Source organism: Hippopotamus amphibius, chromosome 1, assembly GCF_030028045.1.
Source record: "Hippopotamus amphibius kiboko isolate mHipAmp2 chromosome 1, mHipAmp2.hap2, whole genome shotgun sequence".
In the NCBI taxonomy this organism is placed as follows: Eukaryota; Metazoa; Chordata; class Mammalia; order Artiodactyla; family Hippopotamidae; genus Hippopotamus; species Hippopotamus amphibius.
Window position 1 is genome coordinate 126,289,703 of NC_080186.1, and position 125,742 is coordinate 126,415,444.

General features: G+C 42.0%; 2 protein-coding genes and 1 pseudogene across 10 annotated transcripts; 2 read left to right on the top strand and 1 right to left on the bottom strand.

The window, feature by feature from the left end:
- Window positions 1-555: 555 nt before the first annotated feature.
- On the top strand, window positions 556-32,007 carry LOC130849006 (ADAMTS-like protein 3; annotated as a pseudogene).
- Window positions 32,008-32,734: 727 nt separating this feature from the next.
- On the top strand, window positions 32,735-120,770 carry LOC130848966 (serine/threonine-protein kinase MARK2-like). 9 transcript variants are annotated; one of them, XM_057727474.1, is made up of 8 exons: window positions 32,735-32,874; window positions 33,343-33,501; window positions 34,691-34,848; window positions 35,858-36,000; window positions 57,671-62,739; window positions 64,070-69,460; window positions 70,137-70,280; window positions 120,752-120,770. In XM_057727474.1, the coding sequence occupies exon 6, from the start codon at window positions 66,864-66,866 to the stop codon at window positions 68,247-68,249; it is 1,386 nt and encodes a 461-aa protein (XP_057583457.1). In that variant the 5' UTR covers window positions 32,735-32,874; window positions 33,343-33,501; window positions 34,691-34,848; window positions 35,858-36,000; window positions 57,671-62,739; window positions 64,070-66,863; the 3' UTR covers window positions 68,250-69,460; window positions 70,137-70,280; window positions 120,752-120,770. The 9 variants fall into 9 exon arrangements, with proteins under 9 accessions (XP_057583457.1, XP_057583443.1, XP_057583448.1 ...); XM_057727460.1 differs by lacking the exon at window positions 120,752-120,770 and adding an exon at window positions 116,952-117,892; XM_057727465.1 differs by lacking the exon at window positions 120,752-120,770 and adding an exon at window positions 78,751-80,976.
- On the bottom strand, window positions 43,413-45,243 carry LOC130849012 (AP-1 complex subunit sigma-2-like). Its single transcript, XM_057727541.1, has one exon. It carries the CDS (start codon window positions 45,138-45,140, stop codon window positions 44,667-44,669), a length of 474 nt encoding a protein of 157 aa, XP_057583524.1. The 5' UTR covers window positions 45,141-45,243; the 3' UTR covers window positions 43,413-44,666.
- Window positions 120,771-125,742: the final 4,972 nt, after the last annotated feature.

The following is a 125,742-nucleotide window of genomic DNA, read 5'->3' on the forward strand; positions in this document are numbered from 1 at the left end:
CAACTTCCACTGTTCCGGACCCCCAAGGCGAGGAGGAACCAGCCATAGAAGCCACAGCTGGGAAAACAAGTTCGCTCTGCCGGGTCCAGGGAGTGGGCAGTCAGCCGTGGGACGGCTGCGCCATCAGCGCCCACTGCCCTCGCCGGGCGGTGAGGACCCCAGCCCCGCAAAGGGGCACAGACCCCCCCCCAAGTCCCAAAGGCGACAGAGGAGGCGCCAGCTGCCACCGCCCCTCACCACCAAGGCCGTCAGCCCCGCCCCCACCGGCAGGGGCGACCCCTGACCTCCCTCGCCCCCGCGGAGACCGCCGGCGCCACCGCTCGAGCCGCCCTTCCCCCACCGCGGAGCAGGCGGGAGCCCCCGCATCTCCCCCGCTCCGGGGGTATGAGGTCCCAGAGCCACCGCCTCCGTATACCAGGCAGCGGCAGCAGGAGCTCTCTGGGGGTTGGAGTCCTTGAGGGGGCCTTTGTGTGCCTCAGCGGCGGAGTCTGGACTACGTCTCCCACAACACCCCGCGCCTGCCCCGCCCCCTCGCTGGCGGTTTCCCATCGCCCCCAGACTACATTTCCCGACAGCCCGCGCAGCTCTCTCGCTCTCCCTCCCGAGACACGGGCCCAACTGGTCGTCAGGTCGGGGAGGCGTTGGGTGTCTGCCCGCCGCAGCCCCGCCAGTAGCCACTCTCCCACCTCTGCAGTCGCGCTGGTGGCAGGCGCTGCATGGACCACTGTGCTCGGCTGTGGAGTCGCGCTTCGCGACACACCGAGCCCCCGTCACCTCCAGTCTGGGCGACCCCTCCCGGCTCAGCCCTCGTCCTGAGCCGCCCCCGGCCCCCAACGGCCGGCGCCCGCACCCCGGCCCCTGCACTCCCGTGGTGGCCACCCCCACGTTGAACACGGACTCCGCCTCCTGTGCCGCTTTCCGTTTTCCACCCAGAGGTGAGTGAGAGCTGCGCCCCATAGCCCCCACAACCCTACACCGACCCTGCGCCCCTGCAGCCGGAGTCTCGCCGGCCGAGCGCCGCCCTGGCCCCCCCCCCCCCCCCGCTGTCCCTCGTCGTCCCCCGGCATCCAGCCCCGCCCCCCGCTCGGCCCGCGCCGGGTTCTCCTCGTCCGCTCTACTCTCCGCGTTCCTCCCGCAGGTGTCCGCGTCCTCCTGGCGCCCCTGCCCCCGGGTCGCCGCATCCACCCTCCCCCACCCACCTCGCGTAGCCCGGGATCCTGTCTGCGCCTCCCGGCCCCTCCCCGCCGGCCTGGCTACCCCTTCCCCGTCCGCGGGGACCTGGTCCGAGTCGCCTCCGCCCCGCGCCCCCGCTTCTCGGAGGAACCCCCCAACCCTCCCGGAGGGGCTCGTGGCCCCCTCGGACGGGGAATCTGCTCCGCGCGCCCCCGGCTTCACCCCAGTCCCCGCGCCCCGCGCTCTGACTCCCGCTCGGCCCCCGTTTCCTCCGGCTGGGGGGGGGAGGCTCGTCCTTCGGGGTCCCCACCCCTAAGGGGGACCGAGCCCTGCCCCCACTCCCGGCGCTCCCGCTCCCCCTCCGGGGCTCCCTCCCCCGAGCTCGACTCGCCCCGCCCCGGCTCCCCCTCCTTCGGGGGATCGGCCCTCGGTTCTCCCCGCCGCCCCCGCCCCCGGCGCCCCCGCCGTGGTCCCCTCCCCCTCCCGAGGCCCACAGAGTCCGGGGTGCGGGTCCAGCCAAGGGCGGGGGGGGGAGGGGGGGCTCCTCCGCCGCGCTGCCGCCTCGGGGGCTCGTGGAGCCTGCCGGTCCCGGACCCCGAATCTCGCCCGGCTCCTCGCCCGCCTTCCCCGCGGGACGGGCTCCGCATCTGCCCGGGCCGCGTGTCGGCGGCGGGCGGCGCCCGCCGGAGGGCCGGGAGGGGGCCGCACCGCCTGCGTCTTTTTCTAAGGGCGGCAGGCGCGGTGGGGGCGGCGCGGGTCCCCGTTTCCAGGGCACCGCCGCCTTCCAGTCTGTGCGCCGGCTGCCAACCCATTTCTGCACATTCCCTGCGGAAAGAAAAGTTCTTCCCGACAGTTTGAGGGCTGGGGCCCTCCCTCTAATACCCTCTTAAAGAAAATGTCATTCTTTCTAAGTGTCCACAGTTTTCCCATTCTGGTATTTAGCTCAATTCCAATACTCTCTTCAGCCATGTGTTTTTAAGTTGCCTGCCCCCTTGAAATTAGAATGAAAAGCTTTTTAGGGTTATAGTCAGCATGATACAAGAAGATTTTGGTTATCACTTCCCTAACCTATTTGCTGCTTTCCTTAGTTGGGGCTTTTCCAAAAAAAAGCAGAGTACTTCATCTTACCCTTTCACTTTTTCTGTACTTATTTTCTTCTTTTATGCACACGTAGTAAGCACAATGAAATAAGTCGTGTATGTAACTCACCTTGTCTATGGCATAGCTGTTGTTTTTTCCAGGAGAATGGAGTCCTATCCTTTGGAACAAGAGAGAGACTTCTCTACCCTAATAAATTTTTCTTGCCAGATTCCCAGTTTGATGCTTCTGGAATGTTTAAAATTTAATGTGGCCTGCCGAGACCAACTCGGCGACTTGAGGTGAGTGACAGGTGCCGCAAGCTTGAAGAAGACACAGACACAGACTGAAGAGAAAAGTGGGGGGGGGGGGGCTCAAGACCTCTCGGATCAAGAGCCCTGCTGACTCATCCCAGGTTGCTTTTATTGAGTTCTTCCGCTAACATTCTCAGGTTACACCCAGAAACAATCAAAGGCCTCACATGACTGAGGCAATTATCTTTGTTTACTTCCTGGGTCCGAGTTGAGCAGGTGTGGATTTGAGCTGGGCCTGGAGAGCAAAACAGCCCTGGGGGCAGGAGATCTCTCTCACATATTGGGGGGGGGGGTCTGTGCCCCACCCCTCTGCCACTGTGCCTGTCTTAGGTTGCTCCTCCCTTGAGGAATCTTACCCATCTCTGGCTAACCAGTCATCCTCCAGGGCCAAACAGGGTGATATAAGGAAGGCTCTATGCACCACCCCTGTTGGCGCCTCTGCGGCTGTGCCTGTCTTAGGTTGTTCCTCCTCTGAGGAATCTTACCCGTCTTTGGCTAACCAGCCATCCTTCAGGGCCAAACAGGGTGATATTAATCTCCACGCCCCGCACTCTCAGCTCCTCCACTGCTCAAGCAGGACATTCTGAATCCCATCGCTCGGCCCACATACTTTAACATTTTCAAGGTTTCAGAAAGGCTCCTGAATGTCTTCCCACAGTAGCCTGGCTGAGAGTTTAATAAATTTCAAAGTGCTATACCTCTGATGAGTCACAAACATGGAAACATACAGTGTTAGAAAATACTGACTGGGTCAACCTATTGCGATAATCTACGAAGACGTTCTAAATGCTAAGTCAAGAGAAATATATTAAAAAGAGGTAACTATTTGGACACTTGGTCTGTATTCTGGTTCAAAAGTTTTATTATCATTTAGTTAATGCTTTTGGAGGCAGCCATAGTGCTGTTCTTTTCACTCCAAAATGTCTTTCTCCAGTATGCTTTCTAAATACCATTGGGGACTGCACCTCACGTAAAATAGATATGAAGATGGGCTTCCTAGGTGGCGCAGTGGTTAAGAATCTGCCTGCCAATGCAGAGGTCACGGGTTCGATCCCAGCTCCAGGAAGATCCCACATGCAGCGGAGCATCTAAGCCCATGTGCCCAAAAAAAAAACCAAAAAATAGATATGAAGAGAATGAGGTACGTGCTGCAGTTGGAACAGAAAGTAAGGTGAGGATGGTGTGAGATGTGGCTGAAGAATGGGGAGTTTAAGAAGGATTGCCAAGAAAGAAAGAGCAGTATCAAAAAGTGTATCAGGGAGTTCCCTGGTGGCCTAGTGGTTAGGATTCCAGGCTTTCCCTTTCACTGCCAGGGCCTGGGTTCAATCCCTGGTCAGGCAACAGAGATCCTGCAAGCCTCATGGGACTGCCAAAAAAAAAAAAGTGTATCAGATAATAAAATACAAAATAATCACTGCGGGAAAAAGAAAATCAGTCATGTCGGAGGGATATCTGTAGGAGATTTCTTGGAAGTATAAGAGAAGGTCAAATAAATGAGATGTATGTTAGAGAAAGTCATAGCTCAATAAGGAAATAATAGGAGCAGAGAAAGGGAACTCTAGTTTAAGAATTATAGATATTCTCGAACAAGAGCAGTAATTAAAATTATAAGAATAATATGCAGCATGTAAAGACCTTGAGTGTTGCAGTCAAAAGGCCAACTATTTTTTCAGTCCAAATCAGTGAAACTAAACACACAACTAGGTACACCGTGGCTACAATTTTTATTTCAAATACTAAAAGCAAAACAATATAAGCTTCCAGGCAGAAAAAATAAACACATGTACAAAAGAATAAAAATCAGACTTCTGCGAGTCTAAATGTGAAGCTTGTCTACAATTTTGAGGAAAAAGGGTCATGAAAAAAATCATATCTTCTTCGTTGCCTTTACTATTTGAGGTATGATGTTCAGTAATATGGGAGACATTTACCCTTCTTGAAAAAACCACCAATCAAATAATACTTAGCCAACCAAGAGTTTAAAACGCATCCATGAAGAAGTCATGAGATAAAAGGAATGGCGTTTCTTATCCATTTCTAGGTATGTATCCTAAATGTGAACAAAAATGAAAGGAGTCAGTCTCAAAAAACTACACACTGTATGATCCCATTTACATGACGTTTTGCAAAAGGCAAAATTAATGGGGCAGAAAACGGCTGCGTGGTTGCCAGGGACTGATGGTGGAGAGAAGTGGGCTGCAGGGGGGCAACCTGAGGGCATTTACTGGGTGATGGAGATGTGTCACATGTTGAGGGTGGTCTTGCTTACACAACTGTATGGGTTTGTCAAAGCCCATAAAATTGTGCACCCCCCCAAAGTGAATTTTACTGTGTGTAAATTTTAAAAGGAGGGAAAAAGAAGAGGCAGCATAAATACCCACAAAATGTAATGTCTGCACAACAATGTGAATATACTCATGATCCTGAATAGTGTACTTAAAAATGGTTAGGGTGGTAAATTTTATGTGTATTTTACTATAATTTAAAACATTCAAATTCAAAACAATTAACATAATGTCTATATCATGGGCTATTATGTAGTCATTAAACAATTTTTTCCAAGGAATTAATAAAATGGGAAAATGGTTATTAGATTAAAATGAATACAAAGTTGAATTGTATGATTTCACATCTGTAAATAAATCAGGGCAGAAACACTGAAGATGAAATGCCAGAATGTTAAGGGTAAAGGTCTGATGATGGGATTGCTTTTTTATTGGGGTATAGTTGTTTTACAGTGTTGTGTTCCTACTGTACAGTGAAGTGGAGTTCCTTGTGCTGTACAGCAGGTTCTCATTAGTTTTCTAGTTTATACATATTAGTGAATATATGTCCATCTCAATCTCCCGAATCATGCCACCACCCCACTTCCCCCCTTGGTGCCCATACGTTTGTTCCCTACATCTGTGTCTCTGTTTCTGCCTTGAAAACCACTTAATCTGTACCATTTTTGTAGATTCCACATATATGCGTTAGTATATGATATTTGTTTTTCTCTTTCTGACTTCACTCTGTATGACAATCTCTAGGTCCATCCATGCCTCTCCATAGGACCCAACTGTGTTCCTTTTTATGGTTGAGTAATATGCCATTGTTTATGTGTACCACATCTTCTTTATCCATTTGTCTGTCGATGGACATATAGGTTGCCAAGAGGCACATGGAAAGATGCTCAACATCACTAATTATTGATGATGGGATTTTTAATGATTGCTTTTCCTCTTTTATACTTGTTGGCACATTATTAGTTTTCACTTACTCTTTTTGTAGTTGATAAAATAGAATCGTCAGACAGTATGTGCAATGAGTTGTATGTTGTTAAAAAGACTTGTTCAATCATTTCATATAGTCTCATATTTAAATCACACCAGCAAAAGATGATCTCTTTGGATCCACTTTCTAAAAGTTCGATTATTCCAGGACTAACTGTTCTAAAACAAATGGCATAGTCATGATTGGCTTTTAATTCAAGATGGTGAGTTCCACCTGTGTTTAGCTTTGTTGCTCCAAATCTGCCATTGAATTGACCTGGGATGCATAAAGGGTAAACACATAGCTCCGTGGGAAAATTGGGAAAGATGCCATTTACAGATGAGTTATCTTTAAGGAGTTAATGTAAAATATAGAACAGCAAGCACTGCACAGAGGAAAGGACCTGCCAGATGGAATTACAAACATCGGAAAGGAAAGTTTGCCTGGAAAGTGAGTGGAGCCAGGGTCCCAGAGCAAGTGGTTGGAGGGAAGGAAGTGTGTGTGGTGGTCATCCCTGGAGGATTCTCTAGCTTATACGCATCTACGTATATGACTTCAGACCCTATGGGATTGGTATCCTAAGAAAGCCTCCCCAACACTATTTTGTAGCATTCGTTGAGTAAGGCCAGTGGCTGAGGTAAAATATAAGCATTGCCTCAGGCAAATTTCTGACAGAGACAGTTGTATTGATTAGAGAGGGAGGTTATAGAAGGCCCAGCTAACTTGGTGACCTCAGCCAAGTGAGGAAGAGCAATTCCCCTACAGGGACATGCTACGCAAATGTTTCTACCTATAGCTTTCCCTTATTTTTCATTGAAAAAAAATATATGCACACATTATACGCACATACACACTATACATTAATTTCAGTGGTTATATGGACCTTGGGGTAAAAACTGTGCTTAAGTATAATAATAATAATAATATTACATTATTCAACTGAAGAGTTCACTATTTAACATGACACTTCCATGAGACTTTTTGGCCTCCTGATCCTTGAAAGTTATTTCTTAGAATTTAAAGTTTGAATCTTTGAGGTAATGTGCCATAATAAAAGTTTTGTGAGTACCTTTTCACTTTTTTTTTTTTTGCTGCTTGCAACTTCCATGAAATCCTTATTTTCTTTTTTCCCTCAGAAATTGTGAAGGGCAGCATATTCGATACAAGACATGCAGCGATCATGTAAGTTCTGTAATAAAATATATAATCCCATAAAATATGTTCTTGTTTTAAGTTAAAATATTATGTACCGTAAAGCTAATGGTCTATTGGTACTCTTTGTGGAAAATTTGAATGTTTGTTTAATTGACAACAGGTTTTGTGTATCTCATGCCTTCCATTTATACTACCTTTTTAGGCCACTTCACAAGTATGGTCTAATTTGGTAGACATTTAATAATTTCTGAGTTCATAGAAACAATACATAATACTTGTAAATGCCTTCAAAGTTCAGATTTCCCCAGGCCCTCACTATGATCTCCAAGATGTTGGCTTATCAGGTGTGGCAAATGAGGGGACTGGTGCTGAGGGAGGTGAAGTTATTTTCCAAAGGCCATTTCAGAAGAGTACAGACTTGAATTTCTCTTGTGCTGTTTCTCCTGCTCCAGAACACCTGTTGTGCCCCCTGTAAAATGTGTTAAGGAGTGCTGTAGGTGACTCAAGAAATCACACCTGGGGAAGGGTTTGTAAACCTTACCCTCATTCTACAGTGATCAACACAAGCAAAAGATAAAATTCAAACATACAAATGTGCGGTGCAAAATAAACGTCAAAAAGCACCAGTCATGTTTTCCACACAAAACCTTTCCTTTGTTAGTGATATATACCTGAATCGAAATGAGAGGAATTCAAAGGAAATTCTGAAAATCTGGAGCTCGAAGTGAGATTTAGGGGTTTTTCAAATCCATTTTTCTCAAGTAGCTATAACTCGTTTATTTTAAATATTTTGCTTGCTGGGGGACTGTCCCTCTCTTCCTTCTCTGTCCTGGGCCAATGTGAGTGAGCGGTCCTGGGTAAACATTTCTGTTCTGCTGACCCAAACTCTTCCTCGGTGGGCAGCCTCAAGCTCTAGCCTTGGGAGTGGAGAATAGGCAGTGTTAGCAAGACCTCTTGTCCATGGACCTCAGGCCAGGTTTTCAGTCTGTTTGAGTTAGTGGCGAAGCAGAAATGTTTTCCTCTCACACTTGCGTGGGAAAAATGGGTGCTTATTTATTGGGCACTCAGAGCTCAATATCACCCAGCCCAGAGGTAGCTAGATGTGTGTCCACTATGTCCTAGGAGGGATTTTGGGAGACAAAGCAAATAGGTTTCACATATCCTATGACAGGATGGACTTGGGGACTTGAGAAACACGTGTATGGGGGTCACAAAAGGAAATGAGCTGGAATCCAGGTGGGGATGAAGGAGGGAGACTGACTGAACACAGACCCCAGGCTGGCATTTAGGTATGAGCAGAGTCTAGCATTCATTCTTTTTTTTAAATGAAATGAAAAATGAAATTAAGTAATTAACTTCATGTATTTTTGGCCACCCTGCATGGTGTGTGGATCTTAATTCCCAGATCAGGGATTGAACCTGTGCCGCCTGCACTGGAAACGGGGAGTCTTAACCACTGAACCGCCAGGGAAGTCCCCTGACATTCATTTTTACTCCAGCATGTGGATGGATTAGCAGGGTTTTACACACAAGATGTTTTGATCTACAGCCTTTGGCCTGGGTGCATATGATTTTTCAATTGCTGCTGTCACACATTACCACAGACTTGGCTTCCAGCAACACAGGTTTATTATCTTACAGTTCTGGAGGTCAGGAGTCTGATGCTCGTCTCACTGGAATGAAATTGTGTGGGCAGGGCTGTGTTCCTTCTGGAGTCTCTAGGGAAGAATCCATCTCTTTGTCTTTTCCAGCTTCTAGAGGCTGCCCACATTCCTTGGCTTGTGTCCCCTTTCTCCGTCTTCAAGGCCAGCAACACTACATCTCTCTGTCCATTTTTATGTAGTTGCATCTGCCTGTGATCGCACCTGAGCGAGGTTCACCCACCTGGATAATCCAGGATTCTCCCCGTCTCAGGGTCCTTAGCCTTTGTCACAGGATGCTTTGGGCAAAGTGCATCTCACCACATAAGGCAGCCTATGCGCAGGTCCCAGGGATTAGGCTGTGACCATCTTTGGGGAGGGTGCATTATTTTGATTAACACGGTGGGACAGCTCGTCTTCTCAGACAGTGCTCTGGCACATTCCTCGCAGTCACTCCAGGATAAATTTCACAACAGTGTGCCATCAAGCAGTACTCTGGGAAGCCCTCTAGGGGAATTCATTTTAAATGTCTAGATCAAGATAGCACATTCTGAGATTTCATTGTAGGGTTTCTGTGTGTGTGTGAGAGAGACAGAGACAGAGACAGAGAGGGAGAGACTAGCTAATTCCAAAAAGGCAACTCTCTTCAACACAAGTGTTACAAAGGTCTAGGAATGTTGTGCCGTGCTATGTAGAGATAAAATGTAATCTGCTAAAATTGTCGGGTATTAGTTGCCATGGTTAGAACTTCAGTGCATTTGAGAGCAGATCTGATGCCCCTGAGGCTGGGAGGGTCTTGGCAGTACCCATGGTCTCTAAGTGATGGCCCCTCAGAGGAGTGTGCAGAAACCTTTACCATCTCTAGGCTGCTGAGAAACAGATGCTTAGGAGGTGGGAGCTAGTGGGGGAGGACAGCAAGGTAAATATCAGCCTTCTCTATTTCTCAGAGTTGGGGTCCTAAGAGAGTCCTTAGAGAGATTTTATAAGAAAATGACATTCATTTCTGTGCTTGCCATTGCAAATGCAGAGTTTCCCACAAAATTCCTTACAGGGAGCTAAGGGAGCCCTGTTGCAGGTCTTTCATGTCTGTAGTGGTCAGGGCACCCCTCCATCTCCATGTGCCAAGTGTCTGTAGCTGTGATACTCAGGCCCTACTGAAGACCTGACGTGGGTAAAGGCAGCCCCAGCTGCAGTGTTGTTGATGATCTGCAAGAAGTCTGTTCCTATACAGGAGTGAGTATACGGGTATATTCCTGGGAATGTAACATAGAGACATTGCAAGGCATCAAGTACAGTAAGTGGAAGTAACCACAATGAACTCGGTACGGATGTGGTCACATTTTGTTGTTGTTTTTCCATGTAATTACTTACTTGAGATGCTTCCTGCTGTATTAATTAGGGGTTGAGAATAACCCTCTTGAGGTCTCCATGTCTCTATCACCCCAAGGATTCCAGAGAGCAGGAGTGGGAATGCCTCTGCAGCCCATCTCAAGTGGAGAGGGAACTGAATTGTGAGCCCTGCTGCCGTTTCCCCCTGCCTTCCGGTGTCCTGAAGACGGGCCATGCTTGGTTACTAGTCAGTGGCTCCCCTTTCCCTGGAGATGGGGCTCGTCCCCCACTCTTTTGAAGGAAGCTGCCTTTAGTGATTCCCAGGTCAGGCACTCTTTTGAGGGAAACTTGCTTCATGATTCAAAGATGCCCACACCTATGCTTCTAGGGACCTGAGCACCCCATCTGATGGGACTGCGAGATCTCCATTTCCATCCAAGGGATGTCACCTTCCGTGGCCACAAAGGGAAGTGTGCTGTATGGAGAAGCAGAAGTCACCGCCGCTGCTGGTGAGCCCCGGCGACCTGACATCAGTCCTGTTCCCGAGGTTGCTCATACTTCTGTTCTCCCGCGTGGTTATTTTAAGGCTCACACTCTCCGCGTCAGAACCATGGAGTTTGTCACATGTGTATCAGCTTTCTAACTCCTAACCAAGATCAAAATAGTAATAATAGCAATGATAATAGCTCAGGCTTATTAAGTGCTTCTTAAATGCTAGGCAGTGCCTGAGCGCCTTTTCGTGAGTAAATAAATTTGATCCTCATAATCCCTACGAAGCAGGTGTTATTTTCATCTCGACTTTTACAGAGAAGGAAACCTAGGTAACCCGCACCGGGTCACAGAGCTGCATTCAACCCCAGGCAGTCAGGTTCCAGCCTCCCTGGAAGTGTTGCTCTTGATCACTCTGCGACACCATTGTGCTTCTTGGAAAGAAGTGCGAAGAGGTCTCAAGCTTTGTCAGATAATGCAATGATACTCAGACAGCAGCAGCTCAAACAAGGTCACTTCTAATGGCCCAGGAGCACATGAATTGCAGAGGTAATTGGAGGAACATTACATTTTCTGATACCATTATGGAAACTCCAACTCCGGGAGCAGTAGGAAGGACCTTCTGAATATTCACAGCTGGCCAGGGACAAAGGGCAGGGAAGGAGCTGAAGGCAGAGGCAACAGAGGGGAAGTCCCAGAAATGAGGTCCTCCATGTCCCTAGGCTTTCCGCTCCAGCAGCCCAGCTGGAGGGATCCCCAGCTCACGGAAGGTCTGGCTTAACCACCCTGACAGCTACATTTCTGACCTCTGTCCAGGTCAGTGGAAGACACCTGGGAAAAAAGTAGGTTCTGGGCCTCAAGGAACGATCGAAAGTTCTTTTGTTATGAAGTCTGATTGTGTTAGGGACATGCATTCAGAGCTCACAGACAAAGAAATTCCACTCCTGGTGTGCAGGAACCCATGCTTCACGTGGCAGCGTGGGAGGCACAACCACGAAACGAGGACCACATTTCCCTCCCTGAGAAATCAGGCATGTGTTCAGCAGCTCTCTCTGGGTTCATTCTTTCAGGAGAGATGGGGCTTTGGGCTGAAGGGCCAGTGAGATTGGGGAACGGAACATGCCTGTGTGCAGTAGAGGGGCTCCAGGTAACCATCAGCTTCAGACACGACCCTCCGATCAGCACTCACCATGGACGCTTGCAGCCAGGGCTGGGCCCCCGAGGCCTCAGGAAAGAATTATCTTATTAGGGGTGTATAAAGCAAGTGAAGAAGTGCCCAGGGTAGTCATGTGTGTCAGCAAGGAGGCCCAGTACCTGATTCACTCACTGCTCATCTGTTTTTATACCAGGGTTTATGGGATTAAAGGTAAAGCTGGAGGAGAGCAAAGGGAATGTATTTTAAAAAATAAATATACTATAATTTGGTAAGAGTACTTTTGTAGCATAAACACGTTTTGTATGAGCACAGAGGGAGGCCTGGCTAATTCTGCACAATGGGGTCCCTGGGCTCCCTGACAGCCTTCCAGGAGAGGTGACATTTGATGTGACCCTTGAAAGATTCCTTATACTCTGGATTCTATGAATGGCTAATTTCTGACAGTTTTCTCTTAGAGGTGTTTTTTTGTTTCTGTTTTTTTCCATGCCATTGCTCCTACTCTGGGCAAGGGCCTCTTGCTCTCATATCTCCAGAACTCCAACCTGCTACCATATTGGCCCTTCTAAAATGCCACCTATTCTATCCCTTTTTAATGTCACTCCCCTCTGTGGATCCCTATTGCTTTTAATTCCCCTCATTTGCATTTCAGGACCTCCAGAAGTTGGTAAGATTTGTATCTTATTCTACTCAATAATTTTCACCCTGGCTGGGCTAGGCTGTGCCCTCATAAATACTGAATTTACTTCTTCTGTTTCTCTTGCTTATGTCGTTTCATATGTCTTGTCCTACTCGCATCACATCATCCTTTAGGTCCCTTCTGAAGTGTTATTTCTTCATGATGCATCATTTGCTTGTTCTAGCTGATAGTGGCCACCTCCAAAGATTTATTTTTATGCTAGAAAGTTTCGCATTTGTTATATAAGAGGATGGCAAAACTTAACTCATGCTATAACATGGATATGAAGATAAAAGAAAATGTTCAAAATTGCTTATACAAAAATTGTATTTCTCCTGAGTCTCTACTCATGGGTTATCTAGGAGGGAATTAAATATCTAATCCAAACTAAAGCTTTGTCCAGTCCTATTATTATAAATCATCTCTTCGGTGATGGTCTGTCTCTCTTGCATAAAAATACTGGGTTTAGATAATCTCCCTGACTTGGCTTCTCTCCCTAAGTTGTCCATACAGGTCTGTATGTTCTCATGGCTTTAGGGAGGAAAGGAGACCCCTGTCTTCAGAATGGTCCTTGAATGGGTGGTGGTGGTGATCTGCTATGCTTTACTCCCTCTCCCCATCACTCTCCCTCTTTCCCTTCCCCATCTCTTCCCCTTTTTTTCCTCTTCTTCCTCCTAATTTCTCTCCTCCTCCTCCTCTTATTCTGTGCTTCCCTGGCTGCCACCCTTTCATCAAGGGCTCAGTTTAGGCGGCTTCCTAGGTGGTCTTCTGTTTATTAACCATAGTTGATTTTGCAAAACTTCATTGGTTTGGGGGGTATAAGACATTCAAGAGTCAGACAGTGCTTGCATTTCCTAGTGCATGCTTAGGATGCTAAGTAAGTCTAATGCAAGGGAAGTTGTTTTTACCCTGCTCTCTTGTACTCTCTGGTTTGGGTTTCATAGTCAGATACAGACAGGGAACATTGGCTGTGGTTGAGGACAGAGGAGGTGATAGAATTTTGTCACTGATGGTCTTCTCTATGGCTAGATGAAAGACATAGTCCTTATGCCAAGACAGAAACATCATCCAGTTTTAACCTTCTTCAATTTGATTCTTCTATAGGTGTGACCTAGGTTAAGGGTTAATCTCATAAAAACAAAGAAAAATGTGGATGCAATATAAGATTTTGGAATGATTCACAGCAAAGTAATACGACTAATTCCAGGGGAAAGTTTATTAATTATATTTTATTTATTCCCTACCTATTTGCAAAAAGGATTAGAGACACTTTATAGAGGCCAAAAGCATAATCAGAGTAAAATACCAAAATCACGTAGCAAAAAGGAGATAAATGGAAGAAATTGTATTTTAAAATTATGGCTGATAATTTGCTAATAACTATTTGCATAAAAATAAAGTTAGATTTTTACCTTACCGGATAGATCCAAATAAATTCCAAATGTAATAAAGAATTAAACATAATTGCTAAAGTATAAAGGAACTAAAAAAGTACGTTTAAGTATCTGTTTTTCAGGGCAGGGTGGGAAAAGTATATCTCATTAGCAAAGAAAGAAACCTTAAAAGGAGATATGAATAGAGCTGACTACATAAAAATTTTAAACTTCTTTACTTTACAAAGCACTAAAACCAAAATTAAATGGTGAAAATATTTCCAATACAAATGGCAAAGAGTTGATAATGTCACTATGAAATTTAATAAATTCATCTGTTAAAAAAATGAAAACAAACATTTCAATAGATAAATGAAGGACAGGAAATGAAATTTTTGAAGAATACAAAAAGCAAATATGCATAAAAAGATATCAAAGCTAAACAATAAGAAGGAGATGCAAATTAAAATGTTGAAATTCTGTGTAACACTTATGATTGGAAAAAGTTTTAGAAAATTATAATATCCAAACTGAGAAGAGGTACTGAGAAAAGGGAACGTATGTGGCCTGGTGATAATAATCAGACCTTCTTGGAGGGCAGTGTGGTAATATTTTGCAAAGTGAATGAAACACACACCCTTTTTCTCAGAAATTTTATTTCCAGAAACGTGTCCTTGGGAAATAATCAAAAATTTGTGCAAAGATTTATGTATAAAAATCTTTGTTATTCTTTTTTTGAATAGAAACTATTCCCAAAATTTTTACAATGAACAATTATTTCTTTTGCAATAAGAAAAAACAAAATGTATTGCCTTTCTGTATCTACTTTCTTTAATTGGGAAACTTGTATACAGTTCATTCATTCCCATTAATTGGGACGTTTGTGTTCAGTTTTGAAGAGTAAAGTAACGTTTTGTCATCGATCATCTTGCTTAGGAAATATCTGATGAGATTGATTAGTAATTAAATCAAAGGATCCTTGAGTCATCAAGACTTGTACAAACACTCTGTACTATTATTATGCAAGCTCCTTGGGGTGTTAACTTGGAATTTATTGTAGACGGAATTTGAAAAAGCTACATTATCTCTTTCTGTTCTAGAGGCAGTTGAAGGCAGGCACTGGGTACCAGTAAAGAGCGATGGCTGCGAGCCTGACAGCGAGCAGGGAAAGGCGATGAACTAAACAACAATGACAAAAACAATGAAACAAACACAAGTCCCCACATAACACAGCAGTTTGGGGCCAGTTAAAATAATGGCTAATAATCCTTTACTTTGAAATGGCTTCTAAAGGCATGGATGATAATTAACATTCCCTATGAAGACCTGGGGTCACCTGGGAAAAACCAAAAACATTCCATTTTCCCTTGTCTCAGAACGAAGGAGGTTTTGTAATGCATTTGAAAATTTATATCCAGGCTGGTTAAAATAGAGCCAAACTTGGCCTTTAAATATGGTAAGCTTTAATTAACTGGGAAAGAACTTCCTGGGCAGAAGAATAATCCTAATAAATGAGGTGATTTCCCTCTATTATCAGAGAGGTACCAGTAGAATTCCACATGATAGATTCTGTTTTGAATTGAAAAAAAAAGTGAAAAATTAAGTGACATGCAGGAGAGAAGCAAGTGGGGTCTGCTCTCCTGGGACGCAGGTAAACTTGTTCAGCCTTCTGCTGGCCCATCTCACTGGGTGACGTGCATGTGGCCTGTTTTCTCTGCCTCCAGGACTGCCCTCCAGATGTGGAGGACTTCAGAGCCCAGCAGTGTTCAGCCTACAGTGATGTCCAGGAAGAGGGGCGTTATTATGAGTGGCTTCCGCAGTACAACGATCCTGCTGCCTCCTGCGTGCTGAAGTGTCACTCACAGGGACAAAACTTGGTTGTGGAGCTGGCGCCGAGGTCCTGGATGGAACTTGTTGCAATGCTGACTCCTTGGACATGTGTGTCAGCGGCATCTGTCAGGTAAGCCACACCTGCTTCCCGAACCGCTAGTTCGAGGATGTGCCACGACCTCTCTCAATAAATATAATCTTTTTCTTCTGTGCTTTTGTTCCTGCAGATGATATATTGTCTTTGATCATTTTAATGTAAAATGTATTTTAGGGAGTATTACTCACCTGTAGGTTATGTTTTACTTATTTAAAATAGTGTAAATTTTGCCCATGTGAAATTAAAAGGTTGCAATATATGACTTGTGATTTTTCTACATCAGTGGCTCTCCAACTTGAGAGTGTATTGGGATCAGCTGAAGGACTTGTTAAAACACAGCATTCTGGGACCCAATGCCAGAGTGTCTGCTCCAATTGGTCTGGGGTAGGGCCTGAAAATGTGCATTCCTAACAAGTTCCCAGGAGATGCTGGTGAGGCTGGCTGGTCCAGGGACCCCACTCTGAGAACCACTGCTTTGGAAGGCTAAGATTGATAGGTTTTCTGACCCCTCTTATTAGAACTAATTCATTGTTTTGGGTTTTGGGGAGCAATGACTTACTTACTAAGTAATCAGTATGAATGTATTCCAGCAGACTTTTCAGAGTGGACTTTGCAGAGCTGTGATGAGTGTGACTGAGGAATAACCTCCAAGGCTTGTAATGGGTCTGAGGATTCAGGGGACTATAATGGGTTGCTGAGACAGTATGGGGATAGTAGGGAAAGGATAGGATTCCACCCCATTCCTTTGCTCAGTGGGAAAAAACTGTAAACATAATGAATGTGTAGTATTCCATCTACCATATTACGTTCATAACAAAAATGGTAGTAACAGTAGCAAATGAACTTAACCATCTACCGAGCGTCAGACAGTGCCAGGCACCTCTGACTTCGTATGCTTAGACGAACCGTGAACTTGCTCCTCAGACGAGCTTCTCCTTCCTACATCTTTTCCCTTAGGAAATGGCCTCCACTTGCTCACCACGAAACCTTGGATTCATCCTTGATTCTTGTCTTTCAACCCACACATTTAATCCATTGCCAAGTCCTGTCAATTCTACCTCCAAAACCTCTTTTGAATTCATCATTTCTGTCTCCACTGATTTCTTTCCTAGTCTAAGCCCCACATTAGCGGTGAGCTACAATAGCACCTGTCCTGATCTCCCAGCTTCCAGCACTGGAAGATCTATGAGCCCCTCTCCACACAGCAGCCAAAGTGATTGTCTTCAAGCCTAAATCAGTTTGTCACTCCTCCCCCCAAAATCCCCACTTGGCTTGTCATTGCATTGATGAGGACATCCAGGATCCTTGCTTACCTTTCCAAGCCCTTCCTCAGCTCTTCTCTCCCCTTTCCCATCTTTTTAAAAAAGGACTCAATGTTTTAGATTCAGAGCACAATTGAGTGGAAGGTACTGATGTTTCCCATATACCCCCTGCTCGCACACATGCAGAGCCTCCACCATTTTCAACTCTCCCCACCAGAGCAGTGCCTCTGTTACAACTGATGAACCTACGGTGACACGTCATAGTCACCCAAAGTCCATAGTTTCCTTTAGGGTCCGCTCTTGGAGTTGGATATTCCATGGGTTTGCACAAAAGTATAATGACGTGTATCTGTCATTATGGTATCATACAGAGTATTTTCACTGCCCTAAAAATCCTCTGTGTTCTGCCTACTCATCCCTCCCACTCTTAACCCCTGGTAACCACCGATCTTTTAACTTTCTCCGTGGTTTTGTCTTTTCCAGAATGTCATATAGTTGAATCATATGCCTTTTAGGTTGGCTTCTTTCACTTAGTACTATGCATTGAAATTTTCTCTATGTCTTTTTATGACTTGATAGCTTATTTCTTTTCAGTGCTGAATAATATTCCATTGTCAGAATGTGCCACATTTTATTTATTCATTCACTTTACCGAAGGACATCTTGGTTGCTTCCAAGTTGCGGCAATTTTGAATAAAGTTGCTGTAAATACCCATGTGCAGGCTTTTGTATGGACACAACTTTTCAACACGTTTGGGTAAATATGAAGGATGTGATTGCTGCATCATGGTAAGAGTATGTTTAGTTTTGTAAGAGTCTCAAGCTATCTTCCAAAGTGACTGCATTTTGCACTCCTACCAGCAGTGAATAAGAGTTACTGTTGTTCCACATCATCACCAGCTTTTGGTGTTGTCATTTTTCCAGATGTTGGTCATTCTAATAGGTGTGTAGTGGTATATTATTTTAATTTGCCATTCCGTAATGACATATAATATTCGCATCTTTTCACATGCTTATTTATCACGTATATATCTTCTTTGATGTGATGTCTGTTCAGGTCTTTTGCCTATTTTTTAATTGGGTTGCTTATTTTCTTATTGTTTAGGGTTCTTTATATATTTTGGATAACCATCCTTTATCAGATGCGTCTTTCGCAAATATTTTCTCCTGGTGTGACTTGTCTTCTTATTTTCTTGACAGTGTCTTTTGCACAGCAGAGGCATTTTATTTTATTTGTTTTGTTTTGTTTTTGTTTTTAAGGGTTTTTTTTTTTTTTGACGTGGACCATTTTTAAAGTCTTTATTGAATTTGTTACAGTATTGCTTCTGTTTCCTGTTTTGGTGTTTTGGCCGCCAGGCCTGTGGGATCACAGCTTCCTGAACCTGTAGGGCTCAAACCCACACCCCCTGCAAAATCTTAACCACTGGACCGCCAGGGAAGTCCCCAGGCTTTTGATTTTAATGAAGCCCAGCTTATCAGTAATTTCTTCTAGTGATCATGCCTTTGGTGTTGTATCTAAAAAGTCATCTCCATAGCCAAGGTCACCTAGGGTTCCTTCTATGTTACCTTCTAGGAGTTTTATAGTTTTGTGTCTTACATTGAGGTGTATGATCCATTTAGAGTTAACTTTTGTGAAGGATGTAAGTCTGTGTGTAGATGCATTTTTTTGCATGTGGCTGTGCAGTTGTTCCAGCACCAGTTGTTGAGGAGACTATCTTTTGTCCCTTGTGTTGCCTTTTGTCAAAGATCATTTGGTTGTATTCATGAGGGTTGATTTCTGTGCTCTGTATTCTGTTCCACTGATCTACCTGTCTACTCTTTTTCCAGTACCAGACCATCTTGATTACTTTGGCTTTATTAGTAAGCCTTGAAGTGGACAGTGTTAGTTCTCTGACACTGTTCTTCTCCTTCAGTATTGTGTTGACTGTTCTGGGTCTTTTCCCTCTTTACGTAAACTTGAGAATCAGTTTGCTAATATCCACACAATAACTTTCTGGAACAAGTTGGAAAGAGCTGACATCTTGATAATATTGAATCTTCCTGCCCACAAAAATGGAATATCTCTATTTATTTAGTTCTTTGATTTTTTTTTTCCCACCTGCTGGATCTATCCATTTCTGATAGAGGGGTGTTGAAGTCTCCAACTATAATGGTGGATTCAGCAATTTTTCCTTGCAGTTCTGTAGGTTTTTGCCTCATGTATTTTGACATTCTGTTGTTAGGCACATACACCTTAAGAATTGTTTTGTCTTCTCAGAGTACTGACACCTGTATCATTACATAAATGCCCTTGATAACTTCCCTTGCTCTGACATCTGCTCTGTCTGAAATTAATGTACCAACTCCTGCTTTATTTTTATTAATGTTAACATACTATGTCTTTCTCCATCCCTTTACTTTTAATCTATAGATGCTTTTATATTTCAAGTGGGTTTCTTCAGACAACAGATTGTTGGATCTCGTTTTTTGTTCTACCATGACATTCTCTGTCTTTTCAGTTGGTGCATTTAGACTCACAGCCATACCCCAGAACCTCCACAACATCTGACCCCATCAAAGGTCCTCAGTTAAAAACTGGCTGAATAAATGAGTCTTACCTACTTGCAACTATAGAGGCTATTCATAACTCTTGGTCTCTCCTTCACTTCTCTCTCAACCTCCAGTCTTGAATTTTCTAGTACAAGCTTGGTGTCCATTCTGGGGGATTCCACAAATTCCTCCAATACACCATCAGATTCCTCTGATCCCCACGCCTTCTCAAATGAATTAGTATTGTCCTTCCCAGACCCACTAGTTATTCTAACTGCTATTTCTATTCATTTCTGTGTATGAGAGCACACTTCTCAGTGCTACCTTCCTGAATTCATATTGTAGTTACAGAGTGTATTTGCTTACATGTCCTCCATATCCTGGTACCTCTGTCAAATCTCTCACATTTTACTCTTCTTTCCTCTGTCACTTTAACCTTTTTACGCCAAGACTAGACTAGCCCATCTCCCTTGGTGGCCTCACCAATATCTCTTCCTTTCTCTCCCACTGTTAAACCATCTTATTTGGTGTTTGCTGTTGCCTAATCTTGCCAAAGGTCAGAGTTTACTTCTTCATTCCCCTATTTTATGTGCTGTCAATTGCTTCCCTTTATAACCACCAGTTACCTTTGGGGCTCTTCCACTAAATCATAATAATTGCTATTATCTGTCAGTGGAATTAGGTGTTTATGTTTTCCAAGGTTTTGACAGTGAGTGTGTATTGCTTTTATAATGAAAAATAATTGTTATAAAAAACAATTGAGTTTGGGCTAAAGAGGAGCAATGTGATCAAGGTAGTGTTTTGACATTGAGGTTCTGAAAAGTTGAATAGAAGTTACATAAAGCAAGATGAGGAAGAGAATCCCAAGCAGAAGGGATGGGGAAGAGATGTGATAGTAGGTGTATTTAAGCATCTTTGATTCATTCTGTAGAGTTGAGGTGAAAAATACCTGTGGGATAATGCTAGAAGTTGAGGCTACAGATACACATGGAAACCAATCATGAACTTATTCTGAAAGTTATAAGAGGAGCTAATGAAGAATTTTATAAGAAATAGCTGAGTTTGCATTGCCTTTAGAAAGATCACTCAAGTGGCAGTGTGGCAGATTATTTGGGGAAGACAGGGTTGGAGCAGATATTAATAGGTCAAGTTGAGATAACAAGAGCTTCAAGGAAGGCAGAGGTAGGGTGAGTGAAGAAGAGAAGACAGCTTCTACAGATTAAAGGAGCAGATCTTTTAGGGCTGGATGTTTGATTGGACGTGGCGAGTGGGAGAGAGAAGTTTAGAGTGATGTCTGGATTTCTGACGTGAGACCTAAGATGATGAGGCTCTTCACAGAGACAGAAGATACTGTGTGAGGACCAAGTGTGTGGGGAAAGATGACGAGCCTGATGTACCTGTGGATATCCAAGATGATACATGAATCTAGAGCTTAGGAGAGAATTCTAGATGAGAAACATAGATCCTGGGGTCATCTCATGGTTAAAGCTAATGTCTGTCCTTGGGGACTGAATGAGAAGAGCACATTCCCAAGGACAGAGTTCTGGCCCCATCATTTAAGGGGCGAGCATTGGAAGAGGTGCCCATGATGGAGACTACACAAACCAATCTTCTGTGTAATAGAAAACTGGGAAAAAACAAGATATGGGTGGGCGAGTGTTTAAGAAGAAAGGTTCACAGTGCCAAATACTTCAGAGAAGTTGAGAGGGAAAAGAACTGAAATATGCCTGCTTCATTTGGACCAAACAGACATCATTGGTGACCGCACCTTAAGCAGTCTCAGTGACATGGTTGGAGTGAACTCTAGTTGGTGCAGGATGTATTAGTTTCCTCTGAGCCTTGGTCTCCTCAGTCTGTAAAAAGGAGATGTTACCCTCCGTATAGGTCCTATTTTAAATTCGTTCTTTCATTAATCAACTATACTCCATGATGAAATAAAATGTTAAAAAAAAGAAATGGTATGGATATTGGCTCTTTACCCTATTAGGTGTGGCAGGCTCAAGAAACTGATATATTGGTAATTACAGAATCGCCTGAAAAAATAAAAAGTATTCTCATGTAAGAGGGATAATCTGAAAGAATGAAGTTACCTATAGAGGAGAGTTCATCATCCTTATTATGTAGTCAGACTGTTGATGGGTTACTAGTGCCCAGTTTTGCTGAACATGTAAACTCAGCTCATCAGTGAGACACTGTCCTGCTGCCTTTCCTTTCACCGTTCTCAGTGCAGCAGGGAGGGTCTGATTACAAGAGAGGCAGACAGGAACAAAAGGTACCACTGGAAGAAAGAGGAATTTGAATCACACTGAAACCTCACGTGTAGCCTGTAGACCGTTTAACAGAGTTATTAGTAGAATTAAACTCCTAGAAAAGAGTTGCTTTTGCTGTTTAAGGACAACTGTAAATAGGTGGATTTATAGTGACTTTTTATTTGTGAGGCAGCGTGAAAACAAGCAGGACTAGTTTACGTGATACATTTAAAAAACAATAAACCGTTAAAAAAAACCTAAAAAATAAATAAATTTGTTCTTTCGTGAGCAACATTTCAGGAACCCAGCACAATAGCTGTCGCATGGGAGCCCTGCAGGCTACACTGGTGCCCTTCCCCTGGTTTCTCCTTGTGCTCACTGACCAGAGCCCGCTCTTGTTTGGCTAAGGTGCATAGTTTGCTCCAGTAGTTTCCAAGATTTGAAGGAGATTGCAGGATAAAGGTGGTTTTCAGTGCCAAATTCAGCTCTTTAGAATATGTGCTTCCTGTCATGTTTTTGTGAGTCTAATGGCTAAGCAGATTCTTGGGGCAGTCACAGGTGATACCTTGCTGAAAGCTGAGTACTCTTCTGGCAAGGCTATTCAAGTAAAAAATGAATTGGACACACTTCTTCAGAAGTGACTCAGACGCTTCTCTGTTGAATCAATGGGAAGCTTTCCTTCAGTGGGATAATGTTCACATAAATTCCCTTTCCCGTACAATGTGGCCATGGCTGTCCGCAGCCTTTAGGATGGGAGAAAGTAAGCTATGTGACTCTCTCTGATCGCCTTAGGGTCAGTGAACTCGTCCCTGATGTTCACTTGGCAGGGACTGCAGATAATTTTTGCAAGAGTGTTTATAGTTTGCTCAATTACATGACCATGTCACCGTGCTCCTGGGAACGTGAGTCTGAGCGCAGCAGACACCATGCCAACTATACTCACTGAATGAAATTCACTTCTGCTTTGGAGGTCTGATTTTCATCAGAAACAATGCCTGGTTGGAACCAGATCTGCAGAACAAATCCACTTTATCATGCGGGTTTATTGAATTCTTTGATGACTGGGTAACTGAAGAAATCAGTTTGTATTTCTAATAGAAAGAATAGCATCTAACATGTACTGGATGCTTACAAGGTGTCAGACATTGTCTGTGCACGTTACTGTGTTAGCTCATCATACACTATGAAGCCGGGAAAGGCATTATCCCCACTCTGTCTGTAGGGAAACTGGAAGTTGGAGAGGCTAAGTAATTTGCCCAGATGGCACAGCTAGAAAGTTGTAGAGCTGGAATTTGAAGCCAAGAAACCAAATTTCAAAGTCTGTTTTCTTAACTGTGGTGCTATGTGGATGACATTTGTACTTTTTGTATTGCTGCCAGTGTAGCTGAAGTCTGTAACTGGAAGTAAGATGTGATTCTAGTGGATGGCAGTCAGCACAATGGGTGAGTGACGCTGAGGCAGTTGAGTATAGAGGCTGAAACTCAAATATCTCTACTCCATTTGGGGAGGAAGACTGCTCAAGTGTAGTTGTGGTGAGTGAGGAGGGCTGCCGTGAGCTGGAGAATCCACACGTGCTCATTGATATGCTTAAGGGGGCAACCATGTATAAACATGTCAGAGTTTTGATCTATCAACAGGAGCCAGAAAGCTGGATATTAATGTGAAATGGCCAATTTCAAACAACCCTTTGGTGTTAATGGCCCTGCTCTATCCGTTAATCATTAAATAGGACTCCAACATAAGACAGCCTAGGTTTTCCTTCAGTAACCAACAACCCCCAAAGCTCTGTGGCTTAAAACAATTAAAGATGACTTTTAGCACGTGCTGCTTGGTCAGCATGGGTGGGAAGGGTGTTTGCCCTTGAGCATCTCAGAGACCCAGACTGAGGGAGGCTTTATTTGAACACGTTTTGCATAGTAACTACAGCAGTGAGAAAAGGAACATGTGATTCACGTGCTGACCCTTGAAGCTTCTTACAGAAGTGACACAGACACTTAGACTCATATGTCGTTGGCCACAGACAGTCAGTGACCACACGTAACTTCTGAGGGGGCGGAGAAGTGCAGTCTTCCTTGGGCTGAAGGGAGAAGCTCAGTATTTATGAGTGTTCCCAATGACTACCATAGCTCCATATCCTCTGACTTTTCAGGCAGGAATGTTAGAGTTTTTTGTAAGGTAGAATCTAGTTTTCAAAGATGTCAAACAGAAGTTGACTCAAAAAATTCTTTGCTTCTTGAAGGATTAAATTTGATCTGGAAAATTCATATTTTGGCTTCATGTGGAATAATGACCCTTTTTTTAAACACTGACTTCTGTGAGCTGATTAAGAAATGATATGCTTGGAACTATGAAATAATCCTTAGCTGCAGTGGTGATTTATATATGAGTATTTATTCCTCAAAGCACTGCTCATACATCTTAAATTTGTGTTTATATTATCCCCTATCTTGTGTAACTTGTCTCATCAACTACACTGCAGACTATGAATCTTGTCTTACTGACTTATACTCTGTGGTGGCTGGCTCTGTAGAAACAGGTTATATATGGATGTTAATAAATTTTATTGATAGGTTGATCAATTAGTGATTTTTTAAATCATTACAACTAGAGATCTTGACTTCAGGAGAAGTCACAGAAGTTGAAAATACTTGAGGCAATTCTTAAAAAGTTGCTCATTTGTTAATTATAATGAGACCCGAGAGCCAAAATTCAGTAGTCCCTCAATTTCAAGGGCAGTTCTGGCTTATACCCTGTGAATCACAAGGCACCCAGACCTTTTCAGATACTGTTTTTCTGCTATATTTTCACATGCTTTGTTTGGGTGTAAGATTTGGATGAACTGTAGCTTTAAAAATTATGAAATAGGGACTTCCTAGGTGGCACAGTGGCTAAGAATCCAGCCGCCAGTGCAGGGGACACGGGTTCCATCCCTGCTGCAGGATGATCCCACATGCCGTGGAGCAGCTAAGCCCATGTGCCACAACTATTGAGCCTGTACTTTAGAGCCCATGAGCTGCAACTATTGAGCCCATGAGCTGCAACTGTTGAGCCCATGTGCCACAGCTAGTGGAGCCCACGTGCCACAGCTAGTGAAGCCCATGTGCCTAGAGCCCACACACCGCAACAGAGTAGCCCCTGCTCACTGCGACTAGACAAAGCCCGTGTGCAGCAACAAAGACCCAACGCAGCCAATAAATAAATACATAAATACATAAGTAAATTTTTAAAAAGTTGTGAAATAAATATCAATGCTCAGGGAGGTATTGGATTGCCCAAGATCTTGCAAGGCTCTAAACATGCTTCAAAACAAGCCCATCCTAGCTCGTTAACCCACACCCTTCCTGGATGACCAGATAAAGGGTGATTCTCATTCTCATGACATGCAGAGTGCTTAGGGACACAAATGTGTGAGGAGAGCTTGGCCCAGGAACAGTGCTTCTGTAATTTAATGGTAGAATTACTCCCCTTGCAGAAAGTTGCATGAACACAAGTTACTCATTGATTGAATCTCAACCATGCAAATGTGTTTCCAAAATCAATCACTCTCAAGTTATTCCACATGTACTTGTAAATATTAACATAATGGCCTGTGTAACTGGGTTCATGGTTGTCCATCTGCTGAGACTAAAGGTGAGGAAGGTGTAGCACAGTGTTCAGACTCTGCTGTCAGATGCCCTGGATTTTAAAACAATATACTACTTGTGTAACGTTGGAAAGTCGTATACCCTCAGTAACACTCAGATACCTCATTTGTGAAATAGAGATAAAAGCTATCAGAAGGTTTGCTGTGAAGATTAAATGAAATAATGTGTATAACATGCTTGGCATAATGTCAGGTACTTGGTAAGCATTCAGTAAATATCAACTATTATTAATAGTTCACTATTTATAAAAAGCATATAATCAGCATGAAAGGATCTCAGAGGATTCAGCTGCTCATCAAATAATTTATTCCCCTCTCCAATTCCTGCTACAAGTTCTCCTACCTAGCCCGTGGTTGAATTTTTATTGTTGGATAACTCTGACTTTAAAAACTTTCTCACATTGAGCTAAACTATGCCTAAACCTGTAGCTTCCGCCATTTGAAAATACACAGAGTCCTTTCTTAATGACAGCCCTTTGTGAATTTGAAAATATCTCTAATCATAGGCTTTTCCTTAAACTTCCTTGGAACTTTTCCTGCCTCTCCCTGGAACTTTCATTTGATCTTTTTCCTTCCCTTCAACACCACCATTTTGGAAAGACTGGTCTGTAGATGTGGTTTCAGCTTCCTCCAGTTTTATATTCCCTTCAACACCTTGGATACAAAATCTGATCCAGTAATTTCCCAAACCGAAGCAGCATGGGGGTCAGGCTGGGAGTCAAAACAAAATGAGAAACAGAGAGAGATGATTAAAGGAGCTCTTTTGTTGAGCCCTTTGAGTGTTCTAATCATTGTACTAAGAGTTTCGCATGTGTTTTCTCATTTCATTCTTAATAGACCCTATGTGATGTATGCGCGATTGCCCCTATCTTACTCTTGCGGAAAATGAGTCTCCTAGAGTTTGCGTTGTTCCACATCCTGCAGCTTGGAAGGGGTGGTAGGACAGGGCAGGTTGTGTAAGTGAGCTCTTTGCCTCCAAGGTCTCTGCACTTCCACACCAGGCATATGCATACAAATAAAGTTGAATGTGTATGGGGAGGTAGAGATATACCAGCTTATCAGTTAATATTATTGGGCGCATATCATGTAAAAGACATATTTGTAAAATGAAAAGAAATGCAAGACATAGCAATTTCTCTCATATAAGGAAGGTCACAGTCCAGCAAATACCCACACACAACTCACAAAAGTAATAATTCAAAAGAGACTGAAGGATATCAGTATAAGCACATCCTATGAATTCTCTCTCATTAGTTTGTTTTAAAAATTGTTTATAAAAGTTTTTTTTAAAGATTACATATGTATACATATTACATATGTACGCATATATAATGACACAAAGGTAGATATATGTAGGTCTGGGTATAGATAATAATAAACAGACAAAGATACAAATGCAGATAACAATACAGAGAAATGTAGATACATCATTGATGTTAAGATACAGGTATAGCCTGAGATTAAAAACAGAAAAAAAGAAAATAAAACTATGGACCAGAAGGGTATACATAAATTTCAAAATAGTGGTCATTTAGAGGAAGAAATGAGAGCCTAGGACTAGGGTGGGATAGAAAGAGAGAGAAGGGGTTGGGAAAGAGGATAGAGGAAATATCTGTAATGGTCATTTATTTTATGTACATCAAATATCTGAATAAAAATATAAATACAAAACTAAGAGTGGGAGCATCAAGGGGCAGCCTCAAACAAGTCTTCCTTTTTGAATTATTTAGGCTTTGGATAAAAATCATGTAAATGGCCTGGTACTGTCAAGCTTTATATATTACTGTACATTTTAAAGACTATATTCTCGTAAAGAGGGCCGCCTTATGTATTTAAGAAGGATAACACCATGAATACGGTTTCTGACATAAAGAAGGACATCCCCATATTTCTCTCCACTCCTGACCGCCCTGCTTCTGTCTGCAGGCAGTGGGCTGCGACCGGTGCCTGGGGAGCAATGCCAAGGAAGACAGCTGTGGTGTCTGTGCTGGTGATGGCGCCACCTGCAGGCTGGGGTGGGGACAGTCACAGTCACAGGCTTCTCCTGAAAAAAGTAGGTTTTAAAGCCGATTCCTCACCCTAAAACAACATGTGCTGTAGACCGGCCTACTGCTTTTTTCCTACTGCTAAGCTTTTTAGTTGGAAAGAACATTTGACCTGTGTTCTAACAGGCAAATTTCTTCCAAGAAGTGTAGTATGTCAAAGTTTTATTCCCATTACCTCTTCTAAGACTACCTGTTTTTTTTTGAACATTTGCCAGTACAGAGTGCGACTGTTTTCTTTTATTTGCTGATTTCTTAAGGTAAACTATGAGTCATTCTTTCTTTCTTTTCCCCCTTTTTGATTGCTAACAAGGTAGAAAATATTGTCATGCATTTATTGTCCATTTATACTTCTTCATCTTTCAATTAGCTGTTGAAGTCATTTACTCGTTTTCCTGTTTGGATGGTGATCTTTTCCTCACTTGTATGATGAATATATTCTATTTGTTTGTCTGTTGTACCTATTTGTAATGTTGTTCTCATTTGGTCATTTGACTTTCAATACTGTTTGCATTTGTGGAATCAATAGTTTCTAAGTTTTACATATTCAGAATTTCCCATCTCTTAAGTTCAATAATATCTGCTTAAATTTTTTTTAAAGTTGGGGGGGGGTCAGTCACCTTTTTCTGTAAAGGGCCAGATAGTAATATTTTAGGGCCTTTCAGCCCATATGGTTTCTGCCTCAACTACTCAGCACTGTGCTGTTGCAGGGCAAAAGCAGCCACAGACAACCTGTGAACCAATGGGCAGAACTGTGTTCCAATACAACTTGATTTACAAAAACTAGCCTGCAGGCTGAATTTGACTCTTGGGTTGTAGTTTGCTGACCCTTGCCTTAAAGGGAAAAAAGTATACATGTGCTGCGCCTTCTGCCAATGCTTTTTTTATGTGTTCCTGCTCTGAAATCTTTCATTCCTTTGAATTTATTTGGATGGAACTTATGAAATAGGGATTTTCCTTATTCTCCCAAAATGGGGAGAACTTTACAGGAGTGGTGGAGGGTGGGGAGGATTTTCCAGGCAGAGGAAACACAAAGTTTATGGCGTGACTCTAGAGGGAAGCCTGGACTTCCTTGAGGACCTACTAGGATTGCACATTGGATAGGATGGGGAGGTAAGACAGAGTGGCATTCAGAAGGCAAAAACAAAGGCCTTCTTGTTGTGCTTCCCATTTCAGGTGAAGTGGAGTCACTAAAGCAGTTTAGGCAGTGATGGTTAGATTTGTGTTTTAATGAAATAATTCTGGCGGCATGTGTAGGTGAGCCTGGAAGCACGGAGTCCAAGTAGGATGCTATTTTTAAATACTCCAAGGTGTTTGAAATAATGAGGCCTTCGTCTGGGGTGGCGTGGTGAGAGAGGTAGAGGAAGGGAGAGACAGGAGAGAGATTTAGAAGAGAGAGTCAGCAGAGTTTGATAATTCTTAGAATGAAGAGTGTAAGAGAGAAAAGGAAGCTAGGATGATGCAGATTTTCCAGCTTGAGCAGCTGGGTGGATTTCTTTGTTGTTCATCTGGGTAAGGAATGCATGAAGAGGAGATGCATATCAGAGATAAGGGTTCACCTCCTTGGGTTTTTCTTCTTTCCAGAAATTTGGCCCCATGAGTATTCAGTGCCTTGGTCCCTTTCTGGTACCTTCAAACGGATGTTGAATGATATTTTGTTTGGGTTGAAGGGCTGATCTGAAAGGTGACAGTCCATTGTTGCTAGTGACAAAATCCCCGTGTGTTGGTGGTCTTCTGTTACAAATTAGCTGAGTCCATCCAATGAGAGTATATAGACTGTATCAGGAAGCTGGGGGATTTAGCCAGGGACAAAGTGTAAGGGATTCAAGTGAAAAGATAATGGGTAGAGTAGGTAAACTCAGAATTTAGTGAAAGCAGTATGGATGCTGAAGGAAGAAGTAATTCACAGGATGAAAATGCTACATATTTTGCCATTTTTTCCAGAGCTACCATCTTAGATTTTCAAATTCTAGCAATTTCTCAGGGCCACAAGCATTTTGGGAGCTTTTAAATGTGTATGTGCTTGTGTATATGTGCTTGTAGATTTTGGATTTGGTACTGATAGTCTAATCAGAAATGTCCTTGGGGAAGAGTTTATGTCAAAATGTTTAGGGTCACCAAGGGTATAGATTAAAATCTTTAAAAAGAAAAAGAAAAAAAAAAAAAAAGAAATCCTGTGGTACATTTGACCTAAATTAGGGAAGCAAGAGAATATCTTTAAAACAGTGAGGGTGAACAGTTACTGGAAAGGCTTTTTTAACCCTTAGTTTACTATATGATTTATGACTACAGGAGTGTGACGGATGTATTTAACTAAAGTATTGAAATGTTTACATCCGTATAATGGTCAGTTCACTCAAGGCTTTCTCTACAGTGAAGCAGCAAAACATTTTTTAGGCTTCTTTTTAAATGGCTTAAGGCCCCCAGCTCTTGATGAGAGTAAATCTTCACCCTTGTAAATGCAAACGTGATGTTTGAGAACCGGTGAAAATCATTTAGATCCAAATTTTGTGACTCATTTGAGTGATCACATGGTAAAGCAGTGTTCTGGATTCAAAACTCTGAAGTGCTGAACATTCTTGGCAGCATAACTCATAATAGCCATCAGGTGAAAACAGCCCAGATGTCCATCAAGGGATGAATGGATAAATAAAATGCGATACATGTGGAATAGTATTTGGCTCCAACAAAGAATGAAGTACTGACACATGCTACGACGATAGACTTACTCCTTGAGAACATTCTGCTAAGTGAAAGAAGCCAGTCCCCAAAGGCCACATAGTACATGACTGTCTTTATGCAACGTGTGCAGAGTAAGCAAACCTAAGGAAACAGAAAGTAGATTGGTGATTGCCTTGGGGTGGGGTGAGTTGGGTTGGTGGCTGGTCTGGGGCTGTTAATGGATGTGGGGTTTCTTTGGGGGGGGGGTGACAAAAATGTTCTAAACGTAGATTGTGGTGCTGGCTTCACAATTCTGTGAATATGCTGAAAACCATGAAACTATACTTTGAATGGATTTTTTTTATGGCATGCCAAAAAGATGTTAAAAAATAAAAAACATGCAGTGACTGGGCCTGATATTCTCATGATACTAATGACAGTTCTTTAAAATACAGCTCTAAAAAGAGTTTTAGAAGCTTGAAAAACACAGTAAGTAGGCAGTAAGCTGGTAAGGTAAAGAGGAATACTTTGAGGAAAAATATTCGTTTACATGCGTTTATGTTCTTGAATATAAAACATAACGTCATACTCAAGACTGGCATGGTTCCAAGAACAGGGCTCAAAAGTATTCCCATTTCTCCAAAGGTGACAGATGTGTTGCTTGGAATATTTCTCCTTCTGAACAACCTCAAAATTGGCTCTAAAAGTGTTTCTGAAAGTTACCCTTTTCTGCCGGTGAATAGAATGACTGGCTTCATTTACAAGGGATTTAGTTAAGATTTCCTGAACATCTAAATATAGAAGTGGCTTTATTTTCTTGATTTGTGCAAGTGTTTTCTTAATTTTTATTGGAAGATATATTCCTGAAATTAAGCTAACTTTGCAGTAGTAAATCATTCTTTTTTAAGATCGGTATTAACTGCCACCCTCCAAAAGGCTGCATCGCTAAGAGCTGAGAACACCCAGTATGGTCATATTAGTTTCTTTGCTGTGGAATGGAATTTAGTTACAGAATGTCCATCTTACCTGTTGCCTAGAGGTGTTCAGATCCTGAATTTCCAGTCCTTTTGCAAGTTTGGCCTCAGCGCTGTATCAAGCACACAGCTCCAGGTTTCCCTAAGATCTCAAAAGTGGCAACAGGAAGAGGGTTCCTGTGAAAGAGATTTTATTGTGGCAGAACTTGAGCATTAAATGTGTCTGATGAGCAATAAACTCCAGAACCCAGACACCGCAGACTGAACCCTCCGTTATCAGTTGTGAGAATTGGGGTGTTTTTGGTCCTTACGTGCTGTCTGGTGACCATGTATAGAAATGTATTAATATAAGTGTGAACACTGAGCATAGTGAGTACTCACAGGAGATGGACACTGAGTAAAGTGTGCACGTGTGGTCACACACAGCTTCGAGCACATGCTTGATGCATTTATAACCATGTCAGCTGTGCCGAGTGTTCATTACTTGTTTACCTAACGATACTTTCATGGCCTTCTTAGAATTTAAGGAGCCCTCTTGGGCTGATTAGCATGGCCTTGTCTCTTTCGAAAGAAGCCTGGACTGATCCTTCTCAGGGCAAGCCCTTCACCTAGAAGCAGTTAGCAGCATTCATCATCTTTCTAGTCATTTTTAAAACAACTATCTAGTGTGGGTCAAAATATTTAAAGGTACCATTGTACACTTGAGTTGTGAAGATTTGGGATTTAAGAGGGTCTTGATTTCTGATCCTGTTTTCTTTTGTATGTGATTTTATGTATTCTCACAACAACACTAACTTCATTCTTCAGATTAAACAACAGAGGATGAGGGGATTTCCAATATATTTCTTTGCTGAGCCAGCTAATAAATGCCAAAGCTTGCTGGTATCATTTTTTTTAGATTCTGCATGTAAGCGATATCATATGATATTTCTCTTTTATCTATTTGAGGATACAGATCATCTCTTCCTTGACTCTTCTCTGCAACCCGCATTACTTTAAGCGTGAAGAGGAGAAAAAAAGCAGCAGTGTGCAGCAGGAAAGGAGGCTCTGACCCTGTGCCTTTCACAGTGGTGGGGGTGTTTACAGATTTCCTAGGGGCTCCACCCAGCACGAGCTATCTTGCTGTAGAAACTGCAGAGGGTCTGCGAAAGCTCTGCGAACTGAAGAGCTGTGTGTGGAGCTCTCGTGAGCTGTGAATTGCATACCACAGCAGAGGGCTGAGGTACACACATGGGGGTGCTAGCCATTAATAAAAACTTTAAAAACATATCAACACATCATCTGAATTGTTGATTTTCAAAAACTCCTTTTCTGCCAATCACTTTAAGAGGCACAGGCACTACGGAGAAGCACATTTTACCCCGATACAAAGAACAACTTTTGAAAAGCAACACTGGCCTGCAGTTCACTGCAAATTAATCACAGTGGCTTTGTTAATCCAAACTATGAGAATCGCTTGCATCTATAAACCATAGAAAGCTGGCTTCATCAACTCACTTTCCTTCACTTTATTGACCACCCGCTTCTGACTCATGGGACACAGGTGAGCTCAGACCACCTGCTCGTGACCTCCTGTGTATGCAGCCAGGGATTGTGACCCAGGGAGTGGCTCAGTGCCTTTTGAATATTTCCAGTGCCTTTGGAAATAATTGGAATAAAGGTATTTTGTGAGAAGTGGAGGAGGGGAGTGGTTTGGGTGATTCACATGCACTTGAAAACTGGTTCTGCTCCTTGTGTTCTCACATCCTTGTCGCTAAAGATCTTGGACACTGTTGAAGTGATAGAATAGACTCAACGTCCAGAAACAAGCCATCAAAACCAAACACACAGAAATGGTGTAGAAGATGGATGGTGCACTGCTCTTCCCTTCCCCCCAGGTTGCCTTTCCAGATTCTAACACCTCCTGCCATGACTCTGCAGCCAGATGGAATGTTGAAAGCTGTGATCCAGAAGGTCAGTACAGCGGTAAAACAACCTCAGCCACCGAATCCATTGTCCGCTGTTTGAATTTAATCAAGTCCCTTGAGGCTTAATCTTGGTCTAGGAAGAGTGTTTTGCATGCCTTCATCTCTTCGTGGGTGGATTTTGTCCAGTTTCGTTTTGTGTTTGGGTATTCGCTGAATGTTCATGATTTTTCCTCATTTACTATAGAGGGCTCATTCATCCAGTGCAGATCCCTCTTACCGTCTCCAGTTTCCCATCTCATTTTTACTGACAACTCACTTTCTAACACTTAGTTATATTTTCTCATTGGAACTAGGAAATGAATTTAGTCTCACACTTTCCAAAAATCTACTGCAGTCGTGGAGTTTAGGGCCAAAGTGGTTGGGGTTTTGTGTGCCTGAGAGTAGCCAGCATTATTCTTTGGCCACTCATGACTCCTGCAAATCAAGCTCATGTCCAGCCTTTGAATTCTCCCAGAAAAGTTCCCAGCCTGCCCGTCAGGGATAATCAGGAATGTCTCGTAATGCCTGTTATGCAGTCTGTGGGTGAATTCCTGCAGCTGCTCCGGTGGCGGAAAGAAATCGGCAAAGGAAAACCACCGAAGCACAGTGGCATGTGGATTGCAGCCTCCTAAAGGTAGATCATTCTGTGTTTTATCACCTTGTTAAGTTTGAGATTGAATGAAGTTCTCGTTCCACTGTGTCCTTTGTTTGAGATGGTTAAAGTACCATTGAATACTAGTGAGTCAGGTGTAGGCTTTTGAGGAGAAGAGGACCTGGGAGATTGTCTGCTCTGACTCCTTATTTTAAAAATGAGGCAATGGAAACTCAAGGCAGTGGTTAGGAACAGAGCCGGAACCAGACATGTAGGTAGACCAGGTCCACTAAGTATGGTGACATTTACAAAATGAAAGAAAAAAAAAAAAAGAAGGGAAAGAAAGAAATGATTGAAATAAAGTAGAAGTGTTACTTTGGTTAAACTGTCGTCATTGTTCTATAAGAGATCTAAAAGCGCTACTGTTTATTTAAAAGGCAATGTGAAGGACTTCCCGGTGGTCCAGTGGTTGGGACTCTGTGCTTCTGCTGCAGAGGGGCATGGGTTCGGTTCCTGGTCAGGGAACTAAGATCCTGCATGGTGCCTGGTGCAGCCAAAAATAATAAATAAAATTAAAAAAAAAAGCCATTGTGAATGAGGAGGTGACATGTGAGAGAGATCTTTGCGGTGATGGAATAGTTCTGTGTTTTGATTGTGGGGATGTGTGACAAAATGGCACAGCACTGTGTGCAGACTTTGTACCAATGTCTGTTTCTTGGTTTTGATATTATAGTATAGTTGTGTATGATGTAACCATTCCACTGGATAAAACTGGATGCAAGGTACACGGAATCTTTACTGTTGCGACTTCCTGTGACTCTATAATTATTTAAAAATAAAAAAATTTAAAGCAAACTCAGAATTTATTGTAGTTTTGTCTAAATAAAAGTCTAAGCTTACAATCTGAATGGCTAAGAAAATGAGTAACATAGCTTTATTTTAAGTAATAGCTACATCATGAAAAAATAGGAGATGTCTTCTTCCCCTTATGGTAGAAATGACTCCAAAGAGTGGGGTAGACCTAATTGGATCTAGCACTCTTGTTTGCTTCTTTTTATGGACAACTAAGAAACTTATGTATTTATTCCACCAATTTGAATCAGTGTTTGTAAACTGAGTAGATGTATTGATATTGTGTTGATATTAGATGCCATTACATGTAGTAAAATATCTTTTGAAATAAAATGCTTTTAAGATACTCTCTCATTGAAACTTTATTTTTAAATTTCAGTTATTGAATCAAAAACACTTGAAGGAAGCAAAGGAAAGCACAGCTTTACCAGCCCTGGAGTTTTTGTTGTAGAAAACAGCACAGTTGAGTTTCAGAGGGGCTCCGAGAGGCAAACCTTTAAGATTCCAGGAGTTGTGACGGCTGATTTCATCTTCAAGGTAGGATGAGCCTCTTCATAAATGTCAGGCATCTGGGGCCCTGCACATGCTGGCTTTTAAAAGGAACGCGTTTGTTCCCTAGGCAGCCGATGACACAGGGCATGTGTCGTTAATATTTTCACCTTGACAGTCAATTCTTAAGGACTGTTGGTCTCTCTCAAGTTTCTGTTCCTCAACCCCAAGAGTTAAGAAACAAACTTCGCTTTTATAGGGGAATGACTGCTTTGCATTTATAGCCTCTAGTTGCTGTGTTCCGTTTTAAACGTCTTGGTGGAATTTGGTGAAATTGGTCAGTGGTTACATGCTCCATGTCTTAAACCACAGCTGTGCTATTGCTCTCCTCACAAAGGGGAGCAGAGAAGACAGAGGCCCCTTCCTTACCCCCCACTTCCTGTTTCCTGGGTAGTGTCTCATAATGAGCCCTTGTCTGGACACCTGGCACGAGGTCCCCTCACGAGAACTCGTCTTCCCTGTAACCACCACTCTGTGTCCCCTCTTTTGGGTGAAATGGGGGCATCTTCCTTCACTCAGAGGATATGAAATGTAGTGGCCAATATATTTGCAAGGTGACACAATCTGAAATTCTTCTGATAAAATTGAAAATACCCAAGACGTGCAAAAAAGGGTGTTTCAGTGGATGGTTTTGTCCTGTCCCTTTTTGGAAACTCATTCAAAATGGAAAGGGAAGAAAGAAAAGAGCTCTCATTGCCAGGGTTATCTTTACCTGTGAAAAGACCCAGTGCCTTTGAAAGAACTGTGTTCCACATTAATTGGTCAAGGAATGTTTCATCGAGACATTGGTTTTGCCAGCAGAAAAATACATTTGGAGTTTGATGAGAGTTGCAGACCGATGTCCTGTTTGCAAAGTCAGCCTACAGTGTGACCAGCCAGGTGTGGGTCTGGGTGGAGTTGTTGTTGGGAAACTTTGGGTTTGAAATAGTCAACCTTTTAAAAAAAACCAAGAGATTTAACATTAAAAGAGCAGTATTTTTCCCTGCTTGTTTTTCAGAATGGGAAGATCTGCCACCTAGCTTGCATGTTGCCATAGCAGTAATTGGCTGCAGCTGGGTAACAGCTGCCTTCTCATCTGGGCACACATCCTCATCTGCCAGGCTGTACACCAGGCCCTATTGTGTTCCTGACATTGGAGGTGTAAGTGCCGGTTGCTGTTCATAGACATTGAAGTTGCCATTCCTGGACATCACTTGCCTTTCCTAGACATTGAAGTGACTTCTGTGTCAGAGCCTTGAAGCGCCAACCCAATGTTATTCTTTGACAGTAGCTTTGTGAGAGGCTTTTGTGGAAGCCAACTGTCATCTCTCTTTCCTTCTATTCTCTCTCATCCCTTGTTATTCATAAATTCTGGGCTTGGTTTGCTACTCTTTGGGTTTTCCCATTTGATGCGCAAGTGATAAAACACACACACACACACACACACGCACGCACGCACGCACGCACGCACCCTTTTTTTAAAAGTTCTCTTTTCATTCCTACTCAGCAGATCTGTATTCTTCTCAAGTCAGTTGGAGATCTCTGACCAGTTAGGAAACCTAGGACAGTGATGAGATGGGAGAAATAGCCACAAAGGTTAAAATTTTAAGATATTGTTTGGTGAAAGTATTAGCATGGAAAGTGTGTTGTTTATTGATCCCATGCATAAAACACATATAAGCTGTTTACTTGTACTGAAGAGGAAAGTTAGAAACTTACACTCAGCTAAAAATAACTCCATGCTTGTTTTGCTTTTGTGAAATATGCTTGCTATGCCAAGAGAAGCAGAAAAACAGGATAACCTAACAATTCAATGTAACTTTAAGATGTTTTGCCAAAAAATGGGATGTTCTGTCCCTGCTCTTTAAGTTTCTGTTCGGAAACTTCCATGCTCTGTAAACATGTGCACTATGAAAGTAAAGCTCACCCTGAGTTCGGGGCCCAGAACTTTGGAGTGTTAGCTCATCTGGGGCCGCCGGCTTAAAAAACCTGAGCTCTCCAACCCTCCGAGTGTGGTGCTTGGTTTCTCGATGGACCGATTTCTGCAGCAGCACAAGTGTATGTACACACACGTGTGTGTAGATGAATATGTGTGTATATGTGCGTGTGTACATTTTTTAAGATTTGAGAGGATATATTCCAAACTGAAAACACTGAAGAAACGATGGCTATTTTAGGGGGGTTCGGTGCTTTGGGGGAGTGATTTTAGTTTTACTTATAATATTCTCATACTTAAGATAATTCTTCAAAAGAAGAATACAGTCATATATCGCATGTGTAATTAAAAACTACACCTTCTTGCCCAAATTATATATTCATCTCTTCGTAGAATGCATTTTAGCAGCACGTTGCCACCATCTGAATTTGTACTCTGTCTTCTCTTTTCCTGTCTCAGAGTTTTAGTTTTCTCAGATTTAATAAGCAACTCTGGGCTTTAACTTCAATTTCTGAAAAGCTTTTGATCTCTCTTGACTGGAAAGGTTTTCTAATATATATGTATTTGTTTGTTTATGTATATATTTATCAGAGGGTGTTACCCACAACTGTTGGACTGATGCATCAATAGAGCCTCATTTTCATGCCTACAGCTGTTTTCTTTCACGAATGTGGTGTGCTCGGTGGGAGAGAGGTTTGGCAAATTCAGAGACACTGTGATGAAGCAAGAAGGACTCTGGTGGTTTTCCCTGACTTTCAAGCTTGTCCAAATATTGTGGGTTTCTAGGAAATATCTTTTTTCCATTGGTTACTTTTTTGTTTCCCACTCCAAGTACTGTAGTGTTACCCAGCCTGTGTTGTTACTAAGATCAGCAGCTCTGCTTCTATTCATCTTTCCTTGGCTTGCAATGCAATTTAGTGATGGCTGTCCTTTGTGCAGGCAGTTAAAAGTGTGTGTGAGATCCCTGATGATGGTCAGCCATGTATTTCATTGTATCTCTCTCCATTCCAATCAACCAAGAGCAGCTGAATTTAAAAACAGGAAGACCTTGGGCTTCCTAGGTGGCGCAGTGGTTGAGAATGTGCCTGCCAATGCAGAGGACATGGGTTCGATCCCTGCTCCAGGAAGATCCCACATGCCACAGAGCAACTAAGCCCGTGTGCCTAAATAAATAAATAAATAAATTTGTTTATTAAAAAAAAAAAAAAAAAAAAACAGGAAGACCTGGCTTAAACTTGAGAGAGGATGTGAAGACCAGCTCTTCCCCACTGGGTGCTAATTTCGCTCCGTCATGGGTGCACTGAGATATAAACACACCCTCTTTCATACAGTTCCTAGATTAGACCGCATTTCATGCACTTTTAATACATGGAGTGTTGAAAACGACAATATTCTGACAGAGAGAGGAAAGTGTGAAGGCATCCATGGGATGTTAGTGTCTTTTGTGGTTATTTTTGTGCAGATGTCTCACCAATGAGACAAAATTTCTTTCTTCTACTTTTTCAGAAGCTATATTTTCATGATTGGACCGTTCCTGCAAAGTGTACGTTTTCTTCTTCCCAATGGATTTGTCACTATACATCCTTATTTTCCTGAAGGATCTGTTGCTCATGGATGGCTCTTGTTACTGTGTTACTGAGTCCCGGGTATTTTGCATGAGAGGCCCTGAGGTCTTCTTACTTTGTTTCTGCAGCATGCGCGTGTTGCCACCAGGGAGCAGTAGAGAGTCCTGAGCTGGTAGTTGATGCCGTGTGCTTCGTTGATTGGACCGTAGGGAGGCGCTATCTATTCAGTGAGAAGTTACTGAGTGTCTGTGAGTAGATACGTGTGCATGTCAATTTTCAGTATACTCTTCTGAGGATAATCCAGCAATATAAACTTAAATGGCTTTGAGAAAGACATCTGTTTCCATGGTTAACTATTTTAATTATTGGTGGTGGCTTTGCCCCTCTTTAAAAAGCGTCCATTTTCAAGGGACAAAAAAGTTTCTTCTCCTCCTAGTCTGAATTCTTCCTTTTTATGTTAGTTGTCTATCTTCTTTCTCCCATTTGGCTACTTTGTGTTTCTGTAAGAAAACATTTTCCGATTTCTTTTCCCATTAGGTTTCAGCTAGGCAAGCCTCTGTCTCCGGTTTCCTCCACCCACAATTCCAGATTTTTTGTATGCTTTCTGCCTACAAAGTCTCTCTTTTCTCTCTGGGGAGTTACCATAGCACATCTAACTTATCCAGGGAAGAGAGGATTTGAAACTACCTGTGTTCCTCTCTCTCAAAGAGCAGATTTCAGCCTTGCATTGTGGTGCCGACAGTGGCTAAATTCAAATGTTCACAGCTCAAAACACAGCCTGAGACAGTGTTTAGAGTCAGTGCCTGTGTTCATTTCCTGAGGCTCCTGTAACAAGACACCATGAACGGGGTGGCTTAAACAACAGATGTTTATCATCTCACAGTGCTGGAGGCTACAAGTCCAAGATGAAGGTGAGGGTAGGAGTGGTTCCTTCCGAAGGCTGTGAGGAAGACTGTTTCCTGCCTCTCTCCTAACTTCTGGATCCTCAGGTTTTCTGCCCCACATTCACACCACCTTCCCTCTGTGCATGTCCACCTCTGCGCCCAAATTTCCCCTTTCTATAAGGACGCCAGCCACACTGGTTTGGGCCCACCCTAATGGCCTCATCCTAACTTGACCACATCTGCCAAGACCCTATTTCCGAATAAGATCATATTCTGAGGGTCTATGAGTTAGGACTTCAACCTGTCTTTTTCTGGGATGGATACAATTCAGCCTGTCACAGTGGCCAACAGAAAAGAAAATTTGCCTCTTTCATCATGCCTCCCCATCAGAATTCTGTCTCATCTTAAGCATTTGCCTTGAATCACAAAGGTAGAAACTTTGGAAATATTACATGATATTTACATGTAATGTGGTCTGTTGAGGAAATTTTCTTGGTTAAAGCAGTTCAGATACTATTCTAGTAGTTACCATAATTCACAGCTACATTATTGGTGTAAATATATACACAAAAATGAAAAAAAGAGTTTTAGAGAAAAACCTATTTCATAAATTTTGGAAACTATTTAGACGTGGCAGCTGAGATTGAAATCATTTTCTTACCATTGTTATAAAATCATTTTCCTAATCAAACAGGAGTAATATCCTCTTGTATGTTGTATAATGTTATACATTTGGAATGTTCTACAATAATGTATAACATTATACAGTTGTATATTGTATAATGGTCATGTGCATTTCTCTTTGCCAATCTGTACTTGACCATCCCTCTTGTCAGTGGAGCTATTCACCCCGGAGATCTGAAAGTAGTGGTTGATGATTGGGCTGTTGTTAGCAGGAATGCAAAGAGCATTCGTGATCAACGTTTGATTTTTAAGGTGGGATTTTTTTCTCTTTTCAGCTTAGACTTTTGTCTTGAACATCAGGCTTATAGAGAGACATAAGGCTTCTAGAAGTCGATTTAGTTCCCATAACATTTCAAGGACCAAGGTTGGGGGACTCGATCAAAGTGTTTCTTCTGCAGGATAGAGGGTGCCTGTACCCCAGTAAGGCTGAGCCGTGGGCTTAGCTTCCTCAGCGCCCTGTGCTCAGGGGCAGCGTCTGTTGTGGGGAGACCCCAGCGAGGATGTGGAGGGTCAGCTTCCTCTGCCTCGGGAGATTGTGGGTGAGAGAAGAACACTGGGGACAGGATGGAGAAAGCAAGGTGACGGGACATAGATCACGACAGCAGTCACTCTCCAGAACAGGGAAGCGTGTTAAGTAGGTTTCAAAGCTACAGGCAGAGGAGGAGTTTGCTTCACTCTTCATTTAGAACCTCAAGAAGAAGATGCCTCCTAGGGTGGCCCCCTCCATCCATCCACAACCAGGAGAAACTTCCTCGGAGTGAAATTGGCATCAGGGCCATGAAATGTGTACTCACAGGTTGGGTCTGAGTTCAGCTCCTTGGAGCCCCCCTCAGCTCGCTTGTGGCATGGAGGGTATCTAGAAATTTCCATGTACTCTTGGCTGGCCAGCCTTGGAGGGGTTGACATGGTGGGGGCACAATGACCCTGCAGCTGAGGGGTAAAGGTAGAGTGACCAGACATCCCAGTGTGTTCAGAAAAGATCCAGTTCTGCCTGTGGCCCTGACTTAATTCTTAGAAGTTCCTTTTTTCATCCTCAGAAACAACCTGGCTTAGACAGTAAAACATCTGGTCTCCTTGGTAAGGGGCTGTGAGCCAGGCCAGAGGTTGGAGAGGAGTCCCGGCCACACCACCAAGAAGCAGAGCACAAGAGGAACGTGGACTGGGCAGTTAACAGAGGAGCCCACCCATCCCGGTTGGGGAAGAATGCAGCCAAGGTCAGCAGCACTGAGGCTCCCTGCAGGCCTCCCAGTGGCCAGAGGGACAAGGGACACAGCTGTGGGCCCAAGGACAGGATGAGGACCTGCAGGAATGGGTCTGAGGCCTTTTTCTTTTCCCGCCTCCGTGAGGTCCCAGATCAAAGACCATCATAGAGGAGATCTGTCCGGATGAGGGCACAGCTGAAAACCTGGCCACTTCCCCACCCGAGACAGTGGTACGTGAAGAGGACTCTTTAAATGAGTGAACCAAACTGGGCTCCTAGGATTGAATTCCATTTAAGCTGTTTCCCCCTCCCTCCCCATTTCGGAGGGGGCTTGTGAAGAAGATCAGAGATGTTATAAGGAACAAAAAAGCTGCATCTTGGCTCTCATCTCCATAGAGTTCGAGCACGTGTTATGATTCTGCTGCCCGGTCACAAAACACAAAAGCAAAAACAAAACCTTGGGGGAGAAAAAAGATCCCTGCAGATGGAAGTCACTTCATTTTTCTAAAGTTTTTAGTATTGGAGGAAGGGGCATTATATGTTTAGTTAGCAGTTTTTATTTATTTTAAAGAAATCATCTTTTATCTCCCATTTTGCCTGTTTTCCTCTCTAAAATAATACAACATAATGCCATTGTTCTTGAAATTGAAGAACAAATATGCAAATATAAACTCCTTCTTAAGATTAAAATTTTCTTGCAGTGCTCAGAAATTCTCAATGGTAGTAACAGGGACTTTTTCCCAAGAAGAAAGATAATACTGCATCATGTTTTAATGACATTTAAAGATATTATGATATTAATAAACCTCTAAGCACCTGCATTGCCTTTTCAAAGGACAGGGTAAAGAACTGGAATTGACTGAAATTTCATCCATTTTATAAATTTAAGCTACGAGTAGTGTGTAGCTTGAGGAAAATATGTGGATTGATGAATTTTTTTTTCAGTATTATATTGTTATGGAAAAAAAAAAGGGCAGAGGACCTGAATAGACATGTTTCCAAAGAAGACATACAGATGGCCAACAGGTACATGAAAGGGTGCCCAACATCACTAATCATCAGGGAAGTGCAAATCAAAACCACAAGTGAGATATCACCTCACACCTGGGAGCAGGCGGTTATCAAAAAGACAAGAGATAATAAGTGTTGGTGGGGATGTGGGGAAAAGGGAACCCTGTGCATTGCGGGTGGGAGTGTAAATTGGTGCAGCCTCTGCTGAAACAATATGGAGGATCATCAGAAAGCTAAAACAGACCTCCCCTACTATCTAGGCATTCCACTTCTGGGGATGTATCTGAAGGAAGCAAAATCACTGCGTCAAAAAGATATCTGCACCCCATGTTCATTGCAGCACTGTTTACAGTAGCCAAAACATGGACCTTGAGGGAATTCTGCTGAGTGAAATAAGTCAGAGAAAGACAGATATTGTATGATTTCACTTCCATGTGGAATCTAAAAAAAATCCAAGCTCACAGGTACAGAGAACAGATTGATGGTTGCCAGCGGCAGGAAGAGGGTGGGGCAGGTGAACCGGTGAAGGTGGTCAGAAAGTGCAAACTTCCAGTTATGAGATAAATGAGTTCTGGGGATGGAACGTAGTGTACAGTGACTAAAGTTAACAGTACTCTGTTGTATATTTGACAGTTGCTAAGACAGTTATCTGAGACCCGTGCAGGAGAAGTGAGCCTTGGAACAAGGCTGTGGAACGAGGCTATGGCAGGAGGGGAGAGGGCATGGACATTGGTAGCTAATAAAATGCATCTGCTGTAATAAGGCTTCTTTCTTTCTGTACAACATCTGGGCTTAATGCCTTTTCTTTCCCTCCCTCCCTTCCTTTCTTCTGTTTCCTTTTGGTGGTAATGAACAAGACTTAGAAAACCATTTCAGCTCCTCCTAGGTTATTGATTTCTTTCCACTTCTGTTTCTGAGTCAGTTTTGCAGTTTTTCTCAAGAAGTGTCCAATTCATCTAATTTTTCAAACTTAACTTTTCAAATGTAATCATAGCATTTCTTTATCATTAAAAAAAAATCTCAACTGTGCCTGTAGCTTTCTGTTTCACTCCTAAACTTGTTCACTGCTTCCTTGTCTAACTTTTGTTTTGTCCAAACATCTGAAGATTTGTCTCTGAGACATCTAAGAACTAGATTTTAGTCTTGTTGACTCTCAGAGTTTAGAAAACATTCTATTTATGTAAATTTTTTCATTCCTTTCCTTCATCTTTACATGGTTTTATGTTGGTGTTGTATTTTTAACTTCTAGAGCTAAATTCTTAATTCATTTTATTTTCAACTTTTTTTTTTTGGTGTGCATTTAACATTTATTACAACTAATTGGTGATGTGATAAGACAGTGCTCATGTGGCCTGAATACTGGTCACAATCACAACAAAGCTTAATCCAGCCCAGCAGATACAAATGAAGTGTAAACTGTGAAGACATGTTTACATACGTAGAAGTATGTATAAAAGTGACATTGAAACAACTGTATATCCTTTAAAAATATAGAGCCCGCTAATGCCATTTTACTTCATTCAACTCACACTTTCCTATGAGAGGTGGTGTCCGTTTTTATATTTATGATTTCCGATAACTAGGCAGTGCCATGGAAGGGAAGGAAGCTGCCCTACAGTTTGCTGCACTTCTAAGTGGAGGGAAGCAATAGGGGAGTAAAATAAATTTGGCTGTAACAAGCACCCCAGAAGGAATATTCGTGCTTTAAACAATGACTTATGCTACACTTTGTGAAGAGAGTAGCACATTTTCCGTAAGAGATTAAGAATCCCTGGTAAGTCAACAATTCCATTTAATTTTGGGGGCATCAAAAACAATCCAACTACGTTACTGAGTGATTATAACCACAAAAAACTTATCTCAGGAGTCAGATGTTCCTTGGCCTTAAAAATAACATGCTTACTATTATGAAACAGCTGATCTCTGTTCCTCATTCCAGGTTTAGAATGCCTAAGAAATAATTTTTAGTGTAAAACAGCATCATTCCATTAGTCTTTTGTGTATTGCCTTTGTTTTAAGGTGTTTAGTTTCTAATAAGGGTCTTTGGTATAAATTTGTTTTTTTTCTAGAGTTTCAACATAGAGTGAAATTTTCATTCGATATGTGCCATATCAGTTCCCTTTATTTGCATACATACTGAAATGCACTAGTCTTTGGTTTCATAAAACCAGGTTTCACATAATTTAACTTTTTTGCCAGACAGTAATTAATAAATGTCTATTGCCTGATTGTGTCATATTCATAGATACACATAATCAAGGTAATGATAATAATCTATTCAAGAGAAACAGACCTATAAACTTTAAAATAGCCAGAAAAAGTACCTTTCTTTTCCTTCATTCTAATTCATATTTAAATCCCTTGTTATCACTTGATTAACCAAAGTTCCCTTTAAAAAAAAATTGTGTAGGCCAGAGTGAAGCAGCTTAGCAGAACAGTAATACTGACAAGACGTCATCTTACACCATTAGCTAACATGGACATGAAGGCAGTGACCATCTACAGTGTGTGAAATGCCACAAGAAGTCATCAACAGGGGAGAAGAGTTATGTCAGTCCAATTTCTTCAAGAACACTACGTGGGGTTTCAGCTTCCTCCTGCAGTAGATCAGCCTGCTCTATTGCCTTAAGGACATTTTTCTTGGATGTTTCCTGAACTTCTCCTCCCAAAAGAAACTCATCCAAAATAAAATAAGCCTTCTCAAAATTAAAGATGATATCAAGTTCACTCACACTGCCAAAATACTTATCAAGTAATTCCACATAACGATGAATTACTTCCAGGGTAATTAGTTCATTGTCCTGATCCTCAATAGCACAGCAAAAATATAGACTGGCATATCTTTTGTAAACAATCTTCAGATCTCGCCACTCAAGAAAGCTGCACATTTTAGGTTTCCGTGCTAAAACGGTTTGAACAAGTTCTCTTGTGATCTTTTTCTTCTCTTTGTCTGATAATGGGACATACCATTTCTGCAGTCGAAGCTTTCCATGACGACTAAAAAGCAACATAAACTGCATTGCGGCTGCGGGCCGCGGGCGCGGCGGGGCTCGGCCGGCGGCGGCGGCGGCGGCGGCGGCTGAGGGGAAGCCCCTGTCGCTGAGCGGAGGAGGAGAAGCCGTGTTGCTGCGGGGAGCTATTTTCAACTTTTATTCTCTATTAAATGTATTTAGGGCTCTCAGTGTCCCCATACAGAAGTTCTTAATGTGTTGTGGTGTAGGTTGTTAATTTTAAACTTGATGTGTAAGCTCTTTGTGTCCTGGTTAGAAAATCTTTGCCTTATCCAGCATCATAAAACTATTCTTGCACGTTTTCATCTTAAAAACTTGTTTTACCTTACTTATGAAGAGCTATATAATATACTCCACCTAGAATTGATATTTGCGTATGTCGTGCATCAATATCTTTTCCCCATGACTATCCTATTGACCCAACACCATTAGGTGAAAAGACAGTTTTTCTCCCCTTGTCTTAAATCCCAAACTCTGTATGTGTGCGTCTGTTCTGGACTCTGTTCTGATTCATTGACCTATTTGTCTACTTGCACCAATACCATTGTGTCTTAATGACTGTAGCATTAAAACAAGTCTTGATACGTGGTAGTATTAGTTCTTCAGCTTTGTTCTTAAAGATTTTCCTTGACTCCTTCCATGTGAATTTGGAAATATGCTTCTAAATTTTTATAAAATTCTGCTTGTTTTGATTGGAATTGCATTGCATCTGTAGGTCAGTTCAGAGAAAGTGACTTTCCAATATCAAGTCTCCCAATCCATAAATATGGTATATTCATTCCTTTGCTTATTAGTTCTTTTAAAATTCTTTTTAATAATGTTTATAATTTTCATGTATATGTTTTACATATCTTTTACTGAATTAATTTCCAAATGTTTGTTCTTTGGGAATTGTATGCAATAACATTTGTATACAATAACAATTGTAAGTGTTTTTAAATTTTTTCTATTTGTTTTCTGCTGCAGTATGAAAATCTAATTGATTTTTGTATATTGACATTATATTCTCACTATATTCACTTGTTACTACTAATAGTTTGTGTATTCTCGGATTATGTAGATAGACAGTTATGACACCGGCAAATAATGAGTTTTGTTTCTTACCAATTTTTGTATGCTTTTTAAAATTTTTCTTGCCATATTGCATTACCTAGGACATCTAGTACAGTGTTGAATAGAAGTAGTGACAGCAGCAATGCTGGTCATGCTTCTCATTTTCAGGGCAAAGATCTCTGTAATTCCCCCATTGTGTATGATGTTTTCTATAAATTTCTTGTAGGTATTTTTATCTGATGAAATACATTTTTTCCTAGTTTGCATCATTATCACACATAAGTGTGGAATTTTATCAGATGCCTTTTTTGCAGTTTCTGAAGTGAGCATAATTTTTTCTTTTTTCCTTTTAATGTAGTGAATGACATTAATTTTCAGATGTTAAACCAATCTTACTCTCTTGTAATAAACTTCACTTGGTCATTATTATTTTTTATTAAAATTTATTAGTATTTACTTACAGGTATTTATTATTTTAGTATTAATAAAAAGGATTATCCTTGTGGGTATCAGTAGGTATGATTTTCAATTATTTTATTTACGATTATTTTTTGGGGTTTTTTGGGGTTTTTGTTTTTTTCATGTAAGGTCTTTGTCAGATCTTGGTATTACTTTTATACTAGCTTTATAAAACAAATTGAGAAGTATGTCCTCTGTTCATATTTTCTGGAACAGTTTGTATGAGATTGCTGTTATTTGACTAGTCAGATGTTGTATTGCCTTATGTGTCAGTTTTGTTTCAAGGAATTTGTGTATTTCAAGTAGCTCTCTGAAAGTTATCGGCATAGATTTTTTGATAGTATCGTCTTATTTCTTCATTGTGTGGAGAATCTGTAGTAAGTCTTCTTCCTCATTCCTAAAATTGATTATTTGTCCCTACTCTTTTTCTTTCCTTGATGAGTCATGTTGGATGGCTGTCAGTTTTATGAGACTTTTCACGGAAACACCTTTTGGCTTCATAAACCACTTGAAGGTCGTTTCATTCTCATCATTAATGTCTGCTCTTACCTTCATTATCACCATCTCTTTACTTTGTCGGAATTCAATATGTTTTTCTAACTTTTTGAGCTGGATGCTTAGATCAGTGATTTTCATCTAATTTTTCTGTAACATATGCTTTTGACTCTGTAAATAATTTCTCTCAAAGCATGCCTTAGGTTTCACTCGACAAAGCTTGGTATGAAAGTTTTTCCTTTACCATTCAGTTAAATTGTATTGTAATTTCCATAGTGGTATATTCTCTGACTCATTGAATATTTAGAAGTGTAGCGTCCAAGTATGTGGGGATTTTCAAGTCATCTCATCATTTTATACCTTAATTCTACTGTAGTCAAAGAACATGACATTATTTCAATGCTTTGAAATTGTTAAAACCTAATTTGTGGCTCAGAGTGTAGCAAATTTTGGAAGAGTATGATATGTCGTTTTCTGTTGCTGGACACAATGTTCTACATATGTCAGTTGAGTCATATTTATTAATGGTTTTATGCAAAATTATAGCCTTACTGATTTTTGTCTGCTTCTTCTGTTAGTTACCAAGTGAGACCTGGTAAAACTATCACTATGACTGTGTCTTTGTCTATATCTTTTCTATTCTTGTTAATTTTTGAACTATAGATTTTGAGGCTAGGTGGTTGGGTACACACATTTAGAATCATTACCTCTCTCAGTGACTTGATCTTTTTATCATTGTGAAACTTTTCTTTCAGTGCTTTAAAGCTATCTCTCCATTGTATTCTGGCTTCCGTGTATTCTCTTGAAGAGTCAGCTGTCAGCCTTATCTTTCTTCCTTGGAAGGTAATGTTTTTTCACTGTCTGCTTTCAAAAGTGTTTACTCTCTTTTTGGTTTTCACCCATTTGACTGTGATGTAATTAGTAACTTTCTTCTGCTTGAGGTTCATGGTGCCTCGTGACTCTGTAGCTTGATATCCATCATCAGATTTAGAAGATTTTCTCATTTATTCCCTCTTCAGATATAATTTCTATCATTTTCTTTTTGTTCCCCCTTTCTGGGACTACAAACTACAATTATGCCTTCATCCCAAATGTCTAATTTCCATTTTCTTTTTACTTGTCAATTTATTAATTCTCTGTTCAGGTGTATATAATCCAAAAGTCAGCAGATTATGACCAGCATGCCAACCACCTGTCTTTGTAAATGGAATTTACAGCTATCCCCATTTATTTATATATTGCCTGTGGCTTCTTTTGCACTACACCAGCAGAGTTGAATAATTGCACCTGAGACAACATGGCCTGAAAACTCACTTTTACTATCTGGTTCTTTAAGATAATATTTGCGGAACCCCAGTCTCATCTACTAAGTCTATTCATTCAGCTATTTATTCAAATGATAGTGATTTTTATTTCTAAAATCACATTTTTATTATACTTTGTTTCTGGTGAAATTTTCTATCGTCATTTAACTTTTTGAACATTTTAGTGATAGTATCTTAGTCTAGGTTCTTCCTTTAAAAAAAAAAGGTGTTTTTGATGTAGAGCATTTTTGAAGTCTTGACTGAATTTGTTGCAATATTGCTTTTGTTTTATGTTTTGGTTTCTTGGCCACAAGGCATGTGGAATCTTACCTCCCTGACCAGGGATCAAACCTGCACCCCCTGCATTGGAAGGCAAGGTCTCAACCACTGGACCACCAGGGAAGTCCCTGGTTTTTCTTAAAAACAGAGCCTGAGGCCAAAGCCATGTGCTAACATTGATGTTTTATGACCATGGGAATAGAGTGAGGTATGGCTAGGCCTTCAAGCAGGGAAACAAGACAGGAAGACAAGGCCAGTGCTACAGGAAGTGGTATTGATATACTTGCATTTTGAAGTTTCTATCAGTTAATGCCCATATCTGGATTTCCTATAATTCTGTTTATGTGTCTGTTTTCCCACTGTTTTGGTTGTTAAATTTTATCTTTGTTGTGTCTCTAGGGTTCTTTTTAAGTTTTGCTGCACATAGTAGAGGAAAGATTATAGATATGATTTGAGACTGGATTATTCTGTTTCTAGAAGACAGATTAGCAGCCAGTCACCTTCATCCAACAAGGGACTGAAATAACTTGAACCTCGGCTTCATTCCCTTTGAAAACTGGCATATTTCCTGTCTACTCTTATTCCTAGGATACAGCTCTCTGGGGTCCCAGCTGGGAGCCTGGGCTGTTCACTGACATTCCTCACCTTGGTGGGCCTGTGCCGAGACCAGCTCGGCAACTCGAGGTGAGTGACGGGTGCCGCAAGCTTGAAGAAGACACAGACACAGACTGAAGAGAAAAGTGGGACCGGGGGGCTCAAGACCTCTCGGATCAAGAGCCCCACTGACTCATCCCAGGCTGCTTTTATTGAGTTCGTGGGCTAACATTCTCAGGTTACACTCATAAACAGTCAAAGGCCTCACATGATTGAGGCAATTATCTTTGTTTACTTCCTGGGTCTGAGTTGAGCAGGTGTGGATTTGAGCTGGGGGTGGAGAGCAAAACAGCCCTGGGGGTAGGAGACCTCTCTCAGATATTGGGGGTCTGTGCCCCACCCGTGTTGGCCCCTCTGCGACTGTGCCTGTCTTAGGTTGTTCCTCCCTTGAGGAATCTTACCCGTCTCTGGCTAACCAGTCATCCTCCAGGGCCAAACACGGTGATATAAGGAAGGTTCTATGCACCACCCCTGTTGGCCCCTCTGCGGCTGTGCCTGTCTTAGGTTGTTCCTCCTCTGAGGAATCTTACCCGTCTTTGGCTAACCAGCCATCCCTCAGGACCAAACAGGGTGATATTAGTCTCCACGCCCTGCACCCTCAGCTCCTCCACTGCTCAAGAATCCCATCGCTCGGCCCACATCAAAAAGGTTCCCGAATGTCTTCCCACATCTCCCCCTTTTTGTTTTCGTAGGAGAAGATAAGCCTGTAGGAGAAGATAAGCCTATTCGAGTTATTTCTTTTTCCGTCAATCCTTGGAGTGTTCCTCCTGTGCACCTGAGAACTTAAACATAGGATAATTAAAAGACAACAAAAAGTATCAAAATGCTTAGGAGACTGCTATTCATGCCTTTTATCCAATCCAATGGATGCAATGCTTTTAATCCATCAGCTATACTTTGTAAAGTAGCACTTTTGGTGTAGAGACTGCAAAAATCATATTGCATGCCAGTTATTTTAGTTTGTAATTGTTGTATGTCCAGTGTGACACCATCTGCTCCATATCCCAGCAGATGTGTCACTGGCATCATGGCCATTCCAGATTTGTAATGTTCTTCAACTTAAGGGAAGTTTCCATATTTCTGTTTGAGCTTGGCCATTCTCTAATTGAGGCCAAGGAAGTATTAATCCAATCCTAAGCCATAAAATGGGATAGGGCGAGTGCATGGCAATATTGGTATATGCCATTACAACCTTTTATAGGGATTGCAGGAGGAGTTGTTTTGGTGTAAACCATTAGAGACTGCATACCCCTTAGGGGACCAGTTTCATACTGTTCCATAGGAACCATTAAGTAGTATCACACCCTCCGTCCCACGGCAAACATCCCAAAGAATCTGATCTTGTCTGTCAGCCCATATCCGTTTTATTTCACACAAAGGTCTATCAGGGATGGCATAATTAGTAAACTTAGTATCCAAAGCTCAAACCTGACAACAAATGTACAAAGTTCATCTCTGGAGATTCTACATCCCATTCAAGATGGCGTTTCTTTGGAACGCTCATGATATGGCTTAATTCTCCGAGATGGAATCCACACAGGTTCCAGGCCTTGTCCTGGTGACACACAAGCAAACCCTCTTCCCCATGTGATTAACCTTCCTGATGACCAGATATTAGTCAATGGGTCCTGCCACCATATCAGCGGCTGTGCATCATTAAAATGAGTCACATTCTTAGACGAGGCTTGAAAATGCCTCTCAGCTGCTGTATCTGTAGCCTGTGCAGATACATTCAAAAAATTAATAGTAAATAAGGCTTTATTTAAAATTGTTTGTTGCCCTTGGGTGATTCCCCCTTTTTGTTTTTGGAGCATGTTTTTAAGTAGTTGGTTTGCTCTTTCAACTATTGCTTGTCCCTGGGGGTTGTAAGGAAGTCCTGTAGAATGTGATATAGACCACATATCAAGAAATTGTTGAAAAAGGAGCGTTTCTAGAATGGACAACTCGTTGAAGTAATAGAAAAAGATCCTAAAGAGGCTGTGGAATAGACTGCTTGATAGTAGCAGTTTCTATCATATTAGTGTCTTGAACCACATAGGCAGAATCAGATAAAATATTAACGGCCTGAGGTATGTCTTGCAAAGCACAGATAACTGCATATAATTCTGCTTGCTGAGCTGAAAAGTGAGGGACAGGGATTTGTCGTGTTTTAAATCCCGTATATCCCGCTCGGCCCTTACTAGAGCCATCAGTAAAAATTATAGAAGCATCTGGTATAGGATCAGATTTTGTTATTCGAGGTAGAATCCATAGGGTTCTCTTAAGAAACTGCAAAATGGGATTTTTCGGATAGTGATTATCAATTTTTCCAATATAATCAGCAAAGGCAATTTGCCAACTTACACAATTTTGGAAACAAGCCTGAATTTCTTTAGTAGTTAAATTAATAATTATATGTGAAGGGTCAGTTCCAATTAAATGCTTACTTCGAGTTCTTCCCTTCAGAACCAACTGAGTTAATAATTCTAAATAAGGTGACAAGGATTTTACCACAGTATTTGCTAAAAACAACCATTCCACAATTCCTTCATTTTGCATTAATATCCCCGTAGGTGAATGAGGAGAAGGTAATATAATTAATTGCAATGGCTGATTAACAGTTACTCTCTGTAATTGAGAAGAATGAATTTTACTTTCTACAAGTTTTAGTTCCTCTAAAGCAGCTGATGTTAAAGTTCTTGGACTATTTAATTTTGAATCCCCTTTTAACAAAGCAAATAGGTTAGACAATGCATAGGTGGGGATCTCCATGCATGGGCGAAGCCAATTAATATCTCCTAGGAGTTTTTGCAAATCATTAAGAGTGTGGATTTGATCTGACCTCAGTTCCACCTTTTGTGGTCTAATAGTTGTTCTATTAACTATTGTGCCCAAATATTGATACGGGCTATGCATCTGTACCCTTTCTGGAGCTATTTTAAGTCCTGCTCTATCAAGGCTAAGCTGCATGCTAATATACGCAGAAGTAAGTAAATCTTGATTAGGAGCAGCACACAAGATATCATCCATGTAATGGATAAGATAACAATTAGGAAATTCTAGTCGCACTGGTTCAAGGGCTTTAGCAACAAAATTCTGGCAAATAGTAGGGCTATTCAACGTGCCTTGAGGTAACACCTTCCACTGAAACCTTTTTCGAGGTTCTTTATTATTTAGTGCAGGCACAGAAAAAGCAAATTTTTCTTTATCTTTGGGATGTAATGGAATGGTGAAAAAGCAGTCTTTCAGATCAATAACTATTAAAGGCCAATTAGCAGGGATCATATTAGGTGATGGGAGGCCTGGTTGTAAGGCCCCCATTGGTTGTATAACTGCATTGACTGCTCTGAGATCTGTTAATAAACGCCATTTACCAGTTTTTTTCTTTATTGGAAATACTGGAGAGTTCCATGGGCTAAAAGATTCTTCAATATGTCCTTTTTCTAACTGTTCAGTCACTAATTCTGTTAGAGCTTCTAACTTTTCTATGGTTAAAGGCCACTGCTCAACCCATACAGGTGTATCAGTTTTCCAGGTCAATGGGATTGGTGCTGGGGGAAGCAGTAAGCTTTTACGAACAGTGGCCACTAGTGAAAAGACTGATATCCAAGACCTTCTCTATTTGCATTACCTTCAGCTGGAATGGGAAATAGTTTCCCTTCATGATATTTACCAAAACCTAACCCTGGCTGATATCCTTGATTTATCAGCATTTCTTGACTTTGCATACTATAAGTATCTAATGTTGGGATGTGGATTTCAGCCTTCCATTGTTGCAATAAATCCCTTCCCCATAAATTAATTGGAAGGTCTGCTATATAGGGTTGTAAGTGGGCTGGCTGCCCATCTGGGCCAATACAAGGCAATATTTTAGCACTTTGCTGCAAGCCATGAGCTCTACCTAAACCTACCACTGTAATGTCTGCAGGACAAGTAGGCCAGCGAGAAGGCCAATGATTACTGCTTATAATTGAAACATCAGCACCTGTGTCTATTAATTCTCTAAAAGCTTTCCCACTTATAGTTACTGAGCACGTTGGGCGTGTTTCTAAAATTTTTTCAGAGAGGAAAACTCCAGCCTCTCCTGTGCTTCCAAAGCCTTTCGTTCTCCTTACTTTTGTACTATTGCCAATCTTATAATATGGCAGAATAAGCAACTGTGCTATTCTATCACCTGGATGGGCTTTCCATGGAACCGAAGTTGATATCATCACTTTAATTTCTCCAGTATAATCATTATCAATCACTTCAGTATGAATTCTAATTCCTTTTGATGTTAAACCAGACCTTCCTAGTATTAAGCCAACGGTTTCTTTTGGCAAAGGTCCAGTAATTCCTGTTCTGACCAATGTTGGAGTTTCTGCAGGCAGTATAATAATAGATTCTGCACAAGGAAGGTCTAAGGCTGCGCTGCCTGCTGTGGCTGGTGATAATTCCATGACACTGCGGAGTATTGGGCCATTTCTGCCTGTTTCTAGATCTGATAGGCTCCCTTTGGTTGCGGGGCTAGGAGTGAGCCCCGTTGATAGTTTCCCGACAAGGGGATTCCATCCTTATGGAAGTTAGATTTACACTGGCTTGACCAGTGAAATCCTTTTCCACATCTTGGACAAAGTCCAGGCTGTTTTTGCCCTTTGATTAAGGGTATCGGCTCATGTACTGCCTCATAAATTCCATTAGGATTATTAGGATCCACTCCAGGTGCCACCCTTTCATGAACAGTCACTGGAAATGCTATTTGCATAGCTTCCAGATCTCCCTCTTGTCTAGCCTGCAAAATGCCCTTCTGTAAGGGTGATAAAACTGAGTGTCCTATAGACACAGGAAAGGCATAAGCTCCCCCAGGCGGCATTAAAGAGGGTGGAGGAGGGGGCAGTATAGGAAGTTTGCCCTCCTCCACAAGTAAGGGAGCCGATGGTCTTAATCCCTCAGCCATTTGTATTCCCTTCTGTTTTTCAGTTTTGTTTGGCACCGCACATGCCCATCGGTCCTCTGACGGACGGGCTTCTTCATCAAAGCTATCATTTGAGCCTTCAGGAGCCCATAGAGGCTCTAATACTGACTTAATCAGAGACCACATTTGACCAAACAGAACCTGGTACTGGAGTCCCTTTAGAATGCAATTTTTAAAGTTCGTTCCCAACCTTATCCCTAAGTACATAAACCCAGTATTAGCCTAAAGAAGGAAACTATATACAATATTCTCAACTATTTACAGAATTTCTAACAATCGACCTTCACTTGCTTTTTACAAGACCTTCACTTGCTTTTTACTCCACCTGCCCTTAGGAGCTGCCGTAACAGGCATACATCTGGTCGATATTAATCTGAACTTTCTTTATTTCCCATATTTTACCCCGAACACAAACTACCCAAGAGATTTACTTACTGGCAGGATTTTCTCAGAGGCCTCTTACTCTCCTCTTGGGGGCTTCACGGCACTTCCCAATTCTTCACTTTTATCAATTTCACTTTCCGTGAACCTTCGTCACTCAAGCCTTTCGAGCCCCACGTTGGGCGCCACTTGCCGAGACCAGCTCGGCAACTCGAGGTGAGTGACGGGTGCCGCAAGCTTGAAGAAGACACAGACACAGACTGAAGAGAAAAGTGGGACCGGGGGGCTCAAGACCTCTCGGATCAAGAGCCCCACTGACTCATCCCAGGCTGCTTTTATTGAGTTCGTGGGCTAACATTCTCAGGTTACACTCATAAACAGTCAAAGGCCTCACATGATTGAGGCAATTATCTTTGTTTACTTCCTGGGTCTGAGTTGAGCAGGTGTGGATTTGAGCTGGGGGTGGAGAGCAAAACAGCCCTGGGGGTAGGAGACCTCTCTCAGATATTGGGGGTCTGTGCCCCACCCGTGTTGGCCCCTCTGCGACTGTGCCTGTCTTAGGTTGTTCCTCCCTTGAGGAATCTTACCCGTCTCTGGCTAACCAGTCATCCTCCAGGGCCAAACACGGTGATATAAGGAAGGTTCTATGCACCACCCCTGTTGGCCCCTCTGCGGCTGTGCCTGTCTTAGGTTGTTCCTCCTCTGAGGAATCTTACCCGTCTTTGGCTAACCAGCCATCCCTCAGGACCAAACAGGGTGATATTAGTCTCCACGCCCTGCACCCTCAGCTCCTCCACTGCTCAAGAATCCCATCGCTCGGCCCACATCAAAAAGGTTCCCGAATGTCTTCCCACAGGCCTGGAGCTCCAAGTTTTGTTCCCCGGCCACTTGAGTCTGCTGATAGGTCTGTTCAGCTTCTCAGCTGCTCAGTCACCACGTGTAAAATGGAAAATGTCTTGAGCAGAGATGGTGGTACCAGAGGTGGTGCCAAGTGTTATAACTCACCTTTCTGGGTTTCCTTTGTGTCTGGAATATTGGCCCTGCAAATCCCCACTACTGTGGTCATTCTCTGAAGCCTTCAAATACATTAAACAGTATTCATGCAGCACTTTTACTTCTTGCTGGGAGGATTCATCTGAAACAAGCCATTCTTCCCTAGCCAGAAGCAAAACTCCCTAGAAGCCTTTTCTGTGCTCTGCTCATCCCATCACTGTAACCCTGGCCCTCCCCACCCCACACACACATCTCATGTCTGGAATTTTTCACCGTTCTCTAATTTTACGTTTTTTTTTTTTTTACTGTTTTATAATTAAATACATCCCTTTTTCAGTCAGTCCTGATTTAGATTTACTAATAAGCTTTACTGATTTATTTCACCATTACTGGTTCTTGCCCTCTCACTACTTTCTTGTGCATTTATATTAGTTCTTTTTCAGTATATCCTTTCCTAGTTGTTTTTTCCTATGAGAGGCTCTGAGTGGTAAAGTTTGTCTTTTTGTGTCTAAAAAAACCTTTTATTTCCCTGATTACTGATTGATAATTTGATCATAGATTGTTTATAAGTTGACAGTTGATCACTGATTAGCAATGAATAATTTGGTTGTAGAATTGTAGATTTAAAACCTATTGTCCCTCATCACTTAGAATCCTTTTGTTTTCTTGCATCCATTATTGCCTACGAGAAATCTGATGCCATTCTGATTCTCACTCCTTTTTAGGGAATCATGTTTTTCTTTTTGATAACTTTCAGAATTTCTCTTTATCCTTGTTGTATTTTTTACAGTGTCTGCTCAGAACTTGAATATTTTTAGACTGAGTACTTCTCTCTTCCTTAAGGTCTAGGAAGTTCTCAACAATTATGTAATCAAGTATAGAGCCTCTTCATTATTTTTTCTGTTCTTTTTCTTTTTAAAAAAACTTTATTTCTTTATTTTATCTTTTATTTATTGGCTACATTGGCTCTTTGTTGCCATGTGCAGGCTTTCTGTAGTTGCAGAGGGTGGAGGCTACTCTTCATTGCAGTGCACAGGCTTCTTATTGTGGTGGCTTCTCTTGTTGTGGCACACAGGCTTCAATAGTTGTGGCTCATGGGCTTAGTTGCTCTGCAGCATGTGGGATCTTCCCACCCCAGGGATCGAACCCTTGTCCCCTGTATTGGCAGGCAGATTCTTAACCATAATGCCACCAGGGAAGCCCGCTATGCTTTCCCTTGAACTCCACGTGATGCCGGCATTTCTGAATCTATCCCCCAGAAGCTTACTGTTTGTTTTCCCTCTCTTTTGCTCTTCATGTTGCGTTCTGAGACTTTTCGTCAGTTCACTCATTTATTCAATCAGGAGGGAAGATAAAAAGGAGGGAGGAGGACATGCTGCCTGAGTAAAATAACCTGAAAGTAAACTTACCTCTGCCTATAACTGCCTGCTCACATTCAGCAGTGCCCCTCCTCTATTTTAATTAGCTACTGGAAGGCTCATATGCAAACACCATGGATTTGTGTGCAATTGAGTTTCTGTTGTTGTGCTTTCAGAAGGATTTTTCAGAAGGATCTGCTTAAAGATGCTTAAAGATGTTGTCACCATAAATGTAGGAGTCCCAATTACGTGCCATGTTGCAAGCAAATCCAGATTAAGTCTCCGGTCCTGTTCTCATGGAAATTAAATTCAAATGTATCAGAAAGAAAAAAAAGTGAAACAAATAAGCAAAAAATGTCCGCCAACATTTTTGTGAACTCATTCCCAGGCGTGAAACTAGCTGGGGAATGACGCCAGGGAGATTGTTTGAAGATCTTCTGAGATCCCGCTTGTGACAAATCTAATTGAAATGCTGTCACATCTTAAAATTTGGGGAAACTTCATGTACCAGAGTTTGTTGTGATTGACGTGCTTGTCTATGTAGGTGACTTGGGTTCACCTCATGTTGGAAGGTGTGGAAGGCACTAGCTCATTGTATGCCAGTATGTGATCACAGTTCTCTCCATCCAGACCAGGTACCCTGGGGCCACGGACAGCGTGGTCCAGATCTTCTTTTACCAGCGGATCAGTCATCAGTGGAGACAAACTGACTTCTTTCCCTGTACTGTGACGTGTGGAGGAGGTGAGGAACAGAGTGTTCCTGAATATGTAGATCTCACAGTTAGAAATGACACATTTGCCTGTTTGAAGCTGGCTTTAAAATTAGTGTGGTGAATAGAGATGTGTAACCACACAGCATCTTACTCAGCGGCCTGGAATGCAGTGCTGTTAATGAATGCGATGTGCTTTCTTCTTGAAGACAGGCGACAGCTGGATGTAGAAAAGACCCTTTACTTTGAGCAGAGAGCTGGAAACATGTTTGCATGTCTCTCATGCACCCCAAAATAAAGGGAAAAAGGTAGGGCCTTTTTAATTCTTACCCATCGAAAAACCAGTCTCTCTTTCTTTTAAATTTATCCCCTAGCTCTCACACGCAGTTAGAGCGACGTTCTCATTTGGGCACCTAAGTTAAAAGAGAAGCTTTCCATTCTGGGAGGGACATTTATAATGGGATTCAGCTTCGTTCAGTTGGTTCAGTTCTTGGGAGGAGGATAGATGGTTCTCATATCTGGGTGCGCAAGGAAAGACATGATCAGTCCTGCTGGAAGCTTCAGTGGAAGCACCTGGCCATGAGACCATCCACCAAAGGTAGCGTTGGCTGTAAGGACAGAAGGAACACTCTGGCTCCTTTTGGGGGTCCCCCAACATCCCACCAGTTTTTGTACACCGGCAGAATTTCAGTACATTTGTTCATAATGTAGGAAGGCAATCTGCCTCATTTCTTTCCCTTTTAGTTGTCTCCGTACCTTTGACAAAATTAAAGAGGAAAATTCTCTCCCCAAATTATAAACACCTGTATGCTCCTTGTCTCCTAGAAATACGTTTCCATTTAGAGCAAAGATTTTTTTCTGTGACTCAAGGAGCTATAATCTCATGCTGCTTTTGTTTTGGGGAAAATAAAAACACACACATAAAACCCATGAGGAAAGCATTACCAAAATTGAAGTACATTAGTAATCAAATCTACGTGATTTGTGTAAATGGCATTTCAGAGTTTTGGGGGTCATCAGGAAAACTAGCTCGCTGGTCTCCAAGGTACTTGGATGGACTTTCCTGGTCTTGTCTGTGTGGGACACTTGACATTAGTTTGCAGAAAGAACCAAGACTGCCACTGCCTTCTGATGTTGTAGACTTTCTTGCCGATATTGGCACCCAAGTACTGTTTTATTGACTCCATTTGGACTTTCGTTCCTGTGGTTTTGACCTTGCTTTTTATAATACATACTAGTCTGTCCTTCTGCACTCAGCTTATGTTTAAGCCATGACTTGTAGAAAGCTGTGTAGTGGTTTATAAAATCAGATTCCTCTTGGCAATTGGGCCTTTAAATGTATTTTTAGAACTTTAGACCAGTCGACTAAGGCTGAGAACTTAACGTTGGGCTTTTTTTCCCCTAAAGAGCTCATTCTTATTTTGAAAAATTTCCTTTTTTTCCAACTTAACCTGACACTTACATAGTGACAGGAAACCTGGAATCAAAGGTTTCAGGAAATGGAAGCATCATTTTGTGAGCTGTTTTCTAAATGTACAAGCACTCATCCATGTGAAATGTTCACTTTCCTCAGAGACTATACAGATCGAATTTAATAGAACCAGGAATAAGTCTTCGTGCCTTCTTCTTTGAAGGCTTATGAGGCAGGGGAAGATGTAACGGGAGGATTTTGTTCCTCTCTGCACAGACGATGCTATTTCCCCAGTTAGAAAGTTGATGTCATCAGAGGTACCGTAGGTAGCCCAGGTCAGGAAATGAATAAAATGTACAAGCAATGGAATATTATACAGAAGAAAGAAGCGACAACTCAGTACAAGGGTAGAACTCAGAAATGCAATGTTGAGAAAAGCAGAAAACAGAACAGGATTTAAAACACAATATCATGTATTTAGTCAAAAAAGATACACAGAAAACAACATGACATACGACAGATGTATATTTAAGGACATGTAAACAGTAAATAGGTGTCTCTGGGGGATTGTCACGGGCGTGGAGATGGGAGAAGAGGAAATATACGGAAACAAGAGAGCCTTGCACAGTGCCGTGATGACAGTGGGGAGACGAGACAGTGAACTGTGGACAGTGAGTGACTGACCTTCTGTACCTGAGCTCCCAATGTTTTCAAAGGAGTCTGTTGTAACTTGTTACTTATGAGTGCTGAGAGTCACACAGTCAGTTCAAGTGGTCATTCCCAATCTTGACCACACATGTTAGTCATCTTAGAAGAAGCCGAGAGTCTTTTTTTTTTTTGCTGCTGCTGCACCATACCACCTAGCATTTGTCTAGAGATTGACATTTTTAACGAAGCTTTGCACACCTGATCTAATTTGCTCCCCACAGTAACTCTAAACCTAAAGTAGTAATAGCTCAGGAAACTGACAAGAGCGCTCAATCCAATTGTTAGCTCTCCACAGGTGCTTTGGTGAAAGAGCCTTACACCCCCTGGGGGTGAAGCAGTGGGCTTCTGCTGCTTCTGCTACCTGGCAGCCTGGGAATAAAGGAAGGACTGTATTTCTTTGGTTGCACCACAGTCGTGGCAACAGAAAGCACCCACTCCTTCCACTCTGACCCATGGAAATGCTGATTTCCTGGCTGCAGTGTTTCTTATTTAATTGGCCCAGGAAGGGACTGGGGCGTTGGTGTGTATTAAAGGCTCCCAAGCGGTTCTGTTGTACAACCAGGGTTGAGAACCACTGAGTTAAGTTCCTTAAAGAGGAAAACAAACGTGTGTGGCACGTGATAACTTTGCCAAGCAAAGCCCAGATGGAATGCAGTCTTCAGACTTTCCTGTTGTGCTGCTTTAGGGTGTCAGCTCAACTCTGCTCAGTGTGGATATCCACCTTAAGGGGGTGGTTCCTGCCCATTGCTGCCATTACTACCCTGAGAGTGTGAAACCAAAACCCAAACTGAAGGAATGCAGCCTGGATCCTTGCCCATCAAGGTTTGCATAAGTGCCCACACCCCTTTTCCTTTCAAAAGAACCACACCAACTGCAGCTGTGAGTGATCGAGCCTTGCCAAGCGGCACATTGCCATCGCGTGACCTTGAATGTGCACTGGTGGTGGGTAGCTGCATCACATTTATAACCATGGTCAGTAGCAATTAGGCTCATTGGCTCCCCTGTCTGGTTCTCTCCTGAGGACTATGTGTGCATGTGCTGTGATCTTTAACTCTGTACAATGAACCTCTTTGAGCATCTCCTGCATATACAGCATCGAAAGTTTTCATCCAAGCACAATGTGTAGTCCGTCTGCCAGCCATAAATAACAGCTCACCATTTTAGCTTTTTCAACTGGGTCACCGATGACGTTTGGACTTTTGAAGCGTACACATTCAATTCCCTATAAATAATGCGTTGTGCGAGGAAGTAAAAAGTTTTGATGCCAGAGCAGAAAAGCTATGCATAAAGGATCCTGCTGCATAATTTAGTACCTGGTGACTGGAATTGCCTGGAGAAGTTTCCTGGCTTTACTACAGTATCTTAAAATCACAGCATACTATCAAGTCCCACAATTGCCCAGCCGTCTGCCAGCTGGCTAAGGCAGGAGTGAGCCAGTGGAGAAGGAAGATTCTTAGTGGATTTCGTTTCCTATCACGAAGCTCTGCATGTCCTGTAATCCCAGGTGTACGTCATTATTCATGGAGGCCTTTTCCAAGGACAGGTTCTGTGAAACAAAATGGTTTTCTAAAGATCCTGCTACTAGAACAGTATGTTAATATCATTAATGTATTTTATCAGAAAGATGTGTTAAGATGACAAAAGGGAATAAACAGATTTATCTAAATTAAGAGAAACTCTTTCCTTTGATGTGTGCATACTACTGTTTCCATTTTCTACATTTTCATATAGAATTGTGTGTCAGAGATGTTCCTCAAAATTAAGGAGATTGTGGTTGAATTTGGGGGGAGATGGTTCACAGGGCTTGACGTGTTTAGTTTTTCATTCGAAAGAGCTGTGTCTTTTGGGATGTCACATCTGCACTAGTCAAATTAATAAATGTGTTAATTGATTAGAAATTCTCACAATGATTTCACTTGTCGCGATGAATTTAAAGAGACCATGCCCTATGACCACTTCCAGCCTCTCCCTCGATGAGTTACAGGTTTCCTTTTCCTTTCTGTAATGTGCTGTAATTAGTGTGGCAGGAACTGTAGTACCTGTAGCAATAGTCTAAAATCTAAGAGGGATACACATTAGACCCTTTACAGAAGCTAACAGAATACAGACTCCAACTCCATAATTAGAAAGATCTTTCTAAGAATTAGATGGAAGAGGCTGCCTCAAAAGATGATGTTTTCTGTCACTGGAGATGTCAAGCATATCTTAATAACTGGGTATTGCAGAGGGAGCGGAAGCATTGCAATTGATCAGAAATTTGCATTCCCTTTTATACCTCGATGACTAGGATGGTTCTTTCCAACTTTGATTTTCTGTGATTCCCTAGTCATGTTGTCCATTGATGTTTTATAGTTTAGAGACAGTTTGAAGATGCTTTCACACTCTTTGGTTTAATTTACGTGATTCTCACAGTGACCCCGTTGTGATCTTACACGAGGGCAGGTGTGTTACTCCCATTTGAAAATAACCTTTGGGTCAAAGGAGTTAAGTACCTTGTGACTGTCTGTTGCGTGTCACAGTTAAGATTGAAGTCTTAAGGTTCCAAGTCTGTGCTCTTTTAACTGAAGCACAGCTGTTATCCTGAGACTGTACTTTTCACAACCAACTTCGCAAACTTGAAACACACACCAAATAAATAATGTGTTTTTCCTCATTTGCTTTTGAGCTGAGAACATAATCCTTGGACTGCATGTTTGGTGTTCTGTGGAGGCGGGATTCAGAGACAGAGTTTTGTGTGTGTGGAGGAGTCCATGCACGGAGAGATACTGCAAGTGGAAGAATGGAAGTGCATGTTTGCGCCCAAACCCGAGGCTGTACAAACCTGCAATCTGTTCGACTGTCCCAAGTGGATTGCCATCGAGTGATCTCAGGTGAGGTTTGAGTAGATGCCACTTTTAATACAATCTCAGATGTTAGTGATTATTTGCTATGTGCCCAACACTGTAGTGGGCCACCTGGGGGAGGCAGAAGCTGTATTTGAACATGGTTCCTACTCCCAAAGAGCTTAGGAAGAGCCAGTTGGAGGACAACGTAAGCGAGCACATTGTAGGCATCAGTGCAGGTAAGAGTACTTCATTAAGAACCGTGGTACATCTGAAAGGAAGAGGCATTGGAGCAGAGTTGAGTGGGAAGTCTCTGTTGCCCTCGTAGTGATAGACCCATCGTTGAGATTTAAGCAAACAAGGGCCTAGAGAAGACATCACTGTGGGCTAGGGCCAAGCCGAGATGGCTGAGCAAAGACAGAAATGACACAGAATGACTAGATGTTGAAAAAGCCCTAATTCAGAGCCTCCTAGGTGGCGCAGTGGTTAAGAATCTGCCTGCCAATGCAGGGGACACGGGTTCGATCCCTGCTCCAGGAAGATCCCACATGCCACGGAGCAGCTAAGCCCGTGTGCCACAACTATTGAGCATGCGCTTTAGTGCCTGTGAGCCACAACTATTGAGCCCATGTGCTGCAACTACTGAAGCCCCACATGCCTAGATCCCGTGCTCCGCAATAAGAGAAGCCACGGCAATGAGGAGACCCCACACCACAACGAAGTGTAGCCCCCACTCACCGCAATTGAAGAAAGCCCGCGCACAGCAAAAAATGACCCAACACAGCCAATAAAATAAATAAATAAATTATATATATATATATACATATATATATATATTTTATTTTAAAAAAGGCCCTAATTCATCTGGGTTAAGGAGAGAACCCATTTCACTAAGAAGTGGAAGATTAAGATGGAGATGCTAAAACCGACACTAGAAGTGTGTTCTTGATCTGGTGGTAACTAAGAAGCTTGACTGTTTTTGTTGAAGAAAATAAATGTATTTTAAATAATTGAGGCAAGATAGACTGATGCTAGGAAAGGCCAGAGGCAGGCCACCTATTTGGAAGCCACGGAGGTGTCAGGTGGTGGGAAAAGAAAAAAGGGCAACACCGAGAGGTGTGACAAGTCCTCGTGTTAGGTTAGCTTAGTTTCCTCTCTCTAGGGAGACAAGCAGGTAAACCTCTGGAGCAAATACGGTGCAGTTGGATTAGTCAAAACATTGCAGGTATTTGGATTTAATATTTTAATCTTAAAGTTTTAATTTTCTAGAGGGTGAGACAATTGACTCGTGTTTCTTTAGCTATTTGGAGTGATCGCTATGTATTTAGTTCAACACATACATGCATTCATCCACTTATTTATCTGTTTATTCATTCAGTGTGTCAGCTGTCATCCTAGGAAGTGAATGTCTTGCTCCTACCCCCCCAGAAGCTCAGAATCCAGTTGCAGAAACAAACATGCAGATAAACAGCTGTGATGCAGTGTAATCCTCCCGGGAGCGGTATCATGTCCTGTACGACAGGCGCACAGAGGTGGGGTGACTTACTCCACCTGAAGGTATCAGAAGGCTTCTAAAAGGAGGGAGTGCTTGAACGGAAACTTGAAGAGTAGAGATAAGTGAGTTTTCTGGGTGAAAGACCCACTTCCAGCCCCAGTTTTTAGATGCTCTCTCATCACAGTCCTTTTCCGATATCCCTGGCTCAAAATCATCGCCTGCTACTGCTTCATTTGTACTTATTAGGGCAGTCGATGCTAGGGCAGTAGTAGTTCACATACCAGAAGACGTGTTGAACATTGCATACCCCTTCATATATATTTAGGTTGACATCTACAATTTTTACCACAAGTTTAAATAAAAAATATCAAAGAATGTCATTTCCAACACTTTGTGAAGGCTGACATTTTACAATAAAAGTGTTATAGCATTTTAAGAAGTATGTCCAGTAGAATGTAAATGTCTTGATGGTTTCTGTCTTTGCCATCTTCCATTTTCGAAAAACACACGAACAAGCTCTTCTTGTATATTTGAACATTTTGTATTATTTTCCCCTTGAACTCACATTTTCAAACCCCTCGCTGCCCCCACACAGAATTTTATCCTAATAGAATGTACTTTTATGCTTTAAAGTCTTTTATTGGTTACCCTGTTCTGCTTTCCTGCAAGAAAATATGTGTAACAATTGAAATTAATTTATTTGAATTGCCTATTGCCATAGGCTTTTTGGTTTTGTTGTTGTTCTTGTTTTGGCCGCATTGGGTCGTAGTTGTGGCATGTGGGATCTTTCATTGTGGTATGCGGGCTTCTCTCTAGTTGTGGCTTGTGGGTGTTTCTCTCTCTAGTTGTGGTGCATGGGCTCCAGATTTTGAACTTTGCATCCAGTCTGTTTTCAAAGTCCTGGATTCTTTTCACTGTCAGTATTCTGAATTCTTTTTCTGGAAGGGTGCCTATCTCTACTTCATTTAGTTGTTTTTCTGGGGTTTTGTCTTGTCCCTTCATCTGGTTCAAAGTCCTCTGCCTTTTCATTTTCTCTATCTTTCTGTGGCTGTGGTTTTCAGTTGCACAGAATGAAATACTGCTGATACTGCTTGATACTGCTGTCTGCCCTCTTGTGGAGGAAGCTATCTAAGACGCTTGTGTGTGCTTCCTGATGGGAGGGACTGGTGGTGGGCAGGGCTGGGTGTTGCTTTGGTGGGCAGAGCTCAGTAAAACTTTAATCTGCTTGTCTGCCAGTGGGTGGGGCTGCATTTGCACCCTGTTGGTGGTTTGGCGTGAGACAACCGAGCACTGGAGCTTACAGGCTCTTTGGCGGGGCTAGTGGTGAACTCCAGGAGGGCTCATGCCAATGAGCACTTCCCAGAACCCCTGCCACGTCCCTGTCCCCACAGTGAACCACAGCTGCCCCCACTTTTGCAGGCAACCCTCCACCACCAGCAGGAAGGTCTGTTTCCGTCTCCTGTGGGGTCACTGCTCCTTCCCTCTGGGTCCTGGTGTGCACACTGCTTTTTGTGTGCCCTCCAAGAGTGGAGTCTGTTTCCCCCCGTCCTGTGGAGGCCCTACCATCAAGTCCCTACTGGCCTTCAACGTGTGATTCTCTGGGGATTCCTCCTCCCATTGCCAGACCCCCAGGTTGGGAAGCCTCACGTGGGGCCCAGAACCCTGACTCCAGTGGGTGGTCTTTTGTGGTATCACTGTTCTCCAGTTTGTGAGTCACCCACCCAGCAGTTATAGGATTTGATTTTATCGCGATTGCACCCCTCCTACCATCTCACTGCGGCTTCTCCTTTGTCTCTGGATGTGGGTGTCTTTCTGGTGAGTTCCAGTGTCTTTCTCTCGATGATTGTTCAGTAGTTAGTTGTAATTCCGGTGCTCTTGCAAGAGAGAATGAGCGCATGTCCTTCTACTCTGCCATCTTGAACCTTCTCTGGCCTGCAGATTTTAATTTCTAACACAAGCCAATACCAGTCTCTATTAACGCACGTAAAGAAAAATCTCTTTGGGATCCTTTTTCCTAAGTGTGAAGGGGCCTTGAACTCAAACAGTGAGAAAACCACTGTGGCTTATCCCCAGCCCTGATTGGTCCGTTTCTTGCCCTTGCTCACAGGGCACCACTGTGATGAAATTCACCAAAACCCCTATAAAGACCCCAGCTGGGCCCACTTTTGGTCCTTAGAGCCCAGGAAGCTGTTTTTGGTGACCTGACGGCATTGACCCCCAGCTAGTGTGTTTTTGCCTTGTTCTTGCCATTTTGTTGATTTTCTTCCTTTTTTCCTCTACTCTTTTTATTTTTCTCATTTTCCCCCTTTTTTTTTGCCTCTTTCTCATTTTTCTTTATTTTTGTCTTTTTATCATTTTCTTTTAGTTTTAATTTTTTCTTCTCAGTTTTTCCCATTTTTTTGTTTTCTTTTTGTCTTTTTTTGTCTTTTTTTTTCTTTTGTTCTTTTTCTCACTTTATCTTAGTGTTTTTTAGTTACTGTAGCTAGTATTAGTATAGTTAGCATAGTTAGTATCGTTGGAATAGTTAGTGTAGTTGGTATAGTTAATAGTGTATTAGCATAGTTAATATAGTTAGCACTGTTAGTACTGTTAGTATAGTTAGCATAGTTAGCATTGTTAGTTAGTGTAGTTAACCTTGCTAGTTAGTGCAGTCAGTCAGTGTAGTTAGTCGTTCATTATGATGCAGGGCTTCACGGCCATCTCTGTTAACCAGGAGGCTCATGTTGAGAAATACCAGATCCTCCATACCATTGGTGAAGGTACGCATGCCAAGGTGAAGTTGGCCCGTCACATTGTGATTGGGACAGAGGTGGCCATCAAGGTCATTAAGAAAAGGGCCCTGACGTCCTCTGGGATCCCGGCACCTTACCGGGAAGTTGAGAGCATGAGGGCTCTAGATCACCCAAACATCGTTAACCTCCTGGAGGTGATTGACACCGAGGAGACATTATTCATCGTGATGGAGTACCTAAGTGGGGGGGACATGTGGACCCACTTGCAGGACCACGGCCGCATGACAGAGGCAGAGGCCCGAGGCCCGTTCCGGCAGCTGGTCTCCGCCCCGCAGCACTGTCACCAGAGGGGCATCGTACACCGAGACCTGAAGCCAGAGAACCTCCTGTTGGATGCCCAAATGAATGTCAAAATCAGTGACTTCGGGCTTAGCAAGAAGTGTGAGGAGGGGGAAAGGTTCGAGACATCATGCGGCACCCTCGCTTACGCTGCCCTAGAAATGTTCCTGGGCGAGAGCTACTATGGCCCAGCGGTGGATGTGTGGAGCTTGGGAGTCATCCTGTACACAGTGGTGACCGGGTCCCGGCCCTTTAGGGGAAGATACTTTGGAGATGTTCGGCAGCAAATACTAGGAGGGCAGTACTGCATTCCACTTTACCTGCCACCACAAATCAGAACGCTATTTAAGATAATGATTGTCGTCAACCCAAGTGACAGAAGCAGCACAGAGGACCTCCTGAGGCCTCCATGGGTGAACATGGGCCAGGAGGAGCCACTCCAGCCAGCCTGTGAAGAGAACCCGGGGGTGCCAGTGGCGAAGACTCTGGGCTCCAGGAGGGACCAGATGCAGGAGTCAACAGGCAGCGAGAGCTCCGACGACCCCGAGGTGGGGGGCAGCCTCAGCACTGTCGGCAGTCCGTGGGCCTGGTCTTCAAGTGGGCCCAGTAGCTTTCACTCTGAACCCTCCCGAATCCCTGAGGTGTCCTCCCTGAACCTCGACTGGTTGTACAGTGCAGGAGACGGGCTGCTGCCCAAAGACCAGGAGTCAGGACAGATGACCAGCAAGCCCACCTGTCCCCCACCCAGCCTGGGGGCGAGGACTGCCACCCCCAGCCCAGCGTCTCAGTGCGGCCCTGGGGCCTTCTTCTCCACCAGCAAAACTGGCAGCAAGACTGGAGCCCCAGAGGAAGCAACTGCCCCCCAGGTGTGGCCAACACTGGAAGCTCCTCCCACCCTGGGCAGCCTGAGTGTGTGTCCCAAGCCACTCCCTCTGGCCAGAGCAAGAAACAGAAGAAGGGGGTGGCTGGGAGAATTTGGAACTGTATTGTAACGCATCTCTGCTTCAGGCTGCCCAGGAGGAAACGATCGAACAAAAGTTAAGCCCATGTAAATAAATGCCATGGGTGACCAAAGGAGGTCAGGTTGCCGCGCTCTCTGGGACCTGGTCCAGTGGACGACGACAGTGTTCTCTGCGCTCCGTAGACGACCTAAGAAGGGCAGGCTGGCATGCTCCGTGGGACCCGGTCCAGTGGACGATAAGAGTGTTCTCTGCACGGGACTCAAATCCAGCACCTCCACGGCTGTCAGAAGAATTCTTTCACCCCCCCCCCCCCCAATGTGATTCTTCCAATTCTTGTTACTAAACGTAATTGTTAATAAGCTGTTCTGCATCCTCCCTGCACAGAATTGGGGCTCTGCTCTTTCCAGTTTGAGAAGCGGATGGTCATGTAGTCCTTGGAGTTATTCAGAACAACTAAACAGAAAGACGACCTAAGAGAATTAGTACGACGAGTCCCAACAGCAGCAGTTGCTGCACTGCAGAGCAGAAGTGCAGAAAGCGTGTATTGCCTTTCTGCACTGACATTCCTGAACATTGCCAGAAGGCCCGAGGGGAATGTGGGTCCCTGCGGCCTGTGTTAATTATGACCGAGAGGCCCATGATAGGACAACAAGGTCCTGTGAAGCAGCCTGTGTGCGCTGTGGTCAGGTCCCCGTGCAGCTGAGTTTCCTGACTATCACGTAGGGGTCAGGCTCTCCCCTTCCCCCTTGGGGAGGAACTCTGATACATGGTTTTTTTCTTTTTTTGTGTGTGTTTTTTTTTTAACGTGGACTATTTTTAAAGTCTTCATTGGGATCTCAGCTCCCCAAACAAGGAATGGATCCCACACCCGCCCGTGTCGGAAGGAGAAGTCTTCACCCCTGGACAGCCAGGGAAGCCCCTTTCTTAATTGTTTGCTGTGTGCGTGTGATCACAGGGACTGGATGGTGATCCTGAATGACTCTACTATCAAAATACGAGATGCGTCAGCATCACGTGGTTCCCCGGTTCTGCAAGTCCTTGAACACACACGTGACTGGAACAGGGTCTTCTTCCCAGAGGCCTGTCTTCGGGGCCACGTGCTCTCGGAGGCGTCACCTGCACAGTTCCATTGGCTCTGCTGTGCTGACCTGTCACTTGGCGACTGCAGAATCCTTCACCACGAGACACAGAGCACTCTGACTACGCACCCGTGAACCACCTAAGAGCAGAAACCACAGGAGGTTAGTAAGGACCAGCGCCAGAGATCCACCTCCTCAGCCAGGCCTGGGCACTGGTGGGGACCCAGACTGGGAGCTGGGCGAGTGCTCTGGGGCGGGGTAACCAGCCCTTCCCCCCACAGGGACAGGGACCCCTTTCTCTTAGAGAGGTCTGGACCTCAGAGGGTGAGAGTTGTGCCTTGGGACCTTGCCCTTTCTTGTCAGCAGAGAGAGTAACATTTGTTTGGTGGAGATTTACAAGAACATCATTACCTGACCATGACCTGACCTCAAGAACAAAGGAGCTGACACCTGGAATTTTGCAGCAACTAACCACACCCCTCGCTCACCTTTCCCATAAGAGGGCTTTGCTGAAAGCTTTTGGGTTTTGGTGGGGGTTTCAGGAATGAGCCACCCACCACCTTGCATGGCCCTGTAATAAACCGTTCTCTGTTCCAAACGCAGATGTTTTGGTGTTGTGTGGCCTCACTATCCTTGCGTTTTGGTAACAGCTTCAGAGAGTCGAGCTAGGGCAAAATTGGGTGAAAGTTTCAAAAGGGTGGATTTCAACTCATTGAAACCAAAGGGAAGAAAATATTATTAAAGCGCCTATGGGCTCTTGTGCTGAAAGATATTTACATATTTACATGTTATCTTATGTAGCTGTTACCTTGTTCCCCATTCTTTTTTTTGGCCACAGCAACAGCGTTCAGAACTTCCCTGACCATCTATTGAACCCATGCCCCCTGCGGTTGGAAGGGCAGAATCTTAACCACTGGACCACCAAGGAAGCCCTTGTTGCCGTTCTTGTAATGAAGAAACCAACGTCCTCAGGGTTAAAAAGGTATGGTCGCATAACTAACATGCCAGTAAATCTGGGGTTGATTCTAGATTTATCTGGCCCTAAAGTTCATAATGATTTCAGGAGACTGAACTTCAAGTGGACACCGTGAAGATATAGAGTGCTCTGTCACTTGAGGTGTTCAGTCTGCTGCCAGGATACTGCAGAGCAGGGGTTCCTGAGCTGGGCCCCATGGTGTTCTCCAAGGCAACCATGGACTTGGGTGGGGAAAGGATTACATCATCATCGTCACGAAGCTCCAATGGATAAATATGTAGGTCACAACATATACTAGTATTAGCAATACCTGTGATTTTGTTACCAATAAAAACCATAGCTGTTTTTGAGTAGGAAAGTTAGAAACTTACACTCATCTGGAAACAACTCCATGCTTGTTTTGCTGTTGTGAAATATGCTGGTTGTGCGGAGAAAAACAGGATGACCTAACAATTCAATGTAACTTTAAGATGTTTTGCTAAAAATGGAACGTTCTGCACCTGCTCTTGTAAGTTTCTGCTTGGAAACGTCCATGCTCTGTAAACATGTGCACTATAAAAGTAAACCTCACCCTGAGTTCGGGGCCCAGAGCTTTGGAGCCTTAGCTCGTCTGGTGCCGCCGGCTTAATAAACCTGAGTTCTCCAACCCTCCGAGTGTGGTGCTTGGTTTCTCGAAGCACCAATTTCTGCAATATTTCCACATGACATGAAAATTGCAGCAGGCATCTAAAAATAGCAGTTATATTCACCAGCATTTCAAAATCAATTGTACTAGTAGATCCTATTATTTAGTGTGTTAATAGAGGAGCAAATCTCTTACTATATCACACATTTATTTTTTATTATTACTTTTTAAAGGTTTATTTATTATTCATTTGGGTTTCTTTCTTTTTTTTTTTTTTTTTTATGGCTGTGTTGGGTCTTCATTACTGTTTAGTTGCAGTGAGCAGGGGCTACTCTTGATGTCGGTGCACAGGCTTCTTATTGCAGCGACTTCTGTTGTTGTGGGACACGGGCTCTAGGGGCACGGGCAGCCGTAGTTGCAGCACTCGGGCTCAGTAGTTGTGGCTCGCGGGCTCTAGAGTGCAGGCTCAGTAGTTGTGGTACACGGGCTTAGCTGCTCCACGGCATGTGGGATCTTTCTGGACTAGGGTTGGAACCCATGTCTCCTGCATTAGCAGGTGGATTCTTAATCATTGCACCACCAGGGAAGTCCCTATAGCACACATTTTAAAATAGTTCAGTAACTACATTTCACTGTAATTGGTTTCCAATTATAAAGTAAATTGGAAATATATCTTATGTATCTTATATATTTCCAATTTGTAATCAAATTTATTTTATCGATTTAAAACCGTTGTTGTGAGAAGGCTTCTCTAGACCACAGAGGGGTCCGTGGCAGAGAAATGTGAAGGACCTCTGATGTAGAGGGATCTAGAGTAGATGATCTCTGTTGTTTGTTCTGGCTGTGAAAGTGTATGACTCTGTTGTTTCCTAGGAGTGGGTAAAGGCTTGAGAGTACTTAATAAATATGGACAAATTTCCCAGTTGAATCCTTGGCACTTTGTGGGAATCAAGAATTGACATAAAGCAGATTTCTTGGATCAACTTCCTGCTAGTTATTCTAGCATGAATTTGCTGCTTCCTGGGGGACAGATGATTCTTACATGAGCTCCTCCTTTGAAGAACACAGTGGGCACTGGGAGACAGGTCCGTCAAGGTGCCTACAGTATCCACAGCTATTCTAAGAATATGTTCCTAGGGGGATTTCCCTGGTGGTCCAGTGGTTAAGACAGTGTGCTTCCACTGCAAGGGGTGCAGGTTCAATCCCTGGTCGGGGAACAAAGATCCTGCATGCTGTGTGGCCAAAGAAAAAGGAAGAAGCTTGGGCTAAGACTAAGGTTTCTCACCCTCAGTCCTATTGACATTTTGGGCCAGATCATTCTTTGTGCTGGTGGGCTGTCCAGTGCATTGTAAGGATGTTTAGCACATCCTTGGCCTCTACCCACTAGATGCGCCCATTGTGACAACCAAAACCAAACAAACCAACCAACACAATGTGTTCTAAAACACCTATTTTGTTTCACTGTGTGACCCTGCCTCCCACTTCTTCTCCAGGGCACAGGTCTCAGATCTGGTGTGCACATTTGCACAGGGCAGTGAGCTGTACAACCCTATGCACACCTCCATTTCCTCCTCAGTAACACGAGGTTGATAACAGTGTCTGCCTCATAGGTTTGTGCTCAATAAATGCTACTCCTGTTTGTTTTTTAGCTTTGGTTTGGGTTTTTGTTGTGTAATGTGGATTTTTGCATTGTGAACTAAAATATTGCCTGCCATATCAGTTAACAAAGGTTTTTGCAGGCATTAAGCCATCACATTACAGCCTCCCCGATGGTGCACCCTGAGGGGACTCAGGATGGAGAAAGCACAGGATGCTGACCCTGTGATCTCAGGCAGCCCAGACTCTTGCATCTTCCCGTACAGAGAAAAGCACTAAATTCCTTAACTCGGGATAGCTGGTGTTCTTTGGTTAATGGTAATCTTTTGATGTTGCAACTACCTGGTCTTTGGTTGCAAAAATTCTTATATATCTTGCCTCGCCCCTCCCCCTTTGCCTCTTCAGAACAGTTTCGCAGCATTATCTGCGATCCTGTGTTCCAAGCTTGAAGTCTTCTGAATGTCCGCCGAGTAAAACATACCTCTTAACTTTTAGGTTGTGCATTTTTTTCAGGTGGCAGCACCACTGGTCAATTATCTGCTAGGGACTATGCTACTCGATCATTCTTCAGTCATTTAACAAGTATTTTTAGAAAGTATGTACTGGGATAGTCACTGCTGAGTGCTGCGAAGCATGACAGCCATGGACTTATCCTCATAGAACTAATGGTCCAGTGCGAGAGCAAGACAGGCAGATTGTGGTAAGAGCTGTGGAGAAGAAAGAGAAGGAAATAGAAAAGCACATAGCACAGAGGCCTGGTTTAGTTTGGGGCCTAGAAGGTTTCCCTGAAAATAGGTGAATAGAAATAACGAAGTGAAAAGAGAGGGAACAGTGTTCTAAACAGAGGAAGCAGTATGTGCAAAGACCCTGAGTCAGGAGAGAGAATGCATACCGAAGGGACCAAAAAAGACCAATGTGGATGGAGATCCGATGACCAGGCTGGGCGACACAGCAGTGAGTCCGAAGGGCAGCCTGAGACCCAAGCACCGAGGGCCTTCTATTCCTTCACTCCTGTATTCGTTCAGGCAGTAAGTAGGTCCTGGGCACTTACTGTGTTCAAGGCATTATTTTAGACATTGGTGGTGGGCGGGGGGGGGGGGGGGGGGGTGGGAATGAACAAGGTGGACACAGCCCCTATGCTAGGAATGTTGACCTTTGTCCTAAGAATGATGGGAAGGCATGGGAGGGTTTTAAACAGAGGAGCATCACGATGAGTTTGTATTTTAAAAGTCGGTTCTGCTTATAGAGTGAACAAGGCATGCTAGGGCGGCTTCCGGAGTGGTCCTCGTGAGGAATGATGATCGCTTGGACTCCGGTGGTAGCATTGGGAAATTGACAAGAATGCACAGAAGGGAGAGGAAAGGGGGAGTTTAGGATGCAGTCCTTGTGACCTGGAACACTGGGGACGGATCAGATTTGGTGGAGACCATGAGTCTGACTTTGGACATTTTTTAAACTATTGATTTGTGTCGTCTATGACATAGAAAAGTTATTAGTGGTTTTACCCCTGGGGGTAGAGTCTAAGGAGCTGTGCTTTTAACAAGTGCCTCTTGCGATTCTGGCCCACTGCCTTCTCTCCTAGGTAAACCCAGGGAACCAGCTTCACTGTGCTCTTAAGGAACATTGTGAGTGCAGGAAGTTGACTTGAGTAGTGAATAAGAGCAGAAGATCTGAAATCAGACTATCTGAGTTTGAATTCTGCCCCTTGTAACTGTGTGGCCTAGGGGAGTTTTTCCATCTGTGAAACAGAAATGAATCATGGTGACCTCATAGGTGACTGTGATGTGACCTACATAAAGCACTTAGCAGAGTGCCTGGTATAGTAGATGCCAAACAAATCTTAGCAGTTGAGTTATTAAATCCAAATGACTGTGCGTTTTAAAGCAATCAGTAACCTGGTACCAACGAGATAAGAGTGACTACACATACCTCGAGGGGCAGTCCTGGATGTTACAGGGCTGGGACCCAGCCAGCGGCTTCTGGAGGTGATCACAGGAGGCCTCACTCACTTCCTGCCCATTGGCCGTCAGGCACTGGGGTCTCTGAACTCAGGCTCCCAAGTGGCCACAGGTGGCAGAACAATGTGTCCAGTTACCAAGCTCCCAGAAAGTCTCTGCAGAAAGAAAATGAATGTCACACAGCCCCTGGGAGGCTGAGAAATGATGATGGACTGGAGATGATCTGGCCAAAGACTACCATGAGCTGTTTTCTGGTTAGCGGTCTGTCTGGTTCCCTGAAAACAGAGAAAAAGCCATTGTGCAGTGCAAGGGTGTCTTTTAAATCTCCTTTCCCTCGACTTGCTTATTATAATAACTGATGGGAATGGGAGCCAGAATGGGGCCTTTGGACCAGAGCTTGGGAGAAGGGCTATGGCAGCCCAGCTAGATCTGCCAGAAAAATCCCAGAGAGAAGGAGGAGGTATTCTGTGCAGTGGGCTGGTTCCTCAGGACTCTCCAAGCAGAGCCAAGAGGACAAGAGAGGAGGGTCTCTCAGGGGATGCCCTAAGGGGTTCTAGTTCTCAAAAGTGGATCAGGCTGAGAAATGAAAGATGGTTTAGCAGGGAGCAGGGATTAAGCAGAAAGGTTACAGATGCATTTCCATTCCATTCTTACTTTTCCATTAATTCTTAATCTAAACTTCAGATGAGTTCTGAAACTGCATACATAATTTGTCATGGAAACATCTGGAAAGGTGAAAATGGGAGTTTCCTTTAGGAAAGTTGAAGCTCACTGCCTCCAATAATTATGGCTTTTTTTTTTTTACTTTAGTCTCCACTCCAAGCAGCCTTTCCCTTCCCTTTTGACACTTGGTGAAAAGATGAGGTAGGACACGATGATGACAGATTTGTGTATGGTCACAGAAAGTGCCAGATTTCCTTGTAATAATCACCAGTAATTGATAGCTACCAGCTGTGTCCACAGGCTCCCTCACAGAGCAGACTAGTTTCTTTAACTTAATCATTTTCCAGTTTTTCCTTCTGATTTTGGAATTTTTGTCCTAAGGTGCATATGGTATCATTTGCAAAGCAGAACAGAATGTATTTTTAGCTGGTTCCCCAGGATTACAGATGATTTAAAACAGTTTTTAAAAATAGCTAAGTTTATTGAGAATTTTCCAGGTGATTGGTACTGAGTTAAACACTTTAACCTCAATTTTTCCACTTAATCCTTATGGCCATCTTGTGAATTAGATTATTTTTACTTGCCCAGGTAGAAACTGAAAAAAGCGAAGTGACTTTCCCAAGCTCCATCAGCTTGATTGGAACCCAGTGTGTCTGACTCAACTCTAACTCTTTCTACTATGTCCCATTTCACCAAGACACCTTGACAGGTCAAGGCAGGACACACATGCATTTCTTTAAAAAAGAAATGTGTTTTTTTACTGAGGTATATAATTCATACACAATAAAATGCTCAGGTATGAGGTGTGCAGGTTTATGAGTTTTCACAACTGTAGGTACTTATGTAACCATGATCCAAAGCAAGGTATGTAACATTTCATCACCTGCAGTTTCCTCCAGCCTCTTTTGTAATCAGTTCCCTTCTCCTCCCAGGCAACTACTTCTTCATTCCTATTAATATACATCAGTACTATCTGTTCTTGGCCTTCATACAATATGTACTCTTTTGTGTTTGGCTTCTTTTACTTAGCATAAAGTTTTTGAGATTAACCCATACTGTTGTGTATATCAGTAATTCATTCTTTTTATTGCTGAAGAATAGTCCGTTGTATGACTATACCATAGTTTGTTTATCCATTCTCCTGTTGATTGATATGATGAAGTGAGGGCTGCTATGAACATTTTTGTATGAATTTTTTTGTGAACATGTTTTCATTTGCCTTGGGTAAATACCTGTGAGTGGAATTGCTGGGTCAAGGGTAGGTGTAGGCTTAACTTTATTAGAAACTGCCACACAGCTTTCCAACATGCTTGTCCTGTTTTGTCCATTGATCCGTGATGCATGAGAATTTCAGTTGCCTGCCAAAATGTTACATCATGGGTCTTTTTGTTTCCACTGTTCTGGTAAGTGTGATGCTGTATCTCATTGTGCTTTCAATCTTCATTTTCCTGATTCCCATCTGTAAATTTCTTTTGTGACCCTCAAGGCTTTTGCATGGTCTTTCTGGGGGAGGGGAGAGTTCATTGTTAACCTGTAGCAGTTCTTCATATATTCTAGATAGGAGTTCTTCATCAGACACGCATACTGCCAATCTTTTTCTCAGTCTGTGGCTTATCTGTTCACATTCCTGGTAGTGTCTTTGATGAGCAGATTTTAAAATTTTTGGTGCGGTCCCGTCGGGTACATTTTTTTTGTTTGGTTTACAGTGAGTGAGATTTGACACAAATGAATTTGAAAAGGAGTTCATATTCACTCCCATATAGGATTCCTCAGTGGCTTCTCATGTTTGAGGAATGAACTCTAGTCTTCACCTTGACCCTCAAAGCCCTGAATGACTTGGTCCTCAGCAACTCTCCAACTTCATCTCATAACCCTCTCCCTCTTCCTCACTGTGCCCCCATCGCATGAATCTTCTTTCTGTTCCTCGACCACACAAAGCTTGTTCCCACTTCAGGGTCCTTGCCCTCACTATTCCCTCTGCCAGAAATGCTGCTTCCTCGTCTCTCTGCATGGATGGCTCTATCCCATCTTTTAGGTCTGGGCTCCAATATCACCTCCTCAGAAGGCTTTTCCTGACTGTCTTCACAAAGGTAGCTTTGGCCAGTCACTAGGCATCTCACCACCTATCTTGTGTCTCTTCATAGCGCTTGGCAGAGAAATGTCTCATACATGTATTTGTTTGCTGGCTTATTGTCCATCTCTCCCACTGGAATGGCAAGTCCCTGAGATTGGACACGTTATGTATTAGGTACTCAAACAGTATTTGTTAAGTTGATAAATGAATTTCTCTGAAATGCTAACCACTGAAGGGTTGGCACATTCCATAATGTGCATGCATGTGTGGCAGGTGGTAGAACAATGCAGGTAGTTCCAAGAAACCTAATTTTTAAATATTCCAAAGAATTCCCCTTTACCAGCAATTTTAGCCTCATGAATACTCCATTTTTCAATTAATTGATTTGCAGGCGTTCTTTTGCTCTTTATGTTCCATGCCACATGGAACTTCTCTCTGCCTTTGCACATCCTGATTTCTCTGCCTGGCACTTTCTTCCTCCTCTTACCAGAACAAAATCATGGCCTATATGGAAACCTGGTTGACTTCTCCAGAGAGCCTCAGGGACCCTTCCTCAGTGCTACCATTTCCTTGGTACTTTGGTCGTCCTATTACAGCACTTGTCACACTGCTTCAGAATATCTGTTTACATGACCACCTCCTTCTTTAGACTGTGAGCTTCTCACGGGCTAGGTCATCTCTGTATCCCCAGCTCTGGCAAGAATAAGCACTGGGCAAGTGTTTGTTGAATGTAGCTATGTTTGTGTCTGCTGTTTGTGTCTCTCTAAAATTCATGTGTCAGATCCTAACATCCGATGTGACAGCCTTAGGAGGTAGGCCTTTGGGAGGTAATTAGGTCAAGAGGGTGGAGCCCTCATGGATGAGATTAGTGCCCTTGTATAAGAAGCCCCAGGGAGCCCCTTCATTTGGACATAAGAGGACACAGTGAAAAGATGACTGCCTATGAACCAGGAAATGGGCTCTCACCAGACACCGGATGTGATGATGCCTTGATCTTAAGCTTCGCAGCCTCCAGAACTGCAAGAAATAAATGCCCGTTGTTTATAAGTGACCCAGTCTATACTATTTTGTTATGGTAGCACAAACAGACTGAGACAAATGTTGAATGAATGGACAGTAGTGCACGTAATAATGCTAGCATTATGTTGAAAAGAAGAGGAAAAATGTGTCATATAAATATCCCTAGATAATGATGTCATAAATGACATGAGCTGGCTTGTTCATGGGAGACTCAACACTACTTTCCCCTTCTGTGCTCTCCCTGCACCTGCATTTCTAGAATCTCTGTCTGCAGAGTTATATTCTATAGGATATATTCTGAAAATGAAAGACACTAGCTCAAGATTTAAAAGATTGAAATGATGTAGCCATTATTGTTCCTGTATAGGAGTCATCATCAGATATGAGGTCTAACAGTAGCTTCTGTGTGTCCTTCTGTGATTCACTCATGTTTGAGCTACAAGGAGCTGAGATAAACAGTACCGGTTCCTTGTGATGCAAGCATTTCTGATTTTCTTTTCTTTTTTTTAAAGTACCAAGGATCTTTTTTTTTCTTTTCAGGTCTGATTTGAATCTGTGGCTGCAGATAATATGTCGCTTTTTTGAGAACCAAAGTGGGCGTTATCTTCATTCTTTGCAAGTTGTTAGCCACAAAGTTACATCTTATTCTCATAAACATTTCTGATTTTCTTAACTCTCTCTCCCTTGGCCTCCTAAAGAGTTTTGCAAGCTGGAAATACTTAGATTAGGTTCTTGTGACCAGGCACTGATACATAGCAAAGTTACTATGTGTAGAAAGAAATATTTGTGAAAGAAGAGAAATGAAAGAATGGATTCCACAATTCTTAGCCAATCTTCCCTCTATTAAGATTTACGAAGTTAGCAATCATTTTACAACTAGAAAACTAATACCTGCGTTACCACAAATAATGATGCACATTTGGGATATGAGTATCTAATCCTTGTTCCAGCGTGGGTATTCTGAGAGATGCCAACTCCTAGGTAACAATTCCTTCCCAATAGAATGCTCTGTCCCAGGACACGCGGACTCACCCAGATCTGGGAGCTATGTGTGGGGCTGGGTGTGTGGAGTGCCACGGGGGCTTAGTTAGAGTTATTAACTGCGCTAACATGTAGCATCGCTGCATGTTTTCAAGGTTTATAGCCTAACCAACAAGGTAGGAAAAACTACATTCACCAGAATTCCCAAAGGGACTGGAGGAGGCAACTGGGTCTGGTAGAGCTCATCCCCTCCAGACAGCTTTGGGAACAGGAGAAGGGGCGCACTGTTTTATAGCGGACCTCGCATGCTGAGGGGTGTGGGCTTTTAGGAAGGCTGTGAAGCATGAGTGTAAGAGCAGGAGGACGGGGGAGGAATATTGTGTATTATGTGATGTAAGGCATTCTTGATTCCTCAGTCATGGGACCAAAGCCATGAGCTACTTGACTGGAGAGAGTTCTAGGGAAGAGGTGTGCAGGGCAGAACTCAACACCCACACAGACTCACAAGTGGCGAGGGGGCGAAGCAAGGAATAAGGCTGGGACTTCTCAGGGAGCTTGGGGAAGGCACTCGAGAATCAGACAAGTTAAGCCTACCCTCTTTGTTGACAATCTTCCATATTAAGATCCTAGAGGACCCCAAAGGCTCTTTGGGAAGGGTCACATGGAGGTGCACCAGTACCTTTCTGGTCAGCACTGAGAGTCCAGGAGGCTAGTGTGGGGAACACGGAAAGAGATGACTGTATACTTGGGCTCTAGTACATACTTTCTGTGAGTCTCAGGTTTCCTCATTTATACAATGTGATAAAAGATTACTGCCCCCTGCACTGGGCTACTGTAAATATCGAAAGATACTCATGAACATCAGAGTGCTTTGTGCATGACCGTTGTTCCAGTTCCCCATCTACTTATGTCTCTGGGCTTCTCTAATTGACAACAAGAAAAGCCATGGAGAAAGCTCTTTTCCATCATCCTCTTAGTTCAGCAGTGGATTCTAGTATAATCTCATACCAGTTCTGCCAGTGAGTCAGTTTTAGTCCTTTAGGAAACACTTATTTAATACTTACACTGTGTTAGGTGCTGGGAGAGACAGAGGGGAGCAGTCATTGATCTCTAGTGTGAGTCTGACTTCTGTGATTAACTCTCAATCACCTCCAAACTCAGGGGGGGTACGAGGGAAGAGGAGTCCTATTTATCGAGTCCTCAAACCCCTGCAACATAACTCTCAGCCTGGTGACAAGCGTTTGGTGAGCTCCACATCTTATCCCTAACAGACAGCAACATACGAAGCCAGCTTATCATCCTGTGCTGGGAGCTCATTGCAGTGACTTTCCCCAAATTACAATACTCACCCCACTATAAGGTGTCTTAAGACTCAGTTGCTTAGTATTGACTGAGCACATGCTGTGTGCCCCATACTATATTATATTGTTAGGACTGCAAAAGAAATATTAGACATGGTCTCTACCATGAAAGGACCCACAATTTAGTTGAGGACACATAAATGAAAGGGGAAATAATTGGAGACCCACGTGTGTGAGGATTTAGGGACCAAGGGTGAGACGAGAGAAAGGAGAGGTCCCAAAAATCAGAGAAGGATTCACACGGGAGATAGGAATTCAATTGGCCCTACAGGATGAGAGGTGTTTGGGCTACATGAAACAGGCAGTGAAGGACACTTCTTGTGGGGGCAGCAGTAGGAATGGAAGCCAGACTTCCAGGGAAGCAGCATGGGGTGTGTGTGTGTGTGTGTGTACACGCGTATGCTCATGAGTGCTGGATCGCAGGGCAGGAAACCGTGTGTGTGTGTGTGTGTGTGTGTGTGTACACGCGTATGCTCATGAGTGCTGGATCGCAGGGCAGGAAACCATGTTGCCTAGAACAGAGTTTAGTGCTAGCTTACCATGGAGGTCAGGGTAAGGAATTAAGCAGATGTAGAGGCAGGATGTGAAGGATCTTGATTCTTTTTTTGTGCTTAAGGGGGATCAGACATTCACTATTCTACCTCTCACAAAAAATAGCGATCACTTGGAATAGGGATGGTTGCTCAATTTTGTGTTTGCAGTGACTGAAAAACAGAAAAAGTGTTCTCCTGTAGACTCCTAGGTAGACGTGATCACTCTTCCATCCAGCTCCATCAGTTTTCTTTTAAGTGGAAGTTCTTTTCAAATTCTGGCAATAACTGATAGTACTACTTTTCACCATAGTTGTTGGTTTTTGTCTTTCTTTTCCCTTTCTTCTGAATCATCATAGGTATTTTAGAGGGAAGTGCAGAAAAGCTTTTTCAGGGACCCATGCCAGCAGTATTTAAAACCCATTGTTTTATTTGGCTTGTACAATTTTTAAAAATTCCTTCAAGCTGGACATCAAATCTCCACTTTGCCATAGTTTTTTTTTTTTACCACTTCCTACTATCCAAAAGTGACTTATTCACTTATTTAAATTACCTTCTTGGCCATTGAAACTGTCAGTGTTTGCCATCCCTGTTTTATAGGCATAACAGAAACAGGGGAAAGATCACCTAGATGGGTATTATGCTGCTAGAGAGGATTTCTAACACTTCCAACGTAGAAATCAGTAGAAACCAATGATAAATTCTTACAGGGGAACTCTTAATGGGTTCTAGCACTTTCCATTCATTGCTAGACACAGGGAAAGAATTTCTTTAGTACCTGTAAAGATTGTCTTTAGTTTTAGTCCCTCCATGGGAGAAAGGAATGTAAGGCCTAACAAAATTGATGTATGAAAGGACTAGGAAATGCAAGCTCTAAGGAGTGACATGTAGTGGGGATCTTGCCAAGTAATAAAACATTTGCTTTTCAAGCCAGGCACTGCACCCAAATCAACTAGCTGACTCCTTCATGGTTCACATCCTCTTCATTTTCTCTCTAACTTTCATCTTTCTAGTCAACTCTGATGTTTTCCAAACATTTAGAACCTGGAATGTAATCCCAGGAAGTGAGGGATTTCCTTTGGGCAGCCACCCTGATCTTGGAAAGAAACAAGATTTCAGGTTCCACACCCTCTTCCTGGAAAGCCTATTTCAGATTCCTTTCCGACAGCCTAGGGGAATGCAGAGGCCATTTGGGAAGACCTCAACCATCCCATCATTCAGTGGAATCCCAAACAGTGAACCCTGTTGGTCTCATTTGGGAGAGCTGTTGAAAAATCTGTGATGTGTGTTGATCAGATAATTCCTTTTTATCCAAATCATGAATCCTCTTTGTTTCAAAAATATTAAAACACAGAAGGGAGATTCTGAGACATTGTTAAAAAAAGCAGAAAGTTTGGGACTTGTAGGTGTTAGGTAGGACCTGGGAATATGCACTTTTAACAAGCACCTCGGGTGATTTTGATGCAGAAGGTCCAGAGACCACACCTTGAGAAGCACTAAGACTTTATGACACCTGAAATATATCTGCAAATTTCCACTGTGAACTTTTTTTATCTATGTTTTTAAATTGAGGTACAGTTGACTTACAATGTTGTTAGTTTCAGTTGTACCGCAAAGTGATTCAGTTATACAGATATATATATATATATATATATATGTTCTTTTTCAGATACTTTTCCCTTATTGGTTATTGCAAAATATTGATTATCATTCCCTGTGCTATACAGTAGGTCCTTGTTGGTTATCTGTTTTGTATACAGTAATGTGTATATATGTTAATCCCAGACTCCTAATTTATCCCTCCCTCCTCTTTCCCCTTTGGTAAGCATAAGTTTGTTTTCTATGTCTGTAAATCTATTTCTGTTTTGTAAATAAGTTCATTTGTATCATTTTTTTAGATTGCACATATAGGTGATATCATATGGTATTTGTCTTTGTCTGATATTTGTATGATATCTGTCTAACTTCACTCAGTATGTTAATTTCTAGGTCCATCCATGTTACTGCAAATGGCATTATTTCATTCTTTTTTGAAGGCTGAATTGTATTCCATTGTATAAACATACCCTGTCTTCTTTATCTATTCATTTGTTGATGGACGTTTAGGTTGCTTCCATTCACTGTGAACTTTCAATTTTTCTTGATTATGATGAAACTGGGTAATATAAATCTAATAATTTAAAACTCGCATTTTAGTCATTGGTTCCAATATATTTCCAATCCTCCACACCCTGACAGAATTCTTCACTTGATCAGAGAAGAGAAGCAAATGTCATTGATCACCCGTCCACCAACTGCATAATTACTCTGAGTTCACTATTGAGATCAAGTTAGAGTTCTTTGGGTGTTAAAGTTTCAAGAGCACACAAGATCACAGAAGGAAAAAATCAATTTATTGAAATGTGACTTACTTCAGGGTTTCATCAATGGAAAAGAACACAAAGTAATTGGGAATTTGAGCTTCTCAGTTACAAAATTAGAAAAGTAACAGCAAGAAATACATCATCTCTAATGAAATTTAAGGGATACGGTGGATTATATAAAATCACAGAAAGGTAAACATACATTGGCCAGATTGGGCAGAGTACTTCAGGATCATGTATTTACACTTTTATGAAATTTGTGTACTAGTTCATGGAAAGTAAAACTGCATTGCAAATGTATTATTAAAATAATATAAACATTACCCTTATCAAGGTCAATAAGGGCTGTAGTGTTGGAGTATATATGATGTTAATATGTTGTGGGTTATAATTAGTAGGTATTTCTTTGGCGGTTTTGCTCAGTTTGTGTAGAAATTTTGCTTTCGGTCTTAAGGACTGAATTCAAGAAGAAAATGGACTCGTGAAAATATACGTGGACATATTCAGGAAGTGCAAATGTTACATAAATGAACACATTCCTGAAATAATCACAACTTTTACCCTTCTGTAAGTACCCCTATAAGGCTCATTTTCTCAAATAAGTCTAGAATTCTCTTTAGGTGACTGCTAATAAGAAGCTTTATAATCACTGATAAGACTGTTACATACTTTGAGAAAACTCCAGATATGGCTCCATCAATGACTAAAGTAAAGTGCCTTTGTTTGCACAGCGAACACTAATTTGCACACGTAGCTGGGTGAATACATTCCAGTTCTCTAAGGAGTAGTATCCAGGGCACAGGAGTTTCTGAAGGTGCTGTTGGCTCTGTATATTTGCCCACAAATGTCTTTTTTTACACTTTTGAAAGGATGGAATCAGGTACAAATAGCAGGTACACCCAAAGTAAGTTTGTACATATCATAGTTAAATAAATTAAGATTGGCAATTTAATTCTAATGTGTTCCTCCCCTAGATTGTAACGTTATTTTCACCGAATGGCACATATTAGAAAAGCTTAAAAGCAAAAATGAACTGTCAGTCCTTCCACCCCTCCCCCCAACATAAAGGCACTTAAAAATTTAGATTGATCACATTTCTGTGATTTGCTTTGTAATTAATTTGCCTTCTTATACGACTAAAGGGTTATAGCTGGCCTTTATCTTCTAGGTTTCACAGCTTTCTGAGTTCATGTGCTTTTCTTCTTTCCACTTCTCCTCTCCTTCCCTCCATTCCTTCCTTCAGTGACTATGAAGAAGCACTGTATGCCAGGCACTCTTGTGTGCACTGGGGATGCAAGGTGAGAAGATAACAACTCTTGCTCTCTTTGGGGGCTAACAGCCTAGGTAGGGGTCAGAGAAGTAAACAACCAATTACAATATTGTGTGTGATGCATGCATGATCGGGGCGGCATAGGAGGCGTGTGTGCTGAGTGGGAGCACCTGGTGAGATGCCCAACCTAGTCTTGGGGAAGGGAAAGTCAAATAAGGTTTCCTGGAGAATCTGCCTTAGGCTGTTGTCACTTTAGGACCACTTCAGACTTTTAACTCCAAATGGCATCAGTATTCTTTGCTCTTTATAACAATATTTACTCTTCTGAAAGTTCCCTTGACTTTCCCAAGGGATTTTTTACATATTCCAGACACCAGCTATTGGCAAAATTTAACCTATTCATTTTAAAACAGCCATTGTGTTGTACCATTGAGGTTGGAGGCTTTATCTGTTACAGCGGTTGCTATCACCCATCCCTTGATCCTGATTCAGGCCAGGTGTGGGGTCCCCACATACATGTCTGAGGCCAAGCCCCGTGGAAACCCCAGATGAAGCCTGGGAACAGGCCTCTACCTTCCCTCCATTACCTGCCCCCAATCAGGGTAACAATTTGCATTTCTTATTTAACTTACCTTTTCTAAATTTCCTTGAATGTCCCCTCTTTATGTCTTGTCTTACCTTTGAAAAGTTTGAATGTACAATTTAAGAGGAAAATACATGGTCAAAAATTTTTGCCATGAGAAACACTGTGAATCCCAATGATACTTTCCTCTGTCAATTATATCAGTGAATCAATGTTCTCTTAATAACTATATGCTAAAAAACCCAAGGGCATATGTCATAAAATTAGATGAGGCAGGATAAAAAAGAACTTTGAAACTTTTCTGAATTTTGTCAAGGCCTGTCTATGCAACTAATCTCATTTCTTTTTTCTTTTTTTCTCCCGTACGGGCACTGTAATTTATCAGGTTTCATGACTGCTTGAAAGTTGAGAGCCAGATCTGTGGCTGTAGCTCTTTATGGAATGTGCATTTGTATAAACTTCATCCTTGGTTCCATTTTAAGGCCATATCCTTGTTTTTCTTTCTCATCTAATTTTTTTTCCAAGTGAAAATGTCTCATTTAATTATGAAGTTAATTCATGCTCCAAGTAACAATACTCAAAGAGTATTGAAAAAGCAGAGTAGACCCTGAAATAATCCCAACTTGACCCTCATGCCCTGAGAATGTGAATGTTCTCACCTACCTTTAGTTAGATATCTTGATCTATTTTTTAAACGTGTATCTTGACAAGCTGGCTTACATTCTTCTGGAACATAGCAGAGTACCACTAAATAATGACTTCAAGTGTTTTTAATAGTGTTTCACAATTTACAAAGCACTTTCACAAGCTTTAGTTCATTTCATCTAAGCAAAGATCAGTATCTTCTAAAACATGTTCATTTTAATGTTGCCACAAATCTCATTGATTTGGCTGAATTTCATTTTCCTGCCAGTGCTTCCCTCCCCCCCCCGCCCCCCGTGTATCCAGTTCAGAAAAAATTGTAAGTCACACTTCAGATTTCATGTTCACATTCTTCCCAGTGGATAGTGAGATCCTTGTTAGTTGTGTTTTAGAACAGGAAGGACAACAGAGAAGACTACAGTGCAGCAGTTAGAACAGGTAAAAGCATGTCTGTCAGTTATTGGGGGTCAAAAGGAACAGTTGCTTTCAAATTATGCTTCGTATCAGTGTTTGTTTTACTATATTCTTATTCTAAGAGAAATTATTTTACTAAGTTGTAGTGAGAAGCAAACAAAATTCTGTGTTCCCATGTGTTTATTCTCATTGTCTGATTTTTTTCAGAGCTATCGAGAGACTGTGTTGATTTTTCTGATTTTTCTAGCAAAACTCAAGGGGATTGTGTCCACATACACACTGGTATTTCTTTCAGAATGAACCAAACGGAGGTACAGCTTACACACTGCCTTCTACAGACACCTCTGGTTAAACCAAGGATGATAATTTAGTTCAAAAGAGAGAGGTCCATTTTCCTTTAGTTTAGACACTGATTTCAAGTAAAAAGGAAAACGTGATTATAACAAGCAGAAACTCTTGATATCCAGTCACAGGCAACAGCTGAAAAGTGGAATGTGGCTTAGTGCATTGATGATATTACTTTGTATTTGTTGTGTTTGCACAACAGATGTGTTTTTGTTGAGACATGGAAACACAGCTCCTGGGACTTACTTTGGAGGTCTTGTGACACCATCAAGGGACCTTCAGCTGCTAAGTTTGAAATAAATACTGTTTTTCATCCACCAGCTTTCTCATATGCCCAGTGTGCATGGGAACAGAGAGAACGTTGGCAGATACTGGATTGGACAATGTTGAAATGAAACAAAACATACCAAAACACGCAAACTGCTTGGATGTAAAAGATGGCATTCTTTTATACGAGAAGAAACCCCTATAATACAAGGTTGAGTTAGTTGACTGACAACTACCTACTAAATCACTGGTACTTTCTGTATAATAGTGCAAGTTTTATCTCAAAGCCTGCTGTATCAGCGCTTCAGAGAAAGAAGGATTCTGCCCATTGATATACTCTGACTGGCTTTGGGAAGCTAGTCATAAATACAGCTTTAGTGTTTGTCCCCACAGTTCCCATTGATGGGATTTGCATTAGAATAAGGGTTCAGTGCAGGTCTTCAAACATTTATTGCGTGCCTACTGTGTGGTAGGGGTTGAGGTGACAAAAATAACTGCGACAGAATACAGTGTTTTCAAAGGGCTTAAGAAACAATGGCGAACAGACATTTGGGGATAGACATTTCTTTCATAAATGGATTTTGCAAAATGTAATTATGCATTTTGACAGAACGACGATTGCATATTTTACTTCTCTTACATATGTTCATAATGGGTCATACAAAATAGACACTGAATATTATTGTTGACAGACTAGCTGACTTAGGGAAAAATTTTTGCCAAGTTCAGGTAAACAGTTCCTGAGGTCTCCAGAGAAGATGACTGGAATGAAAATGTTTGTTTCTAAATGTAACTTTTTGATTTCTTTATCATCTCTGTTGTCCTTTGTTCTATTATTTGGACAAATCCTTCAACACATGGAGAAAGAATGACAATCTTTTGCAAGGGCTATTCTTATATGAGATTTTCTGTGTGATAAAACCACAGCCAATGGGCCTCACCCAGAGGAGCTTATATATGTTATTAGACTCAGGAATGTTGAGTGTGTTAGATTCAAGTCCCTGTTGGGCAGTCATATGACGCAAACGGTGACTCTGATGTCATTTTTTGTGTGGTAAGAAAAACAAACGCTGTCACATTTTATACTTGAGACTCCTGCAGGCCAGCATCAAGAGATGAAGTATGCGCATTACCAGCTCGCTGCCGTGAACGCAGTTACCCGGAGGCCGGGAAACCACTGGGACCTCAGACACGCCTCAGTAACTCAGCGTTATAGGATGGAAAGAGAGGTCTGCTGAGAAGTGACAACCCTCACGAGGCACTGTGCTTTCCCCCTAGAAGTAAGCAGAGGGCATCCTAAATATTTTGATTTGAATGTTAATTCATATAAGTATATTTATCTCGTTCCAGCTAATCCTTATGCCTATAATTAAAAAATGCAGAAATACAGGAGCTAAAATTAGAGAAAAATCTGTACATTCATATGAAAGACAAAGTTGGAACAGAGATGACATTGGGTCAGAGAGTGAGTAAAAACGCTGGTTTCCAGTGTTTACTTTCTTGAAATATGGTTTTGAGTCATTTCTCTGAGATATAAACATCCTACTTTATGTTTCCTGTCATTTTTTTATTATGCACATGATTTAACAGTTTGTAAGAGTTGAAGCCACACGTCTCTGTGGACGGGAACAAGTGGAAGCAGCTTCACTCAAGTGAGGAGACTTTTCACTGTATAATTCAGGTGTGGATGTTTTCCTTGAACCAAGTGTGTGACATTCAGCTTGTCAAAACTGAACGCTCTACCCGATTAAACAGCGTTGCTCTGTGTGTTGCTTGTCTACCGAGGCAAAGAAAGCCTGACAAGAAAGGTGTTTCCAGCTAAAGACCTAGAGGGGAATGAAGCAGGATTTGAGCAGGATTCCTTTCCCGTTGAACATTTTATAATGTACACGATATACTAACTAGAAATAATTTAGATAAATCTTAACTCTGGGTAACAGAATGTGTGCCTCCTGCTTCCTCCTGCTTCTAAGTACTTAGAGGCTTTCCATTTTTAATATGCTTTGAAAAGTACAATGCATTATATGTTCCTTATTATAAGAAAGTATTATTTGTATTGTGGGCATTCTGTATATATTATTTACATTCTGTATTTTTTTTGCTTCCTTCTTATTGGGGAGGCTTTGAGGTGATGGGGAGGAACATACTGGCTCTGCACCAAACTTCATCTTATTTTTTAAAAGCAGGAGGGCTTTTTGGAATGTTTTATTATCCCTTCAAGAATGAGACGGCCTGTGGATTACATGACGAGGCGGTCCATTCCATTAGTGAGTTCTGTCCATTTACCTAGTCATCAGCCAGGCTTTTTGTTTTTTCTTTTTTCTTTTTTCTTCTGAGTGCCTACTGTGTTCTTAGGATTACACTGGTCCTGGGATAAAGGTGAGTAGATATAATGTCTGTCCTCAAGGACTTTCAGTTTGTGTCTTACTTGATGGCTGTTTCCGAGTCAGCTCACTGAAAGAGTTTATTAATTTATTATTTATTAAGTCAGCAAATTTCAATTTTTGTCAGACATGATGTGCCAGGCATTTGGAGTGGGTAGGCATTGGGACCACGATGATGAACTGCTTCTGTAGAATTTACCACCTAGTGGGGCAGGGAAAGTTGATCCCACTAGTAAAAGTATAATTGCAAATTAGAATCAATTCTCTGAGGAAAACATAACACAGATATATGAGTGCATATAAATAAAGAAGGAACCCAACCCAGATGCGGGAAGGGCTCCTAATGAGTTACCCTGGAGAAGGGGATTGGGAGGGAAGGGGACGGCACAGACAAAAGACGTGTTCCTAGGAGGAGCATGCCAGCATCTGAGGAACAGCCGAGAAGGAAGGAGTGATCCACCATGGCCTTTGGTTTTACGGGGACACGTAGGATAGAGGACCAACCAGTGTTCATTAGATATGACAGTACAGAGGTAACTGGTGACTAGAGCAGGTTCTGTTTCTCTAGAGTGATGGTGGCTGAATTCTGACTCAAATGTTTGAGGATCAAATAGGGAGGAAAGCAATAGAGTAAGAATAAAACCTTCAACAAGTATGGTTATGAAGGAAAGATGTGGAGGTATCTGAAGGAGAGATTAGTTTCTTTGTTTACTTATACATGGGAGAGGCTAGACCATGTTTGAATATTGAAACCCCCTGTAAACTCAGAGTTTGCAGGAGGCTGCTGAATGTACAATAGAAAGAAGGGAACATGTGTAGTAAGTTTCCTTACTAGTTGAAGGCAAGGGGAGATTAGAGCTAGAGCCCTATGGAGGGACTGCCTTAAGAGAGAACACAGACGAGGATGGTTGTGAATATAAGTAGATTTGGTGGAGAAAGGTGAAAGTAGAAGTTGTTCCCATTCTACTGATTTGGTTTTCTCTGTTAAGTTGGAACTTTGCATTATCTGTGGAAAGGAAGAAGATGAAGGAGGAGCTGGAGATTTGGAGAATGTTTGAAATGGTCATTGTAGAGGGTGAAATGGAAGGAGAGTGCATGAGCCAGGAGGATTGATGGGCAGTGTTGAGAGCCCATTTGTGCTGGGTGAAGATGGTTCTATGGTAACACTTATCTGTTCTATCCTGTGGCTTTTCCCTGCAGTTTTTGGCTCCTGGAGGACAGGCATTGAGAAATCAGATGACTGAATTTGTTTTAAATTGAGATATGAAAGAAAAGACCAAGAAGCAAGGGTGTGTAGGTTATTCAGTGTTATTGAAATGATGGGACCTGGGGAAAAAATTACACTGGATAAAAAGGGACGAAGAAAAGAGGGCTGAAGAAAGGATTGCGACATAGTGAGGAGTCCGTGGAGTCAGAGTGCCCTGAGATCAACAGGTAGACTCAGAGTCAGCCTCAGAATCGAGTATTGCAGTGTTCCAATGGAACAGTTCTGTGAGGGGTCTGACTTGTGATGACAAAACACATCTGCTGCAAGTCTGCGATGAAAGGGCTTGTGGTCCAGAGCCGAGGCTCTGGAAAGAGTGGGAGTGGGGTTGAGATCAAGCACTATAGGTGGCAGCTAGGGTTTTCTAATACTCCATGTGTCTTCTAGTACCTGAAGAATGTGACATTTTTAGTCCTCATAGTACAGTGAGGTCATTAAGTTAAGGAAAAACATCTATTTTAAAGCATCCTCCCTATATTTTATGCAGTGTCAAGGAAACTGGATCTCCAGTGGATAGTGAGGATACCTTCCTGTATTTCATTGTTATTTCTTAAACTATCAGTGATGTATATTGATTGGAAGGTAAGAACCTATAGATTTTTTTTACTCTTTTTTTTTTAAACTTATTTTTTTATTTTTTACAATAAACGGCATATATTTAGAGTGTACAATTTGGTATTCCAGTCTCCCAATTCGTTCCCCCCCCCCAACCCTCCCCACTTTCCCCACTTGGTGTCCGTATGTTTGTTCTCTATATTTGTGTCTCTTTTTCTGCCTTGCAAACCGGTTGATTTGTACCATTTTTCTATAGTCCACATATATGTGTTAATATACAATATTTGTTTTTCTCTTTCTGGCTCACTTCACTCTGTATGACAGTCTCTAGGTCCATCCATGTCTCTAAAAATGTCCCAGTTTCATTGCTTTTTACAGCTGAGTAATATTCCAGTGTATGTATGTACCACATCTTCTTTGTCCATTCATCTGTTGATGGACATTTAGGTTGCTTCCATGTCCTGGCTATTGTAAATAGTGCTGCATTGAACATTGGAGTGCATGTGTCTTTTTGAATGATGGTGTTCTCTGGGTATATGCCCAGTAGTGGGATTGCTGGGTCATATGGTAGTTCTGTTTTTAGTTTGGCAAGGAACCTCCATACTGTTTTCCACAGTGGCTGTATCATTGTACATTCCCACCAGCAATGCAAGAGCGTTCCTTTTCTCCACACCCTCTCCAGCATTTTCTGTTTGTAGATTTTTTGACGATGGCCATTCTAACCGGTGGGAGGTGATACCTCATTGTCGTTTTGATTTGCATTTCTCTAATAATTCGTGATGTTGAGCAGCTTTTCATGTGCCTCTTGGCCATCCATATGTCTTCTTTGGAAAAATGCCTATTTAGGTCTTCTGCCCATTTTTTGATTGGGTTGTTTGTTTTTTTGATATTGAGCTGGATGAACTGTATATATTTTGGAGATTAATCCTTTGTCTGTTGATTCGTTTGCAAATATTTTCTCCCATTCTGAGGGTTGTCTTTTCGTCTTGCTTATAGTTTCCTTTGCTGTGCAGAAGCTTTGAAGTTTCATTTAGGTCCCACTTATTTATTTTTGTTTTTATTTCCATTCTTCTAGGGGGTGGATCAAAAAAGATCTTTCTGTTATTTACGTCGAAGAGTGTTCTTCCTATGATTTCCTCCAGGAGCTTTATAATGTCTGGCCTTACGTTTAGGTCTTTTATCTACTTTGAGTTTATTTTTGTGTATGGTGTTAGGAAGTGTTCTAATTTCATTCTTTTACACGTAACTGTCCAGTTTTCCCAGCACCACTTATTGAAGAGGCTGCCTTTTCTCCATTGTATATCCTTGCCTCCTTTGTCATAGATTAGTTGACCATAGTTTATCTCTGGGCTTTCTATCCTGTTCCATTGATCTATATTTCTGTTTTTGTGCCAGTACCACACTGTCTTGTTCACTGTAGCCTTGTAGTATAGCCTGAAGTCAGGAAGCCTGTTTCCCCCGACTCTGTCTTTCCTTCTCAAGATTGCTTTGGCTATTCGGGGTCTTTTGCATTTTCATACAAATTGTAAAATTTCTTGTTCTAGTTTTGTGAAGAATGCCATTGGTAATTTGATTGGGTTTGCATTGAATCTGTAAATTGCTTTGGGTAGTATAGTCATTTTCACAATGTTGATTCTTCCAATCCAAGAACATGGTCTGTCCCTCCATCTGTTTGTGTCTTCTTTGATTTCTTTCATTAGTGTCTTACAGTTTTCTGAGTACAGGTCTGTTACCTCCTTGGTTAGGTTTATTCCTAGGTATTTAATTCTTTTTGGTGCAATGGTGGATGGGATTGTTTCCTTAATTTCTCTTTCTGATCTTTCATTGTTGGTGTATAGAAATGCAAGAGATTTCTGTGTGTTAATTTTGTATCCTGCAACTTTACCAAATTCATTGATTAGCTCGAGTAGTTTTCTGGTGGCGTCTTTAGGATTTTCTATGTATAGCATCATGTCATCTGCAAACAGTGACAGTTTTACATCTTCCTTTCCAATTTGGATTCCTTTTATTTCTTTTTCTTCTCTGATTGCTGTGGCAAGGACTTCCAAAACTATGTTGAATAGTAGTGGCGAGAGTGGACATCCTTGTCTTGTTCCTGATCTTAGAGGGAATGCTTCCAGTCTTTCACCTTTGAGAATGATGTTTGCTCTGGGTTTGTCACATATGGCCTTTATTATGTTGAGGTGGGTTCCCTCTATGCCCACCTTCTGGAGAGTTTTTATCATCAGTGGGTGTTGAATTTTGTCAGAAGCTTTTTCTGCATCTATTGAGACGATCATGTGGTTTTTATCCTTCAGTTTGTTAATGTGGTGTATCACATTGATTGATTTGCGTATATTGAAGAATCCTTGCATTCCAGGGATAAACCCCACTTGATCATGGTGGATGATCCTTTGAATGTGTTGTTGAATTCTGTTAGCTAGTATTTTGTTGAGGATTTTTGCATCAAAATTCATCAGTGATATTGGTCTGTAGTTTTCTTTTTTTGTAGTATCTTTGTCTGGTTTTGGTATCAGGGTGATGGTGGCTTCATAAAATGAGTTTGGGAGTGTTCCTTCCTCTGTGATGTTTTGGAAGCGTTTGAGAAGGATGGGTGCTAGCTCCGCTCTAAATGTTTGATAAAATTCACCTGTGAATCCATCTGGTCCTGGACTTTTGTTTGTTGGGAGATTTTTAATCACAGTTTCAATTTCATTCCTTGTGATTGGTCTGTTCATATTTTCTACTTATTCCTGATTCAGTCTTGGAAGGTTATACTTTTCTAAGAATCTGTCCATTTCATCCAGGTTGTCCATTTTATTGGCATATAGTTGCTTGTAGTAATCTCTTATGGTGCTTTTTATTTCTGCGGTGTCCGTTGTAACTTCTCCTGTTTCATTTCTAATTTTATTGATTTGAGTCCTCTCCCTCCTTTTCTTGATGAGTCTTGCTAGAGGTTTATCAATTTTATTTATCTTCTCAAAGAATCCGCTTTTAGTGTCATTGATTTTCGCTATTGTTTTCTTTGTCTCTATTTCATTTATTTCTGCTCTGATCCTTATGATTTCTCTCCTTCTCCTAACTTTGGGTTTTGTTTGCTCTTCTTTCTCTAGTTTCTTTAGGTGTAAGGTTAGATTGTTTATTTGGGATTTTTCTTGTTTCTTGAGGTAGGATTGTATTGCTAAAAGCTTCCCTGTTAGAACTGCCTTTGCTGCATCCCATAGATTTTGGATCATTGTGTTTTCATTGTCATTTGTCTCTAGGTATTTTTTGTTTTCCTCTTTGATTTCTTCAGTGACCTCTTGGTTATTTAGTAGCATATTGTTTAGCCTCCATGTGTTTGTGTTTTTTACAGTTTTTTTCCTGTAACTGATTTCTAATCTCATAGCGTTGTGGTCAGAAAAGATGCTTGATACGATTTCAATTTTCTTGAATTTACCAAGGCTTGATTTGTGACCGAGAATGTGATCTATCCTGGAGAATGTTCCATGTGCCCTTGAGAAGAATGTGTAATCTGCTGTTTTTGGATGTAATGTCCTATAGATATCTCTTAAATCCAGCTGATTTCTTGTGTCATTTAAAGCTTGTGTTTCCTTGTTAATTTTCTGTGTGGATGATCTGTCCATTGGTGTAAGTGGGGTGTTAAAGTCCCCCACTATGATTGTGTTACTGTCAGTTTCCTCTTTCATAGTTCTTATCATTTGTCTTATGTATTGAGGTGCTCCTATATTGGGTGCATATATATTTATAATTGTTATCTCTTCTTCTTGGATTGATCCCTCAATCTGTATGTAGTGTCCTTTCTTGTCTCTTGTAACATTTTTTATTTTAAAGTCTATTTTATCTGATATGAGTATCGCTCCTCCAGCTTTCTTTTGATTTCCATTTGCATGAAATACCTTTTTCCATCCCCTCACTTTCAGTCTGTATGTGTCCCTAGGTAAGAACCTATAGATTTTTAAGCAAACAGTGAACAATCAACAAAATCGCACTATCTGTTAACATTTGAGTCTGTTGTCAAGGATCTGGCGTTGGACCTCTGGCATGAAGATGCTCTAAGGGGGTGTCATCTTCTCAAATTATATAGAACAAATGATGCTTTCCTTCTCCTGTCTGGCTTTCTGAACATTTGTTCTCTACGAGCTGGCATGCATCTCCAGTAATGGAAGCCTTCATCATCTCATGGCTGGTTTATGATAGCCTCTTCTTAGCTGGTCTCCCTCTTTTTGGACTTTCTACCACCTTTTACCCGGTACTTTACTGCTGCATTATTTAACTTTAAGTCCCTGTTCCTTCTGTTACCTTCCTGTTCAAGGAATAGAAGCTCACGCCTCCCTCACTACACTAAGGTAGGAATAAATTCATCTGCCTCTTAAGGTACTTGTGCAAAGCTTCACTGTCTCTGACAGTGGAGAAAAGCAATAAACAAGCTAACAAATAGAGAACATGCCACATGTAACCACTTTAGTTTCTTCACCCATTTAAACATAAAAAATGTGGCTATTGAACGAGATGGCCAAGCTCTTTGTGGTTTGGGGTATGTAGTTGGGCTAGAATTCCCTTCTAATCCTGAAATTCTGTTGCTGTATTTCCCTCCAGGGCCTGCTTCCAATCCTGGTAGTATAGCCATTGAGCTTCTGATTCCCATATGTCAAGCTGGGATAATCTGCACCTATCTTGATGGCTGTTTGAAGATTTAACTCAGTTACTGTTGCCTAGTACTGCCACCTGGCCACACCAGTGTGGGTTCCCTTCTTTTTTCCAGCCTGGTACCTTAGGTCCCCTACCCCCACATTTTAGGACCACCACCCCACCAAGCACAGCCCTGCCTTTTGCTGCTCAACCTTGTGACTCAAACATCCTAGTGAGGCCAGCCACTTGTAGTTCCCCATAGGAACACGTTCCTATTTCAAGCCTCTGTGGTCTTTGTTCTTATATTTTTGTGTTTGGTTTTGTGTTTGTTTTTTTACTATCTTACCCTTCCCTCTTTACCAATTCAAGTTGAGAACCTGGCCCCAAACCCTTTTGAAAACAGATCTCTCAACATTTTGGCCTTCTAGTTTTGACTTTCTGGGATTTTAAACTCCAAAGGAGATTTTTTTTTCTACTTTTGATTTTTTTTTTTCTTTTGCACCCAGGGAACTCAAATACACACAAAAATGAGTAAATAGATGAATTCTGAGAAACATCTCCTTTGCCATATACAAGAACAGAATCCCCCTACTCTGGGCACAGACGCACATGCTGGCACATATAACATTCATCTCCTATAGGCATGTCTGCCTGGACTGTGCCTCTCATTGTCTGCAGTTTGCGTCTGGTCTGTTGATACAGCTAAAATGGGCGAGATCAGAAGCTGCGTAGAGCACTGTGAGCTGCAATGTTTTGCTTAAACAAAGCACTTGGCTGTTGGAACACGTGGCCTGAAGGAATCGTGGCTAGGGAGTATGGCTGTATCTTCATTTTATGCTGGATTCATCCCAATGGGCGCACGTGGGAACTTTACAAGTTATTTCACCAGCACCAGGCTAAATCCTCTTATCCTATGGAGTTCACTGAAGTGGAGCCAGCTCTCCGCCTCTGCTAGCTTCACTGCCAAGGTTTGAGAGGGGTGGAGTGGCCTGGAAGATGCTTGGAAGAAGGGTGGAGGACTTGCTTGCTTATAAAAGATGCTTTGGGAGACTGGCCCTGGAGAGTCAGGTTTTCAGGAAGCGATGAGCCTGGGTCCCAATGGCAAAGAACTTCAAAAGGGCACAACATGTGTTTTCTGGTGCAAGAAATCCTGGAAGCCTCACGTCTAATTAAGAGCACTGCCCACACTGGAGAAGGGGGTGCCCTAGCTTACCCCCACAGATCCAGTGGCAGAATAAGATAACAAATTCATTCACACGCAACCCATCTCTTGGGCTTCCTATGTGTGATGCCGGCTCCTGGTTCTCTGCGTCCCTACCTAGTTGTCATGGATCCCCAGAACCAGGTTGCAAAACAAATTAGCTCCAGGAGAGAATCTCTCTGCGCGACTGGAGTTTGGTTCTCCACCGACAAACACGCTAAACCATTGCGTGGGGCCTTGAGATTAAGAAACTCAAGAAACTTGCCTCTCTGCACACGCATAAACTCTTCCCCACACCCTAGAGGGTCTTGCATGGTTCCCAGGGCGGTTGCAGCCAAGCTCCAGGGAACGCACTCAGGGAATGGCCCTGAGGACTCGTTCCAGGGAAGCGCCAGCCTCCAGGAGAGTTTTCCCTTCTCATCCCACACTCTCCAGGGCAGGCAGGGTGGCACTCCAAATGTGAGCAGCAAGGTGTGCCACACAAGAACTTCCCCCACCTACCCCTTAAAAAGAATAAATCAATAGAAGTCAGCGCCCAGCCCCACTCTGGTTTCCCTAAACGCTCATCGTGGACGCTGCCCCAGTGGCTGGGTGTCTGTACTCCCGCCTTCCCTGGGCTGACATGGGAGGGGAGGAGCAGGAGCCGGAGGGGGTGCTGGGTGTGTGGGGGGAGCCCGAACCATCCGGAGCCTAGAGAAGCAGTGCATTCACAAATAACATCCCCGCTGCCAGCTCCGCAGCTGCAGGGCAGCTCGCAGCACGCGCAGCGGCCCCAGTGCAGCCCGCCCTGCAGGCGCACATCCTGAGTCCGGCTGCCACGCCTGGCTCCGCAGCTCCCGCGGGACGCGGCTACCGCTTGCAGGGCAGGCCCTCGTCTGGGACTCGCCTCCCTCCCCGCTGGGGGCCCATGGCCCGGCTGGCTGCGCCCCGGTGCTCGGGGCTCCTGGCCAGCATCCTCGGCGGCGGCACCTGGTGCCTGCTCTGTGTCGCCAGACAGGTAGGGCAGTTTGCACGTCTTGCGTGCCTCCCCCTCCTGGGACCTTTCTTGTAGGCTGCACTATAGCAGGAAGTGCTGTTGTTTGGGGCACGCTGCTTCTGGCCAGGGACTGTCCTAGGGTTGCGCTGCCACCGGAGCTGGGACAGGTGGTGCGGGGTTGGGGCTAAGGCGGCCTCTCCAGTGAGCTGCAAACTGGGGGGATGAGACCTGTGCTGAGCCTCTGCCCAGCCTCTTGGGACCACTTCCCGCCCACATCCTGGTCCTGCCTCCGCGTGGGCAGGGTCCAGACAGGGAAGTGGTGTCTGAGCTGGGGTGTGGCCTTCTCCCAGGGAGCCCAGGATCCACATCCCTTCCGGACGGTCCTTCCAGGAGCCCCTTCTCTCTTTCCTGGTGGAGTTTGGGGCCACACTGGGAAGACTATGGCGCTGGGCCACTCCTCCTCACTCTGTCCTTCCCTGGTCCCAGTGGACTTGTGACGTCTTCACCTTAGGGCCACCCAAGTCTGCGAGAGTCAGGGACAGAGCGTTGTAAGGTGTGCAGATGGCAGACCAGGTGGGCTGCCTGATGCTTTGCAGTGGAGAGAAGGTGGCTCTGGCACAAGCATGCGCCCTCCCGATGCTCCTAGGGTTTTCTTCAGAGGCAGGTGGGGTGGAGGGACTGGGGAGTTCTTCTGAGGAGGTGGGCCCAGGCCCGGAGACAGAGCAGAAGGGTTCCAGTAGGGTGTCTGATTCACAGTCATTTTGGCTGTGGTTTATTACAGACCCTGGAGAGAGCTGCTTAGGGAAGGGGGTGGGGGCGGGTGTCAGTCAAACCTGTGTTGCATGCGGTGTCTTTGGCTTTCACGATTTTCAGAGTCAGGTAACTTTGGATTAAAACTCATGATTTCAGCAGTTTGTACCTAATTTAGCGTACATAGATTTGCTTTTCGCAGATTACTTGGGTAATTCTGGGAAAATGCCCAAATACTCTTGGCCGGAATTATCACCAGATAGCCTCCCTTTCCTCTGTTTTGCTTATGGAGACTTGTCCAAATTGGGGGATTTCCTTCCCTCGCTTTTGATGTTTTTGAAACTTGGTTTCAGACCTCTATTTTAATGGTCCTTTTGATTGCAGTGGTGCACTTTTAGAGGCTGAGTGAGGACCAAGAATGAGGGCTTAGAAGGGCACAGAGCCCACTGGAACCAGACAGGCAGAGACGACCCTAAAAAGTGATCGGAATTTTCAACAGGGAACACCTGTTTAGATTGGAGCGTGAAAAACCACAGCAAAAACTTGCCTTCATTATGAGCCACTTTTTCCCCAATATGCTTCCCTCCATTGGCAGGGCTTCGCAGAGGTGGCTGCGTGTTAGCATTGCCTGTGGGAACTCTTGACACTGCTTGGGCTAGGCCCCCACCCCAGACGGATTGCATCAGCATCTTTGGGGGTATGATGGTGAGGCTGGGACATCAGGACTTACAAAGCTTGCAGGTGATTACATTGTGCACTTGGGTTGAAAACCACTCTGTAAAAATGACCTGCCTTACAGTGAGCTGTTCTTGTAGAATCACGAGTCAAAAGGAAACTCAAGGGAGAACCGTAAAGAGGGCCTAAGAGACAAGCTAGGGAGAGCGTGTTAACATGCAGCTCCCAGTCCTGGCTCTGTCCCTAACTAGCTGTCATTTTGGTCAAGGCCCTTAACCTTCCATTTCCTCATCTGTAAAGTAAGGGTGTTGGCCTATGGTCTTGAAGGTACTGCCGGCTCCAACAACACCAGGCAGGTTGGCTTCTAACCCAAATCAAGACAGAACGCCGTGTGTCTATTTTAAAGTAATCATAAGGGTAGAAATTCTACTTTATCCTTGAGACTTTGGTAAACTATCTGGCAATATTTGAATCCAGTGAAGATGCTACCGAAGATACAAAGATGCGTAGTGTAGTTTCTTAGACTTCTGTGTTTGTTGATTTTTTGTTTTGTTTTGTTTTTAATATACTTTAACCTGCTGCCTGTTTTTTAAATATTTTAAATACTCTGCTGGTTTAGACCTCTTTCAAGTCATTCGGTGCCCTCTTGACATTCAGGACAAACTGATTTTCCCAGTGTTACATACCTGTTCTTCCTTGCTTCTCTTCTCAACCAACTTTCTCGTGGGCGAAGATGATGAAAGCAGATTTGAGCCGTGTGTGTGTGTTGGAAGTGGTTTATTGTTTAATTCCAAATGACGTTTTCTTGTTCCACCTGGCAGGGCTGCTCTCCACATGTGAGAAGCCTGACTAAACTTGTCAGGGAAAGGAAAGCAGAAATTTTAAAGTGGTAGATGGGTTCTGTCTTCTGGTTGAATGCAATACACTTTAAAGATAACTTAGTCAGGTGTGGGTCAGACGCAGGGGATCTTGCAACGCAGTTTAACACTGTCTTTTTTTTTTAAGCCACATGGGTGTTATACCTAATCAGTGAATTAAAAAGTCCTGAAACTTGAGGATACTTAATATCAAATCCAGAAGAAATCAAACCAATAGCCAGTGCCAAAGGATTGGAACACTGTTTGGAATTTATACCTTCTTTAAAATGTTTTTTCATCAGAGCACTCAGTACATGAAGGCACGACTACCAGAGTTAGTCAGATTCATAGTTAAAGGAGGATCTTTGTGTAAGAGCTTCTGTCTCCCTAGGCTGGATTACACCTGAGCTATGTTCTCCAGACGCCCAAAGAACCATTGTAATGCAAATACAAATTATCTGGAAATCTCAGCATTTCTCCAGTCTTCTCACTGAATTTCTGCTTCCAGGGGCCATTTCCCTTCCCTTTTGTTCTGACTGAATTACCCTCCTAATGTGCAAGATTCTTTCCCTGTGCAACTTGAAGGTCGCTCACTCTTTAGGTTCTTATGAAACTGATTACTTTACTGACATCAATTTCATTTCATCCACTGAACTCAAATTCCTCCCATTGCCCATATTGCTCCCAGGTAAGGAAGTACATAATTCACGGTTTTAACCACTAGAGGTTACCAACTACTTAATGATTTCTACCACCCATCTGTAGCAATCCACTGTGAAAATAAACAAGGTTGCTGGAGAGGATTGTGGCTAGACCAGCCCAAATCCATTACTGTTGCTTAAAAACATCACTTAGTGGCGACTCATGGTCTTATGGCGGCACCAGTGATGGCGGATTCACGTACTGAGGGTGAATATTTGCACCTGCTGTGGCATTCTAAACGCTACCTTTGTTAGGACTCTGGTAATGAGGTGAAAAACTGGATAGCAGGGAAAAAATGTGTGCCTTCGTGGGCACCTGATTTTCAACGAAAGACCCTGAAGGAAAGGTTTTCTGGTCTCTTTTGTTATTCTCTTGTATGTTCTTGCTCTTGTTTTATTTTTTACTTTAATTTTTACTGTGATAATAATTGTGCATGGTTAAAAAAATACTCCTAAGGGCTTATAAAGAAATATAGCAACTTCTTGCCCTATTCTTTCTCCTGACCTTTCTCCTAATGTCAGATCCCATGGCCCCAAGGCAACTTTTTTTCTTGCTTGTTTGTTTTATATTATTTTGAGGTATATTTGACATAGAGTAAGTTGCACATATTTAAACTCTACAGTTTGATAAGTTTTGACATAGGTATATATATACCTGTGACACCATCACCCCAAAGTTTTCTCGTTACCCTTGGTAATCCCTTTCTGCCACCCTCTCTCACACTGTGAATCACCATGCAAATAATGACCTACTTTCTGTCACTGTAGAGTAATTTGAATTTTCTGGAACTTTATGTAAATGGAATCATAAAGTATGTACCCCTTCCTCCTTTCTTTTTAGTCTTGCTTTTTTTTTTTAAATAAATTTATTTTATTGGCTGTGTTGGGTCTTTGTTGCTGCACACGGGCTTCCTCTAGTTGTGGCGAGCAGGAGCAACTCTTCATTGTGGTGTGTGGGCTTCTCATTGCAGTGGCCTTGCTTGTTGCAGAGAACAGGCTCTAGGTGCGTGGGCTTCAGTAGTTGTGGCACATGGGCTCAATAGTTGTGGCACACAGGCTTACTTGCTCCTTGGTATGTGGTATCTTCCTAGGACAGGGATCGAACCCCTGTCCTCTGCATTGACAGGCAGATTCCCAACCACTGCACCACCTAGGAAGTCCTGGTGTGGCTTGTTTTTCCCTCAGCATAATTATTTCGAGATTATCCATGGGGTAACATGTTCCCAATAATTTCTTTTTGTTCCCAAGTAGTGTTACATTGTATGGCTATGTTATACTTTGTTTTCCATCAACATTCACCTATGGATGGACAGTGTGTTTCTAGTTTTTGGATATTTACAAAGAAAGTTGCTATAGTGATTTGCTTATAAGTCTTTGTATGGACATGTAGTTTTATTTATTTCAGGAGTGGGATGGCTGAATCATGAGTAGATGTATGTTTAACTTTTTAAGAAACTGCCAGTTTTTCAGAAGGTTGTACCATTTTACATTCTTCCGAGCAGTATATGAGAGTTCCAGTTCATCTGCCAACACGTGCTGAGGTCAGTCTTTTATTTTAGCCATGCAGACCTGTACACTAGTAGCTCATTCTGGGTTCTAATGTGTAGTTCCCTAATGATTGATGATGTAGAGCATTTTTTCATGGATTTATTTAGAATGTGTATACCTTTTTTGGGCAAAATGTCTATTCAGATCTCTTGCCTGTTTCTCATTGGGTTGTTTTCCTATTGTGAGAAAGATGTATGTATTCTGGCGATAAGGCCTTTTTCAGGTGTAGCATTTGCAAATATTTCCTCCCAGTCTATGGCTTGTCTTTTCCTTTTCTTGACATTGTATATTGATGGGCAGAAGTGTTTAATTTTGATGAAGTTGAATTTACTAATTATTGGTAAATTGTGGTTTTGCTCTTATTCTTAAGAAATATTTGCCTAACTTCAGATCATAGAGGTTTTTGCCCCTAGAAATTTTATGCTTTGCATTTAGTCTGTGTGCCATTTTGAGTTAATTTTGTATGTGGTGCAAGACATGGGTCAAAGTTCATGTTTTGACCATGATGTTTCAATTGCTTTAAGCAAGATTTTTTGAAAAGACTGTCCTTTCTCCACTGAGTTGCCTTTGCACCTTTGTCAGAGTTCAGCTGTCCATACATGTGGGTCTGTTTTGGATTCTCTAGTCTGTTTCGCTGAACTGTGTGTGTTTGCTATGGCAGTAACACACGGCCTTGAGTATTGTAGCTTCACAATAAATTCTGAACTCAGGAAGTATGATTCCTCTAGTTTTGTCCTTCATCTTCGAGGATGTTGATTTGGCTACCCTATATACATTTTAGAATGCTGTTGCCAACCTTTTAAAAATATATATATATGGGATAATATGATTTGGGGGTGTTTTAATCTATAGGTCTATTTTGAGAGAAGTAGCCTCTTAACAGTATTGAGTTTCATGATCCCTGAACATGATATACCTCTCTATTTAGGTCTTCTTTAATTTCTCTAAGCAATACTTGCGTGTTTTTAGTGAACAGGTTTTACATATTTCTGTCAAATTTATATTAAGTATTTCATAGTTTTCATGCTGTTTTAAATGGCACTGTTTTTTAAAAAGTGTGTTTCTGATTTTCCTTGTTAGTATATAAAAACACAATTGACTTTTGTATATTGTTCTTATTTTATGCAACTTCACTTAGTAGTTGTAGTGTCTTTTTGGAATATTCAATCAGATTTTTCTACATATATGATCATGTCATATGCAAATAAAGACAGTTCTTCTCTCCCTATTTGGATGCCTTTTATTTCTTTTTCTGGTTTAATAACATTGACTAAAACCCCCAGCACACAGTTGAAAAGAAGTGGTATGAACAGACACCTGTGCTTGTTGCCAATCGTAGGAAACAATCAGTCAGTGTTTCACCGTTAAATATGATGTTAGTTGTAGGCTTTTTGTAAATGCCCTTTATCAGTTTAAGGAAGTTCTCTTTATTCTTTGTTTACTGAGAGTTTTCATCAGAAATAGGTGTTGGATTTTTGTCAAATGCTTTTTCTGCATCTAATTATTATATGATATTTTCCTTTTCAGTTTGTTAATATAGTGAATTATATTGACTGTTTGAATGTTAAGCCCATCTTGTACTCTGGATAAACTTGATTTGGTGATAATCTATTATCCTTTTTGTATATTGTTGGATTTGATTTACTAAATTTTGATTAGAATTTTTGCATTTATATCCATGAAGAATATTGGTCTGTAGTTTTATTCTCTTGCAGTGGCATTGTCTGCTTTTGGTATCAGGGTAAACCTGGCTTTATGGAATAAGTTGGGAAATTTCCTTTCTTCTCAATTTCCTAGAAGAAATTGTGCATGATTTCTTCCTTAACTGTTTCCTTCACCAGAGAAACCATCTAGACCTGAAGTTGGCTTAGTGGGAAGGTTTTTAACTACAAATTTAAATTCTTGAATAGATAGAGGGCTCTTCAGATTATCTATTTCATCTCAAATTAACTTTGGTAGTTTGTGTGTTTCATGAGTTTGTCCGTTTCATTTTAGTTGTTGAATTTATTGGCATAAAGTAGTCCATAATGCTCCCTTGTAATCTTTATAATATTAGAACGTGTGGTTATGTCACCTTTTTCATTGCTGATATTGGTTATTTACTTATTCTTTTTCTTTATCTGTCAGCTTAGTGGCTTAATTTTATAGATCTTCTCAAAGAATCGACTTTTGATTTCATGGATTTTTCTCTATTTTGTTTTCTATTTCAATTATTTCTTCTCTCCTCTTTATTATTTTCCTTCTACTATTTTGTTCTTATTTTTCTAGTTTCTTAAGGTGCATGCTCAGGTCATTGATATGAGACCTTTTTATGTTTTTAAACACAGGTGTTTAGTGATACATTTTTTTTCTTCAGTTCTGTTTTAGTGGCATATCATAAATGTGTTTACATTGTTTTTTCACTTAAAAATACTTTATTTCCCTTTGATTTCTTCTTTCACCCATGGGTAATGAGTTGTTTATTTTCTAAATATTTGGAGATTTTCCAGATATCTTTGGGATATTTGCTTTTAATTTAATTCCAGTGTATTTAGAGAACACACTTTATATAACTTGAATCTTTCGGTTGACATTTGTTTTATGGCCCAGAATATGGTCTGTCTTGGCAAATGTTCTATGTGTATTTGAAAAGAATTAAACTTCCTACAAATCTGTGTCTTCTAAATTTTCCTGCTTAATCTAGCTGTTGTTGGGTGGAATATTCTATAAACATCAATTAGGTCAAGTTGGCTGAGAGTATTGAAATATTCTATGTCTTTACCGCCATACTTACTCTGTCAATTGCTGAGAGATGTATGAGTCTCCATCTACCACTGTGGAATTGCCTGCTTCTCCTTGAAGTTCTATCAGTGTTTTTCTTTATTTGTTTTGCAGCTCTGTTATTGGGTGTATACATCTTTAGAATTGTTGTGTCTTTGGTAAATTGACCCCTTCGTCATTATTAAATGATCTTATCTAACCTGATAATCGTCTATGCTCTAAAATCAACTTTGCCTTTGACTATATTAGTACTGGAGAACCGTTTTTAATTCTTCGTGATTTTTTATATGATAGTACTTCTGTAGTTATTACAGTATAACTTTAATGTGATTTATTATATTCTATTAAATTGTCATTATGATATGATTTCCTAATTCTCTTTCTCATCTTCCTTTCATCATTCTTTAATGATGTTTTATCACATTTTAAAGAACCAATGGTCAGCATTAATCTATTGTAATGGCTACAGTGTGTCAAGTAGTGTATTATCATTCTGTCTTTTTCTAGTGTATATACCATATTTAGTTTATCCATTTGTCTGTGGATGGACATTTGGGTTGTTTCCACCTTTTGGCTGTTATGAGTAATGCTGCTATAAGCATTCATGTGCAAGTTTTCGTGTGGACACACATTTCATTTCTCTTGGGAAAATATTTTAGGCTTTGTAGGCTATGCTATCTCTGTCTCAACTACTGAACTCTGCCACTATAGCAGGAAAGCAGTGATAGTATAGAAATGAATGAACCTGGTTGTGTTCCAATAAACTATTTACAAAAATGGGTGGTAGGCCATATTTGGACCACAGGCTGACATTTGCCAACCTCTGCACCACAGTTTCATGATGCTGTGCCTCCATGTGGATTATTTACTTTCAGTGTGCTACGTGTTTCATGGACCTTCAGTAGATCTGCATCCTTCAGTTTGGGGAATATTTATGTTCATATGTCTCTGATAGTTTCCTTGCCAGCATTGTGTGTGTTTGGTTTTTTTGGAAACTCCCCTCAGTCCATTGTTAAGCCTCCTGGATCGACCGTCTATCTCATACAATCTTTGGTCTTTATTGGTACTTTTTGGCATACTTTCTGAAAGATTTTCTCAATTTTACTTTTCAACAGAGTCTTCTTTTGATAATTTTCAACCACCATTCCTAGTTGTAGCGGAAACTCCACCGCCAGCTTTTGCAGCACCAGGTGCCTCCACGTCTGAAACCTTTCTGAGCTTTTACAGGCCAAATGGTCTTGCTCCCAATCTATCCTGTTGCAGGTGCAATTCTGTTGAGTCTGGTACACTTCCTCCACCAGCTTCCAGATTCCAAACATTTATTGTCCTCTTTTGTCTGCTGTTGTCTCCTTTCTGGTTCTTTTGTCATTGTTATTTATTTACTGTTATTTTAGCAGATATTTGGGAGAGAATGGAAAAAAGTGGTGTTCAACCTGCCACGTTTAGCTGGAAGTTAGCACTGTTTATTCTTTCATTATTTCTGTTTTCCTGTCTTGATCCATTTCCAAATCCCATTAAAGCTCATTCTGGTTATTCTGCACACTTTTCAGACACTCATACATTTTTGTTTCTCAATGTAAGTAAAACTTTGATCCATTATTACACAATAGACACTAGATGTGAGGTCCTAAGACCTAGGTTCTAGTTCTTAATTTACCGAGAGTCTCTGCAGCTAGAGAGTTGGACTTTTTTCAGGGAAGGGAATCCATGCTGACTGCCTGCTAGTTGCCAAACATAATAATAGGTACTCTCTCCATCCTTGTTTTTATATTTTAGTTTTCATTCTTTCAATAACGGTGTATTTTCCATTCCTTGCTTAAATAAATAGAATCTAACCTATTTGCTCAGAGATACAGCACAGACATAGTTGATTGTTTTATAAATTTTGATGTTCATATTTGGAAACAGATTTATGAGAGAACTTGGAGTTAATATGATGTAAAGATCTGGCCTTAAAATATCCTATGTAGTATTAAAATTTATTCTCTGAGGTGTGATTGATGAGGTGAAATGAATGGGGAAGTAGTTTTGAATGGTTAGTAGGTAATACCATATCATTCTTAATATGTTATTTTGCACCTGGTGCCTGTGTCTGGCTGGCAGGGTAGGTGTGGGGGGAGAATGTTGAGAATCGCGTGGGAGGTTTTCTTGGGGTCATCTTGGGAGTGGAATGCATCACTTCTGCCTACATCCATACTTTGCGTTCCTGACCAGACTCAGATCTCCAGTAGGGTCCCAATGCCTATTCTCCCACCACAAGAACCTGGTCCCATGGCTACACCTCCTTGCTGGGCAGGCTGGGAAGATGGCTGTGAACTCAGGACATGTGCTGGTCTCTTCCATAATCCACTTGGAAAGTTGCACATATATGTGCAGGTGTGTATTTGACATCTGAGTGTATGTGGATTACCGATCCCTTTCCGGAATTTAGGGGCCATCGCCAAGTCTAAGATGCAGAGAATGGGAATCAGAACAGGAGTATGTGAGTTTTAGTTTAGGAGAGGGTTTTGTCTGCTTCATCATTTTGAAAATTATAAGGAGAGGCAAGGTGGACTGAAGTTCGGGGGAAATGGGCTCAGGGTTAGAGAGGCACTATGTACACCTCATTGTGCAAAACAACTTATCACCGCACAAGAACTAATCTTCCCAGGCTCTTCTAGTGTAGCTGCGTTCGTGAGAGTGCATACTGGCATCCTGTCAGCTGAATGTAAGCCCAGGTGGGGTTCTGCTTGGGCTGCTGGCAGCATTGTCATTAAGAAAATGGAGGGGTTTTTTAACCAAAGAACTGTTTTCAGTTCCCAGATCACCTGATAAGTCCTATCTTTTGAGGCACTACAAATAAAAACTAGTTCTCCATCCCATGGGGCTATTAATCAAATAGTGTATGTTTGTTAAAAGCAAAAAAAAAAAGACCTATAGCATGTCTGGTTCATAATACCACGAGGCAATCGTAATTCACCTATGAAATCATGCTACTGTGCTTTTATCTGGGCCAGGACTTACCTGGCCATCCTTCTGGTTTGCCATTCGTCCCTATGCCAGGGGATGGGAGCAGAGATATGAGCTGGGTGTTTCTTTTATGCCATTTGTGAGCCTCTCTCAACTCCTGCCCTTAAGAAAGAATGAGAGAATTCAGAGCTCAGTGGGTTAGGTGGGTGGCTGTGTTACTTCTGTTTCATTATTATTGACCAACTTTTGAGACTTGCCCTTTTCTTTCCCCCCTACCACCTATCTAACTCTATAACCTAGTGGTCCTTTTCGAAAATCTGGGAGAAAAAAAAAACAGCATTTGGATATCACCTCTCACCTCTAAATAGAAAAAGGTTGTACATTTTAAATTCTAAAATTACAAACAAGTTGATTGGCCAATTTGTTTTTCAACAGATGTCAACATTTTCCACCCCGTGTGCCTTTCAGCTCTTAGGTTTGTCCTTTTGCATAAGAGGCAGTTTCAGGTCAGTGTTGTGCTGCTTTCTACGCTCCCGATGAAGCTGAGACAGTTTGATTGATGTTATCAGAAAGTTGTGACAGCGGTGAACTTAACTCCACAGCAGGTTGGTGAGGTCACGCTGGCATCCTTCTCAGTGCCTTGGCAGGATTAGAAAAGAGGCTTGTGCTCAAGTTCCATCCAGGACCAGCGCTGGACAGGGGACCTCCCAAATCCCAGGATCTGCAGCTCAGCAGAACTGCACAGTGGTGCTGATTGACAATCCGTTGGGGGGTGATCATCATCTCCTGCTATTATGAAAGAACATATTACCAGAAAAGAAAGGGAGGGCTTATTTGGAGCAAGGCACCCCGGTAGGACCTGGGTGGAAATGGCTCTGCAGGACTCCTGCAGCAACAGGAGTACTTGACTCACATTTAATTGGAATCTGCCTATGAAGAGCTTTAGGTGTCCCTCTATTTGGCAACATACCGTTTTCGGCTGGATTTTATTCTAGGTCTTCCCCAAGTAGAAAAGGGCTGTTCAGAGGGATGCTTACTGAGTGGCAATTCAGGAACCAGTCAGCCAACCATGAGCTCAAGCCATTCTTCCTTGCAGCTGTGCTCGATTATGTGTTTAGTTGCCACTGGTAATGAGTCAAAAGCGACATCTGCCGAGAGCCGGGGTTGGCACTTCCAGGGCGGTCTGCCACCTCTCCATCAATTGCTCCAAAGAGGTTCCAAGGGTGTGGAGCAGATAAAGCTGATTGCTGGATGTGTGGTTCTTTGAGGCTGTTTTTGAAGGAACTTGGGAAATGATTGAATTTGACATTGAGTGACTTGCCAGTGAGTGTCAACCTCTTACACTTTTTGTGTCCTGGTTGCTTTTGTTTCAAATAGAAGGCTGCTTGAGGGGTGAATGCAGTTTGGGTTGAAGGTACCGTAGAGAGTTCTCTGAATTGTAAAGGCTCCTCCTTTAGAGTCATTCATGTCTTGGGTGATTTTTGAAGCTGAGACTTTGGAACAGATGACAGGAAGCCCTTCCACTAAATTAATTTCATTCATTTTGTAAGTCTTTTCTGTATGCTGGGTGGGGATAAATATATTCCCTTTTGTACGGGCCATCCCAGAAAATGTTTTCATTTTGAATACAGTGATCTAAGGAATAAGGTTATTACAACAGCTTCTTCTCTTTTTTTTTTTTTGAAACAAATGTGAGTAAAGGGCAAGCTCTTTAGAATTTATTCAGGAATCCACTATCTGGATAACTCCTCTTGTAGTGTGATATGATCTTTTCCCCACATTTCTTCAAGTGGTTTGATTTCTTATTTTCTGGATTTGATTGATCCCTTCTTTCAGAGCAATTAAACTAGATAGTTAAAACTTTTAAGGAAAAGGACTAAGCCTTGTACATCTTGGGTCCTCCCACAGTGCCCCACCCAGCACCATGCCTAGTAGACACTCCTTAGATTAAACTGTATGCATCTCCTTTGACTGCTGTAATAAACTGCCACAAACTAGGTGGCTTAAAGTGAGAGAAGTGTATTCTTACGGTTACGGAGACCAGAAATCCAAAATGCAGGTGTCAGTGGGGCCATGCTCCCCCCAGAGACTGTGGGGAGACTCAGTTCCTTGCCTCTTTTCACCACTGGGGGCTCCCAGCAACCCCTTGGTCGTCCCTAGCTGTGGCTGCAGCATTCCAGTCTCTGCTCTGTCCTCCTGTCACCTTCTCCCTGTTTGTCCAAACCCCTCTCTGTCTCTCTTGTGATGGGTTCCAGGCTCAGCTGGATAATCCAGGATAATCTCCTCATCTCAAAATCCTTAATTTAATCCCGTCTGCAAGGGCCCTTTCTCCAGTCATGGAGCATGACAGGGACTTATCTTGGGGAGCCATTATCAAGCCCACCACACCCGTGTACAGTTTCTGCATATTCTTGTGGACAGTCATTGGATCTTCACCAGAAGCACTTAACTTCAAGGATATTTGCTTCTGTTTCATTTTTGGGAGGCTGTTTGCTTCAAGTCACTTCTGTTTTAATATCCTCTTGTTCTTTATTCTTTTGTTGTTAGAATATCAAATTATTCGCAGTGAAAATGGCCTTCACGGCAGTGAGACTGGCTTTGGTCTTGGCGGTCTGTGCCATTGATAGCAAGCTTCACATTCTGTTTGGGACTGCAGACAAGGTGTTATCACTGTTGCCACTGAAACTAATGACAAGCTAGGTGTGGTGTCCATGGCAGGTTTATGGAGCCTGTATAGGTTAGAGGGCTTGTGTTTACAGTAATGTAATTCCCCCATAATCTCAATGTTGAGTATTTTACTCTCTAAATTTCATTCCTATTTTTCACAGTGTGCTTCCTCTAGAATTCCCAGCTCCATCATTCTTCAAATCTACTGGGGCCGACAAGCCCTGATTCCCACCACCTTTTCCCTGTACCTCACTCACCTTACTCCCCTCCTTGGCCAGCTGCAATGCCTTGGCCAGTCATTTTAACCACACCCTCGATTTCTTTCTTCTCTGTCTTCACTGCACTCTCTTGGCTAAACCTTAACTCAGGTTAATGCCACCCATGCAGCTGAATGTGATTGCTTTAAATTCAAGATCACTGTCCTCTGCTGGGCCCTTGGGCTGCTCAGCAGTCACGCTGCTCTTCCCAAGTCCATCCACTCTCTCACTCCCCCAGATGAATATTTTCTTTCTTTTCTCTGATCAGACCTCCCACAATTTCTTCCACATTTCTACTCACAGGTTCCTATTTAAGACAATAGAAGCGATGAGAAGAAAATTTCCACATTTTCCACCTGCATCTAGTTCATGGACGCTGACTTCCGTCCAATTATGAGGGGTAAATCACCTGACCGTTCCCCTAGCAAAGGCCAGTCTTTCCACTTATGTTCCAGATCCCATCCCCACTTGCAAATCCCCAAATCCTTCAAATCCTTCCTGCCTTCCTCCCTCCCTCCCTTCCTTCCATACTGGACTTTTCCTACCAGCCCATAAACATACTGTTATTTCTGCCATCATAAAAGCTTTCTCTTGATTCTACTTGCCCTTTCATTCACCACTGCATTTTCCCTCTCTCTTGTACATTCAGACCCTTTAAAAGAGTTGCCTATATTTGCTCTAATTATCTCTTGAGACCGTTGTCATCAAGCTGTCATATCATCCCTCCTCTCAAATGGTTGTTGTCAAGGCCATCAAAACCTTCATGATACCAAATGCAATGGACTGTTCTCAGTCCTCATTTTTCCTTGACTTATCACCTTAACACTTAACACAAATGATCCTTCCCTCTTCCTGTAACAACTTTCATCACTTGGCCTCTAGACCACTGCACTCTCCTTTCCTCCTGCCTCTGCTCCAGCCATGTTGGCCTTCGCGCTCTTCCTCAAACCTGCCATGCCTGTCCCTACCTCAAGGCTATCTATTGAGCATTTAGTACTTTATAAACCCAAAACAAAACAAAATAAAACCACTGTATTTATGCTCATTTATACTCCCCCAGTTTGGGGACAATCATGTGTGTTGGGGGGGTGGGAGTTTAAGCATAATTTGCTTGCTATTTGCTAAATAAAAATTCTTTCTATGTGAAATGATTATACTTAAGACCCTGTGACTTATGTCATTTTACAGACTTACCTCTGCATTTTGCAGCTTCCCTAAATCGTTGACCTCCTCACTGTCTCATGTATTTTTTTAACCACTCTGGCTCATTTTAAAATTATGGTCTTTTATTTCTACTGGGGTATACTCAGAACTCATTGGCACCGTAGACGTAGAAGAAGACTGAAGGTATCCCTAAAACATAAGTAGAAGTTCACAGATGACAGAGGCCAGGATCATGACCATGTCTTCCCTCCTCCAGGGCCTGTGAGGGAAAGAACACAGGCTGGGTGCTGGCTCAGCCACATAATTGGCAGTGCGACCTCAGGCAAACCCTGTAACCTCCATGAGCCTTCCTTTCCCATCTGTAAAGGGAAAAGGCTTGAACCAGTTCATCTCTGAGGCCCTTTGTAGCCCTAACCATCTGTGACCTTGGGCAGGGGCACCACTCAGGCCGTAAACACCTGCCAGATTATATTGAGGTCTCTCCTTTTTCTTACCTGCTCCTTGCCAGCTTTCATGTGAAAATTTTCCACCCAACAGCAACAGCAGAGGCAAAGCACTTACAGCAGGTACCACCCCTGCCTGCCAAATCTCTCTGCAGCCTAGCCACTGCCTGCATGGATGGGCTTTTGCGTGACATTGGCCAGCTTTAGTCCCCTTCCACAAATACACTTGCAAATACTCCCTTGAAGGGTGAGAAACTGCCAGTGGTACCGGCAGTGAGTTTTATAGTGATTTTTTGATGCTTTCCATGTGACTGTGGGTCTGAGGGCGGTGTGTTTGGTTGGGTTGTATTGACAGGTTTCCCGTGGACATGGTTTACACCTGCTGGCCATACAGGAGACAGAGTGTGGCGAAGAGCTCCTTGTTCCTCTGGCCCTCTGCGAGTCTCTGTGCGTGGTGCTAGCTGTCTCTGCAGCCGTGACCTCTGCCAGCCTGTCTGCCCTTGCACCTGACACATGGCTGCCAGGGAGGAGGGCCTCGGACTGCTCAGCTTAGACATGCCGAGGCCGCTCTTGGAAAGCATTTCCCTGAAAGGATGCGGGCAGGGATGAGGGATGACCATGAAAGCATGCTGCTGCCAGCCAGGCTGTGGATTCGCCTCATCTTTGATCCTTGCAATTGCCCTTCCAGGTGAGGCTTTGTCTCCACGGCAGGAACAATGGGATGATGAGAGTGACCTATGTGTTAATTAGCAAGCAGCAAAGAGCTGAGCTGAATTGGATCCCGGACCTTTCTGACCCCACAGTGCATGCTGCCTGCATGGCTCTACGCTCCTGTGAGATAGAGCCAGTGCTGCACATAGATCCCTTATGGCTAATTAGGTTTTCACGGGTTGATCCGAAACCCAGCTCCTAATTCTGTAACCTTGTTATATGGGGAAAAAAAGGGAATTCCAATGTTGAAAAAACATAAACTTTGGTAATATTAACCTTTTGCAGGTTGGGCGGGGGTGGGGGCTTGGTTTACTTGTCATTTTCACTTCCATTTTTGATCATTACTCAGGCACCTCTTCTCAAAACTTTAGACAATCGAGGTTAGCTGAGAATTGGCCTGTGGCTGGCCATATTGTGTTTTTTCATGTCTCTCTTGCTAAAAATAAAAGAACAAAGCATCACCTCCACCAACAAAATCATACACCGAGAAAAATCAGGCAAAGGGGATGACTCTAAGGCTTTCTTTTAAAACACATGGATCTTGAGGTTTGAATGAAAACGATGCTGTTTTACCATTCATATGTTTAATTGTGACACAGTACACCTGCTTACTTTGAAGAAGAGAAGTAACAGAGGTTTAAGGAGGGGGGAAAGTGACGTGGACACCCGTACCTCTTCTCCAAGGATATCCTGATGAGTTAAGCATAAATGAATCAGAAACAGATGGATTTTCTTTTGCCCTTGAAATACACATGGGTCTAAAAACCAAGGGAAAATATGCTTGGCAGAAAAATGTTCTTTGTGGAAGTCCAAATGTTTGAATTAGAATTTAAGATTTTCATAGGTTCCAGCAAGTAGTTGTGTGTACTCCTCTCTAACTTAGATGGGGTATGTGCCTAAGCAGAGCCTTTAAACTATTCTGCGGAGCTGCTGTCAGGGAGGCGTGACAGTCCTGTAAAATGGCATAAGGCACAGGGCCTTATATGCAGACTCATTTCACATGGGTTCTTGGGTATTGAGTAACATGAATTTCATGTAATTTGATTCTTGAAAATTTCAAAAGGTTTACCTCAAGCTGTGTGTGTGAAAGTGGAAACAATTTCAAAGGGATCCCTCCAGGTGCTGTGCTGGGCATCTTCACTCTTTCTCCCTCTGCCAAGGGTGGCGTGACATCTTCATGACCTTGTGCTTAACTGATTCTTCTTCAGTTTCTTTGGTCATTGTTTCAGGTTTGATTGAAGCCAGTATTCCCCATAGTTCGTTCCACTAGCTGCAGATGTTCCTATGAACGTTGACTTAACTTTGACCTGACTGTAAACTGGACAACTACAGAAAGGTGTCCGTTAGATATCAGGAAATCCTCCTGAGCAAACCAAAGCTGAGGAGTAGAAGAGATCAACCAGTCCCTGTGCTCTGATAAGGTCCTTCATTATTGACTGGCTGACCTTGTTGTGGGATCTTCGAGGAACTGTGGAAATGAAGACATTTTCAGAAGCTAGTAACTCCAGGCAGGTCCGCGGCTTTCCCTTGCTGTTTCTGGCTTGGTGTTTTGCTACCATCGTAACCTAGACATGGAGGAGACCCATTTTCGGGGGCGGGGGGCGAGGGCGCACATCATGAAACACCTCTTTGCCTGATGCCTCCGTGCCTGTCGGGCGGGAAGATACTCCTCCTTAAGCTTCTGCTGTTCCCCACACGGAACTCCTATCAGGTGTTTCTGTTTCTTTCTCACAAACATCCATCGGTTCCCGCTGTTACTCTCCATTTGTAGAGCCTGGTCGCTTTTGTGTAGAGTCTCGTCATCTGATTTCACTAGGACTGCCCTACTTTCCTTCAATTTCGAGAAGATTCTATATCTTCAAACCATTTTTATTTTGATAAATCCTTGGTCACCTTGCTTTTGCTAGTGAACTATTTCTTTTAGCATAAATATGATATTGCTTAACCTTGCCACACCTTCCTTCATTAGGGTTTTTAACTCCTACAGTTTCCTGCTGGTTTCAAGTTGGTTTTGGGGTTTTCACCAAACTTGTCTCCTCTTGGGTCCCCTCCATTCCTTTTCTTTCTTGTGAATTATGTTATATGCCATTTCCAGTGTCTAAAATACTGACTTTTTCCACCTCATCAGCATCTTTTATCTCATTCAAAAATGTTTGAGATTCTCTTAAAATAATGTATGTGTGACTGGTAAGAATGATGCATAACTGTTGACATGTAAAGTTCCGCCTCAAGGGAAGCTCTAGCTCATTTAATGAAAGAATGACTGTAGCGGTCATAATGAACCTTGCTGGGATTTCTGTTTTTTCAGCTGGTGTTTGATGTTCCGCATGATTCATTCATTTCCTTACATATATTGGACTTGTGCCATATTTGTGTATGGTATTAAGCACTGAGGATAAAAATATGAATAATATGTTACCCCTCCCTTTGAAAGTAATAATCAGAGGTAGACAGACATGTATAAGTTATACTGCAGTAGACTGTATCTACTATGATGAATATTTTACCAGAGTCCGGTGGGCACACGGAGGAGGGAGTGATAAAGTCAGATCAAGAAAGGGAGGGTGTCACCAAGAATGTGATACTGGATTTGAATCTTCTTGGCTGCAGGGAGGCATGGGGAGAAGCAGGATAGCATTGCAGAGGCATGGAAGCATGAAGAAGAGAAGGGTGTGTTGGGGTAGCAGGAAGAATAAAACAGTAAGTGTAGTTAACACGTAGAGTGTGGTAGGATCACTAAGACAGGGTGGTAGTTTAGATCAGATTTGGGAAAACTCTGCAAACTTTGTTAAGCAGTTTGATGTTAGCCCAGAATTATTAAAGTTGTTTCATGCTTCTGTGTGTGTGTGTGTGTGTGTTTAGCATAGTGAGATGATCCAATTTGTTTTTAACATTGTAACCCTTACATCACTGTGGAGAATGGATTTAAGGAGAGAGAAGGATTGCAAATGGGGAGATGAGTGTTGGTGTTAAGTATTCCAAGGATCTGGATGAGGGATAATGAGGGCTTAAACAGTCAGCTGTAAAGAGGACAAGCTCCTGCAATAGAATTTGATAGCAAATGAGTTCAGGGGCCAAGTAGAGAAGGAGAATCAACTTATGACTCTAAGAAACAAGTAGCTTGTGTGGATGGCAATGCAGCTTACTGGGATAGGACTATAGGAAGAAAAGTCAGTTTGGGGTGGGTAGATAAAGAGTTTAGTTGTTTCCTTGTTGAGTTGGAATTGGCTGGCAGGCATCCAAGTAGAGCTGCCTGGTAGGCATTTGGAAACAGGAGATGCATATACAAAAGAGGGAGTTTGCATTAGAAATAGCAACCTGTCATGTCCTTAGACTCTATGGCCTGGATAATGCTACTTTTTATATACACTTAAAGTTCTTAAGGACAGTCCTACTTATTATGCCTATGTTACTTTTTTTCTCTTATTTTCACATTTTCTTGACAAAATGTTCCATTAACATCCCTTCTGTGGCTCCAGATTTGATGTTGACTCCTTTTGTTTTCTAATAAGAGTTGCTGGGAAAAAATAGTTGTCTATGAAACAACGGACAAAGGATTAACCTCCAAAATATACAAGCAGCTCTTGCAGCTTAATACCAAAAAAGCAAATAACCCAATCCACAAATGGGCGGAAGACCTAAATAGACATTTCTCCAAAGAAGACATACAGATGGCCAACAAACACATGAAAAGATGCTCAACATCACTCATCATCAGAGAAATGCAAGTCAAAGCCACAATGAGGTATCACCTCACACCGATCAGAGTGGCCATCATCACAAAATCCGGAAACAACAAATGTTGGAAAGGGTGTGGAGAAAAGGGAACCCTCCTGCACTGTTGGTGGGAATGTAAGTTGGTACAGCCACTATGGAAAACAACTTGGAGGTTCCTTAAAAAACTACAAATAGAACTACCATATGATCCAGTGATCCCACTCCTGGGCATATACCCAAAGAAAACCATAATCCCCAAAGAAACATGTACCATCATGTTTATTGCAGCACTATTTACAATAGCCAGGACATGGAAGCAACCGAAATGCCCATCAACAAATGAATGGATAAAGAAGATGTGGCATATATATACAATGGAATATTACTCAGCTATAATGAGAGATGAGATGGAGCTATATGTAATGAGGTGGATAGACCTACAGTCTGTCCTACAGAGTGAAGTCAGAAAGAGAAAGACAAATATTGTATGCTAACTCACATATACGGAATCTAAAAATGGTACTGATGAACTCAGTGACAAGAACAAGGACGCAGATGCAGAGAATGGACTGGAGAACTCGAGGTTTGGCGGGGGGGGGAGGGTGGTGAAGGGGAAGCTGAGAAGAAGCGAGAGAGTAGCACAGACATATATATAGTACCAACTGTTAAACAGATAGCCAGTGGGAAGTTGTTGTATAACAAAGGGAGTCCAACTCTAGGATGGAAGATGCATTAGAGGACTGGGACGGGAGGGTGGGGAGGACTCGAGGGAGGGTGGGGGGGAGTTGAGGGAGGGAGGGAATATGGGGATATATGTATAAAAACAGATGATTGAACTTGGTGTACCCCCCAAAAAATAATAAATAAATTAAAAAATAAAAATAAAAATAAAAGAAAGAGTTGTTATTTTTGGCCTCAACTTCAGACCTTTTGGAGAGATAATTTCATTTCTTTATGCCATTTTGAAGCTGCAGATTTTTGGCCAACTTTTTTCTTTCTTTTTTTTTTTTTTTTTGTCTGTATCATAAGAGGGAGAAGCCAAGCATGTTTTTCCTGGTGTGGACATTTTGGGCAGATGATTTCCCAGCTGTCGTCTCTTAGAAATCTTCCCATTCTTCTCTTTATCTCATTGGTCAAAGCAGAAACTCTGAAGGTCTATAATGTTCAATTTGTAGTTATAGAAATTCATGGTTTGGTTGCCAATCAAAGCAGCCAATGTTGTTGTTAGCATTGTTAAAAAGGCTTCAAGTATTAATCTAGTTTTTGAGTAGTTGTGACTTATTCCTAATTTGAGGAGACCACTCTTCATATGACTTCAGTATAAGATATAAATTTTCTTAGTTGATACAATCTTGAAAATATGTCCTGTCAGTGGGGAGAATATTTCATATGCTACTATCCAACATACGCCAGACCTCATTTTTCAAAGATCCTGAGCTTTGTGTATAGTGTCAGGGGTGTGATATTAAATACTTAACAACTAGCATATTTATATATAAATGTTTATTTTAAAATATTGTATGGTTCCACCCATTTATATGAGGTATGTAGTAGGCAAATGCATAGAGGTAGAAAATAGAAGAGGTCAGTAAGGAGCTAGGGGAAGGGAGAGTTAATGTTTAATGGCTACTGAGTTTCTGTTTGGAATGATGAAAAAGTTCTGGAAATGAGTAGTGATGATAGTTGCACAAAATGGTGAATGTACTTAATGGCACTCAACTGTACACTTAAGAATATTGCCTGTATTCTCTAGGTAAAGTATGTACATCATAAATCTGCCTACCATGTAGTGTCACTCAAACTACTCATCAAGTTATTGTAATCATTTCTGTTATTAGCTGATGCTTAGAAATTGCTGGTGTGATCTTTTTGATAAATGATATCTTGGTCTGAGTTCTGATGTGATGCAGGGAACTGGGTCAGACTCTTCCAAGTTCTCCATTAAATTGATGGTCATTAGGTTTTTGGCACTGGTGCTTTGTTGCAAGTGGGTGATGCTCACCTGGAAGCCAGCCCTTCCCATGTGACCTTGGAAGAGTCCATACTTTGACCTTCACTGAAAGCATCACTGTCAGCCTGCCTGTCGTAGCCCCTCACATGCACTGAACCACACATGGCCTTGTGCTGCCACCACCTAGGTCATGTCAGCAGCCACCGGAAGCGACTCACCTCTGTGCTGGCACCCCTCCGAGGTCCACTTCCTGCTCCCAGGCTGCCATTGGATGACATAATTAGGTAGCTTGTAGTCTCAATAAATAGAGGTTTTCTTTTTATCAACTGCTATGGAAGTATTTCAGTATTTTTACCACCAGAACAGACAATCTGAATGTCAGCCTTGGTTACTGACTACAACGTGCTTTGCTTATATGAGAGCCTATAAGAACGATGTTAACAGTAGATGATAATGGGTTATTCCTTAGAGTTTAACATGTTATACCTGGACATGACCTAGATTGCCATGTTGAAGTCTTGGATTTTGAGTCATCAGAGATATTGCCATTGATTTTGAGATGGGTAAAAAACTATTCTTACCTCATCACATCTTACTTTGCCTCTTTTCTATATGGATAAGAATAGCTTATGAATTCTGACTTTGAACCATTTCAGAAATATGAAAATACTGTGAAAGCTCCTCAGGTCACTCCCTAAAGACCATCATCATGTTCCATAAATATGTACTCTTATTTGTATTATTTTGCATTAAGCATTATTGTCACCCCTTAGAAAATCTGCCTCTGCCACAAATGAGTTGTGTGTGTGTTAATTCTTTGTCCTGAAAAATAAGCTCATAGTGTGAATGTGAACAAGGAGAGTGAGTGAAGTACTATCGTTCCTTTATTAACTACTTGTGCAAATCAGCTCTGCTGGTGGCCAGATTGACATGGTCTAGTTAATAACAGTTACCATTTATTGAGCCAGGCATTCTGTTAGATTTTTTACATAAATTATTGTCAGAGTGATCATAAAATTTAATGTTCAAAGAGGTGAGCTTTTGTGAGTGAAAGTGGACAGTAAAAAATGAAAATGATAGACGTTTCTGAAAAACATTAATCAAGATTGGTTTCAGTATATATACATAATGTTATTTTAACTTTTTCTAAAAATCTAAGATAACATTGCATATTAAGTTTAAAATGTATTTATATTGATTACCTGTATATTAAAACCAACAAAGGTAGAATAATTATTCTTGGGACATATGTACATAATTAAGTCAGTTACCTTGGCATTTCTCTAATACTATATCTCTAGTATTTTTCTAAAGATTATACATGTATATTTTTTTCAGGTGCTAAAGGGGAGCGTTTTTATTTTTAAGCTCTTTATTGGAGTATAATTGCTTTACACTGTTGTGCCAGTTTTTGCTGTACAACAAAGTGAATCAGCTATATTTATACATATATCCCCATCTCCCCTCCCTCCTGTAACTCATTCCCACCCTCCCTTCCCCAGCCCTGTAAATCATCACCAATAAAGATTATATTTTTAAGTGTGATTTTATGTATGTAAATAGTTGCCTGCAAACTTTTCAATTTGTATTTTGTGATTAATACATTTGAAACTACTCTTTCCTCCAAATGTCTCTTCTCTGTAGACGCTAACATTTCTGATAGAAAAAAAATGTCGTCAGTTCCTACAAGGGTATATGGTAAGTCAGAGAATATTTTGATAAATAGAAAATATTGTCTCATCTGTATTTTCCCATAATTAAATATATAATTATTTTAGCCCCAAGAAGTTTACCATCTTTGGATCTCCACCTAGAAGATATTTTTTGACAAATACTTTTACAACATAAAATTCATTAAGTAGCTTGCCTTTATTTATGATTTTATTTAATATTTTGCTAAATTTCAATGCTGTGAAATTTGAGCCCTTTGGAATTTTTCCTTTGTATTGAATATAAGTTTTCTAATTTGCAAAGATAGGAATTCTGGAATTCCATCAAAAGATTCTCCCTACCAGTGGATCTAATGCAAAGTGCAGTAGAGAACTTCAAATTAAATTTTGCATGCTATTTGAGGTGCTCTATTAGTTAATTATTTCAGTTGCTTCCTTTTGTAGGGATTAATTTTAATGTCTTCCTGTTTGAGAGCTTTGATTTTATAATCGAAATATGCTAAAAGCTTCTAAAACGTTAAGTGTTTTGGCATTTCATCCATTGGAACTTTGATTACTTCATATCAAAGATTTCTAATGGATTTTGAACAGAATGCAATAAAATCTAAAGGATTTGTTTACAAAAATAGATCAACACCATTGTAGGATACTGGGGTTTATTTATGAAATATTTCTACAAGCTTTCTAAAATCCTATTGATGATTGGGAGCAAAGAGAAAAAATGCATACTACATGTGTAAGTAGCATCAGATTTGCTACCAAAACTTTGTTTCTGTTTGCTGCTGCTGCTGCTGTGTGTGTGTGTGTGTGTGTGTGTGTGTGTGTAAAATATAACAATATTTATTTATAGTTACTATTTAACTATGCATATAGAGTTATATATATAATTTATTTTAGTTACATAAAATAACTATAAACCAAAATCTATAAAACGTTTACATTTGTATATGTGATATATATATGTATCTATCCATATATATGTATATATACAGTTAAAATAAGTAAAATAAAAATTATAAGGCATTGATCATAATACACATATACACACACACAATCATTTTGTAAACTATAGTTATTTTGATTGGTTGACTATCATGATATGGGAGGATTTTCAAATTATTTCAAGTATGTTTCTGCCTTACACATTTCTTAATTTTGTAAGAACATTGTTTTTGCCAGAATGCTGTGTTAACACCAAATTTGTGTTTGTGCTTACATCACAGAAACAAATACTTTTATCTTCAGTGATGAACTTTTTAACTGAATTTGCAATAGCAGTCACTATTGCCAGCTGTTTCACTTAAGACAGAATAAACTTCCCAAAGCTTTACTCTTATCCAGGATGTGTGTGAGGAATCAGATGATTATTGATGTTCACTCAACTAACTTCTCTTTGAAGCATCTGATGACATTGACCATTTAACTGTTTGCAAATCTATGCGAATTAGCCAAGAATTCAGTTAATGGTATCGATTCATTCTTCTTGCACAAAAAGACTAGGAATTGAAATAAGGGGAATTAGTTTAGCAGAACAACTAGTGTACTTAAGTGAAAAGTCACATATCACAGAGTAATCCATAAAGATACCTTCTGCAGGTGCACGTGGTACACCATCATCTTTGGGCACCATTTTCTGAAAATAACAATTTTTGAAATAGATGTTGATGCTTCTTAGGCAGATTGATGTCTTCTGATGTTCGTGTGGTCAGTGAGTCACCATGGCTCCCTTGATGGGTGCTAAATATGGACAAACATTCTGTTCAAGTTACATGTTGATCCTCAATTTTCTTTTGAAATGGATACTGTGTACTTAGTTATTCACTAAATATGTATTTTCATTTTTTGAGCTTGTTGCTGTCAAAAGGGTTCATTGCAATATTACCAAACATTACCAAAAAACGAAAACAAGTGGTTGCAGCCTTCCACCATGAAACCCGGGGAAGAAAGATGGTGGCAAAGTAGAAGGACATGGAATGGATACCTCTCCACAGATGCATCAGGAATACATCAAAAGATGCAGTAATTCCCACAGAAGAAAGGCTGAACACCAGCAGAAAACCTTGGACACCAGAGAGGACTGCAGAGATACTGACATAACTGGTGACCTCTGAAGTCTGGATTACTCGACCAGAAGTCGAGTTGGAGACTCTGGGGAGGGAGCACTGAATCCAGGATGCTAGACCAGTAGAGAGTCCTCAGCCACAGGGAAGATTAACTGCAGAGAATTCTCATGGAGCCCTCTATTAGAGTCTTAAGACCTGGCTTTGCCCGACTGCCGGCAACTGCCAGTGCTGGAAACCTCACACCAAACTACAGACAAGACAGGAACACAGACCCACCCATCAGACTACCTAAAGCCACATTAAGCTCACAGATACCCTAAAACACATCACCTGACATGGCCCTGCTCATCAGAGAGAAAAGACTCAGATCCACACGCCAGAAAGCAGGCACCAGACCCTCCAACCAGGAAGCCTACTCAAGACAGGGGACCAACCCCACCACAGGGGGCAGAGAGCAGGAACAAGAGGAATTACTACTAGGCAGCATAGGGAAAGGAGACAGCAAATACTGTAAAACAGACAAAACAGAGAAAATACAAGAAACATTTAGTAAGGGCCTAGAAGAACTAAAGAGCAAACAAACAGTAAGGGACAACACACTAACTGAAATTAAAAATACTCTAGATGGTATAAACAGCCGAATAACTGAGGCAGAAGAACAAGTAAGTGAGTTGGAAGATGGAATGGTGGAAATAACTGCCACAGAGCAGGAAAAGGAAAAGAGAATAAAAGGAATAGAAGACAGTCTCACAGACCTTGGTGACAACATTCAGCGCAAGAATATTTGAATCATAGGCATCTCAGAAGAAGAAGAAAAAAAGAAAGGGTCTGAGAAAATATTTGAGGAGGTTATAATGGACAACTTCCCCAACATGGGAAAGGAAATAATTAATCAAGTCCAAGAAGTGCAGAGTCCCATACAGAATAAACCCAAGGAGAAATACACCAAGGCACAAATTAATCAAACTAACGACAATTAAACACAAAGAAAAAATATTAAAAGCAACAAGAGAAAAGCAACAAATAACATATAAGGGAAAACCCATAAGGATAACAGCTGATCATTCTACAGAAACTCTGCAGGCCAGAAGGGAGTGGCAGGATATATTGAAAGTCCTGAAAGAGAAGAACCTACAGCCAAGAGTACTCTACCCAGCAAGAATCTCATTCAGTTTCGACAGAGAAATCAAAAGCTTTCCAGACAAGCACAAGCTAAGAGAATTCAGCACCACCAAACCAGCATTACAACAATTGCGAAAGGAACTTCTCTAGGCAGGAAACACATAATAAGGAAAAGATCTACAAAAACAAACCCCAAACAATTAAGAAAATGGTAATAGGAACATACATATCAATAATTACCTTAAATGTGAATGGATTTAATGCTCCAACCAAAAGACACAGACGGGCTGAATGGATACAAAAACAAGACCCTTACATATGCTGTCTACCGGAAACCCACTTCAGACCTAGGGAAACATACAGACTGAAAGTGAGGGGATGGAAAAAGATACTCCATGCAAAAGGAAGTCAAAAGAAAGCTGGAGTGGCAGTACTCATATCAGACAAAGTAGACATTAAAGTAAAGACTTATAGGAGACAAGGAAGGACACTACATAATGATCAAGGGATCAATCCAAGAAGAAGATAGAACAATTGTAAGTATCTATGCACCCAACATAGGAGCACTTCAATACATAAGGCAAATGCTAACAGCCATAAAATGGGACATTGACAGTAACACAATAATAGTAGGAGACTTTAACACCCCACTTACACCAATGCACAGATCATTCAAACAGAAAAAAAAGGACACACAAGCTTTCAATGACACATTAAACCATCTCGACTTAATTGATATTTATAGGACATTCCATTCAAACACTACAGAATACACTTTCTTCTCAAGTGCACATGTAACAGTCTCCAGGATAGATCACATCTTGGGTCACAAATCAAGCCTTGGTAAAGTCAAGAAAATTGAAATCATATCAAACATCTTCTCTGACCACAATGCCATGAGACTTGATATTAATTACAGGAAAAAACCTGTAAAACATACAAACACATGGCGGCTAAACAATACATTATTAAACAATGAAGAAATCACTGAAGAAATCAAAGAGGAGACCAAAAAATACTAGAGAGAAATGACAATGAAAACACAACAACCCAAAACCTGTGGGACGCAGCAAAAGCCGATCTAAGAGGGAAGTTTTTAGTAATACAGCCCTACCTCAAGAAACAAGAAAAATCTCGAATAAACAGCCTAATCTTTCACCTAAAACAATTAGAGAAAGAAAAACAAAACAACCCCAAAGTGAGCAGAAGGAAAGAAATCATAAAGATCAGAGCAGAAATAAATGAAAAAGAAATGAAGGAAACAATAGCAAAGATCCATAAGACTAAAAGCTGGTTCTTTGAGAAGATAAACAAAATTGATAAACCATAGCCAGACTCATCAGGAAAAAAAGGGAGAAGATGCAAATCAACAGAATTAGAAACGACAAAGGAGAAGTAACAACGGACACCTCAGAAATACAGAAGATCATAAGAGACTACCAGAAGCAAGTATATGCCAACAAATTGGATAACCTGGAAGAAATGGATACATTCTGAGAAAGGTACAATCTACCAAGACTGAACTAGGAAGAAATACAAAATATGAACAGACCAATCACAAGTACTGAAATTGAGACTGTGATTAAAAATCTCCCAACAAACAAAAGCCCAGGGCCAGATGGCTTCACAGGCGAATTCTATCAAACATTTTGAGAAGAGGTAACACCTATCCTTCTCAAACTCTTCCAAATTATAGCAGAAGGAGGAACACTCCCAAGCTCATTCTACGAGGCCACCATCACCCTGATACCAAAATAAGGCAAAAATGTCACAAAAAAAG

Bases quoted from the DNA above. Each gene is read 5' to 3' on its own strand.
- LOC130849012 (XM_057727541.1), bottom strand. From the start codon at position 45,140: ATGCAGTTTATGTTGCTTTTTAGTCGTCATGGAAAGCTTCGACTGCAG.
- LOC130848966 (XM_057727474.1), top strand. From the start codon at position 66,864: ATGATGCAGGGCTTCACGGCCATCTCTGTTAACCAGGAGGCTCATGTT.